This window comes from Spermophilus citellus (genome assembly GCF_964194105.1).
Source record: "Spermophilus citellus genome assembly, chromosome: 16".
NCBI lineage: Eukaryota > Metazoa > Chordata > Mammalia > Rodentia > Sciuridae > Spermophilus > Spermophilus citellus.
In genome coordinates, this window is record NC_138196.1 from 32,157,757 (window position 1) to 32,301,935 (window position 144,179).

The window sequence follows — 144,179 nt, forward strand, 5'->3', positions numbered from 1 at the left end:
TCTTTAAAGCCACCAATAGTGGTTTAATTTATTCTGGCAAGAGAATAGTTACTATTGTACCCAAACCTCATGCTTCCTATCCTGGGAAGAGAGAAACAAGAAACAGAAATAAATAGCATGGCAAAATTTCCTTATAAACTTTCTAATTTGAATTATTGATATTATTCACCTACAAAATGTCTTTATCTATGGGACATTTTTAGCAGGATATTCCTGATCTGCTAGAATTGGTTATAAAAAATAAATATGGGATTTGTGGATTGATGGCATATGACACTCAGAAACATCAACTCTAATTTTCTCAGACTAATGTGGAAAGATTACATGACAGTCAGCTATCTGTGTGTAAGTGATATTATGTTCCATATGTAGGAACCTCAGGTGATAATATGAGATACGGATTTCTTGGATCTTGAAAATGGTAAAGTGTATACAAATGTGACTTGGAAGGACCAGGGAATTATTTTGAGGGTTGCAAATGTATTTTTGCATTGACTACATCTGTTGACTACCCATACTTTTGGAAGTAGTAAAACTTGAAACTCCCTGATTCTTTTCAGTCTGACAATATGATCATCGTGTTACTTTAAATATTTAGGACAAAGAAAAATATCTAAAAATGAAATCTCAGACATTAGAATTCCTTCTTAGAACCACTGAGTTCATGTAATCCATCCACTGTCATTTCCCCCACTGTATGATTGAAACTTAACTCTGATCAATTGCAATAGCTAATAGATCTTGTGGGTATTATTGAATCCTGTAGGTAGTTCCAACATTAGAAGTAAATAGAAGAAAATGACCAAAAAAATGGTGAAGTAGGTAATAGGAAAAAAGAGAAATAGAAAGGTAAAAGAATGAAGAGGGAAAAAATATTTTAAAAGTTGGCCATTTGGGGGAATGTAGGGCCTTCTCAGGATTTGTCACAGGTGCTGCTGGACTCTAGATCACAAGTTGAACACAGCTGAATTACAGCAGAGATGTCCAGTGCTAAACTGAAAAGTTCCCCCTAAGCCACCAAGTGAAACCAATTCAACTTAAGGAGAACAACAGGTTACTCAAGAGGAACACAGAAATTATTCCCAAAGTAGAAGAATCAACTTTCTTGAACTGATGTGAATAATAGCACTTAACAGAAATGAGTGGAAATGAATACCTTACTTAGTTCTGGTAACCAAACTTACAAAGTGTTAAAGATGGTCCTGAGGAGAATCACCAACAAGATTCGATCCTGCATTAGATCCAGACAGATGAATCAGGGCAAAATATCCAAATGGTTTTCAGTCAGAAGAAAAATGTGTCCTGTGAATACAATTAAAACATAAAGGTGAGAAGTATAGATCATTTTTCCATATGGGAAGGAATATTTTGATAAAAAATAATAACATACAAGGTTCTAATGGATTATTTCATAGTGGGTTATGTCCTTGGCCTTTGATGACCCTTAGAAGGAATTTGTAGATTAAGGGTCAGAAGAGTGATTTAAATATAATATCCACAATTTAAATTTAATTCAGAGTATCCCTTATTTTATTGCACAATAATGGATGTTTTATAATGAATAATTTATGTTCTCTGAAGGCTTCCATTTCACTCAACATAGCATCTGAAACTCTAACCACGTGAACATGGCCCTTTAAGGTCTGGCTTCTCATTACTCTCTGTCTTCATTTCCTGCTACACATCCTTATTCTGCTCCAGTCATCTGGGGCTTCTTGTAGTTTCTTGAATATGTTTGCTTTTTCTCTTTCTGTTCCTTTTCCCTATGCATTTCCTCATCTATTCATATCCATATGTTTTTTTTCCTTTCCTTCATTTTCTTCTCTGCTCAAATGTCACTTCATTAGAAAGAATGACCATGGTAGCTAAAAGTATCACCCTCTCAAGTCTCCACTTTTTATTCTGTCTTATGTATCTTTGTGGAGGTTATCACCATCTTACATTTATGTTTATTTACTTATTATCTGTTTCTCCACCAAGAAGATAATAAGCTCCCTAAGAGCAGTGACAAGTATTTAATTGCTGTATGTCTAGAGCTTAAATTGATAACCTGATATATAGTATCAGATCAATAAATCTACTCAACTGAATTTGGCATTCTTAAAAGGGTTATCTAAAGAGAATTTGATTATCCTAAAACTTCTTCATGTCAAAGTGTGTGTGTGTGTGTGTGTGTGTGTGTGTGTGTGTGTGTTGCAAGCTCCAGAATCCTCTTCACATTTTGTTTATCTGTTCTGCCAGGGTTCCTTGTACAGTACATAGATAGAGACAGAAAGGCCAGGACATTATTGGCACAGACATCACTGCTCCCCCCTGAAGTTCAAATATGAAAAATTATTTCATGATAAAAAGAATTATAAGTATTTTAAGTGAATGTAATGTATCCCATATTCATCCAAGGAAAGAAAGAGAACGAAAGTATCAGTGATGAGTTTTGAAAGCTTCATATGAATTCCTCCTAGATGGTTTTACACTGATCTTTCTAAGGTCAAAAGGCTAGCTGGAACTAAACAACATTTTAAAGACCATCAAATCTCACATTGAAGGTCTCTGTCCGGAGCATAGTAATATATACTCCAGTAATTTTCTAACACTTGGAAAATGGGATATGTTCTACTAATCCAGGACCCCACTTTAAAGATAGGAAAATGGAGGGTAAGTGGATTCAAATAGCAATTTGAACCAGAGCTTTGCTGCCACACTTCATTACCCTTTCCTTGTACACTTTTCCTGTAGAGTTCTCCACTAGAAATTGCAGTAAAGCCAATAGACTTTAAACATTTTCATAGGAATGTTTCCTCCGTGTGCGCAAATAAGAGCCATCTAATTCATAAATTTTGGAAATCACAAGCCTCAGAAAATTTGTTATCACTTTTATAGCAGCTGGAGACTCAATGTATGTCAGCCTTCTCTTGGAAGTGCCTATGAAGACAGCCTGGAATGGTCGGAGCTCACTCCAGGAAGAGAAAAAGACAAGTTTCCAGGACTCTGTTACAGAACTCATTTCTAAGAAATTACAACTAAAAATCAGAAGTGTGGAATCACAGAACATAACATATAGAACTTAGAGTCTGGTCCAGTCCCTTCATAGGTCTCAGAGTAAAACCAATTTGCCAAAATTAAGGGACAGATTGGCTGTTAAAGATAATCTTCAATGCCTACATTTCCTCTTTGAATATAGTGCAAAGTCACCACTGAGAGGCAAGAAAGAAATAAAACCATTTTTATTCATAGATGACATGATCGATCGTGCAGAAAAATCTAAAAAAAAATACACAAGAAAACTCTTGGAACTAATAAGCAATTAGTTCCAGGAAGGATGTAAAGTACAAAGTTAATATATAAAATCAACTGCTTTCCTTTATATCAGCAATGAACAAGTGGAGTTTGAATTTAAAATATAACAACATTTATATTAGCATCCAAAAGTGAAATGCTTGTGTATATCCCTAACAATATATATATAAATCTACATGAGGAAATCCATAAAATTACAACTAAAAAATAAAACAAGGTAGAACTAAGTAAATGACAGAAATTCCATGTTCGTGGAGAGGAAGACACAATATTGTCAATTCTTTGCAATTTAATCTATAAATTCACTTCAATTACAATGAAAATACTATCCGTTGCTTTGTAGATATTAAGAAACTGATTCTAAATTTTTTACTGAGAGGCAAAAGACCCAGAATAGGTGACACAATATTGAAGGAAAATAACAAAGAGGACCAACACTATTCAACTTCTAGATTTATTACAAAGCTTTAGTAATCATCAATATTTGCAAAAAAATAGATCAATAGAACAGCATAAAGAGGCCCAAATAGAATCATGTGCAGTTAAGTGATCTTTGACAAAGGCAATACAATGGAGAAAATGTATTGTTTTTCACAAATAGTTCTAGAACAACTGGACATTCATGTTAAAACAAACTAAAAAAGAATTTAGTCACTCACTGTACACCTTTCAGAAACATCAATTTTAAGTGTATCATAGGTCTAAATGTAACATACAAAACTATAACACACCTAGAAAGTAACACAAGCAATATCCTAATTGATCTTAGATGGGGCAATAACTTTTTACATACAACATCATAGATATGATTGATGAAATAAAGACTTGATTATCTCAACTTCATTGTTTTGTGAAAGACACTGTTTAATAAATGAGAAGACAAGCCACTGATTAGAAAAAAATATATAAATGCAATTGAAAATAGACTGTTATTAATAAATATAAAGAACTATAAAGTCTCAACAATAAGAACCAAAACAACCCAATTAAAAATGTGCAAAAGATTTGAGCAGACACCTCACTATAGAAGATAAACAAGTGGAAAGTAAGCAAATGAAAAGATGTCCAACATTGTATGTAATCACTGAAATGCAAACTAAAACATTGAGATAACATTATATATCTGTGAGAATTGCTAAAATAAAAAAAAAATGCTGTCAACACCAAATGCTGGTGAGGATGTGAACAATCATTTGTTGCCAATGGGAATGCAAGATGGTAAGCCACCATGGAAGCTGATTTTACAAAACTAAATAGTCCTACCAGGTGATCCTGCAATTGTGGTGCATATTTATTTCAATAAACTGAAAACTTATGTATGCACAAAAACCTCCACTTAAACACTTATAGAAGTGTTATTTATAATTGTTAAACCATGGAAATGACCTATATTTCCTTCAGAAGATAAATGGATAAATAAACTGTGGTGCATTGTAGTAGAATATTATTCAGCGCTATTAAGAAATGAGCTATCAAGGCATAAAAAGACATGGAGGAAACCTAAATGTATGTCACTATGTGAAAGAAGCCAATTCAAAAATTCTGTCTGTTGTATCATTCCACTCTCTGGCATTGTGATAAAGCCAAATCTATGGGTATAGTGTAAGGATCAGTAGTTTCTAGGGATTAGGGGAGGGAAGGGTCCTAGTGTATGCTGCTCTGATGGAATACAGTAGATTGGGTGGCTTAGCAAGAAAAATTTATTTCTCATAATTTTTGAGGTTCATAAATTCAAAACTAAAACTCTGGAAGACATGGTATCTCTTGGATCTGGTGAGGGCCTTTTTCCTAATTTGCAAATAACCATGTTTTTTCTCATTGTATCCTCATATAAAATAAAGGGGGAAGGAGGAAAGAGAAAACTCCCCAATAATTTTTTATCAGGGCAGTATTCCCATTCATCAGGGTCCCACCCTTATGATCTCATTATCTCCCAAAGGCCCCACATGCAAATACTATCACATTGGGATTTTAGGCTATACTATATAAATTCTGGGAAGACACGTCCAGTCTACAGCAGGAGGAATGAAGAGGCACTGCACAGAGGACTTTTTGAGGGGGAAACTACCCTGTATGATACTACAATGGTGGACAAATGTCACATATTTGTCCAAACTCATAGACTGCACAGCTCCAAGAATCAACACTAGTGTAAACTGTGGACTTTAAGTGGTAATCTGTTAGTGTTAGATGAGATTCTCTCATCAACAAATGGACTAGTCTGGTGGAGGAGGTTGATAATAGGGAGGCTCTGCATGGGTGGAGCCATAGGGGTATAGGGAAATTCTTTCCACTTAATTTTCCTGATGATACAAAACTACTTTCAAAAGTAAAACCTATTTTTAAGAAAAGATAAAAATATAGTGAAACATTGTAATTGGTGCTGCATTATTCTGAAAATATCAACACAACTTGACAAGAAAAAGAGACTCAAGAATCAGAAAAGAGGACACTATATATATATATATATATATATATATATATATATATATATATATATATATCTGCAATGATATTTTATATACCTGAGAAGTTCCAAGAGAAATAACTTGATATTTAAAATTGGCATAGAATTAGTATATGTCTGAATATCTAGCTTGTAGAGTGTTTTCTCCTTTATTTTCTTACAAGTTATTTGCATTAATATTGCTTTTTAATTTTTTTCAAGTAATCAATTTTCAAAAAAAGTCAGTTTTTCTATTTAAAACACTTTTAAACTGTTTGTAGTAGTAAATGGCTAAATTCACAGAATAACCTAAAATAATTAAAATAATGATGGTGTTCAAATTGCTGTTATGTGCACACATGTATCAACTTTCAATGTATCTAATAATCTAATGATGACACTTTAATTCATACTGTAGGAATAATGTGTACTTAGTGAATTGAATTTATAACAAAATAAATGTGTAAAGAATAAGCAACATAGTACAAGTCAGGGTCCTGGAGCTCAATTTTTTGAATTCAGACCACCTGAACCATGTGGACAGGGTTGATGTTTATCTTCTCAGTTTGATTCTCAGGGTCTCTAGAAGGGAGAAATGATATCTAGTACATAGAGTTGCTTTGAGGTTTAAAGAAGATAAAGCTCAGTTCCCAGAATATAGTAGGCCCTCACAAATTATCACTGAAAGAAAGAGAGGAAAGGAGAAAGAAATGAAATAAAAATAAAAACGAAAGAAATAATAAAACTGGTCTCCTTGTATCAATTTCTTCCTAGTCTGCTATTTTTCATAATACATCTGTATTTCCCTTTCTAGAACATGAATTGATTAATATGTTCCTTGGATTTAAAAATTAAAAAGCCAAAACCTAATCAAACGAGACAAACACTCCTTCTTCTTCCTATGAAAAAATTCGGACTCAGTAGCTCTTTGAACAGGTAGTCCCTTCTGTCTGGAATGGGCTCGTGGCTGTCTTCAGGAACATTCCGTGTTTTCCATAAGACTTCATTTAATTTTCCTCTGACCTTCCCCAGTTACTACAGGCAGTTTTCTTCCCTGTGTCTTCCCCGGTCTCCCACAGTATTTTTCATGTCTCTCATAAAACCTGGTCACATTTACAGTCATTATTTTCTTACATGTTTTTGAAAGGAGCTATTTTTAAATTTTCCCTTTGTGTTTGTGATAAGTAAAACAGTAAATGGCCCCCTCAACCCTAACTCACTTGTGCCTTCATTTAACTTGCTAAGACCGAATTTTTTAAATTATCTAATTTAATATTTTCTTTCTAGTAACCAAACATAAAGAGCAATTTCAACATATATAACTATATGACACATTTTCTTCTATAAATAGTTCAATACATCTTATATGATTAATGTGTGATCTATAAATATTTTAAACCTCTCATCTTCTACATCTCTCTTTATCAGTATTTCTCACCAACTGACTCCATTCCATGGCCCTCTAGCAGAGCTCCTGAGGGGAAGTGAGTCTTTAAGACTCATGTATTCCACAGCAGCGATGCCTTTCTCTGCTTCTTCCCTGTCAGCTAAGGTATGAAGTGCTTCAGTCAGCTGCCCATCATAACTTTGATATGCCCTCATTGCAGCACCACTCAGGGTCTGAGACTTCTGAGTCTAGGTCTTCTCTTGGGAACTTGGGGTCCTCCTCACTTCTACTAGCAATGAAACCCAGGGGTCAGATTCCTCACCCCTTACTACACCATCTCCAAGGCAATTCTTCAGTAAGAAGTCCCAAATAGTGAAGGAATTGATTTAGTCTTCTATGGCTGAAACAAATGTATGAAGTCTTGACATTTTTTTTCCCAGATTTGAGATCAATGAGGCATTGTGAAAACATTTTGATGCTATAGAGCAAGTAATTTGGGGTTTTAGAAAATGTTAGATTCTTTGAATTTGAGTTCTCTGACTTGGCCAGATCAAGCCATAAGTAATTTTAAGAAGAGAAATATAGGAATAGATATTGAAAAACATAAATCCTTTAGCAAAGTGCATCATCACCAGCAAGAGTCAACTTAGTCAAGTAGTTTTTCTCCACTTGGAGCCCATGGTATGTTCCCACAGTACCAGCTTCTATTTCCTCCTTAGATCTCATCACTTTATACTGAAATTAATTTTAAATAATTAATGTCTATGGCTTGTATTGCAAATGACTTACTGAGCAGAAGACCATAAATTAAACAAAACAGCACCAACCAGGTTGGCATTCTTTCTTATGCTCCAAAAAGGGGGCTGATCCAAGAGATCATGAATACTCAGCAAATTGAGTTCATAATGATTCAATGTGTAAATATTTTGGGATAAATATTGCATTGAAAATTACCGAAATTTCAACAACCTAGTACTAGTCTCAGAGGTCTTTATGTTTCCTGGTTCTATGTAGGTACTAGTATAAGAAAAGGAGCTGTTACAGTTAGAGAATTTTCACATCTCATCATCTGGTCATTTCCAAACTTTACCTCTCATAATATTGGACAGGATGTCAGAGATAATATGACAGAATGAAAGCTTGCATAGTAAGTACAATGACATTAGTCTGCTAGAATGCTACTTTTGGAATTTACTTAAGTTTAAAATCTCAGGGAAGTGTGGAACCCTTCAACCCCAAGTCAGTCTTCTGTAAGTTGGCTGAAGCAATATAATAATTATAGTACCATACAATGGTTAATAGCCTAGAGAGGAAAAAAAATGGGATAAAAACATAAATCATACAGCAAAGTTAGCAATTGCATTGACTAAGATCAATATGTTTGTTCTATTTAAAAAAAAAACTATTGTTTAAAATTTTTCTAAATACACAAGAACTGTAGAAATAAGTAGTTCATCACTGTGTAGAAACAACTCTGCATTATTAGATTCTGTGACATTGAGTATGTTCACAGTTTTAATAGGCAGCATCACTGTCTAGTTCTGGACACCCTTAACACCCAGCCTTATTAGAATCCTCTATTTTTCACTCAGCCAGCTATCCTTAGCTTTTTTCTACTTGTTGCTACATCATCATGAGATGACTAATCCCCTTCTGGTATCATATCATTTGTCCCAAATTTGAGCTATCTTGGTTAAATTCAAGTTTCCACATTGCCATTCTAAATAAGATTAAAAATTTGTTAGTAAGGAAGAGAAGTAGACCAAATATCAGAATAACTACCAACATTAGTTGTTTCTACCACAAACTCTCACAATAGAAAACTGATTTTTATTTTACCAAGAAAAAAGTAGGGAGTGGGATTTTTATTTTTCTTTAAAAAATATTCAAGGCAATTATATTCATTTATGAATCATTCTAATTTCAGCTTCAGTATTCAGTTGAATGGTAGGACAATCTGTGTTTCTCTTGATTTCCTTCCCCAATAAAACATCTGGCTACCTACTAGAATTTTCATTAAAGGAACACAGGGGGCTTCAACATAATTCATCTCTAAGTCTTTTTTCTGGCCAGTCCTTGTATAAAACAATCTTCTCTTTAATATGAATCTGTTACTCTTTCCCTGGCATGAGAATTATATTTAACTGGTATAATGAAGGTTTGTTTTTGAACAGAGGGACCTTTTGCCAACAAGATGAGAGAGGTGGGGGAGGATGGATAGTGTATTGTTAGAGGATGATATATTATTATTTTCAAAGCTCTGAGGAGAGAGACTCAACCTTGTCAGCTTTGATTTATGTTTGTTCATTCTGTGATTCAATAGGTAGGTTGGGTGAGCTTTACTGAAATGTTTTGTTATATATTTTTCTACCATGTGCAATAAAAAGCAGCTGCACAGCCTGTCTCACTTTCCCACCTAACCCCTGTGAAGCACTGAGTTTTCAGTGAGTGGACCTGGCGTATGGTCATGGCATCTGTGTACCTTTTGAGATCAAAATGGCTTGGAATAAGCCTAGGGGTCCTTGAGATCAGATTATTAATGGCGAGTCTAAGATATCTATTTGGAAAAGCTTTAACACTCATTTGTAGGGCTGATGAATTTTGAGAAAAATCAAAATTATTCTTCATGAATGTTTTTCTACAAATATTAATCACAGTTTCCTAAGTAAAAGCAAATACAAAAGTATATCTTACTTGAGAATAAAAGAACAAAACCTGAAGTATAATCTCAGTGTGAACTGGTGGTTTGTTATTTTCTTTTCTTGTTTAATGTCCTAATTAACTAAAATTAATATGTTAATTTTTATTTTCATGTAACCAAATGTGTTAATTTCACCCTTTATCTTGCTTGATTTTGTGTCCTAATTATGAAGATCTTATTCCCTTGAGAATTACCAATGACCCATATTTATGGGACAAACTTTATACAAAGAATAAGTTACATATTAAACTTTATCTTTCCTTATTGGTAAACTGTAATTCCAACCCTATTTTTAAACAATCTAATTTTGTTTTCCTACTATTATGAATATCATTGCTATCAAATATCCTCTTCTCATGTACTTTAGAGACTATGGGTTTCTTTGATAATTAAATTTATTTTTATTTCTGATCCCTAAATTTTGTATTATCTTTATATTAAGCTGGATTATTGTTATATTTATTTTTTAAAGTTTGTAATTTTTAAATTCTATGTCAATAATTTTTAAGACTTTACTAATATGCATCTGCCTAAGCTTGGATTTTCTGTTTGAGAAATTGTAGTATTTTCCCTAGAGCTTACTTGTTTAAACATTCCTTGTTTTCTATAATATTTGATCATTATATATATATATATATATATATATATATATATATATATATGATTTCAAATTATTTCAAATTTCACATATATATATATATATATGATTTCAAATCCATGTTTTGGTATTTTTAATACTTCTTGTATTTGTGGCATAAAGTCTATATAATTTGGGGAACTCTCTGTGCTCTCTTTATACTACACATTTACCTTCCTCATTCTCCTCTAGTCTGGCATTACACTTACCTACATATTGTATGCAAGTCCTATATGTCTCTTCAGCCTGTTCTATAATTACCATATCTTTCTTTTCATGCCTCAATCTGTTTAGTTCACATTGATCTATGTTTTCTTTTACTTTCCAATATGCATCTTTTAATTTCAAATAGTATATCAATTTTAGAAGAGATTTCAGTTGTCAAAGTGTTATCATGTGAACTATTTTGAATATATGTACAACAGTTTTTTTTAACTTCATTATAATTATACATTATGGAGGAGTTCATTTTGATATATTCATAAATGCATATAACATGGTTTTCTCCATTTCAATCCCCAGTACTATTCCCTTGCTTTTCCTCCTCTCTCCTCCTCACCTCCTTCTTCCATTATTTTGGTTTTCCTTTTATTTATTTATTTATTTTTGAATTGGTGTATTATAATTATATGTAAAATTGGAATGCACTGTATTATATTCATGCATGCATATAGCATAATTTGTTTAACTTCATTACCCAATTTTTCCTGTGTCCCTTCCCCTCAGTGGTTCCCTATTTCTATTCTCTTGCTCTTTCTTCTATTTTTTATGAGATCCTGTTTTATAAATTCCCCTTTCCTATTTTTTTTAATCCTAAGGCACCTAGGTTCCATACTATCATGCTAAGTGAAATAAGCTAATCCCCCAAAACCAAAGGTTGAATGCTCTTCCTGATGTGCGGATGCTAACACACAAAAGGGGAGAGGTAAAGAATAGAAGTTCAGTGAATTACACAAAGGGAAATGAAGGAAAGAAAGCAGAAATAAGAATAGGAAAGACAGTAGATTGAATGGGACATAACTTTTCTGTGTTCATATATGAATAAATAACACACTCCATATAAATACAATATATCAAATTACACTCTAAAGTCATATATATCTAAAAAGAATAAAAAATAGAATGATTATTAAAAAATACTTTTCCCTCTAGTTTTCACATAAGAGAGAAAAATTCAACCTTTGACTTTCTGAGTCAAATTTATTGCATTTGGCATGAAGTACAACAGTTGTTTTTAAATCCATGCCTAACAAACACAACACAGGGATCACTTGTGGGCTTGCTTCTGTTGTATAGTTTTTCATTTGTAGCATATCATTTACATATATAAATACATAATGTTATTTATACTTGTTTCAATATGTTAGTGTTTGCTTTATGTATTATAAAATGCATGCTTAATACATCACACTCTATCTTGAAATTCTATGCCATTTATAAGAAACTTCCAAGAATGTATTTCTATTTCTCCCTATCTCTTGTAGTATTCCAATTTTACATATAAATATGATAAAAATTATAGAATTAATTTCTAATATTCTTCCTTTAAACAATTAGCTATGTTTTAATGAAATGTGAAAACTCAAGCAAAACTTGTCTTTTCTGTTTTTCCTCACAATAAGCACTTGTGGTCCATTAATTAGTTTATGTAGATTGGTGATTTTCTCAGTGGTGATTTTTGACTTCTTAGGAGATTTGGTAATATCTATAGGCATTTCTGGTAGTCACCTCTAGGTTTGGGTGGAAATGATTCTCCAGTTGTCTAGTTGATAGAGACAGAAATGATGACAATACTCTACAATGGCCATGACAGTCACTTCCACAAAGTATTATGGGTTCTCCATACTAACTATGTTCTGACATTAAGTCAATACTAAAAGGCAGGAGAAACTTTGGTTAAATTCATGCATTCACACTAATTATAGAAGTGCTGTACTGTTCTTATTTGTCTATAAAATTCTTAATTTCACTTTGATTTTTGAAGTATATTTTCACTAGGCATAGAGTTCTACATTGAGAGTATTTTATTTTAGGACTTTAAAGACCTTTTCCATTTTGCATAATTTTTATCAAGTCTTTATTTATTATTCTACTATGGGTAACATATATATCTTCACAGGCTATTTTAAGATATTCCCCTTTGTCTCTGGGTTTCAGAAATTTGAATATTGCATGCCTTGATTTGATTTTCTTTGTGTTTATCCTTCTTGGGATATATTGATATTTTAAAAGTCATAAAGATATTATCAAGTTTGAAAAATGTTTTACACTATATCTTTTGATTTTTTGTTTCTGCTCTCTGAACCTCTAGAACTCCAACTACATTCATGGTAGACTACTTTCTAAGTCCCTACTCATGGATTAAATGTATCTGTTATTTCATGTGCCTATTAATTTTCTTGTTCAATGCTAAATATTTAGAATTTTACGTTGTTGAGTAATGGATTTTTGTTGCATTTTTAAAGCTTACTGGACTTTAGCCAATAAGCAATGAAGCTATTGACACAACAGTTTATCTTATAAAATTTGTTTTAGATTATTTTAGGACAGTTTTAAAGTAATCCTCACTCTAGAACTAGTTTAGTCTTATAATTTTTGTATCACCCTTTTAAATTCTCTGTTGAATATAGCATGTATCAAACAAGAAAATGTGCAGGTCTGCATGAATTTTGAAAATTATTTTCCTTATATTTCTCATTAATTTTCCATCACTCATGTTGTTATTTACTTGGATTCATAAGAGTTTTCTCCTATAAAAGTAGAGATTGCCATTCAAGAAAAATCTCAAATGGTATTTTTTACAATTTACTGAAAATCATTCTCAGCTTAGCTTCCCTGGCACCCTGATCTGCAAATTCTAGCCCCATCAGTCTCCTTGAATTCAGTATCTGTCTTATGTATTCAATGAAATTACTGATCTCTGTTTGATTTCCTTTTTCTTCAACATAGATCAGAGATTGACCTCAGGCAAAAAGTCAGGTTATTAGAATTTTTTTTTCATTTGCATATTATTTTTCAAATCATCCACTTGTTATCTAGTCTCTGAAAAGTTCTTAATGTATTTCAATTTCAAGTCAAGAAAAGAGGGACCATCCTGTAGCATTTACCTCTTTAGAAGCAGAAATAGAAATCTATTGTCTGTATTTTTATCTCGGTTTTCAGGCGCTTCATTTTATTTCCTTGTTTCCTTGTATGTTATCCTTGTGAATATTTTATCCAAAACAAATCACTGAATCTGAAAAATTGTTGAGGCTGAAGGTAATATATTTTATTCCTGAAAGAATTTGATTGATTTCTGGTAATTAAGCTAAAGGAAGATTGCAACCTATACTTACACTAATAGATTACTGTAAATTCAATTGTATCACACATATAAAACCAAATTTTGTACAATTGTTTTATATATATATATATATATATATATATATATATATATATATATATATCTCCCAATATACAGGGATAACTATGATATCTTATATTAGTTTGGTGGGACTTCCATAACAGTTTATCATAGAATGATTGGCTTAAACCAGAGCTACTTCTTTTCTTAGAGCTCAAGAGGCCTAAAGTTCAAGGTTAAGGTGTTGTCAGGGTTGGTTTCTTCAGAAGGGGTCTCTTCTTTGTCTTGCTAATGGTCATCTTCTTTCAGTGTCCTACTTGGTCTTCCCTCTGTGCATGCCTGTACCATATTTTTTTTTCTTATTGACTCCAGTCATGTTCAAACAAGGCCTACTCATATGACCTAATTTTCTACTGATTACCTCTTAAAAGACATTATCTCCAAATATATTCTAAGGTGCTGGGGGTTAAGTCTTCAACTTATGAATTTTGGGAGACACAAATCTGTATATAATATATGAATATGGTAAATAAGTCAATGTACAGAATAGTGTGTGTAATAACATTTCATTTGCTTTTGAAGCATTTGCATATGTAAGTTTGTAAATTTTGGTTAAGTTTTCAAGGAAAGAATTAATAATGATTTTTTTCTGAAAAATTGGACTGAGGGAGACAGCAGAGAGTAGGGGTATAAATTCACTTCTTAAATCTTTCTTGCTGCCTTAATCTTTTATTATACTTTTATAATAAAGAATAATATAATTTATCTATTATACAAAAGGTATAATTTTATAAATTCTAATTTTAATGATGTAAACTATGGCTTAAATTTGCCTGGTGTCAATCAGTTATATCCTGATAAATCCAGGATCACAATACAAGTCGAATGACTGTCGAGCCAATGATCTTCTATGCCTGCCAAGTAGCTGTTATACTTTCATATAGTAATTGGATATGTAAATCTTAATTCTCCAGTTTTCTATTTGCATAGGTTATTTGAACCATAGGATAATGTCTTAGTGAAGCTGTTTTAAAAATCTCATTGATCATCATCTTGGTCATTTCAAGTTTCCAGGCACAAATTTAATGACTTTCTTTTAGGATAAAACAACTCATGTGCATATAGTTCAAGCTGTCTTGGAACTTCAGCTTCTGCCTTCAACTATTCTTTTACCATGTCTCTTACTGTGGACATTTTGGAAACTTCAGATCTCCGTGATCTTTGCTTAAATGTATAAAGCCTGATGTTCATCCAACTTCTAATCTAATAGTAATTCTCAACTCATTTTCTTTGTCACTTGGTACTATGATAATAATATTTTCAATTATCATTACTGCATTGACATTCTTTGATGGATCAGACTCAGCCCAGTGTCTCCATATGATTCCCAGAAATATGTACCTCACATTTACAGATCCCTCACATGGTGTTCTCTCACTTGAACAGAGTTGAGAAAATGCAACTTTGAACAATACCTTCATGTGAGAGACTGTGTACCTCACTGTGAACAGTCAAATGTCACTTCATTACAGGGATCTTCACTCTAAACACAGGAGCTCTTTGCCTGAAATTAGAAAGGACCTGGTGTGGCAGAAACAGCAGCAGGATTTCAAAGAACTTCACTTTTAGGTGGCGTGGACAATTTGTTCTGAAACTGCACATGGTTTTGAATTTATTCCTTTTAAGTGACTCTCTCATCTAGTTCTGTGAAGATGGAAGACTCAATTAAGGAACCACTGTGTGGCAGTCCCAACTGGATCCTTTATCTTGCTCAGTATGGAGGAGCAAAAAAAAGACTCCCCTGAACAAAATGTGCCGTAGCGGTTCCACTTGACCTTTCTTTACTGACTAGGTTCATTCAAAGTTGTTTTTTTCTTTCTTTCTAAGGGAGGAAACATAAAAGGCATCAAATGGTTTAGTTGTTTCCTTTAAGCACAGTGGCTGTAGAGGGAAGAGGTCGTTATGCCATGGTGTTCAGAGAATGGTTCATCCTTTAGAAATTCTTTTAGGAGGCTGCTGAAGTATCCCCTTCCCCTTCACTACATTGCCCCATCCTTTCTCACTCAAATTCAGTGGACTTACCTGCTTTAGCCAACAGAGTTCAAAAACAGAAAATTCAGATTTACTAGGGTGGCATCAAGTGAGGAAAGAGAGCAGAGTGTCACGGTTGATCCTAAGGACCCCATAATTCTTAGTTGACAGAGTGAAGGGAATGGAAATCAGCCCTAAGAAAATCTGTATTTCCTAAACAGGTAAAATGGATCTTCAGTTTTGTAAAGGATTGACTGCAGAGGCACTTCAGCTAGTAAGTTTCCATATTGAATTCTAATTGCTCTCATTGACAGAAACAGAATTACAAACAGGTCTTGCAAAGAGAGAGAGGATTGTGCCTTTTGTTAAATAAACTTATATAAGGCCCTTAAAAATGGGATATGGAAATGGTAGGTGCATAAGATATTCACCTATGGTGCTGAAAACACTAATTAAACAATATATATTAACCTACAAGTAAAAAAGTAATTAATCTCTACTATGTTTATGTTTGATTCTTGAACTCTCCTGTTAGGTTTCAAACAAGGAGGGCTAGGAGTCCTGAGAAACTGGTAAGAGAATGTGATGAGATTGCAAGAAGCAACCTAACCCGTGCATTTGTGTTTTTATTTATGATAGTTATTGAAGTTTGCACAAAGATAAGATTTATTAATTGTGCTACCCATTTTTTACTAAATTAAGCATTATAACTTTTTCATAAATTTGTTCCAAATTTTACATGGAGAAAACATAAAACAAAAAATACAACACAAGCAAATATCAACAAAACAGAACAATATAAGAGTTATCAGTTTTACCCATGAATGAGTTTTTTATCATCCCTACTAAAAATCAAAGACAGAAATGATTGAATGGTTCTTCCCATATTCAATTATCATAGTTTAAAATAAATCATTGATAATAACTTCATGAAACCACTATGGATTTTTGTCCTGTGAGTTAAAATCCCAGAAAATTATTTTGAAATATTTTTTTTTCATTTTTACTTCATCTAAAATATTGTATTTTTGTATATTTTTCTGATATATATCATAATAGCACAGTTATTGATATATATATATATATATAATAACAATCATACTTTAGGACTATTTATTTCAATTATTTGTTGATACAATGCATCATCAAAAGAATTTGGAGACTGCTGATAAAATTCATACTTCTCTCTGACCTTGTGATAAAAGCCAAGGAAAGTCCTTGTTAGTTATCCCTGGAGCAAATCTCATGCTTTCATAAACAAACTGTTTACTACAAATTTCTTTGGTAAAGTCTAAAAATTATATTATGGCTATTGCTCCTATAACTTTTCCAGCCTGGCCACAGAAAAATGTCTGCACAAAATTCTACACTGAATTCCTAGTGATCAGACCAAAGCCCCATTCAAGGAGGGAGACTGACCCTCACAGCTTCCCTCCTTCAGTGATTAGAAAATTCTCCAAGGAGAAAAGGAATGCTTTGTTTTGGGGTAAATGGTGCATTTCACAACACATGAATATTTTATGATGATGTTGATATCTACTAATAGATATTGAAGAGGGCCATCTCTCTTAGAAAAGGCTACGAAATCTCAATATGAACAAATAAGCTGCATTAGCCAATCATTTCTATGGATTCCAAGACAGGGTGGCAGAAAACATGGTTCATTCTTTTTGTTCTGCTGTCCAAAGTTTTGGATGAGTGCACCCATTGCCCTTTTCTGAGATTTCCATAAGATCAGCATTCTATACTCTTGATCTTGGCCAGCCTTATTTTTACCTTGTGTCTCTGTTGTAAAACACTCAAAGACTTTGTTCTGACAGCTATGTGTATGTTCATGAATAAAATCTACTACACTGCAGGATTTGGGTTTATAGCATCTGCCTGGATTGTACTTATTTAGGTGGAATGCAATCAACCATGACTGTAAAAAAATAAAATAAAATAAAACCCACTGTATTATTTTTATGCATTGAAGCTACACTATTCATATTCTGCTAAGAACAGAAAATGCACATATGTGCACTGGAAAGATACAGTTTTTGGAAACTAACCATGCTTTCATAAGAACTACTTAAGCTTCTTTTGATCCTTACAATTGGCATGAATATTTTTCTGGGTCAAAAGAAAGATATGGCATTGGTACATCTACATTTTGTCTAGAATGTGAGATCAAAAAGTCATGAACACTCTATTTGCAAAACTGGATAGTGAAACTAACCTTTGGGAGAACTTAATGTCCTTGAGCTCTTATTTGCTTCTAGTACATTGAGTGAAATTCACTTAGATTTATTGTTATTAAAATTCTTCATCATCACTATCAGCATCATTATCACCCCCAAGTGTACACAGCACTTTTCTTTCCAGATGCTTAAGTTGTTTTACTTATATTATTGCAGTCATTCTTAAATATGCTTAAAATATCAGCTCACACATTTATTCCCACAATACCTCCCTATGGAGAAAAATTAAAAGTAAAATGATTTAAATTGACATTTTTCCCACAGTCTCTGGCCAGAGAAGCCAGTGGCTATTCCGAGGCCATATGACTTCATTTGTCCTTATAGTATTCCAGTGAGATAAGAAAGTGGAAGGCATTTACATCCTCTAAAAATGAATTAAACAGAGGTGCAGAATATAAAAGAAGACTCATCCAAGGACACATTCTGAATTAGCAACATGCCTATAAGTTAGCCCAAGCCTTCTGATTTTTGCACCAATCTTTTTCCTCGTCAAGTATCCAAATTAACTGATCTAGATCTTATTAAGTTCTATTCTGATCTTTTGCAAATATGATAAGTATACACCTTAGGAGTGACTAGTAGGGCAGGCATAAGTATGTGTAATAAGATAGTCATAAAGGCTAATGAAGAAAAAAATCATTTTGTTCTTCATAAAGATTGAAGTGTATTTGAAACAAGGGTCAGTACAGATTTTGGTAGCTATCTTTCATTGGGTAACTTTTAAAATTTTCTTGAAGTTGAGGATTCTCATCAAGAATAATTTTAATGGCTCAAATTATTGCAGAATTGTTTTAAGTATTAAATATGATTATCTGGTACATGGCAAGAATATCATGTTTTATAGTTGCTGTTATTGGTTATTGTCATTATTATTTCTTTATTATTTTAATGGCACTGTGCTCTCTTTCTTTGGAGTGCAAATACACTTGACTACCACTTACGCTTTGTAGGCTTTGATTGTTACCATCCTGTATTATTTGGTTGATTTTTAGTTCCATGAATCCTACTCCCATCATTTTGATTCAACTTCCAAATTTGGGTTAAGCTTTATTCCCAATTCAGAACATCTTGTCAGCAGCACTGTGATGAATGTGGGTAATTTAAGTGAAACAACCCCAGATATCCCTGCCTAGGGATACTTGTCTATAGTAAGCTCTTTTTTTTGCATAAATGTTTTTCTTCCTTGTGATAAGATCCCTGTCTTGAAGTATATTTGACTTCTATTTGCCTTTTTAAAAAAAAAAATCTGCAGTCATGTGGGTCCCACAAGCCCAGGATAAGTTTTGATTTGATTAGCTTCATAATTCTGAAATCTACCCTTGACCTAATGATCTGCCCCAGATCCATGTGGTTGTTGTTTTCTTTTTGCTAGATTCATTGTATATTCTCTTCCCAGGATTTTCTATGGAGTCTTCCAGAATTAAGGGGCAAATCATCCACTGGATCACGAATTATCTTCCCAGTATCTGAACCACATGATGGTCAACAGATACTCTGGATAGAACAAGTTTCTGTCTCCATGTGCTTCTTCTCAGTGCGACAAACATTGATAGTACCTTCTCCAGGACTGTCAGCATGCTCAAATGTTACATCTCCCTGCTCCCTATTAGGACTCTTCTTTTCCTGGATTCCCGACAGTCCTTTCTGAACTAAACAAGATTTGGGGCTGGTATTGGTATAATAGGAAATTGAGATTATATTACTGAATATTGCTGGAAGGTTGACACTGTAAAGACGTCTAGATGGAAATCTCAGGGACATTCTGAAAATGCTAAGAATGAGAGTAGGTGTGATAAGGTGGCTAAGTGAAGGTGTGGGCCCATGATGAGCATAGAACTTCAGGTCTGTTTATTAATGGTTTTCAGGGACACCACCTTTTCCCCTTATTTTCCTTTATTCCTAATAAGGTGCTTCTTGAATCACAGTTGCATGGTCCCAACAACTAATTGTTTAAAAGGACATGCTTCTTTCTCCCTGCCCACTCCTAACTTCTCCCTGTCTCTAATGTCAGGGGAAACAGGATTGCTTTTCATCCCCATCCTAAACAGAGTTATCTGTCCTTGAGCGCACACCCACAACAAGAATAAAGTAATTCAGACTTTTCGAATGGTACCAGAAGATCTCAGAAATGACTATTTTCCAAATTAACAAGTGAATTACTACTCTGGACAGAGCATGTGGAATGTAGCCTTTGAGTCACCTCTTAAAAAAAAACAACAAAAAAAAACACAAAAAAACTGTTCTCCAGGATTGGGCAGGAGTACTTTTCCTTTGCTAGCAAAACAATCAGATTTCTTTTTCTCAAAACTGTATCCTCATTATTGGATTGGCATGGAGACAGGGACCTAGTTTTCAGTAATGATAGTAGAGGAAAGCGCTGCTAGCTTTCCTCAGTCTTCAGTTTGGGAGTGGTAGATCTTGTGACTTCTGATTGTTGCAATCACGTAAGCCTATTCCTCAGAATATTTTTTCTCTATATTTTCTATTGGTTCAATGTTTTTCTGGAGTACTACGTTTAATAGAGACAACAATTTTTATAAAAGGTTAAAAATGAAATTAAAAACAAAAAAATAAAAATAAAAAAATATTCCAAGAGTAAGCAGTATCATAGTTTATAACCCAGAAGCTCACTGGTCCTCCATGGTATCACTGCCAGCATTATGGGGGAACCCTTGCATTCTGGTACTGCTAGCAAAATCATGACTTTGTCCTTGCTTCCAACTCCATGATTCTCACCAACAGCTTGATACCACGGGGCTGATCATTATGCCTTTATGTCTTTTGACATGAGCTCTCATCTCTTGCCAATATCCATATGGATTCAGGGAAGGAAGGAATTCCCTGCTCATTGACCACACCTAAACATTCTTTCCAGCTCTTGTTTCCTTAATAATATTTATTATTATCTTTCATTATTTCCATTTTTCTTAACTACAGTGTAAGTCAGAAAGTATTTCTCTATCATTTATTTACTCTACTATTCATAGAAGTGAAACCAGTGCTGACACAGAATAGCAGATTTATTCAATCATTAACTATAAAAGTAATAATGGTGATTTTAATAAGCTTTAAAAGCTTTTAACAAGCTAAATATTGTGCTAGGTTGGCTGAATGTATTATTTCAGGGTTTCTTTTTACAATTCTAAGGAGTCGGACTCTTTCATTGGCCCCATAGCATAGAAAAGTCGAGTACAGTTCTAAGGTCAGTCTATGGGTGATAGTGTATACAATAGTTTCCATTCAGGCAGCTCTTGCAAACTCTTGACCTTCTGGATTTTGAACTTTGTGTGCAGATGCCATAGTAAAGAGACTATCATTTGGGGGAGCGATACTAATAACTCATTACATTAGACCACAGTTCTATTTGAATAGCCTTTAGAGACCCTCATTCCTAAGGACATTACCAAAACATAGGAGGTCTGGGGGCTGGGCAATTGAGAGGTTCTCATAATTTCCAATAATGGTAGCAACAAGCAAACCGGAAATTTGACAGAGAGCAGGAAGAAAAGAAAAAGCCTCAGTACCCTTATGGGATCCTAGACAGTCCTGGAGAATGGACAATCTCTACACACACGCCAGACTGCCTCCACTCGGAAACCATTAGAGCAGGATGTGGGGCAGACTGTGAAACTTTTCCAGGTTCCACACGGATCCACCAAAACTGGCAGAAGCCTTACTGATACTAGGGCCTTAAGCACAACCTACTGAGGGGGGCGGTCCACTGGTTGAACAATAAGCTACTCTGACCAAAGGGCAACCCCCATGAAGCTAGGTATAAAAACAGAATCACTCACCTCCCTGTAGTCTGAAATACTGTGTACATGGACAAAGCTTCACGCTCATGAATGAACAGAAAAGAAATAGGCAAGCCACTAGTCCCTGGAAGAACATGAGTCAAACACATGAATTTGAACTGTGATAAAAGCCTCCAAACTAGCACATATTCAATGAAGAATGGTAAAATCCATCTGGACATGAGTTTAATTATACCTTTGACCAACAGTGGTTTATGCTGACAAGAGGTGACGGCTAGGTCATCAGGCAAAATATAAAAATAAGAAACAAATTGTATAGGGACAGAGAAGTAACACACAGTGAAGGAAATAGACTTCAGAGTTAGTTCAGCCAAGTTATATTAGTAAACAAATAAGTAAACGACAAAATACCAACACCCCATGAGTGTTGGTATAATAGAATAGCTATAATACATTACTGAAAACATCCAGTTTCCAAAAAAAAAAAAAATTACATGAAATGAATAAACCAAAATAGTATGATTCATACACAGGGAAGAAAAGAAGTAGGTGAAAACTGCTTTTTTTATGTCAGAAAGTAAATTAACAAAACCAACAGTTCTCATAATTGACATATTTAGCTAAACTAATCAAGAAAAGAGAGAGAATAGTAGAAAATAGTCAAGTTATTATAATCAAGGCAAAAACAAACTATCACTAATAACCTTATAAAAAGTAAAAGAAAATGTTATAAATAACTCTATGCCAATAAGATTAATAATATAAATGATATGGACAAATTTCCAGAAAGACATAAAGTACCTAAAAACTGAAAACTCAAAAAGAAATGGAAAATTTTACTAGACCAACCTATAATAAAGGATTAAATTATAAATTTGGAAAAAAACCTGAAATATAAAACACTGCACAAGAAAAATTCAGGTACAAATGGCTTCACTGATTAATTTTACCAAATTTTCAAAGAAAAACCAATACCAATGTTTCACAAACTCTTACAAAACTAGGAAAATGGAGAATACTTTCCAACTTATTCTAATATTATCCTAATACCAGAAGATATCACATTAAAGATCAAATATGCAAGAAAATAAATAAAAATAAACTCTAGACACTAAAATCCTTTATGACTAGGAATGCAAAAACCCTTCAAAAATATGAAACTGAGCTGGTTTCAGTGGTGTATGCCTATAATTCCAGTGGCTCATGAGGTTCAGGCAGGAGGATGGTGATTTCAAAGCAAGCCTCAGCAACTTAGTGAGGACCTAAGTCATTGAGCAAGACTCTGTCTTTAAATAAAAAATAAAAAGCATGGGGATGTGGCTCAGTGACTAAGCATCTCTGAGTTCAATCCCTGGTACAAAAAAAAATTATCAAATTGAATTTAACAAGAATCTAACAACATATAAAGGGACCTACAGAAACTTTATACGGTGGGACAATTTAATAAATACCATATGCTCTGACATGTAGTGCACTATACAGTACATAGCATCACCTGTGAGGCATTTTGCCAAATAAATAACTTAAAAAGGAGAAAGAAGAAGAAGGGAATGGGGAGGGGGAGGAAGTTTTTAAGCTGAACCTAAGTTTTTAGATCTAACCTCCAATATATAGCATAATCAAGGACTAAATGAACAAATTAATTGCCACTGAAGTAAAAGAATAGGCAAAAAATGTGATGTACTCTGGGGGTAAAATGATCTGATCTCTTCAAGAAGTCAGTGTCTTAGGGGGCAATGTAAGCTCTGTCACAGAACAAAAGCGATTAAAGAGATATCAGGAACAAAATGCAAATATATAGACCTCACCTAACTTTTGCTTAAACAAAGAAATAACAGAATTAGAAAACATATTTGGGGAAAATCAAGGAAAATTGAATGAGGTCTGTACATTAGCTGATGTAAGGAATTGCTCTTTTTTGATGTAATACTGAAAAATAATGATTTTGTATGACAGTGTTCTTATTTTGGGCAGATGCATGCTGAAATATTTAGAAATGTTCTATCTATAAAGTTTGTTAAAATTTTCAACAAACAAACAAGAACAAAACAGACAGCTAAAGAGAGTATAAAGTATCAATACTTGAATATACTTCGATAGTATGTGGAGTCTATTGGACTATTCTTTTGTCCACAACTACCATTTTTTTTTTGCAAGAAAAACTTGGAAAAAAAATTTTGGGGGGGGGGCTTATTTTTATATTTTATTAAATTGTACCAAAAGGTATAAGACTTAGCTTCATTAACAAACATTATGTTAAAATATATTAGTAACTCTGCTTCTTAATGTTTGTAGTAAACTTTTTGTTTAACTTTAGAGAAATAATTAATAAACTAATATTTATGTTTAAAATAAAACAATTTCATCTAAAATGTGTTGCTTCTGTTAAAAACTATGAAACACTAAATATCTCTAGGTGGTGAAATTCTGTGTAATTTCATTTCCTATTTTCTGATTATTTAATACTGATGCTGTACATTTATTAGCTCTTTATTCTAGGTACCATGCTACATTCTTTACATATAATTTCTTATTGATTCCTTTCAAAAACATCTGGGCTATTAGAGAGGTAGCACTGATGAAAGAGGAAAAAAAAAAACGATAAAATTTTAAAAGGTTTTGAACCACCGTAAAATGGAGGAAGGATCTATTCAGGCATATTTGGTGGAAATTCCAAGTGTGAATAAGAGGCTAGCTGAGGGGAGAACCATGAGTTCATTTCATAAAATATAGGGACTCTAATATGCACAGTAGTATTTCTTTCTTCTTGTTTAATAACCCATGAGCTGAGAAGGTGGATGGATGAGTTGGTCCAAGACTGAGATTAATAGGGTAAGTGCATTACAAAGAAAATAAGACATGAGTTTAATTATGTTGACAGAAGGAGAGATTGAAATAATGTGCCACATGATCCAGAGAAAGAATGAATACTTGCTTGGAAAGTGGCAGGTCAGGGGCTGGGTTATCAGTACATGGTGGTCATCCACAACAAAGCAATCATTCCTTTTAGCCAGGTCATTAACAGAAGTCCAAATCTGTCCATTACTACATTCTCAAATGTACAAACTACTCATTGCAGACACTTTGGGAGAGATAGAATATCTACTTGCAGATCTATCCACTAAGAAAAGCAGCCTCTGTGCAGGAAGATGGTTTATACCTAGAGGATGACAGCCTTCTGCATGTTCTGGATGGAGGTTATGGAGGGAAAGATATATGAGTTTCTCCCTTAAAAGTACATAAATGTGCCTGGCTTCCAAATGCCATCAAAGCTGAGAAATCAGGAAGAATAGATCATGTACACAGGGCTGAAGATACTTGTGAAGATTAAGAAAGAAATTCTTGATATAGGATAATACGTTTATTATTATCTTTTTTTGCTTTAAAGATTAGAAATACATTATTTTCCTGTGGAAAAGACCAGCCTATGATATATGTAGAACATAGCAAAGAAGCAGACAATTTTTTCTAAGTAAGCTTTGTTGGGAGAAGACTCTTGATAAGCAGAATATTAGCCTCATAAAGAATGAAAAGAAGATAAGCTGAGTTCCTGTGTCTTATGGAAAGTATGGTAAATTTAGCCTGAAAAGTTGAGGATTGATGCTCAAAATGCAATAGACTTTATCTATGTTAGATATACCTGATATTGTACACCTGCCAATAGCTATGGCTCCTGTGAGAATAGGACTTCTCCTTTTCCCGTTCTGTTTTCTTTCTTTTTATTTATTTATTTATTTATTTATTTATTTATTTATTTATTTATTTATTTATTTATTTATTTTATTGGTTGTTCAAAACATTACAAAGATTGCAGAATCACATCGGTTACACATCCACATTTTTACATAATGCCATATTGGTAACTGTTGTATTCTGCTACCTTTCCTATCCTCTACTATCCCCCCTCCCCTCCCCTCCCATCTTCTCTCTCTACCCCATCTACTGTAATTCATTTCTCTCCTTGTTTTTTTCCCCATTCCCCTCACAACCTCTTATATGTAATTTTATATATCATTGAGGGTCTCCTTCCATTTCCATGCAATTTCCCTTTTCTCTCCCTTTCCCTCCCACCTCATGTCTCTGTTTAATGTTAATCTTTTCCTCCTGCTCTTCCTCCCTGCTCTGTTCTTAGTTGCTCTCATTATATCAAAGAAGACATCTGGCATTTGTTTTTTAGGGATTGGCTAGCTTCACTTAGCATAATCTGCTCTAGTGCCATCCATTTCCCTGCAAATTCCATGATTTTGTCATTTTTTAGTGCTGCTTAGTACTCCATTGTGTATAAATGCCACATTTTTTTATCCATTCATCTATTGAAGGGCATCTGGGTTGGTTCCACAGTCTAGCTATTGTGAATTGTGCTGCTATGAACATCGATGTGGCAGTATCCCTGTAGTATGCTCTTTTAAGGTCTTCAGGGAATAATCCGAGAAGGACAATAGCTGGGTCAAATGGTGGTTCCATTCCCAGCTTTCCCAGGAATCTCCATACTGCTTTCCAAATTGGCCACACCAATTTGCAGTCCCACCAGCAATGTACAAGTGTACCCCTTTCCCCACATCCTCGCCAGCACTTGTTGTTTGACTTCATAATGGCTGCCAATCTTACTGGAGTGAGATGGTATATTAGGGTGGTTTTGATTTGCATTTCTCTGACTGCTAGAGATGGTGAGCATTTTTTCATGTACTTGTTGATTGATTGTATGTCCTCCTCTGAGAAGTGTCTGTTCAGGTCCTTGGCCCATTTGTTGATTGGGTTATTTGTTATCTTATTGTCTAATTTTTTGAGTTCTTTGTATACTCTGGATATTAGGGCTCTATCTGCAGTGTGAGGAGTAAAAATTTGTTCCCATGATGTAGGCTCCCTATTTACCTCTCTTATTGTTTCTCTTGCTGAGAAAAAACTTTTTAGTTTAAGTAAGTCCCATTTGTTGATTCTTGTTATTAACTCTTGTGCTATGGGTGTCCTATTAAGGAATTTGGAGCCCAACCCCACAGTATGTAGATAATAGCCAACTTTTTCTTCTATCAGACGCAGTGTCTCTGATTTAATATCCAGCTCCTTGATCCATTTTGAGTTAACTTTTGTGCATGGCTTGAGAAAGGGATTCAGTTTCATTTTGATGCAAATGGATTTCCAGTTTTCCCAGCACCATTTGTTGAAGATGCTATCCTTCCTCCATTGCATGCTTTTAGCCCCTTTATCGAATATAAGATAGTTGTAACTTTGTGGATTAGTCTCTGTGTCCTCTATTCTGTACCATTGGTCCACCTGCCTGTTTTGGTACCAGTACCACACTGTTTTTGTTACTATTGCTCTGTAGTACAGTTTGAAATCTGGTATTGCTACACATCCTGATTCACACTTCCTGTTTAGAATTGCTTTTGCTATTCTGGGTCTTTTATTTTTCCATATGAATTTCATGATTGCTTTCTCTATTTCTAAAAGAAATGCCGTTGGGATTTTGATTAGCATCGCATTAAACCTGTAGAGAACTTTTGGTAATATCACCATTTTGATGATGTTAGTTCTGCCTATCCATGAACAGGGTATATTTTTCCATCTTCTAAGATCTTCTTCTACTTCTCTCTTTAGGGTTCTGTAGTTTTCATTGTATAAATCTTTCACCTCTTTTGTTAGGTTGATTCCCAAGTATTTTATTTTTTTTTTGAGGATATTGTGAATGGGGTGGTTTTCCTCATTTCCAGTTCAGAAGATTTGTTGCTGATATACAGGAATGCCTTTGATTTATGCGTGTTGATTTTATATCCTGCCACTTTGCTCTGTTTTCTTAATTGAAGAACATATTAAATATATTCAATTGGTGACTGTATGCATTAAAATGTTATAACTAACACTGAGTCAATTTCCATACAGGGCATCAAAGATACTCAAGATATAGTAAACTGTAGTAATTTCTTCTCAAAAGAAATTTACAAATTAGATGGAGAGAGACAGCATACATTTGAGAAACAAATAGAAACAGTGTGAACCGTATTTTAGTTGACCTACAATTAATAAATAATTGAGAAAACAATGTAATTTGAGAAAGTTTAATGGAGATGAGGCTTTGAATGAAGTATAAAATTGATTGGCGGGTGTTGGGGATATTAATCGATTTAGAAAACAGACACCTAGGGAAAATGGACATAGTCTTTATGTGTTTATATATGGGGTGAAATTCCCAAAGAGAAAGAATATTTTATAAACTAATAGCCAAAATTTGGGGCTGGGGATGTGGCTCAAGCGGTAGCGCACTCGCCTGGCATGCGTGCGGCCCGGGTTCGATCCTCAGCACCACATACAAACACAGATGTTGTGTCCGCTGAGAATTAAAAAATAAAATATTAAAATTCTCTCTCTCTCTCTCTCTCTCTCTCTCTCTCCCTCTCTCTTTAAAAAAAATAGCCAAAATTTGGGGCTGGGATTGTGGCTCAGTGGTACAGTGCTCCCCTAGTATGGCCGGGACCAGGGTTCAATCCTCAGCACCACATAAAAATAAAGGCATTGTGTTGTAAAAAAAAAATAGGCAAAAATGTATACAATAAAGATTCAATTAATTGAGATGATTCATTGAGTGTTAAGTCAGGAGAATTATTCCAAGTAGAAGATATTAATTGAGTGCATGATTAGAAATATGGTTAATCACAGGTAGATATGATCAATGTGGACATCTCAAGTATTTTCCCAACCGAAGAATTAAAAGATTATAAATTTTTACCACATTTATGTGATATTCTTTAGCTATCATTAAATATGTGTCTTCACCTTCTCCTTCTTTAACTAAACTCAGAAGTATTGGCTACTACAAAGGCCCCATAAAAATCTTTTACATCTGTGAGCTTCCTGTAGTGGTGATGTCATAAGTAACCAGCAAACAACTTTTCACACACTTGATACTTGGACTGTTGGGTAAGGGGAGAGTGGAGGTGGTAAAAGAGAAGGAAGAAAGGAGGAAGAGAGGAGGGAAAGGAGAAGGAAGGGAATAAGGTGAAACCACTCCCAGGAAATAGGTAAATAGCATTGTTCAGACAATAAGCTATGAACAAAAGTAACCTTAGAAACTTTCAGTGGTGTTCTTTTTTAAAAACTTGAATATTTGAAAGTATAAGAAACTTTTTTGTGACTTATATGAACAGGGAAGCACCCATTCCATCCAGTCTGAATGATGTAGAAACATGGATCGATGACAGGATCAGTAGATAATGCAAAATCGTAAAATATAAATAACCAGCTTCCAGACCACTAGGACAGAAGGGAGGAGTTGGGGTTTGGGTGTGTGGTGCCCATCAAAGCTCCTGTTAATGCAGGAATATTCAGAAGTGAAATGATTGAATTGTGAGAACGGTAACCTAACCAACCTACTCTAGTCTAAATAGACTGACTGGGTGGTAACTGTAGGCAGAGTGGGTGTCGCTAGATAAGGGGGTTACACGGACATGCATATTCCCTATATTCCCTGGGCCTCTTTCCCTCTCTCTCTTTCTGCTTTCTGACCCTGTGATGAGTTGAGCAATTTTTCTCTTCTGGGCCCTTCTCCCCTGAGGTTCTGCCTCACCACGGGCCCAGAGCAATAGAGTCAGCCATCTTTGGACTGAGACCTCTGAAACTGTAAGCCTCAAATAAACTTTTCCTCCTCTAAATTGTTCTTGTCAGGTATTTTGGTCACACTGATGCAAAAGCTGACTTAAACTGGATCTTTCCAGATCAGGAAAGACTTTTCCTTTCTTCATACCTGAATTAACCATATCCTGAGAAGAATTTGCAAGATGGTACATAATCATAGCTTATTATTCCTACTTGATTGTATAAATATCTGTCTTTATGTCAACTGCTCAATATAATTTATTTCCTTCATCCCACAAAGCAGTCTCAGTTATCTTTAATAACACACATATTTTTAAAGAAGTCTTGAAGCAAAGAACTTTTTCCATTTTATTTACAAATGGATTTTCTTAACCTGCAGTCATTTAGTTGCTGCATAAACCTGAACAAATTTAAAGAATTCCTTAGAGAAACAGCCTTGACAAAGTATAAATCTCTCTGGGTTCATTTGTTTATTCAGCAAATATTTATTCAATCCATTTATACGTATATGTAATACAAAAGCAAGCTGTGTTGAGAGTTAGAGTAGATAATCAAACATAAATCTTTCCTTTATTAGCTGTGGATTTTTGTCCATCCTATTGCCCCCAACTTAACCCATTTGTTATTTCACAGATTGTCTAACAGTAAGATCCCAGAAGCAGCTTAACTGAATCCTTCTTTCAGAGTCTCTCCTAAGGCTGCAGATACTTAAAAGATAGTAGAGTTGATTTTCAAGCTGACTCACTTGGCCGACAGCAGGAGGCTTCAGCTCCTTGACATGTGAGACATCGTGATGACTATTCAGCACCTGGCAGCTGGGTTTCCACAGTTCACATAATGAGAGGGAAAGGACAAGGAGGAGAGGAGGGCAAGCCCAAGTCAGACCATCACATCTTCTAATCTAGGCTTAGAAGTATCATCACCATTGCTGAATTCCAATAGTCAGGTGGGGTAGCCCTGGTACAGTGTGAGAGAGGACTATGCACTGTGGAGGAGGCAGGGGTACTGGGGCCATCTTGCAGGGTTTTTTTTTTTGCCACCTTATTCTATGACATTTAACCTTCTATTTGTAAAAAAAAAAGGCTATAGAAAAGTAAACAAATAAGTTCAATCAACAGTTATAGAAGAGATACTGATTACTTAATGCTGAGACCTGAAGGATGAAAGACATTATTTGGACTGCACAAGGGCTCCTACATTAACAAGTCATTAACATTGTGAGAGTAATGTGAAATAGAAATGGAATTAAAGGTGTAAGCATGGTTCTTCTAAAAACAGAATCTGGCTTCTAGATGAATACTTAAAGGCTTGCGACTATCCAGCCTGAGTTCACATAGCTTCTAGCTGCACAAGGCTATGAAGAGAGAGTATGGTGTAGAGACCAATTGAACCATAAGTTAAATGCACTCAAGACAGGAGACTTCCCTGCTTTCTGTAATTGTGTCTTTGTGTCCTTAAGATCCAGGGATGAGGTCTCAGAATAAGCTAACAGAAAGGGGGGAAAAAACAAGGAAAGAAAATTTAAAAGCCTTTTCATGAATCTGTCATTTTTAGAAGTCAAGATCTAAACTTTACATTTCACCGTTAACCCTCTCCTTTCCAATCAGAGATGAATCTATAATCCATTTCTTCACAAGAGAAATGCTCCTTCTCTTTGCTTAGAAATGTTTTTAATTTAATCACTACTCTTGCTGGCTCAGCTTCAGCATAAACACAAACATGATAAACAAAAACATTCTTCTTCCTTTGGATCAAATCTGATACTTGATACAGAAGCAAATGCTATCTTGAGTCAGCCTGTCATTAGCAATGTGTTTCCCACTTGTAGGAAATGGAAACTGAAAGCAATGGTCATGTTTAAAGATAGTAATGTGGTTCACATGATGATATCCTGTTTTTTACTTAGAAGATGTTCCATAGCACACCATTGCCCAGATCTCATTGCAGAATTGAAGGACTGACAACAGTCATCTGCTTACTGCTTTTTCTGCCACAGACAGAGAAAGTGCTCTTTATCCAAATGAGAAAATAATTCCAGAATTAATGGTGCAATGCAAATACAATGACCAAAGGATTGTGAACGTTTTGAAGATGTAGTACTTATTCAAGAGAGGCCTGATGCTGGCCTTTCAAACTAAGCGGAATCCAGGCATTAATGGTGTGCATGTAAATCAAATGCCAGAGGTCCTTGTTGCAACAGTTATGGCTCACACTGGTTTGTCCAGAGTTCAAATTAATTGCACCCACTTATTTTCGCACTACGTAAATACAGCATCAGGAGAGGAGTCTGTCCTTAACTGCAGAAGTCCGTCCATGTCTAAGGTCCCCAAGCATGCTGAGATATCACCAGAAGATGGTTTTGGAAGCACTCACAATATGCTTACTGATTGTTTTAATTAATTAGGGCTGAGTCTCTAGAGAGTGCTGCTTAATTCAGGCCCATCCTCCATCTTTAGCTCCCCTGAGGAATTTAGTATTAGGAGGCTGCCATATGTTCTCAAAACATGGGTATAGATTTAACAATCTAAGCAAAGTACCAAGTTACTTAATATTTAAACATAGTGTTTTCTAATGGAAAGCTTTTCTTTCCTCTCAGGGCCATATTCAATATATTTGAAGTTCCTTTTCAGTGAAAAGTTGTATACTTCTTCACTTTACAAAGTCAAAGCTGGGCTGTTCCTGTGTCATCAAACTCACTGAAGCAGATGAGTTATTATATTGGTGAAATTAATTATTAAAATGAAGACATGCTTTGTTCTGCTTTAAAGGGAAGATAAAAGCCTGAACAATTAAGAATGGTTTCTGTTTCAGCTAATGTGCAATATGGATTCTAATATAATTAGTTGAGTTTGGAAAATTATTTTTGTATTATCTGTGCCTTCATTTAATACATTTATACATTCATTCATTTATTCATTCAAAAGTATTAATTGAATGTCTTCTGGATGCCAAACCTTGAGAAGGAAGATAGAAATACAAACAGACATATAGGTCCCATAATTTGAAAACCCTTTACTTAATAGATCTATGTAGTCCCCTGGCCCTGAGAGTCAACTGGGTGTTAAATGGACTGTCTATAGTGTTCTTTCCGAAAACATGACATTTCTCTGAGAAATATGTTGTACCAATACATTCTCAATTTTTTCCTGGTTGCAGTCCAAATTTGCTTTATAAAATTTAATTTTCCTTAATTGAAATGCTCCTTCTGGTATTTACAGTACGATAATGAGCATAAATCAATTTCTTTAACACAGAGTCATCCTGAATACTGTGTTTGTGTTTTTGTTTGGTGGTTATGTTTTCTTTTTGTCAACATCAGTAGGAAATAGTTCTTTATAAACATGAACATTAAAAATATTCCCTTAAGAACAGAGAGAAATTGGTGTTCTACAGTACAGGTTTATATACCCAGTAAACACCAGTTGGTTGGATGATTTTTTCATTTTCCATAAACTTTCAGCCTGCAACTTCTCCTAATGATGATAGTATCACCTTTGCATGTGGAGAGAGAGAGAGAGAGAGAGAGAGAGAGAGAGAGAGAGAGAGAGAGAGAGAGAGAGAGCGCATTAGTAATTTTCATGGGAAGTTAAATAGTTTCTCACCATCTTTCAAGGTAGCATTTCTAGCAAGGAGTAATTGCTCAAATAGGAATAGGATGGGGAAACAGCAGCTCAAAAGGGAAAATATAAAGGAACTTCACAATGATATGTAGCTGGTAGTGCATGTTTCAGCAGGCTCCTTCTAGTGGCCTTCTCATTACTTAAGCCTGACTGCTCACCCTCAGTACAGGATTCTGCAGGACTCCCTCTGTCTTTTCTCACCATTACTTTCTCAGAGTTTAAGTTAACGGCTTAGCTTGTCAAGGACTCTGGTGCTTTTCAAAAAAAGTACATACAGAATACATCTTTGGAATAATTCTAATTCTTTTACAGCCAGACTTGGAAGCTAAGCCAAAACCAAGCCTCCCTGGCATCACAATGCTATCAAATTATTTGCTATAACCTTTTCTCTGAGATTTCATTACATTTTACTGATTTGTTTATGTTTTTTAGAGAAAAAAAATGCCTGCTACTGTTAAAAAAAAACTCTGCTATTTAAATAGGACTTTACATATTCAAAGCAAGTTACAGTTTATTTAATTATAAGATTAATGATGTTGTCAATTGTTAAATCTATTCATTGACTGATTCTGTTAATCAGGCAGATTTATCCTAGAACTTAAGTGGTAGCAATAGGAAAGTTAAGAATATTTGAGCAACTCTCACAGTAGAAATGAATACCTCACAGTGACCAGAACTCTGTCAAAATAACAATTTTACCTATAATCATCTAGGGATTCTTGGAGAAATCACTAATTCCAGATTAAATTTCAAGGCCACCTTGAAGAGCTTGTTGTGTCAGAAAGCAGGGATGTTTTTTAATCTAATTATATTTTACCAATAGGGTATAGGAACTGACCTGAAAGATCTCACCTGGTTATGCAGGGAATAGTTTGAGAATTTAAAAAATATACTGGTAGCAATTATAATGCATTTAATAATAACATAACGATAATTAAATGCATAAGACTGTAACAATATTTGAAAGGGGGGAAAAAAGAGGCACATATGTTCTCCTTCACAGAAGAAAGCCAGGCAATAGAGATTTTTAGTGGTAGAATTAGGAAGTCACCATTTTCATCTTCTGAAGTAATGAATTGATTTGTGGAAGGACCATCAATAGAAGTTACAAGCTCTATGTAACCTATTGTGGGGAAAATGGATATTTACACACATCCCCAAGTGTCACTCTTTCAGTAATTTATTACCTTCAGAAAGAGTGTATCTATAGAACAGAGTGATGGCAGTTCGCTGGGACCATGTAGCCCAACCTAGCATTACCAAGAGTGGTGATGGGATGCAAAAAATAATGCACGTGACATTATGAATGATGTCCTCTGAACAAAATGTTCAACCTGAGCCTGGCAGTGACAAAACAAGCACCCATGGTCAGAGTATGGAATGCTCAACAAGATAAAACTCACTGTTTAAGGTGTGTTCTCTAAAAGGGAGGTGAGACCATTCTGGATTCAAAGGAAATAAAGCCACATTGTGGTCAAATATCATATATAAAACTTGGTTGGAGGTTGGGTTGGGAGCGAGGGGGATGAAAGCTATTTTGGTAAACAGAATAATGACTCCCTCAAAGATGATCATTTCCTAATCCCCGGAATAAGTGACTATCTTACATCACAAGGAAGCAGGGATTAAAGTTGCTAATAACTAACCTTAAAATACAGAGATTATGCTGTTATCCAGATGGACCAATATATAACAAGGAGGAACAGTCACAGTGATACAGTATGAGAAAGATTTGACTAGCCATTGCTGGGTTTAATGATTAAAAGGGACCACAAGCCAAAAAAAGTGGGCAGCCTCTAGGAGCTATAAAAGTTAACATTTCCCCTCCAAGGGCTTACAGAGAGGAACACTGTCTTGCAGATACCTTGATTTTAGTTTAATGAGAACCTTCTTATATACCTAGAGTTCAGAGCTACAAATCAACAAGTCTGTGTTGTTTTAATCCACTAAATTTTTGGTAATTTGTTACAGTAATAAGAAAACTAATAGAAATTTTGGTACCAGAAGTGGAATAGTACTTTAACAAATACATATAAATGTAGACATGGATTTGGAAATGGGCAATAGACAGAGTCTGGAAGAATTTTTAAAAGCAGGATAGATTTTCAGAAAAGCTTAGATTGCCTTAAAAACACTATTGGTAGAAATATGAATATTGAAGGCTTTGTCAGTGAGGGCTCAAAAGAAAATGAGAATCTTATTATTGGCAATTGTAGAAAAGAGAATTCTTGCTATAGAGTAGCAGAGAGCCTCCCACCATTGTGTTCCTCAGTTATGCACAAAATGTTTTATATCCTGAAAGTGTAGATTTAGCTGAGGGGCTTTACAAGCAAAGTATTAAAGGTGCAGCCAGATTTCTTCTCAAGGCTCATAGCAAAGAAAAAGACCTGTTAAGTAAAAAGGAACTGATATCTGATAAATTGAGAAAATCTCAGCTTACCCAGATTAGAAAAAAAATGCTAAAATTAGGAGACCCACTCTCAGGAAAGCATGCTCTGGGGAGAAAAGCAAAGATATGACTGTATTACTTTAGGCTAGTGCTTTGAAAGATTGAAACATTAGAGTGTTCAATCAGAGAGTGAATTGAAGAGATTAGGTATGTGACTCATGTATCCCCTCAACCCACTCAACAGAATGCAGAATAGATGGTAGAAGCCACTTGTGTAATTCAGTGAATCTCTGTGATACTCATCAGAGACAAACTTTTTGAGAATTTCATACCAGCAAATATCAGTTGCAAGAGGATTCCAGGGGAAGTCTTCACCAGTCCTCTATTATTTTCTATGAGAGTAAAGATAGCAGTGACAATTAAATATACCTTTTTTCTATTTTTTTTATATTTAGAATAAAAATGTAAGCATTATTTAAATTTAAAAATATAAGACTTGAACATTTTTTGGAGGCTTGAAATTTTTCAAAATGAAATGTTGGAAGAAAAAATATTTGAGATATTAAGAAAATGTATAATATGAAAGATTTTCTTCTTCTTCTGTTCTTATTAATGAAGAGTGCAAAGATGTAAATGATGATGTGTCTAAGTGAACAATACTGAGAGGTTATGGAAATTCATTAGAAGAACACAGCATGGCCCACAGTGCTGATGATGCTTTTGGGGGAGGAGAAAGAAAGAGAAGGCAGAGTATGAATTGAAAGAAGGCTGTCAGACCCCACAAATTCTGTAGACAAAAAAAGAGCCTGATGAAATTACTTAATTGCAAACCATTTGTAAAAAGGAAAGGCAGATTCATATGACAGAGCCTAAATCCCAGAGAAATAATCCCAGCTTTTAATGAATTTTTAGAATTGCTTGTTGAGAAATATTTTAATTAATTAATTAATTAATTAATTAATTCCAGTTAGGTATATATGACAGCAGAATGCATTTTGATTCACTGTACACAATTGCAGCATAACTTTTCATTGCTTTAGTTGTATACGATATAGTGTCATACCATGTGTGCAGTCGTACATGTACCTAGGGTAATGATGTCCACCTCATTCCACCATCTTTCCTGCCCCCATGCATACTCCCCAGCTCTCCCTGTCCTTTGTCTAATCAAAGTTTCCCCATTCCTCCCTCTCCCATATGAATCAGTATCCACTTATAAGAGACAACATTCGGCCTTTGGTTTTCCGGGATTGGCTTACTTTGCTTAGCCCGATATTCTCCAACTCCATCCATTTACCTGCAAATGCATAATTTTATTCTCTTTTAATGCTGAGTAATATTACATTGTACATATATACCACAGTTTCTTTATCATTCATCTATTGAAGGGCACCTAGGTTGAATATTGAAGGCTTTGTCAGTGAGGGCTCAAAAAAAATGAGAATCTTGTTATTGGCAAAGGTAGAAAAGAGAATTCTTGCTATAGAGTAACAGAGAGTCTCCCACCATTATATTCTGCATTTATGCACAATATGTTTTATATCCTGAAAGTGTAGATTTAGCTATTATCTGTGCCTTCATTTAATACATTCATTCATTTATTCATTCAAAAGTATTAATTGAATGTCTTCTGGATGCCAAACCTTGAGAAGGAAGATAGAAATACAAACAGATATATAAGGTCCCATAATTTGAAAACACTTTACTTAATAGATCTATGAAGTCTCCTGGCCCTGAGAGTCAACTGGGTGTTAAATGAACTGTCTGTATTGTTCTTTCTAAAAACATGACATTTCTTTGAGAAATATGTTGTACCAATACATTCTCTATTCCACCCTGATTTTATTTACTTCTTATCTTCTACTACTTTTGGTATTGGTTTGCTCTTCTTTTTCCAGGCTTTGAGGTATAATGTCAGGTTGTTTATTTGTTGACTTTTTCTTATTTTAATAAATGAACTCCATGCAATGAACTTGCCTCTTAGCACTGTCTTCATTGTGTCCCAGAGATTTTGATCAGTTGTATTGGAGTTCTCTTTTAACTCTAAGAATTTTTTTTATCTCCTCCCTGATGTCCTCTGTTATCCATGAGTCATTCAATAGGGTATTTTTTTAGTCTCCAGGTGTTGGAGCAGCTTTTCTTTTAAATTTTATCATTGATTTCCAATTTTATTCCATTACAGTCTGATATAATGCAGGATACTAGCTGTATTTTTTTGTTTGTTTGTTTGCTAAGACTTGCTTTGTGGCATAACATATGGTCTATTTTGGAGAAGGATGCATTTGCTGCTGAGAAGGAAGTGTATTTGCTCATTGATGGATGGAGTATTATATATATGTCTGTTAATTCCAAATTATTGGTAGTATTATTGAGTTCTATATTTTCTTTTTGTAGTTTTTGCTTGGAAGATCTATCCAGTGATGACAGAGATGTAAAAGTCACTCAGTATTATTGTGTTGTGGTCTATTTGGTTCATGTATTTGAGAAGGGTTTGTTTGACATAGATTTCCCATTGTTCGTGTCATAGATATTTATGATTGTTATGACTTTTTGATGTATGTGTCCCTTAAGCATTATGACATGTCCTTCTTTATCCATTTTTATTAGCTTTAGTTTGAGGTCCACTTTATCTGATATGAGGATGAAAACCCCTGCTTGTTTATGTGTTCCACATGAGTGGTACGTTTTTTTCCCACCCTTTCATCTCCAGTCTGTGGATGCCTTTTCCTGAAAGATGAGCATTGAAGGCAACGTATTATTGGGTCTTTTTGGTAAATCCAATATGTCAGTCTATGTCTTTTAATTGATGAATTTAGGCCATTTACATTCCGGGTTATTATTGAAATATGATTTGTATTCCTGGACATTTTGGTTTTTACTTGGTTACTCCTTTGATGGGCCTTTCCTTTAGTGTAGTTCCTCCCTTTCCTGATTTTTATTGTTGTTTTTAATTTTCTCCTCCTTGAATGTTTTGCTGAGGGTGCTCTGTAGTGTAGGCTTTCTCACTGTAAATTCTTTTAACTTTTGTTTATCATGAAAATGTTTTATTTCATCATTAAATCTAAAAGCTTAATTTTGCTGAATGTAAGATTCTTGGTTGGCATCCATTATCTTTCAGAGCTTGGTATATGTTGTTCCATGATCTCCTTGGCTATGAGGGTCTGGGTTGAAAAATCTGTTGAGATACGAATTGGTCTCCCCCTATATGTGATATAATGCCTCTCTTTTGTGGCCTTAAAATTCTATCCTTAATCTGTATGCTAGGCATTTTCAATATAATGTGTCTTGGTATAGATCTGTTGAAATTTTGCAATTTGGTGTATTGTAAGCCACCTGTATTTGATTTTTCAATTCATTCTTCATGTTGGGAAATTTTCTGATATTATCTCATTGAAGAGATTGTGCATCCCTTTGGTTTGAATCTTTGTGCCTTTCTCTATCCCAATAGCTCTTAGATTTGGTCTGTTGATGTTATCCATAATTGTTGGATGTTCTGTTCATGGTTTCTTACTACCTTCACTGTGTGGTCAATTTTATTTTCCAGATTGTATACTTTCTCTTCATTATCTGACATTCTGTCTTCCAAGTTATATATTCTGTTGGTGATGCTTTCTATTGAGTTTTTTTTTTTTTTTAATTTTTTATTGATTATTTAAAGCATTACATAGCTTTGGTCTATTGTTTCCTTTATTTCAAGGATTTCTTATTGTGTGTGTGTGTGTGTGTTTTCCCCAGAATCTCTCTTTCTTAAACTAATCTTTTGCTATCTGTATTTGCTCCCTTATCTCTTTGTTGGTGTAATCAATGTTTGCCTGTATTTGCCCTCTTATCTCTTTGTTGGAGTGATCAATATTTGCTCATTTAGATCATGCTTTAATTCACATATCATTTCAATTGTGTATATTCTAAACTCTTTCTCTGAAATTTCATCAACTGTGCTGTCCATAGATTCTATTATTGTAGTATTCTGATTTATTTTGGGCACTTTCTTCCCTTGTTTTTTCGTATTGTCTATGTGTGTTCCTTGCTTGCAGTGAAGATCTGAGGTATTACACTTTATACCCTGTAATCTTTTTTTAATACATATTTTTTAGTTGCAGTTGGACAGAATATCTTTATTTTATTTATTTATTTATTTTTATGTGGTGCTGAGAATTAAACCCAGGGCCTCACACGTGCTGGGTGAGCGCTCTACTGCTAAGCCACAATCCCAGCCCTCTACCCTATAATCTTGTAGTATCTGGGCAGATTACCAGTACCTCACCTTGGCGTTGGGCTTCCAGACTCTGCCAGTGTCCCTGAATGAATGCTACTTCAAGTAAGGTGGTTGCAGAAATAGCAGAGGTAACTCGAGATAGCAGTGGAGGTCCCCCAAAATTGATGCAACCTCTTTCAGAGATGAGGTTGAAAGTACGGGCTCTGCACTGGCTTTGGGATGCCCACTTGGAGATTCACCTGCTTTTAAGCCCTCTCTGTTGTCACAAGGTGGAGGCTACCGTGTGGAGAGGGCTGTGGAGAAGGCCGGGACCTCAGCTTCAATGTGGGTCTCCTAGTCATTGGGGCCTATCCTGGGCCTGGCCTGGGCTCCTGAATGGGTGGCAAGGCAGTCTCAGGCAAGATATTTTTTCACCTTCCTTTAAAAAGTGGGAATACCTATATCTATTACTCTATGCCTGTCCTATCATTGCATTTTGGGAAAAAGTTAACTTGCTCCTTGAGTATCTCAAGTCCACAGGTGGAGAGGAATTTTGTCTCAACGTGATCAGAACCAGAATTTCATTCTTTCCTGATTTAGATGATGAGTTTTGGGACTGTTGAACTGATGAGATTTTGGAATTTGAATTTATGCTTCATGGGTAGAGACATGTTGAGATGTTAGGATGAGGTAAGAGTATATTCAATTGGGACAGTTGCAAACCATTTGGGGCCTGACAACAGACTTTGGTAGAGAGGATAATGATGACCACCCCTGAGATGTTCATCTAGTCCTTAGTTTCTTTAAATGTGGAAGAGGAAAGTGGAGGAGTCAGAGTCATATCAGAGTGATACAGTGCATTGCTGGCTTTGAAGATGGAAGCCAGCCATAAGCCAAGGAACACAGGTGCATCTAGAAGCCAGGCACAGCAAGAAAAAGGATTCTTCCCTAGAATCTCTAGAGCCACCAGAAGGGAACATCTGATTTGTACATTGATTTTGCCCAATGAACTCTATTGTGGACTTCTGACTTCCAGTTAATAGAATAATAGACTCATGTTCTTTTTAGACCACTCAGTTTGTGGAAATTTGCTATAACAACAATAGAAGAATATTATAGTTGTAATGTCATTTTAGGAACAACTGGTGAGTTTGAATATAAACTGTACTTTAGATGATAATAAGGAATTATTATTAACTTTATTATGTGTTAATATTTTGGGGATTATATTGGAAAATGTTCATCTTGTAGGACCTACATGCTGGAGTATTTCAGGCTAAAGTATCATGAGATTTGTATCTTTTTAAAAATGATTTTGAAAGAAAAATACACAAATGCATAGAGGTAAAATCTGAGAAAGAAGAAGAAAGGAAATGAGGCAAATATTAATAATTGGTGTTTCCAAGTAAGGCAGTTACATGGTTTTTATTATACAAGTCTTTGAACTTTTCACTCAGTCTTGAAGTCTTTGATAGCATAAAGTTGGAAGAAAAATGTTTGAGACATCAGGAAAATAATTAACATTAAAGATTTTCTTCTTTCTTTGTTCTTGTTAATTAACAATGCAAAGCAATGAATGATGGAGTGTCCAAATGAGAGGTTAAGAAGATTCTTAAGTGGACAGAAGACCACAGCAGGCTTGGCGTGCTGATGGGACGATAAAACCTGAGTTGAATATGAAAGAACAAGTGGAGGAACAGGGATGCACCTTCCATAAGATGCATATAGCATGAGCAACTTAAGGAAATGGAGAAATGAGTGAAGGGCCAGTGTGGGTGGGAGGGAGTCTGAGGATGACTGGCATGTGGCAGTATACTATTGAGGAATAATCAACAGAGTATTTGTTATTCTCCACCACTGGGTGGCTTTGAGAAGGAAACGGGAAAACAGACATAAGCCAAGATGATTCAGTAGGTAGGACCACTTTATTTGAAGGAGATAGACTTGTAACTAAAGGCACCTTCAATGGGAACATTAATGATGTTTAGAAAAGGGATCATTGAAAAGAAAACAGAGATCTAACATTTAGAAAGGCCGGTCTGATAGCATGCAATTGTAAATAGATTTGGTGGTGCCTTGGATTAGAGATGTAGAAAGCAGGTAAGATGCTATTTTAATAATCTTGTATGAGTTGATAGTGATGAGTACTTTCCCAAGGTTGGCATGTGGGAGAATCTCCAGAAAAACCCAACATTAATTCCACCCCCTTCATCTCTTGCCTTCCTTTCTCTTCCCACCTCTTCCATTTCCTTCCCTTCCCCTTTCTTTCCTTTTTCATTCTTCTTCTTGCCTTCTGCTTCCTTCCATCTCCTTCTCTCCTTCCCTCCCTCCCTGTCTCCCTGGAAAGGCTGGTTTGGGAAGAATTTTTATTTGGCTTGCTTTTATGAATGCACTTCAAGGATGTGCCTTCCTCCCTGGCTGGCTCTGTTGCTCATGTTTAATTTGCTGGCAGCCTTCAAGTTCCTCACAGAGAAAGCAACAATAAAAAGCAAACTATTTAAATCAAGGGGAAAGAAACCTATTTCTAAGAATCAGCCATGTATTTGCTGAGCTGATAGAAGTTGACTCCTGGAACACTGATGTCTCTTGCTCACAATTAACTTTAAGGATTAGCAGCCTTTAAGGAGCAGCAGGGAACATTTTATGTTATTTATACTAACCTAATGTTTAGGTGCCACCACTAATCACTTTCCTCTTTTTCAAGTCTTCCTAGTTTAAGACCTTTTAATTGAGGACCTATGTAAAAAGTAAGCTGTGTCAAAGTAAATATTCCATCATTGGTTTCGAGAATGCCACAAGTTCCAGAAAATGTGACACCCCAAAGACTCTTTGGAAGCGTAGAGAAGGAGTGGTGGGGTATTGATAGAAAATCTTAGCACTTTCAGGGAAATTGTAGCCTAAAAAATGTGAACAAGCACCAAAAACTTAAATGAAACAAGATAATTATAATCTCTCCTTGAGATAGGGAGAGGAAGACATCCATTTTTTTTTTCTGTATATACAACATGCCATGACTTCTTGCTTAAAGTAAAAATAACAGCTGAGATTTTTGTTCTCTTATTCTTTTATTCCATTATATGCCCAATCCAGTGTTCAAAAATTAGACTGAATGAACGTGTAGAAGGACTGAGAGAACAAATGAATGTGCATACATTAATCCACATACCCATTAGCCATGGCTGCTTCTAATCAATGGTGTGCTCTCTGGGAACTCCAGTACCATGGTAATAAGAAGGCCAAAGTATCAGATACCTATCTTATGAAGTCAGCAAATATAATTTTCTTTATTCTTATATATCTAGTTAAGCTTGAATTTTGAACCAACATCTCATCAAGATAAGCAGGATGTAATTTCCTTAAAATCTTAGCTATTTTGGGAGGAGGAGCATTTCATGTGCTTCTAGCCATACTTTCAACTGCCAAGATGTGCTTTCTCTGTGATCCTCAACTATGTACCTATGGAGCACATTACTTCTTAAAGTATGAGACTTATGAAGGCCCAGAGATTCATCAACCATTCCTAGGTACCTGACCGTTGCACTGCCACAATTCCACTTCTCCAATTCAAGGCCACACTCAAGAGCACTACCTGAGTCTGTTTAAGGCCCTGTCCCAGGCTTCACTCTCACTTATTTTGTTCATTATTGTATTCCAAGAACACAAAATGGTTCCAGGCACAGCTACTCAATAAATAGAGTAGACTAAATGAAGTTCATCTGCTCTCTAACTTTTTAAACATAAGAGAGATTTCATCATTCACTGTCAGGATTTCATGTGCCTTTGGCCTCTCTTATCCAAAATTTATGTCAACCATCATCTCCAAAGAGCTTCCTTATTGATCAGGAAAGGGGAAAGAAGAGCATGGTTCTTATTCTTCATATGAATCCACAAACCTCTTACCTAAATTGAATTTTGAATCAACATCTTTCCTTTCTTACCAGACAGCTGCGATTTTGAGAAGCAATGGCCAGAAATGGCTCCCTTTCTATCTACTTATTCTGTTTGTCATCCTGTACCAGAAGAGTTGAACAAAGGTTACTCTAAGCTGAATGAATTCTAAAAGAGATAAGTGATGTAATTGGACAAACAGGGAAACATAATGTTAATGGTATTCCAAAATAGTATCCCACCAAAAGTGTTGTGCATTAAATATTTTACCCTGTGTAGGTAGTCTAAGAAAACAGGGAAATATCCCATTGCAATGGGCCAAAGATGGTGGCAAGGAAAGAGTCCATATGTACTGACTATTTTATTTCATTCTTAAAAATTAAATAGGGGACTGGGGCTGTAGCTCAGTGGCAGAGCGCTTGCCTAGCATGTGTAAGGCACTGGGTTTAATCCTTAGCACTGCATAAATAACTAAAGAAATAAAGGCATGTTGTCCATCTACAAGTATGATTTTTCTTTAAATTAAATAGACATCTATCAAAGGAAAAATGAGGAAAAGAGAAAAAGAGGAGGCACAATGGCAGCCAGGAGAACATAGTGTAGCAGTTAAGATGGAAAGCTCCAAAATCAAACAAGAGGTGTCTAAATTCAAATTGTGATTTGATATCTTGTAACTGAGTGATACTTGGCAGTTAGCTAATCTTTCTTAGCTTCACTTTTCTAATTCATAAAGTAGAGGTGATAATATATACTTCATAGCTTTTTTGTGCAGACAAAATTAGACAACACACATAAAGTATTTAGCAGTAGACAGCGTTTGTTGGATACTGAACTGTTGCTGAGCAATTATTACCAGCTATTTTTAGAGGACAGAATTAAGGTAATGGTAGGAGGGAAGATGAGACTTAAGCTGTATTTTCAACGTAATTAAAGATTTGCTAACTGACTAGATGGAGATGATGATGGGTATTGAGTGAATTAAAGAAGGACTCTAGTCTGCATAATGGCAGTGGTCAGATTAGAGAAGTAGGAACAGGTTTAGGAGAAAGAGTGAAATCATTCTGGTTTACATATGATGAGACTAAGATCCTGGAGCACACCCTTGTGAGAACACTGCTGCCCTAAATATGTGAGGTAGGACTGGGTATCTTCTCCCTTTTCCAATAAATACTAATACATGCTGAATTGATCTTTCTAATGAAAAAACTCATTCAATGAAAAGACACTAATCACTGCCAAACTTAAATAGCTCCAAAAATATCAGAATGCAGAGTTAATTAAAGTGGTGAATCATTTTTAAACATTTTTTTTTCTGCATCAGGAACTATGCTAGGAAATTATACATTATAGCGCCAGGAACTATACATTATTTCATCAATCTTTACCACTGTGGACGGGGAGCATTTTAACATACAAATGCATGAAGTGAGACTGTGAGAAGTGGCACTCGTTCTCAAAGGGGGAGTGCATTGTCTTGTTGGAGGTCCATTCTGAATGATTCAGATCCCCTATCTGCCACCAGGACAGAACCAGTATTGGGCCTTTGTCTGGCTGACTGCAAGGATGTGGCTGGATGAAGCTGTGGGGTTGGATGTGGCAAAGAGAAAATGGAGAGAATCAGGAGATTCAGTGAGGATGTTCTAAGTGTTTGGGTGAAACCAGTAGCCACTTGATGGGCATAGAGCAGAGCTCATCTGTATCTTCCTTTTGAGTCTCAGAATTTTTAAGATCAATTATCAGGGCCATGGAATATTTCTGGTGATAGATTATCCCTTTGTGTCATCCTGATGCTGTGAAATAAGAGTTGTTTACACCGGAGTCCTGCACTCCCAGTGAAGTTAGGAGCAGAGTGCAACTCTGGGGATCATTGAAATCAAAGGTTTGGCAAGATCACCTAGAGAGAGAGAGAGCATATGATGAGAAGAGAGAGGTTTAAGAATAAACCTGTACACAAAATTAGCATTGTGTGACCAGGGAGATTTACTCAATGAGTCTGAGCAGAGTGCCAATAGAGGCATGAGAAATTCTGAGGGTAAGTGGTATGACTGGAAGGAGAAGGCACAGCTTTCCCTAGTGTAACCGGTCCACCACTGATTCCCAGTAGAGCATTATTATTAACCTCGTGGTGGTGGCAGAAACCACAGTTTAATAGGTTTTGACAATAATCAGTTGGTGAAGACAGCAAGATCAGAACATTCTTTGAAGAACTTTGTGTAAGTATGAGGTGTTAATAGGCTGGTAGTTAGAATTAAAAAAAAGCATCGAGGAGAGAGGAATATTGTGACATGGAAGAGAATAGGACAGCTTTATAGGTATATGTGTTTATTGGTGGTTCAGTCAGACCTGGTAACAACAATGTAGAGGAGGAAGAGTTTCCTTTGGCTCACAATTTCAAGTTCTCAGTCCATACAGAGCCAACTCCATAGCTCTGGGATTAAGGCAGAATGTCATGGCGAAAAAGCATAGCAGAAGAAAGCAGCTCAGGACATGATGATCAGGAAGCAGAGGCAGAGAGCGCTCACCAGGGACAAAATATCTCCCCAAAACAGTGATCTACCTCTATCAGCTACACTCTACCTACCTGCAGTTACCTCCTAGTTAATAAATATCAATGGATTATTCTACGGACCAGGTTAAGGGTCTTATAACCCAATCATTTCACCTCCAAAAATTCTTGTACTGTCTCACATGTGATTTTTGAGGGACACCTCATACCTAAATCATAACAATGGGGGTAGCTAAGGATGTCAAAGCATGTTCCTGGTGGTGTTTCTATGTTTTCTTTGTCTTTAACAGAAGTAACAGCATGAGCTCTAAATTATGCATGTGTTGTTTTGGAAGAATGCATCAGGTCAAACACCAGTAGTAGACTGATGGGGCCTGGAGAAAATAAAAGAAAAAAGGCTGAAATACATGCAGCCCTGGAAATGAACAAATATCAAATAGGGAAGGGTAGTTGTCAGTATTCCTTATTCACCTTAGGCTCCTGTGTTCAGGGAGTCTTCTCAGGTCTTAGATTCCTTTACACTAAATCCATACTTCCCTGAGTTGTCTCCCCCTGTGCTAGACAATGAGAAAAACATACTTTCATTGGTTCTCTTTCCTCTCTTCAGGTAAATATAGACTCGTATTTGTCTTGATCACATCCTTCTGGACTTTGCTAGTGAGAGTCTAACTTTTTCTTGGAGCAGGGTCCCAGGGATTGAACTCAGGGGCACTTGACTACTGAGCCATATCCCCAGCCCTATTTTATATTTTATTTAGAGACAGGGTCTAATTGAGTTGCTCAGCACCTCACTTTTGCTGAGGTTGGCTTTGAACTCTCAATCCTTCTGCCTCAGCTTCCGTAGCCGCTGGGATTACAGGTGTGTACTACTGCGCCTGGCAAGAGTCTCACTTTTCACTCACTCATATGGCATATATATTGTATGACAAATGCATTGAAAAGCTAGGAGGTAGATGCAGGAGGGCTCTAGTTGCCTTCTCAGACAGACAAATCCAAGTAGAATGGAGGGATATCATAATCATCTAGGGGGAGAATTTAAAATACACCCACTTTCCAGAGATTCTGATAGTGCCTTCTGATAATTTCCTTCCTCCCACCTCCACCTTACCTCCTATCACAAACACTCATAGTGTTAGGAAAATTCCTATCCAACAAGTGTGTCATACATATAAACAAACTAGTCCAACTCAATAGACTAATTCAAGCTAAAGTATTATTAGTTGATTTTTCAGATGCCTTTTTGAGAAAACTGCAGATGAGCCATGAGTAGGACTTTCTAAAGGATCCTGGAGGTCCTTAGAGCTATGAAAGTCACAGAAGAGAGCTAATGAGGGGGTCATGAGATAATTTTAATTGATATATTCAAGGATATGTTACAGGACATCTGGATTCTGAGTGATTTAACTTTTCTGAGCTAACTACTATGTGCTAGACCAGCGGAAAATAATTAATAAAATGAATTATCTGCCAACACAAAATTGGCCCTGTAATAGAGGTGGGGACACTAAACAGTATGATAATTGTGTTCAGTTAGGAGAAAGTATGTGGGCTGACAGGAGGGGCACGGGGAGTCATACTTAATGATTCTAAGGTCAGTTAGGGATGCCTTCTTGTAGGAAATTTTATGTGATAATGACTTTTCATATTTCAGTAGAAGCACTAAATGCTTTCACTGAAGGAAATGGACAAAAATTGGAATTGTGGACCCTGGGACAAGTTGGAAAGCTTTTCAGTCTTAGGTCTCTGGGTCCCAACTATACCAAGCACATGAGTTAGGCCAGGAATAATGTCTGCCTGATGGCTGGATTAGACACAACAACCAAAATCTTCCCTTGAGAGAAATCAATGCTCTCTAGAGACAGAAACATGCTCTGATGAATTTCACCAGGAGGGCTTTTCAGGCTCTGTACCCCCACCCCCTATTGAATTTACTCCAAAGAAAATGTAGAACAAAATCTAAGAATAAATCAGCTATTTTTTAAAAAAAAATCACAGCTGTGAATACCACTAAAAAGCAAAAGTCTGTGAGAAATAACCTTGATTCATAATGCTATGTGCACTGGGTGAATGGCTCAATAAAACACAATGTTTCAGATGGATTGCTGGGTTGGGGTGACATCACAGGCAGGGATGAACACAGAACACTCCATACACAGCAATGCAGAGCACATTGTAGAGTGATGGGGACTGTTAGCAATACGATACCTCTGTGCTCATTGTATCTTAATTGATATAAATAGCCTTTGAGACATGTGTGATAGGAATATATCGGTGAAGAAGCGCACATAAAAAGCTTTGCTTCTCCCACCACTAATGTTATTTTATTAAAAAAGGAGTAATTGTAAATCCTACTGAAGCTGAGAGGAAACAATTCTTTCAGAGGCACGTAGCAAGAAATAAAACAATCTCCAAACAGAAAAGGAAAAAAAAAAATTAACACTTCTGAATTACCTTTGAAAGGAAAGAGCAAACATCTCAGTAGAAACTGCTTACCATTTCCCAGATCCCTATAAATTACCAGTCAGAAATCCATAAATTATAAGTTAAGACGTTCCTTAGAGATTTCTATTTTTACTAATTTGGACCCACTATTTTTCCTATAAATATTAAATTGATCTCTTTAATTCATAACTCATGCATTGAAAAGACACTGATTATGGCCAAAATTAAACAGTTCCAAATCATGTCAAAGTGCAGATTAAATAATATCTTACCATTTATTAAACATTTTTCCTGGGCCAGGAACTGTGGTACGGAATAATACATTATATTGCCAGCTGCTGTATATGATTTCAGTTTTAACTCTTACAAACACTTCACATGGCATTTACTATCCCCTTTTGCAGATGAGGAAATAGCAATACTGATCATAAAGCAATTTTCTTAAGTTTACATAATTAGGGTGAAAACAGACCCAGAATGTACTCATAAGCAGGCCTGTCTCCAATACCATGCTGGATACTTGATCAGAATCTGGTCATAGACAAACATTTCAGTCATTTGTTCATTTGATTGCTCAGTATGCAGGTCTATATCATGTACACAATTTGGGTGCAAATAGGCTGTGTGTGTAGGAGCAGAGGCATCTACATACCTGAGTCTGCCCTTTCACACTTTCTAATCCCAAGTTGGATGCAAGTTAGGCAACTAACGAATGAGAAGCATTTTTAAGTTGACATGTGATTCTGTCAACATTGAGGAATTCCTCCTCAACACTGACTACCACCACAAGAAGACACAGAGTAATATTCCCTCTTTTCCCAAGGTGCAGACCTCAGTTTGGATATTTTCACCCCTGTGTCCATTAGAGAGAATAGCAGCAATCTGAACATTTCCTAGGCTTGTAACACTGTTTAGATTCTGTGCCTTGACTTGCAGGGAGACTGTACCTGGGCCAGGCCTTCAAGTTAGGTTAGCTTACCCCATCAGACTTCTCAAGCAAGATTCTGTGACAGCCAGTGTGCTGTCCTTTCCCCTGGCTGTGTTGCTATAGTCTCACGGCATATCTTAGTGTGGAGTTAGACCTCCTTATGAAACATTTAGATGAAGAAAAGAAATAGCAAGGTGCATGACATAGAGCCCAGACGACTCAGAGCGGGATGTGGGACACAAGGCAGTAACTTGAGGAAAAGACTGAGGTGTGCAAAAAATATGGATTTGATGAGTTTAAGGAACTGATTATCAAAAGGAAAGAAAGAACAAAACTCCGTATCATTTGAGAACAGCTATGGCTGAAAACAGCTCATTCCTGAGCTTTATCCATAGACTGTTCATTTAAATTACTCACTTATTTCTTTTCTAATTTATTTACATTCTCATTTACATTCATTTTTATATGTATTTTATTCTGCCTATGTCAATTTGACTTGTATTTCTATTACTTACAAATGAAGCAACTCTAATGCAAATAACTAGTGGGTAATTTCTGACAGCCTCCAGATAGGATGGCCTGATGTCTGAGCCTGATTTAGGAAGGAACATGGTCCCCTCAGAGCATTTCTTAACCCATACCTTGCACTCATACCTCTATGTCCCCAAACCACTGCCCCTTGAATAGTATCCTGTACACAACAGTCTCTTAATGTTTGGTTTGTTGAATAACAATGAAAGGACAAGCCCTAGAGGTGAGTGGAATAGTATAGCTTCTTAGATTTGAATGAAAAGAATGGCTTTCTTGGTAGGAAAGAGACAAATCCATGAGCACTGGAAGGCTTATATTGTACAATGGCAGAAAGTAAGTAAATAATATAATACTTTACCTCTACCAGCCCATCTCAGCTGGAGCCACTGATTCCTGTCATCTACAGGCTCAGCAACATTCCATTTCACAGCTGATCCTGACAGGGGCTAAGTGTGAAGCCTTAGCTCAACTGGCTGTCAGAATTGGAAATTAGCCTTCCTTCTATCCAACCAGGTATACAGGTAATGGGAGTAATAATGGGGCACAGGCTTGCCTACCAAATACTAGGCTTTATAAAATTCCCCTCCCTTGTCTCCACTTTAGATTTATTTTACTTCCATTTCTCTCTAGAACTCTGTCCATGAAGCTGAGCATGCCTGGCTGCTTAGCCATTGCTGGCTTATCTTCTGGATCCTGCTTTACATGCAACATGTACACAGCTGACATCTTGTTTTACACATATGCTCTGGTCCCTGTGAGTTCAGTGTCATGGATCATTTTAGGGAACAGGACAGGCAATCTCAGACTTTCTCTTTGGTAGCCTGTGCAGTTTGTTCCTGGATATTTTTCAGACACTAACTCCTACCTTGCTGTGCCCCAGTCACCATGCTCCTTTGAGTCCTGATCATTAGACCATGGGGCTTTCTGTGCAGATGTCCATCCCCAAAGCTGTAATGTGACCAGTCCATCTTTCTTCTCTCTCATCATTTTAGTTGCTGAATCACAAATGTCTGATGTCTGTGCCTGATTTATGATGGGCAGGAGGCAGAGGAGGCTATGCTTGCACATAACATCATTTAGGTAGAATGCAGTCAACTTCAAAAGATAATGCAGCAATATTTAGTTTTTATTTTAGTAAAAGTTGAGGAGTTATCTTATGCTCTTGGAGAGTAAATATAAAAGGGATTAGTTTACCTTAATAAGTGTAGAAGTGATAATCAGTTCATTCTTTTCTGCTTCCTTGTCTTAGAAATTTGTTCCTTCAACATAAATTCTGCAAGGTGTTTTTATGAGTGACACAGCATCCCATCCACTATGGCTTAGGTGGTTGGGCCAGGGGTGGAAATCTGAACAGAGATGAATCTATGACTTCAAGGTTGGGAAGCAGAGAGCTTGAACCAGTTATATCAGTTGTTGACAATTTCTTTCTTTCTTTTCATTTTTTTTTCTATAAAAGACCAGATAGTATTTGACCTCAGTGAGCCCATTACTCTTTCCTCTTTCATGGCTACTCAACTCTTGTCACTCTAGAATGCAAACAGACACAGGTAATACATAAGTGATTGGGAATGGCTGTGTTGCAATGAAAATTTACTTAGATAAACAGAAACCAATCAGCATTTGGCCTGTGGGCTATAGTTTTCTGAGTCCTAAGACACATCACAATGGGTGTTTGAACTGAAAGACTAAATTGGGTGAGAGTAGAGGCTTTGGGGAATATGTGGATATTAATGATTAATTAAAGAAAGCCAGTTACCAAAGAGAAACATGTTTGAGGGGCACATTGGCAAAAAGGACCAGAGAAGAGAAGCCATCAAAACTCTGAGGGATGGTATAGAGAGCCTTGAGTCCCTACTCTCCTCGTCCAAATCCCAGAGGACTCATTTGTTCTTTATTTCCTCATCTTGGACATGTATATCATTGCCTTTGGTTGTTTTTTCAGTTAACACCGGCTTAATTTTCATAGTTTATTATTTTTGTAACCCCCCAAATTCTGTTAACACAGGAACTAAGCCAGGTGGGGTTCTTGCTTGCAAGCACCTGAACCAAACCTGGTGTTTTAAGTATATCTGGGACTGGTTTTAATCAGGTGTTGTGAGACCCACAGGCGTGGAAATGACTGTCCAGAAGAAATATTTTTTTTCATACTCATGGAAACGTGGTCTGCTATAGCCTTCAGGAAGGCCATATAGGAAAGCACCAGGATCAAGCAAGAGGCACATGAAGGAACAGGGGAAACAGACCAGAGCATTCATGGTGGTTTCCATGGGGAGGAAGAGGAAGGACCAGTTAGTAGGATTAGGACCAGCTTGTTTGACCAATCCCAGTGTGCTATGAGGCTACTTAACTCTGAGGTGATGGGGACAAGGGAATAGTGTCACATAAAGGAGGTATGAGTTCCAGATCAACTGGTTGGAAAAGGAAAAGAGTGCCTATAACTGAGTCCTATATCAACTCCAGTAATTGGCTAGTTCTAGGAGGTGATGTCTGTTAGGGTCAGCAAAGCCCTGAGATGTCACAGTAAAAATAAAGAAACTAGAAACATGGTAATTATACCTGGATAACTTAAATAAGAAAAGAATTTGCTGAAATAATATATTGATTGAATAGCTCACTGAATTGATGGAGAGAATATAAAATTATATTGGAAAATGGGCAAGATTCCAGAGAGGTTTAGGAAGTAAAAACACAGCTGGCACCTCAGCCCTTGTTGTCCTGAGCAGCAAGTCAATTCTGGGTCATTATTTTGAGGTTTTTTTTTTTCTAAAAAAAAGAGAGTTTTCTCATTCTGGGCCTGGGGTGAAGTGGGGGAAGAGAAGTCAAATGTTTATGACAGCTGTTCAGCATGGATTGAAAGATGAAGGGACTAGCATTTAGATAAATAGCCAGGGCTGGAGAAGAGAGAGATTATTTGTTATAAAATCGCCTGATATCCAAGAAGGGATTCTAGGCATTTGATGGTGCATGGAAATTGATGGAGGAATGAAAGATGAATCAAAGATATATCTGAGATTTTGATGCCAAAAAAACCCAGTGGTGTTGTTAATAGAAGTGCGCTGAGTTTTATTGATCCCAGGAGGATATGTACATGTCAATACCCAGGGAAGGGGTAAAAATGCAGCATAGGCGTTATGGTGGTCAAATAGGGTGAAGAAGGGGGTGCACAATTTGCTTGAATATTTTTGATAATCAAGTTTGGAGGGAAGTAAAATTGTCTGTGGTAGTTTGCTGCAGTCTGGCTGGACACAATTCACAGCCACTTGTCAAGCAAAAACGAACTTTATTTTTAGAACACACGCAGCACCACAGGAGCTCTTCAGGAATTCCCTCAGAGCCCAACTGCCACCACCAGCTTCCAGCTGAGCCTCTCAAACCCCCCCACCACTCCTCCTGCTCTTGAGGCCGATTGGCTGGGTAGCATGGGCGGAGCCAAAAGAGTCCCCCAGTGAGCAGCTCTGTGGTCTGAAAGGGTGGGGAAACAGCCCAATGAGCATCACAGAGGAGCCAATCAGCTGGCAGCTGGAAGTTTGCTGGCCGCTGTGAGCCAATCAGCTGGAAGTTTGCTGGGGCCCCTTCAGCTGTGGCTCTCAACAGAAGTATATAATTTAGAGATGTTAAGAAAATTAGATAATGGCAGACTGACCCTTGACGAAAATCTAATTGGTGTATAAAAAGAGAAAGAAGAGCTCACATAATTCAGTTAGGACTAATGGTATGGTTTGGGTGTGGTTTGTCCTCCAGAGGTTCCTGTGCTGGAGTCTTGGTCCCCAGGGTGGTAGGATTCAGGTGGTGAAAGCTTTAAGAAGTAGATCTTTAGTGGGAGGTGATTAGATCTTTAATAGGGTTTGGTGATTCTCTAATATGATTCATTCTTGCCACCCATAACAGCAGGTTGTTATAAGAGAATCTAGTACCTCCTTGAAATCTCTCTGGCTTCCTGTCTCACCATCAGATCTCCTCTGTACCTGTTCCCACCAATGTGGTGCCATCTACCATGAGGTCATCACCAGAGCTGTACAGATACTGACACCCTGCTCTTGAACCTTCAGAACTGTGAGCTAAATAAATCTCTTATTTTATAAAGTATCCAGTCTTGGGTATTTTGTTACAGCAACACTAGATTACTAGTATGATAATCTGGAGGGGGAGTAGGAAAAATCAGGAGCTTGAAAGAAATGACTCTGGTCTATGACCAGGAAAAGTTGTTTTGGATTCATTTAGATGGAAAGAGAACAGCATCAAGATAGATCAGAGTTAATAACTGTGTCCCAGAGAAACAAAGTCCATGGCATAAAGTACTTACACATGATTGGCAGGGGAAAGGAACATAGATTCCTTAATTTTCTCTAATTCTACTACTTACTTTTGCTGTCTCTTTTCCTACCGCTTCAACCTTATCTGATTAGTTAATATAAACTTGCAAAGGCTCCAAACAATTCAAAGAAAGTTGGTTTACTGGTATCCGTATTCTCTCTCTCTCTCTCTCTTCCCTCTCTAAGGAACTCCTTTGTTGTATGGACCCAGGAAAGTCAAAGTGGAGGAAAGATCATGTTTTGCTAGAAAACTACAGCAAGGTGGAAGGAAATGGATAAGGTCTTCATTCTTAGTTGACCCAAAGCTGGGTCAGAGAGACATTTGAGGGCAGCTGTGAAGAGTAAATGTCCTCCAAAGGAGGCAACTGTATTTATTTATTCATGTTTCCATTGTATATTATTTATTTATTGTGTTTGGAATCAGGTGGGACTTCATGAGTGCTCAGGTCTTAATGCTCATTTTTCATACTGAAGGTAATACAAAGAACACACCCTGAGTTGATGTAAGATGAAAAGCATTAGATATACACCTCCTTTAAAAAACACTATTAAGATCCTGATTCATTGCAAACATCAAAGTATGCCCAGGGCTTAGAGTTCTTCTCTCCCTCCTTCCTCTATTTCCAGTTCTAATCAAACATGGAGGAAAATCAATAATGAACAAGTTTTATCCTTTGAGCTGCTGGAACCTGCTGAGGTCTGTGTATATATCAGCACAAAGTACACACACACACACACACACACACGCACACACACACATACACACACACTCAGACATCCCAGCAACGATCTCTAGCCAATTCCAAGTTCTAAAATATTTAGTTCCTCTGAGACTTTAGGGCTGCTGATCTGTTTCTTCCTCTTTCTTCCCCTCCCTTAACCCTAGGTCCCAAATCCCATTCATCTTCATGGCCCCCACAGGGTCTGATTAAACTCTGCTGCAGCCCTACTTCCATTCTGGCTGAACCACTCACAGTCGGAGGAGGTGGAGGAAATGCAAAGGCAGAAGAGCAGCAAGAGGCCGTCCAAGCACCCAGTGTGCTGTGATGGGTCCCGACAAGATTTATGGGCCCTATATCACAGCTGAAAGGCTGGAGGTGGTAAAACCCAAGCGCTGGCAGTAATTTATAGGGGTTTGTTATGACAGACTTCTGGATTGAGGATGAAAAAGATGCCATTAAAACAAAACCAAGCTATCCGGGATGTTGTTGTAAACAACAGGCCTCTCTACACAGCCCCAGCATCCAGCAGATTCATAATTCTCAGGAAGTTGAAGGCATGTGGGCTCCAATGGAAGAACTCAGCCTTCAAGCCTCCATGGAAAGATGAGAACAAGGGAAGGCAAGGAGGGAGTGCAGATCTGCTGAGGAGGAGCCGGTGGACTTCCCCCCGATCCTTCCTCCTTTCCTCCATCAGAGGCCACTGTGCCCTTTGAGAGTTGCTCTCCACCTGTGTCAACCATGACAGATACACTGACTGAGGATGATTGCTGGTAGGACGCACACTCTTGGGGCTACTGGGTTCTGTTCCAGGCTGCTGCAAGAATAAAACAGTACACAGCTTATGCACAGTTTCATATTCTAGATAGGGTGAACTTGACCTTTCTCTCCCATTCAGGTGTCAATCTACATAAATGTAAGTTGCCCCCTGTTGCTTTAAAACAGCTTCTGTACAGGGCCAGATCCCAACAGTTTGGAATTGCAGAAATAAATCAAAAAACAAATTAAGCCCATAATGAAGTCTTTCTCAAAGCTCTAAACAGGGGGTCTCATTCACAATGCTCTGATTATTAAAATGGTGTTTCCTTATTGGCTGCTCACTCAAGCTTCAAGGAACATCCCGCTCTACTCCTTAAATACCAAGGTCCATCCCTATATTCTCAACCATCCAGATTCATTATCAGTCATCTTCTCTTTCCTTTCATTCACATCTCATTCTTTCCTTTACTTGGGAAAACTTTTTCCCATCAGCAATTATTTTGCTCCTTCAAAGATAAATCCAGGCAACCAATTCACTTTTCGGCTATTGCCTTTCCTCTAAAGTATACATTTATTTTTATTTTGAAGCATAGAATCGATGGAACAAGGAAGACAATTTCTCATAGGGTCTAAGGGGAGGACAAGCCACTGACAAAATCCTCAGGATTGGGATGGCATCAAGGATTGAGCTCAGTTATAGGACAGAGATGAGAGCAAGAGGTATTCACCATAAATGAATATTTTTGCCTCTGTTTGGGAGGAGCACAAATAAGAGAGAGACCTTCTTATGGAGAGCACTTTAAATCTAATTCATTTTTATGTTTAAAGTAAGTAATTTGCAAGGGATAGCACTCCATCAATTACAAGCACTCACTTGCTATTGCATGCCATAACTCCGGCACAGAGCCCACAGAGAGGGAAGCATGCTGCCAGGACCTCCCCTGCTGGACTGGGCCCCACACTGGATTCCCATGTCCCCAGACTGCTTTCCTGCTGCAGGGCTTCATTTCCTTTCCTCTGAGTGCCGGCTTTGATCTCTGCTTTCCCCTGTCAGACAGCTCTGGGCTCTGGCGGGAGAACAGACACAGGGAGAAGCCCTTGCAGTGATGCAAAGGTAAGAAGAATGTTTCTTAATAAGCAATACCTGAGATTAAAGAGGTGAATTCAGCTTCATTTGGCTTAAAAATGCCTTGTTGCCAAGCACTTGCCAGTATTAATGTCCCTTCCCCCTCCACAGCCTCCCTCTGTACAGTTCTGGAGCTCAGGGATATTTTTTCCCTTCCCAGCATCTTTATTCCATCTCCTCTCCCCACCTCCAGACTCTCTACCCTCTGATTCTTATCATGGCATGAGTAGCTTCCAGCTAACCTGCCACTCCTGAATTCTACTCAGTGGGGATTAAACCAGAATTAGTGGTGGGTGGAGTAAAACCCAGGTCCAGAATTCTATACAGAAAAACTAGAGGACAGAATTCCTCCTCACTCCATGATGGTAGCCACTGACCTGTGCATGCAGCAGCTTATCCTTTGCAAATATTATGGTGGAACCACAGGACATTGTGACTATATCTGGACTTCATAGTGGTAGACAGATGCACGTGAGTCCACAAACTCTGATATATTCCTGAATTGTATGTTAGTTTTAAGTTGCCGTCTTTTGATTTAGATCATGGGCTCTGGTCTTGTTATGGACTGAATACTGTGTTCTCTCAAAATTAACATGTTCAAGTCCCAATCGGTTAACAAGTCAGTATTAGGTGATGCAACATGTCAGTATTAGGCTACGGTGGTTTGGAGAGGTGATTGGGTTTTCTTGAGCTCATGAGGGATTCTCCATGACAGGATTCGTGTCTTTAAAAGAAGACACACCAGAGAGTGCTCCGCCCTCCCTCTCTGCCTCCCCCGACCCCACCCCATGAGAGAACAAGCAAGAAAACAGCTGTCCACGCCTCAGAAAGAGAGCCCTCACCAGGAATCAAATTAGCCAGCACCTTGATCTTTTAGTTCCCAGCCTCCAGAAATATGAACAATAAATGTCATCTCTTGAAACCACTTTGTTTATGGTAGTTTGTTAGAGAAGCCTAAGAAGATTAAGAGAGGTCCTGCATGTCCAGCATTTAACTCTTCGCATGGATACTTGCTGGAAGCGTGACCTTAAAACAGATCATTTAATATCCTTGTGCCTTGCTTCTCTCCTCTATAAAATGAGGCTAATATTTCAGCCCTAACAGGGATGTTACAAGAGGTTTTTCTCATCCTCATGTTGTGCACAAAACCCTGGGGTCTTGTGATGTTCCTAGACATCAGGGTAAAGGAACTGCTGGTGTGTTACTATTATCCTCTTATGTCCCTGGGCATCCATTCAGGTGACACCTGAGTCATCTGAATGCACCTGGGCCCTTTAGATCTAGTGAAGGTCTACAACCTCTCTCATCATCAATGGACTTGGAAATCTATGTGTGTGTTCATTAGTCTAGATTCTCCCTGCAAATATTTCTTTCTTGGGAACCCACATGGTTTTTAGTGGTGTGACCAAATAGAGGTCACACCTCTAAATTATTATTATTATGGTTTGGATCTGGAATGTCCCCAAGGTCTCATGTGGAAAGCACGGTCCCTATCACAAGGGCTCTGACCACATCAGTAGATTAACCCATTGTTGGTTGACATGGACTACTGGGAGGTAGGATCTAGAAAGAGCAAGTGGGTCACTGGGAGTTTGCTCTGGAAGGGTTTGTCTTCTCAGGAGCCCCTTCCTCACTCTTTCTTTCTTTGCCTTGGCTGCCATGAACTGTGTAGTTCCTCTGCCATGCCCTTCTACCATGTTATTTCTGCCTTGGAGTCAGCCATCCATGGGCTGAACCTCTGAAACTCTGAGCCAAAATAAACCTTTCCTCCTTTAAGTTGTTTTATCAATTTTTTTTTTTGGTCACAGCAACAAAAAGCTAACACAGTGATCATGTCAAATCCCTCTAGTGAAGAAAATAAGACTTTTGGAAACAAAATGAGGAAAGCTTTTTTTCCCCTTCTGCTTTCTACCCTGCTCTCTTCCTCCTTAAGAAGAGTAAAAGAGGCTATTGATTAACTGAAAATGGAGTACAAAGGAGAAAAAACAAGGAGAATAAAAACAATGTAATAACTCTTAAGTATTGGCCAGAACTCTACATTTCAGTTCAAGATAGTCTATGAAAGTTCTGGTACTGGGCCTTAGAACAAAGGAATCAGAACATTGGGAGACACAGCCAAGGATTTTACCTCTCTTATTGTTTCTCTTGCTGAGAAAAAACTCTTTAGTTTGAGTAAGTCCCATTTGTTGATTCTTTTTTTTAATTGGTTGCTCAAAACATTACAAAGCTCTTGACATATCATATTTCATACATTAGATTCAAGTGGGTTATGGACTCCCATTTTTAGCCCGTATTCAGGTTGCAGAATCACATCCATTACACATCCACTGTTTTAGATACTGCCATAGTAGTGACTGTTGTATTCTGCTGCCCTTCCTATTCCCTACTATCCCCCCATCCCCTCCCCTTCCCTCCCATCTTCTCTCTCTACCCCTTCTACTGTAATTCATTTCTCTCCCTTGTTTTTTTCCCCTTTCCCCTCATATCCTCTTATATGTAATTTTGTATAACAATGAGGGTCTCCTTCCATTTTCATGCAATTTCCCTTCTCTCTCCCTTACTCTCCCACCTCTTGTCCCTGTTTAATGTTAATCTTTTTCTCATGCTCTTCCTCCCTGTTCTGTTCTTAGTTGCTCTCCTTATATCAAAGAAGACATTTGGCATTTGTTTTTTAGTGATTGGCTACTTTCACTTAGCATAATCTGCTCTAATGCCATCCATTTCCCTGCAAATGCCATGATTTTGTCATTTTTTAGTGCTGAGTAATACTCCATTGTGTATAAATGCCACATTTTTTTAATCCATTCATCTATTGAAGGGCATCTAGATTGGTTCCACAGTCTAGCTATTGTGAATTGTGCTGCTATGAACATCGATGTAGCAGTATCCCTATAGAACGCTCTTTTAAGGTCTTCAGGGAATAGTCCAAGAAGGGCAATAGCTGGGTCAAATGGTGGTTCCATTCCTAGCTTTCCCAGGAATCTCCATACTGCTTTCCAAATTGGCCACACCAATTTGCAGTCCCACCAGCAATGTACAAGTGTACCCTTTTCCCTATATCCTCGCCAGCACTTGTTGTTTGACTTCATAATGGCTGCCAATCTTACTGGAGTGAGATGGTATCTTAGGGTGGTTTTGATTTGCATTTCTCTGCTAGAGATGGTGAGCATTTTTTCATGTACTTGTTGATTGATTGTATGTCCTCCTCTGAGAAGTGTCTGTTTAGGTCCTTGGCCCATTTGTTGATTGGGTTATTTGTTTTCTTATTGTTTATTTTTTTGAGTTCTTTGTATACTCTGGATATTAGGGCTCTATCTGAAGTGTGAGGAATAAAGATTTGTTCCCAGGATGTAGGCTCCCTATTTACCTCTCTTATTGTTTCTCTTGCTGAGAAAAAACTTTTTAGTTTGAGTAAGTCCCATTTATTGATTCTTGTTTTTAACTCTTGTGCTATGGGTGTCCTATTAAGGAATTTGGAGCCCGACCCCACAATCTGTAGATTGGAGCCAACTTTTTCTTCTATCAGATGCAGAGTCTCTGATTTGACATCAAGCTCCTTGATCCATTTTGAGTTAACTTTTGTGCATGGTGAGAGAAAGGGATTCAGTTTCATTTTGTTGCATATGGATTTCCAATTTTCCCAGCACCATTTGTTGATGATGCTATCCTTCCTCCTTTGCATGCTTTTAGCCCCTTTATCAAATATAAGATAGTTGTAATTTTGTGGATTGGTCTCTGTGTCCTCTATTCTGTACCATCCATTTGTTGATTCTTGATTTCAACTCTTGAGCTACAAGTGTCCTATTAAGGAATTTGGAGCCTGCCCCCACGAGGTGGAGATTAGAGCCAACTTTTTCTTCAATTAGACGCAGAGTTTCTGGTTTGATTCCTAGCTCCTTAATCCATTTTAAGTTAACTTTTGTGCATGGTGGAAATAGGTTATTATAGAGGTAAACTTTCAGGGCAGAGATTTCTTCATAGACTTTGGTGTATTATGTATGATGAGGAGGCTTTGCTTAAAATGTAAAATCCTTCTAGAGTAGCTCCTCCCTTTGCTGATTTTCACTTTTATTTTTCATTTCTTCTACATGAAACAGTGTAATGAGTATGTTTAAAGAGCAGGTTTTCTAGCTGTGAACTCTATTTACTTTTGTTTATTATGGAAGGATTTTATTTCATCTTCAAATCTGAATCAACTTTTGGTTTTGTTGATTCTTCCTAATTGGGTATGGTATTCTTTTTTTTTTTTTAAAGAGAGAGTGAGAGAGGGGAGAGAGAGAGAGATAATTTTTAATATTTATTTTTTAGTTCTCGGCAGACACAACATCTTTGTTGGTATGTGGTGCTGAGGATCGAACCCGGGCCGCACGCAAGCCAGGCGAGCGCGCTACCGCTTGAGCCACATCCCCAGCCCCCGGGGTATGGTATTCTTGGCTGACATTCATTTTCTTTCAGAGATTGGAATATATTATTCTGAGAGCTAGTTTTGGGGGTCTGGATTGAGATATCAGCTGAGATCTGGATTGGTTTTCCTCTTAACTATTAGTTGTCACTCTTCTTTGGTGGCCTTTAAAATTCTATCCTTATTCTGTATGTTAGTCACTTTCATAATAATGTCCCTTGGTGTGGGTCTGTTGTAATTTTGTATATTTGAGGTCCTTTAAGCCTCTTGTAGTTGGTTTTCCATTATGTTCTTAAGATTTGGGAAATTTTATGGTAATTATTTTATTGAAAATATTGTGAATTCCTTTGGTTTTTATCTCTGAGCCTTAATCTTAAATTTGATCTTTTTTATATTATCTCATAATTTTTGGAAGTTCTGTTCCTGGTCTCTTACCTTCTTTTCCCCATGATCAACTTAATTTTCAAGATTATATACTTTGTCTTCATTGCCTGAAACTCTGTCTTCCAAGTGAGCTAGTCTATTGGTGATGCTTTCAATTGAGTTTTTAATTTGGTTCATTAATTCCTTCATTTTGAGTATTGATTCTTCTTCTAATTGATTCTTCTTCAGGATCTCTATCTCCTTGTTGAAATGATCTTCACGTCTTGTATTTTCTCTCTGATTTCATTTCTTACATCATCTTACCTTATAAATTAGTTTTACCATGAATTTTCTGAATTCTATTTTTGACATTTCCTTCACCGTGGTGTCAATGAAGTCTAATGTTGAGGTGATCTGGGTTATTTGGGATGATTTGTTTCCTTGCTTTCTCATGTTGTTTGTTTGTCAACCCACCTATCTGCATGGATCTGATGGTTCCTACCTCATAGGTAAAGACATCCACAGACTGAAGGAAAAAGATGGTAAAAAAAATATATCATTCATATAGACATCATATAAAGGCAGGGGTTTCTATCTTCTTTTGGAGTTTAAAAATTGTTACCCAGACTAATAGAAAGCAAATCTTAAAATCCCAACACTAGCTAAATTCTCTCTTCTTTTAAGGATTCCATCTAGGATCATTTCTAAATTTCCTATGACATGACTTATTCTACCCCAGCAGCCACTGCAATGAAACACTGACTTCAAACAGGGACAATGTGAAAGAACTTCCCCCTCACTGCAAGGTCATCCTGATCACTTCTTTCTGCCCTTGGTTTCTGTTGTTCCAGAGCCTTGAAATGTTAAAGGACTGAGTGTTCACACAAAGGAAACCAGGAATACAATATAAGCAAATTTGTAAAGAAAACAAAAGGAGACAGAAGCAAGGTGCAGAGGCAAACCTAAGTCTGCTCCTTGAAGCTGCCAGCTTTCTTTATATCAATAGGTTACATTAGGTCATTGGTATCATTGATATATATCGTTCATTGTATTACTAGGCAGGTTACAGAGTTATCAACATTAGGCAGCTTATTCCTCAGTTACATACTAAGTTGCAATGTGCAATGTTAGGAGCTTTGTGTAGCTCTCAAGAAAGTCCATCGTGTAAATTACTGTTAGGTGACAGGTTTAGGCACAGTGAAACACTATGGCCATCTAACAAGAGAATTCCTTTATTCCCAGGAGCTGAGTGTCTTAGATCAAGGTCAAGGCTAATAAGAATCTAGCACAGAGCCTCCTCATGGAGGGCATTACCACAGCAGCTAGGCATTGCACGAGTATTAGTTATCTTACTAGTTCTTGGAAGAAACAGCAGAATATTCCAACCATGGAAAACAAAACACCAATTATTCCTCCAGTGTTTGCTCACCAGAGGAAATTCACTGACTTGTACATTTCCACAGCTGGAACCCTTACCCAAATTAACAAATACTAGGGCAAAATTTTACCCAAGGGGAAAAAAGACAACAGTTGAATTCTTCTGACTTCCTCCCACCAAGCAGACCCAGACATTTGAGTTCATATAGCTGCTTAACCCAGGATCTTATAAGATTTAACAATCAGTTTGAGCTTGCCTGTTGCAAGCCATGGTCTGCTCCATAGTACATGTTAATATTATGGTTGTCCTTCCCCTTCCTCACTTTCCTTTTTTCCTCACTTTCTCCTCCCCTTTCTCACTTTTATTTATTTTTTCCTCAATCCTTCTTCTCTGGATTGTACTTTCTCAGATAAATAGCACATAAGCTTTTGCCTTGGCCTCTCTTTTCAGGGAAAGCCAAGTGAAGGCACTGTATTTCAGTGGGACAATTGACCTAAATTTCAGTAAATTTATTAATCAAGTGCTTTCAGATGGAATAAGCCCAACTGAAAACATATTAGAGAATTTATAGACTGATGCAAAGACAAGTGCTGACTTCAGCATGACTGGTCCAGGTATAAAAATAGTTCTGTTTACCTTTATCTGTCAGCTTCATTTTACAAATAGGCCCAAAATCACTTCCTCCACCTTCCTATTCCAATCAGAAAAGGAATTTCTCTCTTGAAAAATCATATATTCATCCAGGGAGGATGGAAGTTTATCTCTGGGGCATGCTTTATCCCCACACTGAGAAAAAGTAGTGATGGTGATTGGGTGGCAGTAGAGAGACCAATTTCATAATTGTCATTCTCTCCATGAACACATGACATGGAAGAAAAGTTTCTTAAGGGAAATATGGATGCAGAGCAGGCAAAAATAATCTGCATTATTATGAGGCTCAGGTTTCACAAACAAGCCATGTGCTGTCTGCTCAGTTTCCAGAATATGCTACATGCTCAGATTCCAGCTGAAGCTAATCAATTGTTTCCCAAACAAAGCATTTTTTCCTAAATGCCATTCTTTTATTGCTTTTATTTTGCAGAATATTCTAAAAATCTTATCAAAGCATGGCTCAAGGACTAACAACATGGGCATCACCTGGGAGCTTGTTAGAAACGTAAAATCTCAGAACTCATATCAGACCCACTGAAACAGAATCTGCATTTTAACAAGATCCCCAGTTGATTTTTGTACACAGTAAATTTTGAGAAGCAGGGTTAAAATGTCCTTTGTAAGGAGAGGCTGAATCCCTAAAATGTATGTTAAGAAGGCTCTGTTATGTTTGATAAGGTGGAAGACGATAATTTTGTCTTTGAGATAGATGCTGACACATTTTTAAATTAATGTTAGAACTATGACCCAATTAAATTATTTATTTCTTAGAAGAGCAGTCAGCTTTTCTGAGTGAACTTATTTATACAATAAATGAATCCAGCACCCATGATCTTCCACAGATTGGGCAATCAAGATATGGCTTTTTTTTAAAGGAATGAAATGTTAAACATACAATGTAACATCGTGGCCACTCAACAGCTTGGCTAGAGGGCACATAGGGGAAATGAAATATTATCTAAAATGTAAACTAGTGAACAGATTTATCTATCTATCTATCTCTATCAATCTATCTCTATCTCTATTTATATCTATCTCTCTATCATGTTGAAAACAATATTTCCATAGCATTTGATGGTTACAGAGGTGTGTGATGAAATCTTACCTGCTGTCTAATAACACTTTGTCAATGGAGGTGATGTCCTTACCAAACTGTGCTCACAGTATCAAAATCAAAACCCACAAAATGACAACTACTACCTTTGACAAGAGAACATTATTCCCATTAATGTCAGAGGAAAATGCACACAGGCAGGGATGGGTGATAGGACTGGAGATGTATAAAATGCTGAAATTCCTTCAACATTAAAATCTAAAAGGAAAAAAAAAGAGTATCCAGTTTGTCATATTATCTGTTTTTATATTGTGTTCACAGCTGTGTGCCAGGATTAAATTTAAATCATAGCAACACATTGTAAGACAGAAATGCACTTACTTCCTCTTTCAAGCTGTTCCTTTAGTAGTTTTATACCTGGGGTTTAACAGCACAAGGTGAAAATATAGAAAGAAAAAATGTGGCTAATGAAAAATCAGAGCCAATCATGCATACATTGTAGTAGGTTTAACCGTGTCCTCTCCCATATTCTCCCTTTCATTTCCCCCAAAACAGAGATGTTTATCTGGATCCTGTGAATGTGACTTTATTTGGAAGAACAGGCTTTCCATATGTAATTAAAAATCTTAAAATGTATCCTCTTGGGCCCTAAATCCAATGATTAGTGTCCTTTGAAGAGAAGAGAAAAAAAGATTTACACTGAGAAATCCATGTGAAGAAGGAAGCAGAGATTAGGATGCCACAAACCAAGGAACAGTAGGAGTTGCTGAGAGCTGGAAGAGGAATGAAAGGATTCCTCCTTAGAGCCTTCATGGCCTCACCAACATCTTGAGTTCAGACATCAGGCTTCTGTTGTTTTAAGCCATTCTGTTTCTGGTAGATTGTTATAGTAGTCCAAGAAAACGAATACACCCATTTGGGGTACTTTGTCTTTCTTCTAATTTTTGAGTTGATTTTCCTGGTAATAAAGATTATAAGATAGACTTTCAATATATGGGCTACTAGAAATCCAGTGATTTTTTTTTTTTGGCCTCATGATATAGATGGGGATGCTTTCTGCTGGTAAAAGCTGCTAGTGACTGCCAATGTACAATGCGTGAAATCAGAGCTAACTTTCCAGGATGCATGATAATCCATTCATTCATACTTCATATGTTTCCTTATGATCAAAGCATGAGAAGTGAAAGGAATGGAAAGTGCACTCAGAAGATGGTATAAATAGCTACCCCACCTAGAAATTAAGATTTTTTTGTACTTTATTCTTGCCCTTCTCCAATTCAGAGCAAATCAAACAGGGATCATGCCCTTGTTTTAGTCATTTCATTCAAAATCCCTGTCAGGATTCTTACTAGCAATAGGTCAGGGCAAAATCAATTAATTCTGTGTTTAGAGAAAAGAGACTGAGTCTACCAAGGGGTGTGGAGGGTGAGTAACCAGGAAACTATTATGAAAGGAGTAAAGGCATGTGGGCTCTCTGGGGGAAAAACTGACAGAGCCAAATCAAGATCTGTTGATGGCAGGATTCAGCCCTTAGAATAGTTCTGTGTTTGATGTTGGGACATAGTGACTGCAAATGCGGAGACTACTGGAGGAATGCACACTCAGTTCTGAGTTTGTTCAAACCATGGAGAAGAAAGGGAGGTGCAAGTATTACCTGTCCCATTCCCTCAGATAATTATTAACAGTCATTCTCCTCCCCTACTCAACTCTGAGAAATTGAGACCAGAAGTTAAAAATCAGAATTAGATTCCAGCAAACTTATCTGACTACTAAAGCCTCTAAAACTCAAGGAAAGAAAACCTATCAACAGCCATATACAGAAGGGAATCATCATCACTAGGAGATCCTCATCAGGAACTTTCCAACATCAAAGTGTCAGCTCCTTTTATTCTTAAATCTGGGATAGCCACAACCAGCTCTGTTTTCTTTGTCAGCTTCTCATCACTGTGACAAAAATACCTGCAATAATCAACTTTAAAAGGTGGAAGGTTCATTTTGGTTCACAATTTCAGAAGTTCCAGTAAATGGAACTTCTGAAAGTTCCATTGCTTTTGGACCTATGGCAAGGGATCATCATGCTGGGGAGCATATGGTGGAACAGAGCTGCTCATGTCATGGCAACCAGAAAGAAATAAAGATAGAGAGGTGGGTCCAGATCCCAATATCCCCTTTGCGGGCATCCCCCTCCCAATGATCTAACTTACTCCCACTATATCCCACCTGCTAAAGGTCTATCACCCACAATAGTGTCATAGGTTGGCAACCAAGCCTTTAACACATGGGCCTTTGATGGACATTCAAGGTCTAAACAATAGCAGGAGCATTATAGGGAAATCCCTATTTGCCCACTTTTAAAAAGTGAGGAAGATCCAGGAAGAGTAACTCCAATTATCTCAGACTGAACTTGAATGAAGGGAATTTCCTAACAGAGTGTTATAAACCTGTTAGGTGTATACTCCAGAGGTTCAGGAAGTACCTGTAAACCACCCCAACCTACCCCACCCCCCCAAAAAAAAGAAAGAAAGCATCTCATTTGACTCTAGAGCCATGGACAGAGTAAGAATTATAGTAGCCTGAAAAATGACCCTCCAAAAAATACCCATATTAAGACCTCATAATTATAATTACATTCAGATAGGACAAAAGATGTGACTAAGTTATGAATTTTGAGAAGAGAAGGCATCTTGGATTACATAAAATAATCCTAAATGCAATCACATGAATCTTTACAAGAAATAGGCAAGTTTTTAATTTATTTTTAAAATTAGTGCATTATAGTTATACATAAATGTAGAATTCATTATGATATATCCATGCATGTACAAAACAAAGTTTGATCAATTTCATTCCCATGTTCCTCCCCTTTCTCCTCCCTTCTCCATTTTGATACATTTTCTTCTACTCCAGTGTTCTCCTTTCTGTTTTTATGAGATCCACCACATTTTTTTTAACTCAGCCATGAAGAGGAATGAATTATATCATTTGCTAGTAAATGGATGGAACTGGAGAACATGACACTGAGTGAAATAAGCAGAGTCAGAAAGTCAAGGGTTGAATGTTCTCTCTCATATGTGGAAGCTAAAAAAAATAAAGAATTTTTAAAAAGAAAGAAAGATAAGAAAGAGCAAAAGGAATTTTGAGAGGAACAGAGAAGGAAATATAAGAGTGGAGTACACACACACACACACACACACACATACATACACACATGGGGGTGGAGAAGAGGGGAGGGGCAGAGCAGGAAGACAGAAAGAGAGACAGAATGAGACAGAGAAAAAAAGAGAGATGTGGTCACGAGCCAAGGAATACTACCTGTTGATAGAGAACAAACCTGGCATATACCTGCATATTCCTTGAATTCATGTTCTGGCCTCCAAAAACTGCAAGAGAGTAAATTTTCATTGTTTTAAGCCACCTGGTTTGTGGTCATTTGTTATGGCAGCCCTAGGAAACTAAAACAAGAATTAAACCCCACAGTCCTTGAGGGCTATTTAATGCCTTTCCATTTACACCTGAAGGCACAAATATTCATCTTCAATAGTTTAGATTAAATAATAATAAGCATTCTAGGCTTTGTAGGTTCATTTATCAAAAGCTAATGTATTTTTGGGTTTCACCAACATAATTTTCCCCCAAAGAACTGTAAGCATAGGTTGCTATTAGAAAGAAAAAATGTGAAGGGCAAGGGATTTTTGATCCTGACTTGAATATGATTTTTATGCAGCTAAATTCTGTTATTATTTACAATCATTTCAAGTGTAGAGACAAATGTCAGAAGACAGAAACCAATATGAATTCCTTAAGACAGATAAAAAGTAACAGGGGAAAGGAAGGGTACCTGTATATCAAGGAATAGAGTTTATATCTATTGAAGACACCTCATGGAGATTATGAACTGTAAATAACAGTTTCATCATTCCCACTCAGGATATATGGTTCTTTGGGGAAAAGTACCGAAAGGCAGCCATAGCTATTAGTGTACTCAGGAATTATTTACCTTTGGTATTACCAAAATGGCAACATCCACTGGGATAGGGGTTTCTTTTCTTATCTGTCCAAAGTACATTCAGAGGTCGAAACTCGGGTTTTCTAAGATCAGAGTTGCAGGAGAAGGATTTTCCACAAAAATTCTAAAGTCCCTTTGACTTCTATAGATTTCAAGAATTCAGTATAACTGCATTCGATGATAAGACCGGTTTGAAGATTATATTACCATCCTGAACCTCAGATTGGCTTAAGTAAATTTTCCATCCATACTGGCTGGAGATTCATCAAGCTTCCCACTAGTACAGAAGCACATAATAGGCTAGAAACAAAAAGGCATCCTATCAAAAGAGTGGGAATTTACACTATTCACTTTCCATGCTAAGATAACCCAAATAAATAAATAAATGAACACTGACTCGTGTACCAAAAGGCCATGAGCAATTGGTGTGGAACCATTTCCTAAATGAAATCAAAAACCAGGTCGAAAATACTGCAACATTTCTTGACCTTCTTTTTTTAATTTTTTTTAAAGAGAGAGTGAGAGAGGAGAGACAGAGAGAGAATTTTTAATATTTATTTTTTAGTTCTCGGCGGACACAACATCTTTGTTGGTATGTGGTGCTGAGGATCGAACCCGGGCCGCAAGCATGCCAGGCGAGCGCGCTACCGCTTGAGCCACATCCCCAGCCCTCTTGACCTTCTTTTAAGTCAACATTTTATTTACCTTTTTTTTGGGGGGGGGGAATCTGTGCTCATGTGGATTAACAAAGAGCATGCTCACTATAAATATGCATTCTCTTAGCCTACTAATAATGATAATCAGTAAATATTGATAATCAGTAAATATTGTCTCATAAGTGAGGTTTAGAGATAATGTATATAGTTCAACACCCATGGATTCATAATCTAGAGAAAATGAGATTAATTTATCTGAAGAGAGAACCTACTGTTAGTGGAACACTTGGTCAAGTTTCTGAAATATATTATTATTTTTTAATTCTCAAAATATCTAGATGAATATTGTCAGTATCTCTCACAGGTAAGTGATATGAACTTACACATTTGATTTAGAGATTTTAAGTGATAGAGGCAGAGTTCACTATCTAGTAATTTTTATCATAAAAGGTTTATACCAAATAGCCTTACAGTCCCTTCTCACTTTGAAAACATATTTATTTAACAGAATGATAACTGTGTTAACCAGCTTTCCATTGCTGTTACCCAAATTCCCAACAGTTTACAGGAGGGGATATTTATTTTGGGTCACAATTACAGAGGTTTCAGCACATGGTAGGCTGGCTCCGTTGCCCTGGTTTTGAGGTGAGGGAGAACATGACAGAGAATGGAGTGGCAGAGTTAAGCTGCTCTGCTATTGGCAGCCAGGAGGTAGAAAGAGATGAATGGACCAGAGAGAAGATAAGCCCTTCCAGGAACATGCCCAGAGATCTATTTCATTCAGTTAGGTCTCACCTCCCACTAGTCCACTGAATTAATCCACTAGATTAATCCACTGCTGAAATCATAACCATAATTGATTCAAGCGTTTCCCAAAATGATGAGACATTGTGGTTAAATGAAACTGTGGGGACATTCCAGATATGAACCGTAACAGTACCAGACATAGACATGTTCTCCTAATGAAAGCACCCACAGCAGCAAATAAATAAAATACAAGCGAATAAATGAAGGGTGTTAAATATGATGTCACCCTTTAAAAATCTCTTAGAAAAAAGAAAAAGGAAATGGATTATGAAGACAATTGTAAATTAAATCCAAACATTATCTGTTAGGTTGCAGTGATTATTGTTGTTGTTGTTGTTGTTGTTTTGTTCCTGAAATTATTTACTTCCCTTCCTACAAGAGGAGAATAAATCCATTCCTGCTGCCATATGATTTCTAATATCTCTTGCAGCAGGAATATAATTCCCACCAACTTGTCAGACTTGATGATGGACATTTTTAGCCTATGACAGTTAAGCAAAATCTTTGAGGGACCTATAATACTGCAGTCCTGTTCTTCTTTTCCTTGCTACAAGAATGGGATGGCTCAGACAGAAACTGCTGCTTTATCCTGGATCTTGAAGTGAGAAGGTACATGGATGCTAATCATAGCCAACTCATAGTTGGTGGCATGAAGACTGATTGAGAAAAACTATCATTATTGAATGTGACTGAAAAATTAGGGATTGTTACTGCAGCATTTCTTATCACAAACTGACCATTATATTTGGATACTGTTTGGCTTTTTCTTATTAATTTCCATACTATCAAATGATTCTCAACCTGAAATTATATGTTCTGCCAAGATAACAAGTAAAGGTGAGGTAAAACAAAGCCATTTTTAGGCATATTTCCCCCCCCCCCAAAATTTCCTTCAGTAGTCTCTTTCTTAAGAAACTACCAGAGGATATATTCCAACAAATTAAGTAAGTAAATAAGCAAGGAGGAGGAGGGTGGGGGAGGAGTGGAATCCAGGAATGGAGAAAATAGGAAATGTAAACAAATACAAAGGAAATTATCAGGATAATGATGAAGAGAGATGTCAAGATGAGAACTGTTATACATCACATAAGAGCAGTAATAAAACCCCAAGAGGGATTTCTTCAAAAATATGAAATTGATAGAATACCAATGTGTTGAGCATGTTGAAGAGAGATTTATATCACTGTATATGAGGCTCAGTTTTAATTATTGATTAAAATTAGGGAACTAAGCAAAAGAAGGGGAGAAAAGGCAAAATAATTGTTAACTTCAGGGAAGGAAAACAGGTTGTGGAAGAAATTTAAAGTAACTCATGGTTCAGCTAAGAAAAGTGTTTATCTAGTCAAAATATAAATAATGAATATTGATCTCACCCAAACTATAATACATATATTGAGAGAAGTGTAAACAGGATGAGTAAATTTGTGTCAATACTTGGGTTGAAGAGGTAGTAAAAGAGGGCAAATCTTTCATAGTAAGAAGCTAATTGATAATATCTAAAACTGAAACATCAGCGAGTAGAAATATATGCATGTTCTTTAGAGATATGTATGTAAGTTCAAGAACAACTGCTAGAAATGTCAAGAGCTCCTGCCTTTGGGGAATTGGAAAGGGGAGAAGGCAATGTTGTTTCTTGTAACAAGCCTGGTGGGGAAAACTACAGGATCTTTGAACTACATGCATGTATAATTTTGATATAAGTAAACCCTAATTTAAATAAAAATCTATTTTCCAGTGAGAGGATTATTATTCAAAAGGTGACATCAGGTATTCAGAGAAAACAAACAGAGCACTCTTTTCCATAGTATTTCCCTATTTTGTATTTTTCTAAATCAAAATTGCATTTTCAGACCCGTGGGTTGCTACAGAATCAGTGATGTTTCAACTGAGCTCAACCTGCCAGTGTTAACTCCTTGAAAGTTGTGCATCTACTTTTCTCAGATAAGAGCCAAGAAGTCTACAAAGAAAAAACAAAACCCTAAACAAGAAACAAGGAAAACAAACAGCCGATCTCACAAATCGGACTAGAAATACAGCATCTATTAATCTCTTTTTTTGTAAAAAGGTCTTGGAATCTGAGTGCTTTTAGAAATACAGTCACCTGCTGCTCCCTTCTTTCTTTTGGATTCATTTTTTTCTCTTTGCCTCTAGTGGGTTGCCAACCAGCAGCAGTTGGGAAGGTAGCACAGCCCTCCTGCCCAGATATTCACTCAAAAGCAGGGCTACATACTGAGTGTCAAATTAAAAATCAGAATTCCTGAAATTAATTCAAATGAGTAGGAGCAGAGTTCCTTCTGCGTTTTGTGTGTGTGTGTGTGTGTGTGTGTGTGTTTGTGTGAGAGAATATACACAAGAACATACTTAAAACAACAGATATGGTTTGTATCAAATCTTTGGGTGCCATGCCTATACCAACCCTTTTATAAAACACCTATTTGAAAAGTGAGCCCCTGATTCCAAGCCTTGCAACCCACAAAACAGTTTAGCTAAACAGCTGTATCTTAATCTGATAATGGATTAAGCACATGCTCGATAGACATACACACAATCACCACAGCAATAAATTCACATAGAATAAGAAAGCTTCATATCTTCTACCAGTAACCTATGGCCTCAAAAGTTATCTTAACATAGGTTTCAGGGACACATGTTTGAGCAACCATTTTCTTGCACAAGACTTTGCTTCTCTCCAAAAGACAAAGTTGAGATATCCTTTATCAGCCATTCCTGTGAAAGTCTATGCATGTAAGTAGCAAACTCCAATTTGGCAATCTCCATCATAATAGACTCCATCTGAAAACTGACTCCTGTTTTCTACTTTTGAGTTTCTGGTATTTAATCTCTGAGAAAACTTCCAATCTGAAAAACCTTTGCAATTAGATGGAAACATGATATCACAACTTTAGAGCTGGTAAGAAGCTTGGGGATAATTTAAAAACCAAGGAATGTCATGGAAAAGATGATCCAGAAAGTTCCTCCTAAAGGCAGGTTCATGCAGATGGTTAGGTACCAAGTGGGAGCTTAATATCTTCCTGACCTATAATCCACACTCATGGCTGACAGTAGAACAAACTCTCTAGAACCAAAGGCCATTGTTGAAAGTAGGGAAAATGCCAGCAATTATAATCATCTCCAGCTTCCAGAGGGCAAACTGTGTTTTATGCAACCTGGATCATAGGCCACTATCTTGCTTACATCCCACAAACAAGTGGCATTAGGTATGGAAAGCAATCTGCCAACTTTTCCCAAAGAGAAACCAAAATTGTGCCCATGTTTGCATTGTTTTGAAAAGCACTAATTACTACTACATGTTTATTCAGTATCCATTATATTAACAAGGAGATGGGTAAATTTGAAATCAAATGCACATATGGATTGAATCAGGGATATCCTTTCACCCAAGGACCCCCTCAGGTGGCTGTGTGTTACCCTTCTTGGATAACTTCCCACTAACATAAATTGAAGGAAGGATTAAGAAGGAATTTTATTCTGAGGCCATTTTTCTAGCTTTCAGGACCTATCAACTGTTTCTACTTTTTATTACCCATCCTATATCTTGACGGTTTAAGAGTAGGTTTGTTGTTGTTGTTGTTATTATTGTTTTATTTTGTTTGTTTGTTTGTTTTCCAGTTCTGGGGATTAAACCTAGGGGCATTTTACCACTGAGCTAAGTCCCCAGCCCTCTTTTTGTTTTTGTTTTTGTTTATTTTGAGATAGGATCTCACTAAATAGTTCGGGCTAGCCTTACTGCACCCAGCATTTAAGAGTTTAAAATGCACAAATATTTTTATAAGAAAGCAAAAATAATCTTGAAGCACAGACTATGTTCTGGGAAGAAGGATGCAGGTGCACAGTTTAATATCAGTCTTTCAACCTGTGTGAATGTAATCAACCAAAAAACCTCTTTCAATCCTTTCCTGTTTGACTCCATTTTAGAATCTCAAATTTCACCTTATGGTCTTTTGCTTGCTAATACAATGTTTGCTTTATATTCCAGAAAGCATAGCCTATGACTGAACTTGGGAAAACCAGGCCTGTGAAGTGAGAGGCCAACTTCAGGGGTTCTCTTAGGGCATGGGAGGCTGGTACTAGTTTTACGCTCTGCCAATATCCAATGATTTATAAGAACATAATGACAAGTATATAATCTCAACCCCACACAAACAGAAACCAAATTCCAGAAAATCAGGCTATGGAAGAAGGAAAACTCGGATAGATTAGCTTCTCTTTTTTGCCAGTTACCCACTAGAGGATTAATGACCAGCATCAAGGACTCCAGACATTCCTTTCTAGGCTACCTGGTCATTCAATGGGAAGTCCAGGCACCACTGCCAATGCTTGTTCCCTCGTTTATCAAGGTGATAGTCTATGGATAAAGTGGGCATAAAGTATAGACAGCAATGTTTAAACACTGGGCAGAAAAAGAACAGACAGTATGCCTACCTCTCTTTTCACTGGTAACTCTCTCATTCTTAGCTTCTTTGTTATCTGAAGAGTCACTGTCCTTGCCAGATGTGTCTGATGCCACTCTTCTGCTTTAGGCAAAGAACTACTCTTGATTCCAAACACTAAGCTCAATGACTTTTGAGCTTTTCACATGAAGCCGTGTGAATGAGGCTCGCCTGTCTGGAACATCACCCTTTGCTTTTCTCCCCTCAGTTGAGCCTCTAACCAAGATCATCATATTCTACAAAGAGATTAAACATGCACACATGCCCAGGCTACTACATGGGACCTGTGTACCTTGCTCTTTCTTCTGGCTACCCATCAATGACTACAACGCCCTCCAGCCACTAAAGAGTTGCAGTGACTTGTTCTCATCAGTAGGTAATTAGTTATTCTAAAAATAGTATAATCCTCAACATCTTTCCAACCTAATTACAGTTCAGTTCCTGGGTGATCTATTACAGGGACATGCACTCAAATTCAAAGTGATTTCTAAGGTGGATTCATGTCACAGTTCCCATCTTAGCATCCTTTTCTTCTAAGATTTTTTAACATGACAAGTGACATTTTGCCATTCAGTTTTTTTTTCTAACATTCTAGGCATTCTATAGAGATAGACAGGTAGAAAAACAAAAATTTATGCCTCCTTTCCTGATCAGTGACCACCATTAGGATAGTCCCAACATTATTTCTTGACCACTAACCCCTCTACTTCCTTGGATAATTATGGACGGAGAAGGGCTGGCATGGAGCATCTAATAAGTCAAAATGGGTTTTATTGAAAACTTAGATCCATGCTTTTGCATTTTTTGGCTCTTTTGAATAAAAATAGGAAGCCTCATTTGCACATTCTTTCAATGCATTCCCTCTGTGTGCCTCTGCTCTTCCTTGGCATTCTGCTGAATATGCACCTCAGAAAGAATTCAGGGCTTCCATGGCATGATTTTGATGAATAGGAACCTATGAGGCTTAATAAGTGGCGCCAGAATGGACAGACACCTAAGGGGAGAAACAGGTCTGTGTTGATGGATGTCTCTCCCAGGGGACTTGGGGCACTGCTGAGATGCAGTTTTTCCAGCAAGTGGTAAAAAGAAAAGATAATTCAAGGCAGCACATGCAAGGCAGGGTGTGCAATGTATTTTCTTGGCAGCAATGAGTGTGCAGAAAGAATCAGGTGCCAAAGGGACATAGCAGAATACCCAGAAAGGGATTCATGGAATGGAGATGTGAAGTTCATTCTTGTCCAGCATAGTAGTGGTCCATGGTCAGCTATCTATTCATTGAGGAATGTCCTAAATTCCTACTGGAACATTAACTTTTGGTGTTTCCATTTATTCTTTAATTTTTGAAAAATAAGAAAAAAATCCAGGGTTTCTAATCTGCATGTTCAGAGGAAGGAAATGCTATAAGGTGTTAGAGCAGCCACCTTCAATAAAAGTAAGTAAGATCACTCACTGAGTTAAACAGGGAGGGGTGCTTGCTAATGCTACCTGTAAGCAGGGAACTCACTGAGATTCTCCCCAATATGGACTGCTTCTACTGTGTATTTTTTGAGATAGAAATTTCTAACATTGTATTAGAAGGGAGTTTAGTTTGTAATCCACCCCGCCATACCCTATTTTTCCATTTCTCTCTCTTTCTTTCTTTCTCTGAAAATGTTGGAGACTTCCTTAGTGAGTTGGTATTTGAAATTAATGGCTTTTGCATTAAGTATGATTTTTTTTATTCTAATGCTTTAAATACATGAGCTCTTTGACCCTGGAGAGACTATTCTTCCTAGGGCTTGCCAATTTCTAGACAGTAAGTGAGTAAATCACTTTCATTTGAAAACCAACTGATGCAGGGTCTTTACTCGTGGCTCCCCACTCTGCCAGGCTCTCGCATTCAGGATCATCTTCCCTTGCACTAACCAACCTAGAACCATTTATTAGACAGACAGGAGCAGCTCCTAAGCACCATAGCCCATAGAAATCATAATCTGCTTGAATCAAAGGTATGAAATATGATATGTCAAGAGCTTTGTAATGTTTTGAACAACTAATAATAAAAAAAAGAAAAGAAAGAAATTGAATCCCACTATAACCGTCTCTTCCCATGGAAACCATAATAAAGGCTCATGACCACAATTTTCATCTTCTTAGTGCTTTCTGATCAAACATGTGATACTTCTCTAATGTGTCCATGCATGTGTGGCATGGCCTCTCCTCTGCAGAACTTTGAGTTGTAAACTATCATTTCAAAGACAATCTTCCCTGATCTGTGGCCTCCCCATACAGGAAAAGTAATAAAAACTTTATTTTAAAATAGATTGTTATAAACTTATTTTAATTTCAGATTGGCTGGAAATGACCATGGAAATGAGAAAGATCTATATTGGTTGGAAACAATCTCCATTTCTCTACCTGCAAAAGAAATCTTCCAATGGAACTCACTTACACAAACTGATTACTCTAAAAACTAAAATTCAACTTTGTAGAATCTCCTGAAGAAGCAACATACCAGTGACCCACAAATCTTCTTTATCTTGATCTGAAAATCTAACAACAGGAAAAATAAATGATCACAGGAAGGGGAACGGGAGAACATATGCAAGAAGTAAATACATGTTGGGAGGCTGGCTTTGACTATACCAAGAGACAGTCATGTGACTGTATAGCTATAGCTATAGCCTCCTAAGGAGGAAAATCTTCATTATTGTCATGCATTATAGGCGAGGAACAAAGAATATGATGCCTGCAGGATTTTTATCCCCTCCCCTTAGAACAGTTTGCACATACCTAATGGGAAGGTGGTCCAGTTACCATGGCAACCAGAGATTTGGTAGGGTGCATACATGGATGGTAAATCTTAATCACTTTAACAGATGGTAGCACATATTAATAGAGCTGTTTGGCCTAAAGGAGAGTGCTACTTCATACTACAAACAGTACTAATATAGATCAAATTAATACCTTAAGATCTTGAATGTATTTTGTTTTGATCTATTACTTTCATGTTTATGGAACTTACATAAGCCAAACATTCTAAATTCTGTGGATTTGAATGGGAAGGAAATATGGTGCCCAAAGGGTTCACAGTTCCTGATGTTCACTTATGTATATGATCATACACTACTATGGCACACCATCGCCCTGCCGTACAAAGTGCCCTATGAGTCCATAGGACAAGATACAGCAGTGCTGAGGGTGTCCAGAAAATAAGTCATAGGATATTCCAAGATAATTTAATTTTACAAGATTATAAAAAATAAGGCTGTTATGGACTGCATCTTGTGTCTCCAAAGCTCAAATGTTGAAGCCCTAGTCCCCAGTATGTGTCTCTATAACTAGATTCCAAAGGAGGTAAGTAAAGTAAAATGAGGACATGAAGGTAAAGCTCAAATTCCATAAGACTAGTTTCTTCAATAACAACAACAAAAGAAGAGAAAGGGGGAGAGGGAGTTAAAAGAAAAGACACAGTGAGTCCTTGTGCACAGAGAAAAGAACATTGGAGGACACAGGAAGAAATCTGCAAAGAGGCTGCCAGCACCTTCATCTTACACATCCATCCTCCTGAACTCGGAGGAAAAAAGTCCCACGACTGAGCCATCCAGCCTGTGGCATTCTGTGATGGCAGCCTGAGCAGACTAATACAGAGGCAAATAGGCAAAGAAGGAAATGCAAGATTAGAGCACTTACAGGGAGGATCCTGTAGGAAAAAAACTAGCATTTCAAAGTGGTCATGGAAAAGTCTGTGAATTCTGTCTGATGAGAACTGGAGAAAACTGGGAAAGTAAAAATGTCTACTGAAATGGTGTGAAGGTCTTGAATGGGAAAGTAACATATTCCAACTAATTATGCCTGTAAAAGGAACCAACAGAAATGTTACCACAGAGAGTGGCATGATTACATGTTGGTGGATTATTTTAGAGGACATGGAAAAGACACAAGGAGCAGCCAGATGGAACATAATCAAGAAGAGGAAAAGAAATCAGTTGAGGATTGATAAAGAAAAAAATAAAATAAAACTGGAAGGGTGAGGGAGTCCAAGTTGTACTTGATTCTAGACTTGAATTTGGTCATGTTTTCACTGAGAATCCTGCAGTCCTCTAATTCTTCCTTTGAAGGTCATTTATCTTTTTCCTCTGATTGTTCCTATGATTAGATCTTTGTCCTGACATTTATGGTATCATGATATTTAGGTATAGATTTCTCATTTCTATTCCTTGTGACTTTTAAGATCTCTCAATCTGATTTAGAATTTTTAACTAATTCTTAGTTATCCTATTCTTATTTTTTATATTGGAATATTGCATAGCCCCCATTCTGTTTCCTCTTTTTAAATAGTTTCATTAGACATATAATAAACCTCTCTGTGTACCTATTTATTCACTTTTAAAATATTTATTTTTCTCTCTATTTTGGTCTTGAAAATTTCCTCAGCACTACAGTGTAATTGTTGAATTCTCTTTAGCAATATTTAATGTCCCGTTGAACCCTTCTTTTGAGGTTTTAATTTCAACTATATATTTAATTTGTAGAAGATCCGTTTGGTCCATTTGAAATCTACGTGGTGATTTTTCAGTCCTTTGATTCTTAATCATATATTTAAATCCAATCCTTTATGTCTTTAAACATATTAAATATATTATTTTGTGTTTTTTATTAAATAAATTAAATTTATGCTTTTTTTCTAGCTTTTGAGCATGATGCCCTCCCCTCAGTCTGTGTATATGAGTATGAATGTTTGTATGCATGTGTGTTCCAGAAATTTCTTAAAAATATTGTTCAGTGAATCTAACCAACCAAGCTTCCAGATATACAACTAAATAAAACACAATTTATAACCATTTCTAATGAAATGTGTAGTTTTAGGGAAAAAAAGTGAGTGTGGAATTTGAAAGAAAAGCACTGGAGTGCCTCCCACCCGCCACCCCCCAGTTTTGGGCTTGACATATTAAGCAGGTGCCATTAACTAAGACTTTAAAAATGAGTTTAGGGTGATAAAGAATACAACTGGGATATACAAATGACCAACTGACAACTATAAATAAGGTTTCACTTCCGAATGAAGGTAAGAAATCTGTCTATACATTTTGTAATAAATAAGATGTAGCCAGTGGTTGAGCCATTAATCAATATCAACCAGTGAGTCACATAAAAACAGGTGTAAAATAGACGAAAAGATGAAATAGCAAGAGCCAGAGGAACCCATTAAGAAAGAGCAAACCAGTCAGAAATGTAGGAGACCCAGGAGTTGGTGATAGCCCAGAAATCAAAGGAGACCCCACTTACATGAAGAAAGCATTAAAAACAGGGCTGGGGATGTGGCTCAAGCGGTAGCTGCTCGCCTGGCATGCGTGCGACCCGGGTTCGATCCTCAGCACCACATACCAACAAAGATGTTGTGTCCGCCGAGAACTAAGAAAAAATAAATAAATATAAAAAAAAATTCTCTCTCTCTTTCTCTCTCTCTCTGTCCCCCTCTCTCTCACTCTCTCTTTAAAAAAAAAAAAAAAAAACAATTAGAAAAAAATGGACAGCTCAAGTGGGTCTAGATATTAAAAATATTTATCAGTGACTTTGGCACTGGATTTGCTTCTCAATTCAAGGAGTTTGGCAACCAAAAGCAAAACTTAACAACCAAAACAGAGGGCGGGGTGGGGAGTACTTTTAAGAAAAAAAGTGGAGTTAAGGGAAGATTTTTATAGTTTTTGATTTATGATTTTCTTCTTCGGGGATGGATCCCCATTCATAAGCAGGGAGAATTGGGGAAATGAAGGAGTCCTGGGAGAGAAGATGACAGGTGTAGCAGTGCTAGGGGCTTTTTTTTTTTTTATCACTCCAAGATGTGATAAAGGAATCACTGGACTCTGGGAGGACAAAGAGTCTTTCCTTCCTGGGAAACATAGGGAAGAGGTGGAGAAGGGTCCTCAAGATGATTCAACTGTGAATGGTGAGGGAAGTCGAAAGCGTTCCTTCCTGATACCATTTTCCCTCTTCTGCAAAGGAAGTGATTTGCTGAAAGCAAGAAGGGCAGAAGAGATGTTTGAGAAGCATTTGGAGCTCCAGGTGATCAGGGAAAGGGGAATTTAACAGAAAGAAGAAAAACAATGACGGAACTATGTCATGTGATTCTCAAACTTTAACACGCATCAGAAGCCCCTGGAGAGTTGTCAAAGCACAATTTGCTGGACCCCCACCCCCGCAACCCCCTATTGCCAGTACATTAGATGTGGCACAGGATTTGGAATCAGAAGTTCACATTTATAACATATTCATAGTTTATATTGTCTCTGCTGAAAACCATTGCCATGTTAAAAATAAAAAACTTCAATGCAGAAAATTTCAATGCAGAGTTCTTTAAAGGATTCAGTTTTATCAGATGGATCTAAGTAGCAAAACTCCATGATATAATTATGCCCTGGTTTATGCCTTTTCAGGATTCCCTACCTCAGCTCAGGCTATTATTATTATTTTTTAACCTGGAATGTCCTTTCTTGTTAGAGTCTGTAAACAAGTCTGGATGGCGCCTGGCAAAATGCCAGAGGGAGTGGTTTGTGAGGTAACGCCAGAGAGCCATAAAGTGTGGAGATTCCTTATTGGTTGACTGCTGTATCGAGTTTATGCTAATTAAGATAAACTGTGTGGAATGTATAAATACCTCTGTTGTCCTACAATAAACGGCTCCTACTCCTGCTGTATGGATGTACACAAGTTCCTCGTCACCCCCCCCCCACCCCCCACCCCCATTAGTTTGCTGCAGCCGGTTGGCGACACTTTCTTCTCCAGCCCAGTGGTAATTCTACTCATCCTTTTAAGGACCTACTTAAGTACCACATTTCTAAGAATTAGTCTTCCAATCTCTTCACATAATTTGCACCCAAATCCTATCCCATCTGGTATTTGTTGTTAGTTGTCAGGATGCCTGTGTCCCCAGCATTGTTCCCAAATTGTAAGCTACTTGAGGACAGAGACTTTTTCATTTTCTCCCATTTCCTGCAATGTTTTTAGCACAGTATCTGGCACAGAGAATTGCCAAATACTATCTCTGGGATTGAACAACAGGCATGCTGCTGCTAACTGACTGCTAAAGAGACTTTGAAGTTTCCAGCCAAGCAGGCTGGGAACATTAAATCAGAGAACATCAGAATAAAATTTTGCTTTATATGATTTGCCTTTTCCCCCTTGACAGAACTCTTATTAAAATAACATTAGCTAAAAATATTTCTACGCCCAAAGCAATTATGATAATGTTTCCCTACATTTATATGGTTCTTTTTATTCTGAAAGTTCATAGTACTCAGGCCTCAGCTCAGGAGGAAAGAAAAGCACTGAACTGGACGTAAACTCCACATTCTCTTCACTGGGCAGCCTGTATTTGTCTCCTAACTTAATCCATGAGCCCATTAATATTGCTGATGTCTGAGTTAAGGTTTCAGTGTTTGACGCTCTCACTGAAATCTACTCGGGCATGGATTCAAAGGGAGATTTCAATTAGTTCCCCTCAAAAGATTAAATGCTGTTGTCCCTCGCTGGATGCTCTCATCTTTAACAGGTGATTAAGATCCTAATGGGCTCATGCAGTTTTTCAGTATGTTCCAGCCAATTATGGTACTAAAAAGAAAGGGGGGTGGGGAGAGAGATGTTAAATAGGGAAAAGAAGAGCAAAATGGGAAGCAGGAATTGGGTGCTTTTAGGGATTCTGCAAACTTTCTCAAGGAGGAAAGGCCTGTTGGAGTAGTTGGGTGCATGGTGCCCAAGAGGCTTCTCCTGACTTTTCCATATGTCTCATTTCTGATTCCAGAGTCTAGATAGATGGATTGTACACACCCACATTCATGTGTCTTTGCCTTCCGTGACTGACGTAATCAAGATTAGAGTTGGTCCATATCCCCAAGTGCATGGCACAGAGTTTCAAAACCCCTTCTATTTCCACAATGATGGAAATATCTTTTTAGGCTAATGAAAGAACTAATGAAGAGCCACTAGATAGCTTCAAGATGGGAACTGGTCAACAGAAAAACCAAACACATGATGAGAAGGTTGGAACTTGGGGTCAATCCTACCTCTGGGGAGGGAGGTGGGTGAGCAGAGTTGAACCACATAGCCAGATAATTAATTTAGTCATGTCTACATAATGGCACCCCACCAATTTCTCTGGACAGGAAAGCTCATTAGATCTTTCTGATTGATAAAACATTGATAAACTGAGGGCATGAGATTCCTGGGTTCCACAAGAAGATGTGGAAGCTCTGCACTTCCTCTCACATCTCATGCCAGGTGTATCATTCATAATAAAATTGTAATTATGTGTAATTCAGTGGGTTCTGGGAGTCATTGTAGGAAATTATCAAAACAGAGGTAAACAGAAATCCCTGAATGTATATTCACATACTGGGAAGTGTGGATGGCCTGACCCCACCTGTGGCTGGCATCTGAAATGAGAGTAGTGTTGCACATGGATCTTTAAACTGTGGGGTCTGTACTAACTCCAGGTTGTTAGTGTTGGAATTGAATTGTGGCATACTACTCCAGTTAGGGTTGGAACAGAACAGCAATATGCAGTAAGATCAGGCTGACTCTTTCCTTAAGTTCACTTTCATCTCTGCAGCCAAGGAAAGGTCTACTGCTAGGGCATTCTTAGGAGATAAATGACCAGGAAGTCATGCCACTTGTTCTGTTATATATCCCAGTATAGGTAGAAGCTGAATGAAATCAGAATAATGTCCTGCATGCTATAACACTGCCTACAGATCATCAGCTAAGTTTTTGCCTGTTTGAGACCTGTACTGGGAATTCCTTTGAAAATCCAATAACTTACTTTGATAACTGTTCTTTTTCTCAGCAACCAGCAGGGGTTTCTCAAAATCACCTTGGAGAAGCAGGCGCATCAAAAACATCTTGTTGAATGGACGAGCCCAGAGACCCAATCAGAAATTGTTGAATCTTAACGGGGATGAAGAGATAATCAAAATCAGCATTTAAAGAAGGCTTCAGAGTTTAACCTTATGTTTATCATCATTTGAAAAATCTCAGTATGTATCTTGTAGTGTCAGTAAGGCTCAGAAATAGTTTCCTTTCTTCTATGAAATACTAAGACCCTAAGTCTTACAAGCTGTCTATGCTTACGGAAGATGTAGGTTTCCTGTTTATTCAGCCAGGGAAAGACTTCAAGTTGTCAGAACCCTTGTTCATTGTGCTGAGTAGCCAAATAGGTAACAATTTAGGTTGTACTCTTAAGGAACCATAAGATTCTATACTTCAAGAACCTTAAGTCTCAATATTTTTTAAAAAAAGTACATATCTGCCTAGCTTTAGTTTAAAGCTTTGATCTTTCATGAATTATAAATGCCAAGAGAGGATGATATGGGAGCAGAGAGAGTAATTAGTCATTTATGAAATATATCTTAAGGCTGCAAAAGTTGATAGGGTGAGGGGAAGGAGACATCTCAATCTGAAGGCACTGGAACAGGAAAATTAGGAAAAAGAAGAGACAAGAAGTAAGAGGGACAGAAAAAGCATAACAGAGTTTGATTCAACCGTGCCATGTGAGCAGATGTGTCTGTGGGTAGCCTGTGCATGAATTATGGATTCAGATGACCTGGTATAATTACAGGAAGGAAAGGGGTCTAAGATGGAAAATTAGGACAGGTGCTATAAGCAAAGAAAGGACAGTAAAATGAATCTGACATAATTTTCCTACATATATATGAAAACAAAATAGTGAATCCCACCACCATGTACATCCATAAGAATGGGACCCTAATCAGAATAAGATATATTCAATGCTCGTATAATTATTTCATAATGTATTCTGATGTCATGTATAACTAAAAAGAACCAATGAATTTTTAAAAAGGGGGAAAAAAAGCCAAACAATCACACAGGTACCTACACTCTTCATACTTTTTATTATTAAAAAAAATAGTCCAATGTATGGGTATCTGATCCATCTCAGTCCCATAACCAAAATATGCTGGAAGAGAAAAGGTGGTCAAAAACAGTATTCATATTTGTTTTCAAAACTTATTCATGTTTATCAAGGTCATCTTTTAGTTTGGTTTAGGTAAGGATGAGATCAAATGCAAAGCCCATTTAGAGTTTTCAATATTAAAAATATTTAAAAGTAATATTATTAAGAGTAATATTTAACTAAGATAATTATGACTATAAAAGTAGCACAATATTCTGGTTTAGGGAATTGTCTCCGTGAAAATGTGGGGAGTTTTATAGACTTAAAAAGTACACATGCCTTCCACATGGTGGCGCTGTATGCAGAGGCACCAGCCAGGCAGTAGGAGGCCAAACAGCTGGATGCCAGAGCTGCCTTCTAACAGTTTCTAGGACAGTTCCACATGCCTCCTGCACATTTCTTCCCCAGACAACTTTAAAATACTGTAATGATTTAAAAGGGTGAGTGATGTTATTGGTTTGGGTTTGGAGGAAGTAAAGAAATAAAACTGTCTCCCAAAGATTTGAAAGATGATGTGCAACATGATTTAGATTTTCATGGGGAGGAGATTCTAAAGCAAAACTAAATTGTTAAGGAAGAAGAAGAAAAAAAAAAAACAGGATCGAATGCACATGTTCTTTTTTTCATTAGCACCTCTGTCTGTCCTCTCTTTCTTGGTTATCAATGCTCTTGGGGCTGATGCATTTATGTTGACCTCAATTCTACCCAGAGTTTCTATTGCCATATCCCAAGCCATGTTAACCCATTGTAATTCCACACATCACCATCTCCAGGGCATAAGAAAAACACCAGTGTGGGTGGAAAGAGCATGAGCTTAGACTATATCAAGTCCCAACTCATAAAATGAGATTTGCTATAGGTTTGAACCAAAACCCAATACAGGGAATGTGAAAAAGGAAAATTACAGACCAATCTCTTTCTAGAAATAGAGATGCAAAAATTCTGAAGAAAATATAGGAAAGTTATAGTTACCCCAAAAGGTCATTCAACACTCAAAAACAAATTAATATATGCACCAAGATATCCTATTAGAGCAGGGGAAAAAATTAAGCAAGTAACCTTCAATGGATAAAATGTATGGGAAAAATTCAGCATTATTTGCAGCAAAAAGCAAATACAAGTAACCTAGGAAGCACAGCAGACGCTAGTGGTGCCCACTAGATCTTCCACTCCTCGAAGAGACTTCCACCTGTCAGCTCTCTATCCTTGTTTTCTCTTTTTTTTAGTTGCATTTTTTAAAAATATATATATTTTTAGTTGTAGTTGGAAACAATATTTTTATTCTATTTATTTATTTTTATGTGGTGCTGAAGATCCAACCCAGCACCTCCCATGTGCTAGGCAAGCGCTCTACCGCTGAGCCACAACCCCAGCCCCTGTGTTCTCTTTTGTTTTGTAGTCCATAAGGCAGCCCCAAAGTGTCAGAAAATAGATTTCCCTAGCAGCCCTCAACAGAGGAATCCTAACTCTCACACTGTGTTAGTCAGATTTTCATTGCTATGACCAAAATACCTGACAAGAACAACTTAGAAGAGAAAAAGGTTATTTGGTGCTCACAGTTTGGGAGGTTCATAGTTGGTGTACCTGTTGGTTTGGGTCCCAAGTAAGGCAGAACCCCAGTGTGGAAGGGTGGAAAGGTAGCTGGAGGAGGAGGACATTGCTCACTGCCTGGAAGCCAGGAAGAAAGAAACACATAGAGACAGAGAGACAGAGGTGTGGAGACAGACAGAGAGAAGTAGGGAGGAGTCAAGGTGACAAGATATAATGCCCAGGAGCATGCCTCCAATGACCCAACTTCCTTCAGCCACACACCACCCGTCTTAGTTAACACCCAGTTAGTCCATTCTAATTTGGACGGACCAATCAGGTTCTGGCTTTCATAATCTAATCATTCACCTCCTGCATTAAAAAGGAGTTTTGCGAGATGCTTCATAGCACTCATCTTTCAATTTGAATCATTCTGAGGTATGAATTTTATATTGGCTCCCAGAGTTTCCCCAACTGGATTTAACTCTAGTTACCCGGCATGGTAACTGGATTTATAAGGCTCTTTTTATTTGTTCATTTCTTTGATTCAGTTATCACCTCTGTTATGGTCATTTCCATGACCCTGTCGCCAAATAAACTATTATACTTTCATTCAGGGTCTATTTTGAGGTCAGGGACATAAGGTTGGAAGGAAATGTCTAAAACTTGATAAAGGATATTTAAAAAGCAAAATAAGTATATCCAGTGGTGAAAGATCAAACTTACCCACTGTACCTGCCAAAAAGTTGCTTTTTCATTATTCCAACTTCAGCCTAGCCTCATACTAGTTCCTGGTTAAGTGTAGCAAGGCAGAAGAAATAAGCAAACAGTAGAAGAATTGTAATAATTCAAAAGAAAGAAAACCTCTCGTTATTGGCAGGTAGCATGGTTTTGGGAGCAAAAACCCCGAATTAGTTTACTTGTAAAAGATTTTAGCAAAGAAGCTGGATGTAATGTCAATACATAAAAACGTTAATTGCTAAGGCAGTGCTCAGGAAAAACAAAACCCAAAAAAACTCTGTGATGATGGGCGTCTGTCAGAAAGACACAGTAGCAACTGAAAGAGCTCCTCTGGCCAAAGATGAAAAAATTTAGCTACGATATAAAACAAATGTAGCATCAGATTATAATCCAAAGTGTAAATTACTATTATAAATGATTAAATGAATAAATAATTTGGGAGGCAAATCTGTTTAGAAAATGTCTAAGTAATTTATATAGTTATTCTACTCTCAGGAAGGTGGAACCTAACCCTCCTTTCCCCAGGCATGTGCTCTGCACTGTGCCTTCCTCCTTGGGAATACAAGTATGGGAAGGGCACTGGAAGGAGGGACTCTACAGGGCTGCAGTATGACAAACTTCATCTTGGAGAGGTCTTGGTCAAGTTCCACACCATGCACCTTGATAAACAGATAAAAATGGCTTCCTACTTCTGTGATCTTCTTCTTCAAAACTCATAGTCATGAGGAAAAAAAATCAGATAATTCTTAATAGTGGACTTTCCAAAATGCCTAACTAATACTCCTCAAAATTGTCAAGGTTGACAAAGAAACAAACTCACAGCATCAGTCAGAGCCTGAGGACACAAAGTGACTAAATGCAATGTGTACAGAAAAGAGACATTACATGAAAACTAAGGAAATCTGAATAATGTATGAGCTTTAGCTAATAATAATGTACCAATATTGGTTCATTAAATGCAATAAGTGCATAATAATAATCTAAGAAGTTAATGATAGAGGAAATTGGGTGCAAGATTTATGAGAATCCTCTGTACTATCTTTACAATTTTTTTTCTGTAAGTCTAAAAATGTCCTAAAAGTAAATCTTATTTTTAAAAGATTAAAAAAAATCAATTGTAATTTGATACACACTCAAGAAACACTTATGAAAGTAATTATTACAACATTGCTTTTACATTGGCTTCAAACAAAAAGAAGGTAAAGTACTGAAGAACCAAGAAATTCATGTACAAAACTTGCATGGAGAAAATTATATTGATTTTTTTTTCAAATACTTTAGTAAACAGAAAACGATCATATGCATGGTCTGCACATTAATCAGAAGAGAAAGTATCTCAAGAATGTAAATTCTCACCAAATTGCTCTAGTGTTGTGATTTTAATCAAAATACTAACAGGTTTGGGGGGAAATTTAACAAAATTATTTAAAAATGTATGGGGAAGATCAAAGGTACAAGAATAGCAAGATACTGCTTCAAAAGAGCAAAGCTATGGGAGTTGCCTTACCAGATATCAAGTTATACACAATACTGTCACAAAAAAACAAACTGAATAAAGCAAAATAGAAAGTCTAGAAAGATATCCACATATGTAAGAACACTAGATTTTGACAGGACTATCATTGTAGTGCCTTGAGGAAAAAAAAAATAGATTGAGAATAAATAGGTAAGGGACAATTGGTCATCTATACAGAGGAAAAAAAACATGATTTAAAACATCAACTCTAGCTGGATTAAGTGCATACATGTAGAAAACAAAACTAAAATTTTGAACAAAATATTTTCAGGACTTCTTTGATTCAGAAAATGTCCTTTGTGAAAGAGAAAGATTAATAAGTGCAAACATATTAAGATTAAGAACTTCTGCTTACATAAATAAAAATACAACACATAAGCTATAAGAACTTATTTGCAACAGATTAAATGACAAAATTTAATATCCAAAGAGTATCAAAAAGCTTATAATTTGATAAAAAGATCAAATTACCCAATAGAAAAAGTGAACAAAAATAGAACATGATTGAGCCCTTCACAGAAGAAAAATTGCCAGTGAACATGTATCTCAAGATGATCACCTTATCAATACTCAGGGAAATGCAAATCAAAACTATAAAATGCAGTTTCAAAACAATCATATTAGTAAGAACTAAAGGAAAGTGTAACAGTATTAAAATTGATTAGGATGTAGGGGAAGTAGAATTTTTGTGCAGTGTTTCTCAGTACAAATTGGAGTAGAAATTGCTCCATAATCTTAGAAAAACAAAATGCTGTTATCTCAAGAATAATTGACTTGTAAATCTTATGACCCTAACTCATTATCAGATGCTTCCTGTAAGCTATGTTCTGGTGTACTAGAAAAGAAAAAAAAAGTGCACAAATTTCATCAAAAGTAGAATATATAAACAAGCCATAGCAGTGTTTTATGATGAAATATTATACAACAATGAAAAGAAGTTTCATGCAACTTTATTCAATGCCATTGATGAATCTTAAAAACAATGTGAGGCAAAGAGAAGCATTAAGAAAAAAAGCACAGTTTGAGTCAACTTAAAGTTGAAGAACATACATGTCTAATAAACACATCATTCAGGAATATAATCAAATAGGAAATTATATAGAAACCCTCTGAGATAGAAGGGAATGGGGATGGGGTGTGAAGGGGCACGTGGTGAGTTTAAAGTTTAAAACAACATTTTATTTATGAATTTGGGATACAAACATTTGGTGTTTATTATAGGGTGGTTCTTTATTCCCCACAGATATTTATAAAATATTATTTTTTGTCTAAACACTTTTTAAAAGTTAAAACATGAGTGGAATAGTTTGAAGTGTGTAGTCAGAGGCCCTAGGGCTTTCTTCCAACTTTCTCATTTACAGATGAAAACTCTGAGAAACTCATTTAACCTAGCTGAACTGCAGATCCTTCATCCTTATCCGCAGCAATAATATAAATGGCCACCTAACTTCAGGATTTGTGTGGGAAGGACACAGCACAGTGCCTACTGTGTACTATGTCTCATTTGCTCAGTTATTCAATCCCACCCCCATTCATTCACTGTTAAAGAAGGTAAACTAAGTTAATCAACTAATGAAGGTAACATGAATTAGAGATAGACCACTCTTCTCCCCTCAGGCAATTTGTGGGTTTATTTATTTTTTCATTTTCCAGTTTTCTTTTTTTTTCTCTTTAAATACGTTATTTTTTAATGCATGGTAATTGTACATATTTATGAGGTACATCATGACATGTTCATACATGTACATAAGACATGATTAGATAGGAGCAATGGGTATCTCTACCACAACTGGTGTATGTTAATTCAGGTTTTCTCGAGACAATATTTCTATATTATTAACAACTTAGTAGGAAAGTAAGGCCAGAGAATAAGAAGAGACATGTGATCTCTAGTATTCTTTTTTGTAAAGTAAAATTCAAACTGCACTTCCAAACACCTTGGACAAACTCAACACAGCGGCTTGGGAAAAAGATGCTTTGCACTCAAACAAAACAAACTCGGTCTTACTCCACAGCTCAGCCTGTTTCTTATAACATCACCCTGGGCAAGTGACTTAAAAACATCTGGGTTTCATTTCTTCAGATACAAAATGGGTATCATATAAATTTCATTGATTGCTTTTGAGAATTTCTTTTGTGCTTCCCCAAAATATCATGTTGGGTATTTGTTTTCTCTTTTAATTAAAGTGAATTCATGCTTCTTTTGGCATGACTTTTCTACTGCCTTTTTCATAGAAGAAACCTTGGAAGCAACCACAAAATAACAGGTTTCCAGAGAATTGACCCCTAAAAATAAGAAAAAAATTTGAGGCTCTTGGGTCCTGCTAAGACTAGTCTTTGGTCTCATGATGGATGACCCTTTTCCATTACAATGTTTCAATTTTTACATCATTATGTGAAACAAGTCTTTCATTGCTCATTTAGGAATTCTAAAAAAAGGAATCCCTTTTTACCCTTCATCTTGGTTGAAACAAACCACTGGTGTGACTGCTTGTTGGGAGCTTTGTGTTAAAGGGTCACGAGAGCAATGGAAATCCTGATTGGCAATAAAAAGAGGAAACCACAGGTCACCTTAAATAATCCACTTTGCAAATAACCTCAGGATAGGACTGTGCTGTTTATCAAACTGTGTGAATGCAACATCACTTCAATGCAAATTGGGTTCTAAGATAACCATGTTTACATTCTGGAAAATTTTCTCTGAAGTCCAACTATGCAATTTATCTTTAAAAGTTGTCTTTTAAACAAAAAAACAAGAAACAATATTGAGAGCTCCCTTATATCAATTATAATCAGCAATTCAGGGTTGTGAAGTTACCATTAGGATACCTGGACCTTTAGCAGTTGCCAGAGGATAGAGAATGGTGGGTCCCATTTGTACTCCCCAAGAGTATAAGGGGATGTTCCGTTGCCATGACTACAGAGGCTGGAACTCAGCCTTGCTGCCCTGGGGACCAGAGTTCACTATTCTCCCTGCATATTTTTTTTCCCTAAGAGCCTGTGTAGAGCCCACTGTCCACAATTGCTACTTCTAAGCATCTGTCTTTACCTAGCCTATACTTTAACAAATAACTTTGTTTTCCTTTTCCCTTATATGTTCCCCCCCCCTTTTTTTCCACTTTCTTTTCAGTGGTGTAGAGGGTTGAGATTTCTTTTTTTCTCTTTTTCTCACACAAGTCCTCCTCTATAGATAACAAAGTCCAAGTCCCAAGCCATTTGTAATTATTAGCATATTCCTGGAGAAAATTGCAACAGTCTACATTAAAGGACTCCCTGCAGAAATTTACACAGTAGGTATCCAATTTCTCTTTAAATAAAAGGCACTCAAAACAGTGAGGGGTTTAAAACAGGAGAAGAAATGGGGAACAAACAGAGCTTTGAGGAACAGCAGGGAGATATGCAGTGGTCAAGAGGAGATAGTCAGGCTGAATTATTTGGATAATTAGTCTTCTTTAGCGAATTGGAGAAAATTACAATGCCACTGTAAGGTGTTGTATTGTGCCCACAGACTGGCAGTATTAAGAATCAGGTCTGACCTGGTTCCAAAGAGTTTGGCTTTCCATTCTGAATAGTCTGTACTCGAAAACAGTCTAAGCCTGTGAGCACTCTTCAAAATGTTTCCAAAACTTAACATTTGCATTTAGCAGGGGGTGATCCTGATATCATGTGGACCCCCTAAACATAAGGGGATTATATCTTGAAGAACCCCTTTATCAGGAAACTTTCAAGATGAAAGCAAGGAAACCAAAGGCAAATGGCAGAGTTCATTTCAACATTCTCTTCTTCAAGGTGATGGAGGTATGAAGTTTGGGTTTACCTTTTCTGTTTCAAAAATGCTCTCAGAGAATGCAGCTGGCATCAATAAAAGAAGCAGATACCTAAATTCATCTTTGGGGGGGAAATAAAAAAGGCTGCAACAGACTTGAAAGAAACCCAACCTTTTGGTGCACATCTGCGAAAAGACATTCCCTATTTTCTAGATTGTTAAATCTCTGGTGAAGGACAATAAAATGCATGCTATGAATGGTCCCAGGGAGCAATGCTGATCTCATTAGAATATCGCTACTTGTCTAGGATAGGAAATCTGCACAGGGAGCTGAGATGAAGAGGATAGGAGAGAAAGAAAATTTAAAAGGCTGGTTCTAAGGTTCTGGGTAGTTTGAGTTCTCCGAGAAGCAAATTCCTTTTTTTCCAAGGAGATGAAAGAGGTTTTCAGACAGTATCAGCAATGCTAAGTGGACCATGTTCCATTCATGATTTTGTGCCCTTTAAACCCACGAACAGGAACAACCTTGGGAAAAAGGAAAACAGACTCATCATTGTCCGGTGAAAGTTGTTCTCCAAGCTATCTCAGGGCATGAGACTTTGAAATTGTTGTTTTTATTAATTATTATAAGAAAAATGTTTTAAAACATGAGTCAGGTAAAAAGATAAGCATCATGTTCTTCCAACATTCCCACTGAAGCACTGTTTACAGGGTCACCAAGGACCCTTAATTTATTCTAGCATAATGTAGCTGGTTTGACTCACTGCTTGTAGAGTACATGTTAACCAAGAGATTTTGGTCTACTTGAAGTCCAAAGAATTTCTATTGGGTAGAAATATGCCCCGTATGGACCACTGCCTGTGGACCAGTGGGATTTGCCTTATCCTGTTATTCTATTATTGTTTCAGAATGCCTATAAAACATCTCAAAACACTCTTTGAACCAGCCTCACCATCGCTCCAGTTTCTTTATTCATTAGCAGATTGAATAAAATCCTTGAAGTATGTTTATATAGTATTTGTATGAAAGTCATACTTTTAAGATTTTAGAAATTGTATTTTGCCTTTAAACCAGGAGAGTTCTTGAATTTACAAATACAGTGTCTAAAAATACCTTGTGGTGGGAGATCATATTGGACAAACTTCTTTTCCCCTTCTCCTTTTTTTTTTTAATTACAGTGTAGTCAATCATTTTCCTATCTTACACATAAAGGGAAATGTTATGTCCTGAGGCAGTTGCTTGCCTCACCCAAAGATAGCAACAGAATTGAAGGAAAGAACATGTGGCATCATTTAAGGCAGAGGTGGAGGGAATGATCTTAGATAAGCAATCTAAGAATGCAAGAATCTCTGAATCCTAGAACACAGCTAAATTCAACAAATATGATATAGCCACAGCAATCAAAGGTAAATTGGAAATACTGGGGTTTGTATCTCCCTCATTTTCTTTCCAGTTTCATCTGGATAATTCAAGGACATGAGAAATAAAATGCTCTAATCAAAAAAATGTCAAAGGGGGCATATGATGAGCTATAGTTAGGGGCTCCTTTCTAAGGGGAGATTATTTTAATGTCTTAGAATATTAAGGCAAATGTGATGGTCATTTAAGAGAAAGGACACACAAACCTGGTTGGCAGGAGATCCTCTGGTTGTCAAAATCCGGCAGCATTATGAAGCACTTTCACCTCCAGCAAAATGACACAAAAGAAAGAATTAAATATTTTTCAAGTGAGATTTCCTGAAAAAAAAATCATTTATGAGACCCCCGCCACATGTCCTTTTGTAAGAAAATAATTCACTATCAATTGGAAGCAGAAAAAAAATGTTTGTTTAGATTATAGCCATTAATGTCAAATGAACTGAACTAAATCGAGATCTGGACTCTTGCCTTTGAAACCAACCTTACCAGAATTATTTATGAAACTAAAAAATAAAAATGCTCATTAGTAAAAGCTAAAGCTTTTAGCTCACATTTACACTATCAAAATTTTACTGGGTAGAACCTAGGCTTTGTTATTTTTTAGGTTTCTTGGGCAGTTTTTACAACTAGAATTAAAGAATCTCTGAATAAAATACAGAGATTATCTTTTTAATTAATTATATTATATTTTTAACTTGGGAAATAAATGCATGTTATCCTTTATCAATATGCCCTTTATCACATACCTTTTCCTTCATTAAGCAAATATGGAACTGACATGTCTTCAAAGCAGAGAAACACCCATACAGTGCTAAGAGCTTCCCTTTAGCTTTTTGAAAGAGATTGGGTTCTTTGGTTAGGCAATGGAATCAAGCACTATATAACTAGCCTCTGAAGCACTCTGCAGTCCAACAGGAAACAGCTGGAGATCTGCTAGGACATTAACTTCAGGGCTCCTTCACTTCTACTTCCTTGGCATTTAATATAGTGTCTGTCACATAAAAGATGGCTCATTAATACTGGCTAAATAAATGAACATGTGAATAAGTGATCGATTTAAATGAATTAAAAATCCCATGCAAATCCAAATGTGTTGCTATTGTTTCTGTGGTTGGACTTCATTTCTCCAAATTTCAGACCAATATTTTTCACTCAGTGAGGAAGAGATAGGCTAATAGTTTTCTGGAAAATGAGCTATTATATTCTCCAATTTCTCTTTTGATTTGTCCCACATCCCAAAATACACTTACCCATTTTTACATCTCTTGGTCTCTTTCTTGTTGTTGCTAATTTCAGTTGATCAGCAGAGGCAAGCAGAAAAAATCTTTTTATATATATATATATATATATATATATATAATAAAATTCCCACAGAGGTGCACCTTATATAGTCCAAGTGAGAAAGTAAAACTGGGGACTCATAATTAACGACTAGAAGGCTCTAGTAAAGTAAAGGGAGACTTTGAGATTCTAGACTTCATTAGCAGTTAAAGGAGAAAAAAATCTCCATGGCCAGCAGGTTAGAAGTTAATTAGGAGAAGTGCTAGGGGACCTGCTGTCTGATGGTGGCTTATGAGGTAGTTTCAGGCTCTTTATTGCCACTATAAAAGTCTCTGTGTTAGCAAGCTCCCAGGACACAGACCGCAAATCCCCGAGGTTGTTCAGAAAAGGCAGATCCTGTGTCTCCAATACTCAGGGGTCCTCTGCCCTGCCCAGTAATGGATGTTTGGGGAATTTTTGTTCATTTGTTTTCGTACCAAATTTTATCTTGGATTAAACAGAGGCAGTTGGCTGGAGCACCCAAAACAGGAAGCTAAAATTCAATTTAGATGCCGAGGCAGATAACAGGGAACAAAGGGAGAAGGACAAGAGAACAAAGGTAAGCACTCCATTGGGTCCAGAAACCATCTTCAAAGGACTGAGGAACTTCTGTCCTAGGGAGGCCTGGTGAGGCCACAGACTGAAATCTACAGTTTCCACTGGCTTCCTTCTCCACAGACCATTAAAATGTTTCAGGTGAGATTCTTAGGTGAAAACATCAGGTACCAAAGTGAGCTGCAGGAGACCACATTGTAGAACTGAATAATTGTGGGGCGGTAGAGACCTGGGTCAATGACTGAAATCCCTTACTAACATGCAGGTGCAGAAAGGGTCATCAGAAGAGGGGAGTGGAGAAAGGGATATTTGGAACTCCTCGGTGGGTTATTATTGTCTCCCTTACTCCAAGAGGAGAAAAAGGAAGGTTATTCACCCTTCACTTCAGGTCAACACAGAGGCCATTTTAGAGAGCCTAGTGAATCTTTGCAGTCAAGGTGCCAGATAGCTGCTGGAAAAATTTGAAAGTCTAGTTATGGCCTTCCTCGAACCTTCCAATTGAGCTTTAGTGGGTATGAGAAGACTATCGGCTACAGAAGAAATGAGGGAGTGAAGAGGAAGAGGAGGAGGAGGAGGAAGAGGGAGAGAGAGACATATTGATTGAGATTGATTCTGTCCTTAATTGCTTTCCCTTACTACGAACTTTCTGGCTGAAACAACAGGTTCTAGATAAAGGAGGGGGGAATGTCCACATTTGAATGGATTGAATTGTTAAAGGGAATGGACAGCCTAATTTCCCCAATCAAAATCTGAGTTTTCACACTGACTGTGATTTTTTTTTCAATGATGGCTTGCCATTTTGACTAAGTTTAAAGGGACATTGAAGGGGAAATTAAATTTACATTGTGATTTTATCCTGTTTATTTCAAGGCCTTTGTTATGCTTATGAACCTGAGTTTTCTGTGTTAAGGGGTGGAAGGAATGTGGAGAAACTGAGGCAGAAAGATAAATTCTGAATAGCTTGAGGTCTAAGTATAATTTATATAGGCAAGTTAGAACTGTGTTCTGGATTTAGACAGTTCTATATTTAAAATCCTCTGAGGTTCGCCAGAAGGGTCCTGATGATAAAACTCAAACTTCACTGGATCTTATTCTTGTCACCCATGTAGTGGTAAATCTCAGTCTCCTCTAAAATTCTTCACACCCAGGAAATCAGAGAACCTCATTTTTAAATGCTTAGTCCTTGTTGGTTGACTCTGGTTGTTCAGAAATGTCTAGACTGGCTCCATACAGATGACAGGATTGTCCTCCAAAATGCTTTTGAATATTTGAGTATGTCACCAAGGCTGGAGAACAGATGTATTTGGAGTTGAAGATGAAGATGAGGTGGTGGCAAAGCATATAGAAACTGACTACAAAAGAACTTAAGACCTTAAAGTTTTTCAAGCATCATCTTGAAAATATTGAAATAACACATTTGTCACAAGCAGATGTGTATGGGGGCAGACCAAGGGAGGATTTCAGAACTATCTGTAGCTAAAGTCCCTAGTATTTAAGTCTTCTAAAATATTGACTCTCCAAAGGCAAAAAGTAGTGAATCTGAAATTCCCTGTTAGTCTGCTGTCTGGAGTAGAAGTGACCACCCAAGTCGTCTAGTCCAATCCCTTCTTTTCACCTATTAGAAAGCTGGGATCCGATAAAATGCAATAGTAAAAAAGAGAAATAGAACACCTGTCTCTCCAATTGGAAGCCTGGTGGTATTCTTTCCATGACATTACATTTGTTCTCAAATCTAGAAAGCACTAGAAGATAAATTTTTCCCCAAACATTAATTTTTCCTGAAGTTGATCAGAGTTTTAAAATACCAAAGTAAATAAACAGGTTATTTCATGGATACGAAATAAAGAACATATAAATTAGATTGCCAGGAAAATAAATGCAGATTTCTGAATTGCCTTGACACATGGTTATAAGTAGATTATTCATTGTAGGAATCTAGATGGTCCCAGGGAGTAGCTTCAAAAAGAAGTTGATTGCTCTAGAAATAGAAATATAACAACTATATAAAAAGTTCAGATTAATTCACTATACTCCAAAATCCTCTGATGTTCTAGAAACCAAGGCTACTTTATGGTTGCTTAGATGATGATGATGATGATGATGATGATGATGATAATTATTATTATTATTTAATGTACTGAACCCCCATATCCTTCTAAAAAACATATATATAACTATAGCGGGATTAGTAGTAATCTGTGACCAGCATAGTAATGTCCACTGCCCCTCCAAATGCCCACAAGCTAATGCCAGGAATGTGTGAATAAGTTACCTTAGTTGGAGAAAGGGATTTAAATGAAATTAAAGTTGAGAACTTGAGAGGGGAAGAGGAGCCTGGATTATCCAGATGGACCCAGTTTAATCATGAGTCCTTCAAAGAGGAGAATCTTTAGCAGGTGAGATTAAAGACAGGTAAAGGTATGACCATGGAATTGGCCAGAGATACCTTGCTGCTGGCTTTGAAACGGTGGAAGGGAACCACAGTACATATAAGTGAGAAACACCAGGAAACTGATTCTCCCCTAAAGCTTCCGTTACAGTTTGGATGTGAGGTGTCCCCCAAAAGCTCACGTGTGAGGCAATGCAAGGTTTGGAGGAGAAGTGATTGGGTTATAGCCTTCCCCTAATCAGTGGATTAATCCCTGATGGGATTAACTGGGTGTTAACTGGGGACAGGTGGGCTGTGGCTGAAGGAAGTGGTTCATTGAGGGTGTGGCTTTGGGAGTATATATTTCTATCTAGCAAGTGGAGTTTCTCTCTCTTCTTCCTCTGCCACATTCTTCTCCCATGATGTTCAGCCTCACCTCAAGCCCCTAGGAATGGAGCCTGCCTTCCATGGACTAAGACCTTTGAAACCATGAGACCTCAAATAAACTTCTCCACCTTTAAAAAAATGGTTCTTGTCAGATCTTTTAGTCACAGCAGTGAAAAAGCTGACTAAAACAGCCTCCTAAAAAAACAAAACAAAACAAAACAAAAAAACACAGCCCTGCCAATACCTTGGTTGTAATCCAGTGCGATCCAGGTCCAAGTACTGACCTACAGAACAGAAAGATAATATTCATGTCAATCTAACCCACTTAAGTTAGTGGTAATTTGTTATAGCAACAATAGAAAACCAATACAGAGCCTAACAGGTCATTTGTCAGCTCATTCTACAAATCACAGAAAATTTAAACCAGAGTGAAAGCTAATTCCAATGCCACATGTACCTGTGGTCCATGAATTACATACAAGGAATTTAGAACCCTGAATTTAAATGGCAAGCTGGAGACAGAACACAGAACTTTAGGTTTCTACTATGCAGTGGTCTAGAACTGAGATCCCTGCATAAAGCTGGGATTTTCACACTCAGCAAAAGGGTAGAATTAAAAAAAAAAAAGAAAAGAAAAAAGAAAAGAAGACGTCCTCCCATTAGGAAGAGGAGAAACAAAAACAAAATCATCAATCTACTGAAGCTTTGACTCATGTGGAAAATAATCATAAAAACAGAAACATTTTCCCTGATAATTCATAACCTTAGGACAATGTTAGTTTCAGAGATATCTGGGGATAGAAAACAAATTGCAGGGCTGGGGTTGTGGCTCAGTGGTAGAGTGCTTGCCTAGCATGCACGAGGCACTAGGTTCAATCCTCAGCACCACATAAGTGTAAAAAAAAAAGATATTGTGTCCACTTAAAACTAAAATATACAATATTTTTTTAAAAAGAAAACAAATTGCAGAGCTGGGGATATAGTTTGGTAGTATAACACTTGCCTAGCATGTGCAAGGCCCTAGGTTCAATCCCCAGCACCACACACACACACACACACACACACACACACACACTCACACACACTAAATGCAGAGAACTTTAGAGAGAATGAAGAGCATGAAAGCCATCTTGTTCAATCTTTTAATATGCAGGTTCCTCCGTGCTCCTGGTCTTCCATAGCTGTGGATCCCCACTGTCATCCAAGGTGGTTCATGTAAAATTTAGCAGATCATCAGATCATTGAGTGAAATGTTCACTAAACTCTGAAATCTGCTTCCCTCTGATTTCTATCTATTCATTTTAATTTTTCTTTCTGCAACCAAGGACAGAAAACATAAATCCTCATCCACAGTTAACTCTAAGTATTCGGGAGCCATGATCATATCATCTGTGGGCAAATATTTCATTCCTTAGCTACATCTTTCTGTTTATGAAAAAAGAATCTCCAGGAGGCCTCAGTAGAAAACTGGAGAATAGCCTTAAGGAGCAAAAGATAGAACAGGATTTCATATATTGAATACTGCCTTTATTTCTTTGCCACAAGAATGGGAAATGTCAGTCTTTTATGTAATAAAGGGCTGTATTTCTAGGAATTTAAAAGTCCTCAAAAACAAAATCTGGATGCTGCTTTTTTTCTAACTAGGAAGTCCAGCAGGGTTTTGTGCATCTGGATGGAGCAGGGGGTTAGGAGCACATGCAGGCTCTGCAGTTCTAGAACCAGGGGCTTTTTTTCATTTTTTCCCCTTCTGTTATTTATTTTCTTCACCTCAGGTTTCTGAAAACCAGAAACAGATGGACTAATCCAGATTCCTCGGAACAGACGGCATATCAACTCCCCGCATTGAGGAATGGGGCTCTCCTGTGGAGTGCAGCAGACACAGAATAATTTACTCAAACTCCAAATTGGAATGAGCACTCACAGAACTTTGAACAATTAGCCTTTCCCTGCCCCCATTAGCAACAACTGTTAGTGGGCATCCCCTTTTCTGATTTGGGGAATGTAAGGATCATCTAACTGGCACACTTCAGATATTGTAAGGAATTCTGCAGACATGTACAAAAGTGGCCAATAGGAGTAAAATGGATGCACTTGATAAATGGATGTCTTGACATCAGGAGTTTAAATAAAATTAGCCATAAAGGAAAACACTGGATGGAAGTACAATGTGTAGCGGGGTAAAATATCTTAAAGCATCCTTATCGTCCTGTCTCCTGCTTCACCTTTATGATCTTGGTTGGTTCTTGCTCTTTTCCTCCTTTTCCATTAAAACCCAATTGGAAAAATGTGTAATAAATACAGTCCCGGGTTGAGGTCGTGGCTCAGTGGTAGAGCATTCTCCTATCACATGTGAGGGACTGCACCACATAAAAATAAATAATTAAAATAAAAGGTATTGTGTCCATCTACAACTAAAAATATTTTTTTAAAAAAATAAATAACTACAGTCTTATTACTTCCTCCTTCCATGATGACATTTTTGCAGAATTTGTTGAAATACAGAAATCAGTTTGCTGGTGGATGCTGGGAGATGTGTGCTGAAGGAGTTCAAAGGTTTTGTTGTCACTCTACATATGTAAAAGCCCATTTTCTTCAGTCTGGCAGAGCTGATGTGAATGTCATTGTTCCTTATAACATAAAATTAAAGATGAAATTTAATAGTCTATCAATGAGATGGGCAGAGATAGAGCATGGATAATATAATCTTTTAGACTTTAGTTTCTTAGATATCTTAGTCTGTTTTCTGTTGCTATTACAGAATGACTGAGATTGGATAGTTTATAAAGAAGAGAATTTATTTTGATGTAAGGTTCTGGAAGTTGAGAGGTCCAAGAACATGATGCTAGCATATGTTTGGTTGTGGTGAGACCCTAGTGCTGCATGAACTCATGGTAGAGGTGGGAGAGGAAGTGGGTGGAAGACACAGAGCATAAAAATAAACTTGCTTTATAATAATCCACTCTTGAAGTAACTAGTTCCTTGATAAAGACACTATTCTAGTCATCAAGGCTTTTCCTGTAATCCAAACACCTCCCATTAGAATCCACTTCCCACACTGCCACCTTGAGGACCTAGTCTCAGCATGAGTTTTGGTGGGGACAGATGGGATTCAAATTATGACACCAGGTCAAAGTTTGGACAAATATTTTCTCTCTATTAAAAAGAGATTTATATTCTGCTATAAAAATAAAATAAAACAAACACAAACCAAAAAGTGGTTTAAACAACACGGGGGCTTTATTTTTCCCACAAAACCAGGTAGGTGTTTGCTAACAAGCCTAGATCAGCCAATCCTATCTGCAAGATGTGAGGTCACTGAAGTCCAATGGGCCTTTCCCTCACTGTTACCTGATGGTTGAACCATAGCTGCTCCACACCATGGTTGGTCTGTTTTCCAGGCATGAAGAAAGGAAGGTGAAAATGGAGCAGACTCTGTAAGTGAGGTCAGTCCTTCCAAAGCTCTCTTGGAAATTATATCTAATGACTTGCGCTTGCGTCTCTTGAGCCAGAACCATGGCCCTTGGCCATGTCTAACCCCTAACGAGGTTGAGAAATTAATGTTTTTAAATTGAACTGATTAGTGACCTCCTCCCTAAAATTGTGGGTGTGGAATTAAAGATGAAGAGGAAGTAAATACTAACATCCAGCAGTCCCTGTCTTATTAGCATTAAGAACAGGTGATGTTTTTAAATCCTGAAAACAGTAAAATCTTAACAGATCATGTTAAAAAGAGCTCTTTGTGGCCAACATTCAGAGTGTGTACAAGACTTTTGAAAATAATAAATTGTTTTCAAGGATTGGATTAAATAAACAGCTCTATAATTTTCAGATTAATTTTTATAGACAGCTCTATAATTTTCTTAGGGTCAGTGATGCTTCAACCTAATCTTTCAGGCTGGCTGAGCTACAATTTTGGTGCCCTGAGAATTGGTGCTCAGACTATTTGTAACATTATCTTCTTCTACAGATTACTTAAAATTTCAAAATTAAAATTTTTAACTATTCTCAAGATGCTATGCTATCTAATATATATTTACATAATGCCTTCATTATATAATTAGCAATTCATGTAGTAAGGTTTTGAAGGTTTAGATTTGATGCCACAAAGAGGACTTTTTTCCTTCACCATTAAGAAATTCACATACCCCCAACCCATGTACATAAAGGTTTGTACATTCCATACTTCCTCCTTACTCTGAGGATGAGTAGAATTGATGCCACACTGATCCCAGCCTTCTACAGAGAGATCTGGACATCAGGTAGAATGGTAACAAGCACTGACATCACCATTAAGATAGAGTCATTCAATCAAAGTGGTGATTTATGTAATATGAGCCAAACTTTGGTAAAGTCATATGATTCTAGGTCTATAGTCCCTTATTTTTGTCTTTTCCTGCCAGGAACAACATAAAACACTTGTTTAAAGACAGAAATATTTCTCATATAAAACTAAGCTGTGTCCCCTACATTAAAAGAAAATGAAAAAAGTTGATAAATCTGGTTGTAACAAATTACATTGCTGAGACTAGATTTTTGTTTATTCTAGGCAGGTGCTGTTTGTTTGTTTGTTGGTTGGTTGGTTAGTTGCTTGGTTCTCCTTTCTATGTCTTCCTATTCTTTATTGTATTTTCTGTTCATGAGAAATAAATGTGATAGTAATGTCCCAATTAGAAGTTTTCTTAATCAAATCAGAAGGACTGAAGCAAGAATGTTAGAAAAACTTAAGTTGGAGACTATTTTGTTGAGAGAATCCCGTGAACATGTTTTTCTTACTCTACAGGATTCTCTCAACCTGTGTCACCTGCACCTGAGAGGTGAGAGTTCAGTAGCTCAGCAAGAACTGACCAGAGGGAAATGGCAGTCAGATTTCCATGCCTACAGCTGGCTTATATTGGAGAGCCTATACCCATTAATCTAATATCCTGAGGATATCTAGTATGCTTGGGAGCCAGTATCAAGACTACCTAATACGTGCATTTGCAGAAGCTACAATTCTTCTGATGTTTCTTCCAAAAGATTCTTTATCGACCTGAACTTTTTAGCACAGTCTTGGAGGCAACTGTATCAGAAAATCAGGAATCACCTGTTGGTAATAGGACTTAATCATTGTGGTTAATTCATCATAGCAACCAACAATTTAAAAATTAGGATAAGTAGAAGCTTCTTTGGAGTATACCACATAACTACTTCATGGTGCTTTGCACAGTGATTATACTGATGGGAAGAACCTATGATGAATACTGATGGCATTCATGTATTTTTAGGCCCTCTGAACCCATCCAGTAAAGCAATTACCAATTAATAAGGATATTTCAGACACATGTATATGACTTTCAAAATTTATCTTGTTGAAGTTTCTCATGGTTTAGATCTGGGGTGTCTCCAAAAGTCTCATATGTTCAGAGGTAGGGCTTTTGGGAAGTGATGATTAGACCATAAGGGCTCTGACCTCATCTGTGTATTAATCCATTGACAGCTGAATGAACTACTGGGAGGTAGGACGTTGTCAGAGAAATAAGTCATTGGGGGTGTGCTCTGGAAAGGTTTATCTTCTTCCCAGTCCATTCCTCCCTGCCTTTGTCTCTGTCTCTGTCTCTGTCTCTGTCTCTGTCATTCTCTCTCTCTTTCCCTCTCTGTCTCTCTCTCTCCCCACCCCTACCATCTCCCATGAGCTGAGCAGTTTCCTCCACCATGCTCTTCCATCATGATGATTCAGGCTCCAAGCCAGCCAGCCATGAACTAAACCTCTGAAACCGTGGGTCAAAAGAAATCTTTCCTCCTCTAAGTAGTTCTTGTCCAGTATTTTATCACATCGATGAAAAGCTGACTAACACAAAGGTCTGTGTCTGACTTCACAAGTGGAAACCAGCCTTCTATTGCACATGCCAGATAAACAATGGCTGAGCTGGGTGCTGTGGTGCTCATCTGTAATCCCAGCAGCTTGGGAGGTTCACTGGAGGATCTCGAGTTCAAAGACAGCCTCAGCAATATGGAGGTGCAAAGTAGCTCAGTGAAACCCTGTCTGTAAATAAAACACAAAATGGGGACATGGTTCTGTAGTTGAGTGCCCCTGAGTTTCATCCTCTCAAAAAAACAAAAAACAATGGCTGAAACATATTTACATTAATCACATTTTACCTGTACACAATTCACTTAGGTAAGACTGAGATTCTTTTTGATAAATAGATTTTTCATTTCATTGATCTTGATAAATAACTCTCAATTTTACATTGAGGTAATATTAAAAAATAGTGACTACGCATAGACAGAAAAAAGGATATTTAGGAAAGCAAAACTATTATGTATGATATTGTCATGGGGGAAATATGTCATTGTAATTTTTTTCCAAACACACAGAACATACAACACCAAGAATGAACCCCAATATAAACTATATTGTATATCAATTATATACTAATTAAACTATATGCTATCTGTTCAATGTGGGTTCATCAATTATAAAGAGTGTACCCCTCTGATGTAGGATGTTCATAATGGGGAGGCTATTCATGTGTGTGGCTGGAAGTATATGGAAAATCTCTCTCAATTGTGCTGTGAACCTAAAACTTCTCTACCAGAAGTTTAATTATTATTTTTTTTAAAAAATATGTAGTGAATATAAACAAGCCTAATAATTTCTAGCATCTATTTTATACAAGGTGAAGAAGCAAACTTGGGGGCACCAAGAGGCCATTGAGGAAGTGACACCTTAGATGTAAAACTTTGGGTTCTGTTATTCTGAATTTTGAAACCAAATTTTGGAAAAGAAATAATAAAAAAGGAATTGTCAGAAAAGAATCATCATTGATATAGCTACCTACGGATAAGGAATCACTGTTATTTTGATTAACTTATTATTCAGAAAGATAATATAAACTTTGGTGAATTTGCCCTTTCAATTATAAGGAAATTTAGTCCTTATGAAGAACACTTATTTTAAAAATGAATCACAAGCCATTTTGGTAACGAGTTTATCAGTTTGTTACAAATCTAAACATATATTTTCCTTAAAACCCAGAATCCCATTTCTAGAAAAATAAAACTATATATCCATCAGAAGACTTGCATATAGAAATGTACAGTACTTTATTCAACATTGTACCCAAATATAGATTACCCCAGAGCTCATTGACAGGCAAATGGATATATGGCTGTACTTTCATGAAGTGTATCACTATTCAGCAATAAAACGTGAATATGCTGATACACTTAAGTATGCAAATTAATCTCAAAACCATTATGATTTCCACAGACACTGGACACAAAAGAGCACAGACTCTATACGCCTAAGTATATAAATTCTAGAAAAGACTAATCAAACCTATAGTGGCAGAAACTGATCAGTAGTTACCTAGAACCAGGGATGCAGGAAGAATTGCTGCAGAGGGTCTCAAAGAACCATTCAGGGTGCAAGGAAACCATGTCTTGCTTGTGGAGGAATTGCACAGATGTTTTCATGTATCAAAACTCATTAAACTGCACATTTACAAATGTTCCATTTTAAACATGTTTAAATTATACCTTAATAAAAAAATTCCTAAGCCTGATAAAACTCAACAAAATGACATAAAAATATCAAAGACTCATGAATAAAAGCACATTGGGAGGTGCTTTCACTGGGCAGATTACCCAGAATATAATGAGTGACTTTTACTACCTATTGTACAAATTTAAACATTTTGAGATTGATTTTCAATTGGTTTGTTATTTATTAATTTTCTCTGTTTAATAATTTCCATATTCCTTGGCACAAATACATCTTTAGAACACAAATTTAAGGCCTTTAACTTTAGCTTCTCTCTCTCTCTCTCTCCCTCTCTCTCTCCATACCTAATCAGAGATGCTTCTACCATAATGAAGTGATCAGATCTTCCTAATTGTAGCTTTACAAGGAGCAAATCTGTAAATAGAAAAGGATACTTCATTAGGGAGGTGACATTTAAAGTTTTATTCAGGGAGCATGAGTAGAGGAAATAATCCCAGATGATTTACAGTATTATCTAAGGTTCACAAAAACTAAACTTTAAGGAGACATTAACTATTATAGTTTGATTTGTTAAACACATATGTATACATTTTCATAATCTTAAGTAATGTAGTGCAAAAGACCAATGATAATCTGATTTCTAAACTGCCTTAGAAATTTAGGAAGTGAAAAATAAAATGGCTTACCATATAAAATATCCAGTCTTATAGAAGATAGCTTTACATTTTATTCTTCATGAGAAAATTAGAAGAAACCATGTTCAATTTTAAACCTCAGTTAGCAAATACACTGATCAAGAGGATTCCCTCAATCAATACTTGTATAAATTCATACCTTGGAATAATTCTGCCTTTATTTATCATGTACAAAAAGTGTATTAAAATATTTCATTAGCACATTTAAAATTTTTCATTGATGCATTATTAATTACACATAACAGTGGAATTCATCATTCCATATGTGTACATGCACATAATATAATTTGGTCAATCTCATTCCCATTCCCATTACCATAATTTCATTACCATTTGTTGTTACTTGATATGCATTTGCATTCCTTTGTTTCCTATCTAGTAATTTTCATTGTCTGTACAGATGGACATTTTCTAAGTTGGTAGAGAAGTTTTCTTTAAAAGGCCAGCACATTTAAAGTATTAACCATCTAATGTCTTTCTTTTCTTTTAATTTTATGATATTTTAACTTGATAATCTCTTCTGGATTTAGGTAAACATATATCAGACTTAGGTACAGAAAATACTTCAAATTATGCAGCAAAGGAATCTTATCAAAGTTCTGGATAAGCTGGGAAACTTTTGGTGTGTGAATCAGACCAACCATTCCAGGCCAAAGTAGGCCAAACTCTTCATTTCTTTGAATATTTGCAAATGTGTTCTACCCTTTAATGGTAAATGTGTGTGTTTGCCTTGGATATTCATAGTGTAGAAATAGAACAGATTCTCGTGATCAACAAATGTCCAAGCATGTCCCCTAAACAAATCTGGTTACAGATAGGAAGAGGCTGTAATTATAAACAGACCATTCATGTAATGCTCTTCCCTCTGTACAGAGTGGGGAGAGAACTTTCTCACAGACACACAGAGAAAACTCGTGGCTTTGGACAATTCAGTCTTTATGCAGAAATGCTGCAGCCTGGCTGGGCAAAGTAACCAGGAGGTGACAAGCAACTTGAAGGTTGAAACGGGAACTGCTTTATTGCAGGGAAACTCAGCGGAAACTGTGCAGGAACTCAAGGTAGTGGACACTCAAGGTAGCAGGAGCCGCTTTATTGCGGAACAGCAGAGGTATATATATCTAACTGATTACACACAGCTTGACTCAATTAGCATCATCCTGATGGAGCAGTCAGCCAATAAGGAATCCTTACCATCTTAATGGCTCAGTGGCATTGCCTCACAAACCACTCCTCCTGGCAAACTGCTAGGCACCATCTTGACTTGATTTGCGGTCCCCAATACAGAAACAAATGTTTTAGGGGTTATACACAGATAACTCCTTCAAACAGGACCCAGACAAGCAATTTGAGGATCCTTTCTGTGCTGCCTCACTTCCACCCCCTCCTTTACCTCTCCCCCCCTTACAAAGGAAAAGATCAATGATGTATAATGTGGCATAGAGCAATTTTATCCATCACTATGTTGATAATGGCCTGTGGTCTTATCAAATAGTTGTTCTCTTGAAACAGTTGTGGAAAGAAAGGGAAAATCGGAGTCCATGGAAATCTGGTGAGATCCTGCAGACCTACAAGAAACAATCAATCTTGTAGTGCTTACCACTGGTCGAGAGAAACCAGATGGCCATTAATTCACGACAGAAATACTTCAGATTGGTCCTGAAGCAGAAATAAACCAGACAACCACACAGTTGTGCAGTAGACATAATCCAGAAACAGCCTAAGCCAAGATTCCGCAATTATTATACATGGTCGTTCATCCTAAAGGGGCATTAGAATGGGCCTAATAAACATGCTTATGTTGTACCGTTACTGAGCACTGCATTATGTTACTTTGAGAGCTGAATCATACTTGTAATAATTCTGCATTTGTCATGTACAAAAATTGTCATGAACAGAAAACTGATAACAAGAATCATAACCAAAATGATTCCAGCAGAATTTTGGTCACTAAATAAGGACCCCTTTCTAATCTATGGTAAAGAGTAGTACAAAGCAGTGTCCTTGCTTTCAGTACAACTAGGCTTCCAGAATAGAAGTAGAAAGCTGCACCCCTCGTTGAAATTATTGTAATAGGTGAAAAGTAGGGTCTTCCTGTTGTTCCTGGTGCATCCAGGAAACAGTGCTTTGGGGATATGCTGCCTTTCTGGCTCCTGGCATAACCACTAGACAAACTTAGGTGCTTGTAACTGCTGTAATTCTGTGGGTTCTGATGATTACCCACCTATCTCACAATGCAAGATTTTTGGCCACAGAGATCTCTGCCTGCCACACTGTGGGACAACTCCTTTGTCAACATGGTTAAGTTGCTACAGAGAAAATGTCAGTTTCACTACTTCATGATTGCTGTATTCAGGTATTTTTGTAACACTGTTGTGAATAACTTGAAATATATTTGAAGTGTTCCTAATAATAGTAATAAAGTGCTTAGGTCTATAAATTTTCCCACAGATCAAGGGAAGTGTCTACATGTTTCATTAAAAGGAAAAAAAAAAAAAGAAAGAAAGAAAAAGAAAAATACTTCTTTTTATTTTGGCATTTCTGTTTCATTCCTTTTGTCAACTGTACTCCTGGAAGGGAGGGTATGCTGAGAGGGGGAGCAGGTCCTGAGGTTTCTTGTCATCAGTTTTCTGTTAGTGTATTCTCCTATAACTGATGGCGATTTCCCTGAGTCATGTAGAACCTTTATTTGATGTTTCCTTAGATAAGAAACAGCCTGGTTCTTGGTTGATTCTGTGCTGAAAGGGTTAACGTGCAGCGAAGGCAAAGTTAACAAGGGACACACCATAAATGGCTCCAGTTGTGTATAATTAACTGTAATACTGCAGAGTAAATGAATTTTATTGGCAACCATGTCATAATTTCATTAAAAGTCATATTTACAGCCCTCTCATATGAAATGAGTCCTCCTGCATTCTGGAATTTAATGAGCATTCATTTTCACCTTGTTCAATTATCTTCAAACTGCACCCCCCCCACACACACACTCTCTCTTCCTCTCCCTTGTGTGAGAAGCATGAAGCCAAAAGACAATGGAATGCAATTAGCACCTGGCAGAGGGCCCCTCTTCTAGGGAGCATTTCCCAAACCACAAGAAAACTGTTTCTCCTTGTTTTCAATTATAAATAGGTAACTTCCTTACATAAAACATTAAGTAACAATCATCAAAACATCAAATTGATTTGATGGAAAGATTTGGAAGGTTAGCTTTCTGAAAAGAGGTCATGTCTAACCCAATCAGGAACAAAGTTCAAATCTGTCAAGTGTGAATGCAGAGTGAATAGTGATCACAGAGGTGAGGACAGAAAATGAAGCTGACAATAGATTTTGGATCAAACCTGCAACTCTCATTATCTGAGAGCACGTATCTTACACTTTTTTTTTCCTTGAGCAGTGTATCTAATTAAATCTCTCTCTCTCCCCAATTTCACTTTCCTTTCTTCCCTCTTTTTATCTTCTTCACTCAGGTTCTGAAGTATCTTGCCTGACCCATCAAGTAATCCAAGAATTTGATCTAATGATCTTCAACTCAGTTTTCATTCAATCGCAAATGTCTCCTTCGGGTTTCTGGATGTTCAGTACAATAAGTTTGAGTCTGGGAATGCAATGTCAAGCATGGCTTTTCTTTGTTGAAATTCTAGTGGATGGTTCAAAGTGAGACTTACCGTCTGCCCACATAAATATTAGGAAGGGCATACATGCTAGGTACCATGTAGATTTTACTTTAATCTGTACCACCCACTAGCTACACAACATTGGAAACTCTAGCTCAGTCTCCTTGAAGATCTTTTTCACATAAATAGGATTAGTTACCATCTTGTAAAAATTGGGGTTGCTATTATCTAAAAAGAATTAAAAAGAATGTTTGACATGATGTTCCAATGAGGAACCATTCAATTGTTTTTCCACCTTTCTTTCCTCCCTCCCTCTCCCCTCCTCCTTTTCCTTCTCTGCACGAGTTTATAATTTTCTGTATCTTATCTTGTCAAAATAGAAATGATGAACATTAATGGTTTGGACTCCAGGTTCACGGAGGACTACTCTTGACACAGGATGCACATTGGCGGGCAACTGGAACCTGTAAAGCAGATCTGTCTACTATAAAAGGATGTCATGAAAGGTAATGGTGCCTGACTCAGTCGGGAAGATAGGGAGAAAAATGATGGCCATGGCTGGCTTTGAACATGAGGTCATCTCCCCTCCTAAGACCCCCATTGGTCTGAGGGCCTGAGCAGGGGTGATGGGAGTGGAGAAGTGCCTGAAAACCACTCAAGCACAGTCAGCACTTACATTTGTGGACATAAAATGCCCTTGGAAGCTGGCACCATTTTAAACATAATGCCACACACCAGGGAATTATTTTGCTGCCAAGCTTGCTGTCTTCAGAAAATTCCTCTGTATACTTGCCTGCTGTTCTCAGTCCTGCTGCTTTATCTGATTCTATGCTGACCCCTTATAATTAGCACTTTGGGCCACAGGTATTGTTTAGGAACACTGTTTCCATCATTCATTTGAGGTTTTAATGAAGCTCAGAAATACCACGAGGGGGAACAATTTACAACAGAATTTTCTTTCTCGCTCTCTTTTTAATTGATGATCAAGATTTTTCATTGAATTTTAACAGGGTTCCAACCAGCATTTACAGAGTTTTTTTTAATTAAAAAAATGGAATAAAATAGAGAAGAATGGAAAATAAAGTACAAAAGAGGTTCATGAAATTTTATATGTACATAGGGCCTATATGCATGTGTGTATCTCTGTGTGTGTGTGTGTTTTGTGTGTGTGTGCAATGCTGTAAAAATCCCCCCTCCTCAATTTTGAAAATCACTGATCCTCAAACTCAATAAGCACCAGTCTCGGGGCAAGTTGCTTCACCCTGCAATGTTGCTTTATTACAATCTGCTCTTCCAAGTGCTCTGTATTATCCTCTTCCTCATCAGCAAAATGAGCCCAGCAGCACAAGAATAGAAATAAAATATAAGGAAAGGAAGCACAACTAAGAGGGGAGGAGAATTCTAAATGAATCAAGGAGATAGTTGTCCCACTGTTACTCATTTATGCTTCCACAGTTAATCAGCCCCAACCCCTTCCAGTATAAAGAAGCAATCATTTGACTTATCAAATTCAATAAAAATCTCAAATACAAAATTTGCATTTAGATGCAGTGAGCTACAGTGTGTTCCTAACAAGATAATTAAGCACGAGCATGCAGAGTGGCATTTAATTGCTCTTTTACCAAGTGTTCCAGGACAGCTTATTCCAAACGTTTTGAAATGAGGGACCTCAGGAGAGTTCCGCAGTGAATGTCACCAGATATATTCTGGCTCGATCTCCAGTTCAAATAAGGGGACTAGAAAGAGGCAATGCTGAGGAAAGGAAGACTTGAAGGATATTCCCAGGAGCTTCCTGGGAGGGGCTATGAGTTTGTGGATGCCTCACCCAGACTTGCGCCTTATTAAAAAGAGCTAATATATTGAGCTAGTATATTTTTTTCTTGCTCTCTGCCCTCTCTCTCAGATGCTGAATTTTAGGAGTGAGGCGATTATATACAATGAACAAATTCTATTGAAAAACAGACAATAGAAAAAGAAAAAAGAACAAACAGGAGAGCAATGGATGATGGCAGATCCCTACTGGACACTAGGTTTTCATATACTCAATCTGGCACACTGTCAAAGTGGACAAATACATCTCACACAGAAGCCCTACAATGCCCTTGCACATGTCCAAGCAGATGGCTGGCCAGCAGAGGCAGCTGCTAGATCTCAGACTGGGCATGGGAAACAGAGAGAATGTCCTCTGGAATCTGGGACAGTTTTGGGAGACTTTTTGACTTTTCCAGCACATAACTGTGAGCTTCCTCAATTGTCTTTTCTCCTTTTTCTTTCTACACTTAATTATTTTCAAATGCCAATTTGTGGGGGAAGAAAAGAAGACAAACATATAGATGAAACTTCTTTCTTCTCCTTTGTATAAAAAGGGGAATGAAACAAAAGAACAGAACAGAGAAATCAAAAAGGGTTGGGAGGACATAAAGAAGAAAAGACACAATTCAATGACAGAAACCTTACTTAAATTGTGTCCCACTATTTTCTTGTTCCTGGTCTGTAATAGGAACAAGTAAGTAGTGGAACTTTTTTCTTTTTTTTTTTTTCAACAACATTGTTTGTCCAATGATTTTTTACAACATTGGAAATTCAGGAGAATGGTCAGTGGTTTGGATACAAGAAGAAAAGTCATTAAACAATGCATGACCACTGCTGGAACCTGCAAATGTATCTTATCTTCAAATGTACCTCTGTTCTTTAAAGAACATAAGAGACTACTAATATGAGGAGAGCTGCCCTGCTCTGCATATTAGCCTATCAGAAGCCAAGTTCCTTGCACCATGGCTCCCTGGCTTGACCTTGTAAAGACAATCGAGACCTCATCATGCTTGCTTCATTCATAATCCTACCAAAAGTTTTAACTAGAGATGACAGATGTACATTTTCCATAACTGAGACAATTGCCTCCATTGTGTTCATTACACTTTAAGGAATTATTTGAAAATATTGGTGTGCTGTCATTGTTGATTGAGAGAAGGTGAGTTAGTCCTCTAAAGTAAGCCCCCACTTCAGTGTGACGAGTGCTCAAAGTTGCAACACGTCTGTGGACACAATGCCGGATTAGAATCCAAGCTCTACAAAGTCCGTCTGTGTGACTTTCCATAAGTTACTCCCTGTTTCACTGTCTGCTCTGAAGAGAAGAAAGAATAATTACACCTTGTTGTAGTTTGGATGTGAGGTGTCCCCCAAAGCGCCTTCATTGATTCAGGAATGTTTGAAGGTGGAATGATTGGATGGTGGTAGCTGTAACCCAATCAGTCTACTCTAGTTTGAATGACTAGGTGGTGAATGTAGTCAGCTGGGCATGACTGGAGGAGGGGGGGTCACTGAGGACAGGATCTGTTTCTTTCCCCCTCCCTCTCTCTGCTTCCCGACCCTGCCAAGAGTTGAGCAGCTTTCCTATAAAGGTCATTTCCCCCTTGAAGTGCGACCTCATCTTGGCCCCAGAGCAGAGGAACTCACCCTCTATGGACTGAGACCTCTGGAACCATGAGTTTCAAATACACTTTTTTTTTCCCTCTAAGTTTTTTGCTGTGTATTTTGGTCAGAGCGACTGAGGGTTAAATGAGTTAAATCAATTAGTACACCTAGCACAGTACAAAACATATTTCACTTTTATCCTAATTATTAGTGTGTATTAATTATACGAAGTAATGGGATTTATTATGACAATTTCATACATGCATATACTCTGCTCAACACATCCATCCTTCCTCCTTCCCTCTCCTCCTTATCTTTACCCCCTTTCTATTTCCCTATTAGTCTGTCTTCTACCCTCATGTCACCTTTTTTTTTTTTCTATTTATACGTTCAACACATGAAAGAAAACAGGATATTTGTCTTTCTGAGTCTGCATGATTTTAATAGTGAACTTTTATATAATGAGGAAAAGAAAGAAGATGAGACAAAATCTTTACCCCAATGGGAAAGAGAAAGTATAAAACAATAGAAAACCTAAAACACACAGGTCTCTTTGAACTCTTAGCCTGAGAAGACTACTCTTGTGTGAACTTGATTTTCCCCGGAGAAGAAAGGATGACTCAGAGGTTGAAAACAAGAGCCAGGAGGAACAAAGTGGTGGTTAATTGAATTTATCAACTGGTTAGGCTAAGATATCTAGATTTTTGTCAAACACTAGTCTATAAAGTTGCTTGGATGGTATTTTTTTAGATGTGATGAATATGTAAATCAGTAAGCTTTGAGTAAAACCACAGTGTGGTGGCCCTTTTCCAATCCACTCAAGGTTCCAAAGAGAAAAATTCTGAGTACCCATCAACAGAAAGAATTTTGTCTTCAGTCTGCCTTTGAACTCAAAACCACAATATAAACTCCTCCAGGGGTCTCCAGGATGCTGGTATGCCCTAGTGATTTTGGACTTACCAGTGGCCACAATTATATATGCCGATTATTTAAAGTAAGTCTAATCTAATACAAATACACATGCATGCTGTTGGTTCTGTTTTTCTGGACAATCCTGACTAAAATAACCACCCCCCCCCAAGGAATAGGACAGAGCCTCAATAAGGGAATCAGTAACACATGTACAGTTCCATTTAAAAATTGCTATGGAGCAATGACTTATGTGTGGCTTCCCTTTCCATGTTTTGAATGGAGATATTGATGATTATCTTATTCCTATCCCATTATTATCTGTTTGTTTGCTGGGTGAGACAGAAATAGCTTTTCTCCCCAGAGAGGAACAGTACTGAAGACATGCACATGCCAAGCTTGCTCTTCATGTGGTAGACTTTGAGTTGATGTCCCAATCTGATGACACTTTGGAATCTCAGACAAGGAGTTACTGTGTTTTCTATATGTTAGAATTTACAGTCAGTCCCTTATAATGTTTTAATTTAACATTTTTCAAATTTATAATGTTTGAATTTTGACCCTTTCCTAGTTAATTGTCCGCTGTAGAACACTCTCTTGTGATGCTGGGAAGCACAGTGAGCCACAACTCCCAGTCAGCCCTGCAACCAGGAGGGAAAAAAACCAACACTCTCCGTTAGAATGCATTGCTAAGCTACAATGTTCAGTAGGTTAGATATATCCAACTAATTTTCAACTTATGATTTTTTTAAATTCAAATGGACTTATTGATGCATAACCCTTCTTTAGTTGAGGGATATCTCTAAATAATTTATAATCAAACTGCTAGTTTAGATATATTTTTTTTTAAAGCACAAACACTTTGACCCTTTTCATTTGAGAATTGGACATCTTTGCTCCCCTCACAGAATCTGACTGAGCCTAGACTCCTTGGACCATTAGATTACACAAGAAGTAATGCTGTATGACTGCCCAGATGAGGTGTTATGGTTTGAATGTGAGCTGTCCCCGCAGAGCTCACATGTGAGAGAGTACAAGAAGGTTCAGAGGAGAAATGATTGGGTTGTAAGATTCTTAACCACATCAGTGAATTGATCCCCTAATTGGTATTAACTGAGTGGTAATTGAAGTGGTAGGGTGTGGTTGGAGTTGGGAGTTGGGGGCTCGGCTTTGGGGTATGTATATTTTGTATCTGGAGAGTGGAATCTCTCTCTCTGATTTCTGATCACCATATGAGCTGCTTTCCTCTGCCATAAACTTTTGCCATGTTGTTCTGCCTCACCTGGATCTGGCCTTCTATGGACTAGGACCTCTGAAACCATGAGCCCTAAATAAACCTTTCCTCCTGTACAGTGTTCTGCTCAGGTCTTTTAGTCACAGCAGCAAAAAAGCTGATTAAAACACCGGGTTGTAAAAGAAAATGCATCTTTCAGTGAGTTTACTTGAAAAAAAAAAAACCTCACAATTGGAGACTTGAGCTTCTGTGTAGAAAATATGACAACCCTGTGGTGGCCATGCTATGAGGAAGACGAGCCATAGGGAACATACACTCTATTTGCAGACCTTATCACTCAGTTGTACTGTGCAGAGAACCAGATGTGTGAATGAAGACACTTTTAGATGAGTCCAGATTCTGGTCACAGTCATCTCCAACATCCGATATCCCCAAGCAGTTACCAGATACTGCAGGGCAGAAATAAACCCTCAATAGTATTGCAACACCGTGTCTTGTGTCCTGGAGGGTCCTTGTCTTGTACGCCTGAAGAATGAAATACACAGATGATGGAGAGTAAGAATTCAGTATCAGATTTATTAGAAGCAAGTAAGAAAAGCTCCCACAGCATGAGAGGGTCCAAAAGAGGGTACCAAATGGGTGACAATCTAGTTTAGATGAAGAACTCACCTTTCATTGGAGAGTCCCCTTGAGTGTTCTCTTTTCTCTTATGGTTTGATTCAATGTCATTTAGAAGTATACAATTTTTGTTTCTAATTCCCATCACGGGATGGTTTATTGTGTTTGCTCTGTACTTGTTCCTTAAAACAAAAGAATTGATTGGGTTCGCAACAGCTCTCTGGGCCAGGCATGGTGGTATATGCCTGTAATCCCAGTGGCTGGGGAGGCTGAAGCAGGAGAATCCTGAGATCAAAGCCAGCCTCAGCAAAAGCAAGGCTCTATGCAACTCAGTTAGACACTGTTTCTAAATAAAATACAAAATAGGGCTGGGGATGCGGCTCAGTGGTCGAGTCCCTGAGTTCAATCCCTGGTACACACACACACAGGGGAAAAAAAAAAAAGAAACAGCTCTGTGAGGTTGCCTAATGTCTAATGTTGGACTTCAGTGTGCCAGAATAAAACCAAGCACAAAGGACCACTCTGCCCTCACACAGTCCAGGGCCTCCTCCATCCTTCCTCATGACTTCATTAAACCGAGCCTATCTTCCCTGTTTACCTGTCTCAGAAAAGCCCCAGGTCGCCTTTCTTCTCTTCTCCATGGCCCTCATTAATGAACATTCTCCTGGTTGACAAAGTCTGAAGAAAATCACATCTTTTTTTTTTTTTTTAATGTGGTGTTGAGGATCAAACCCACATGCTAGGCAAGTGCTCTACCACTGAGCCACAACCCCAACACTTTTTTTAATAATTTTTTTATTATTAGTTGTTCAAAACATTACAAAGCTCTTGACATATCATATCACATCTTTGATTGTCTAGTTGCATTTTATCTTTTGCTCCATCCTTACTGAACACTTTCCAAACTCTTAACCCATGGAATCTGTGTAATAAAATGGTTACTGTTTTAAGTTTTGAAGTAGTTTGTTCTGCAACAGAAATAGCCAAAACGGAGCTGGTAGACACTCTTCCTTATGCTCCAGAATCAAAAATTCCTCCAGGTTAAATATAAGAAGTTAGCTTTCTATTTATATTCCCACATGTACTCCTGAGTGTTTTTAGTCTGAATTATGGTTTGATTCAATGTCAGGAAGATTTTGTCAATTTCACTTTAAATTATTGCTCCTGTTTGGTTTGTTCTCTTTCTCAGAAATTCCAATTATCTATATGTAGATGATTATTCTTTCTCTTCAATATAAATCATCAGAATCTCATTTTTATCTCTTCTTTTCTAGCAAATTCTGAGATATTTTCAAGTTTGCCCTTTACAAAACAGATTTAATTTCTGATACATTCAAATATGCTTTTCAAAGCTTTAATTCTGATAGTAAATGTGCGATGATGGTTGTTTTTTAAAAATTCTCTTTTTATCTTTCTTTCTCAAAAACAGTGTGCTTCTTAGCAAGTCTCATTACCATATCAAATATTAATCTTTTGTTTTATTATTTTATCTTTAATCTTTTATTATGTAGAGCCTCTGTTTCAGTGAAAATTTTAGAAGCACAATATGATTCCTTCTCCTTCTCCTTCTCCTTCTTTTCCGGTACTAGGGATTTAATCCAGCAGTGCTTTATCACTGAGTGATATACCCAGACCACTTTTATTTATTTTGATACAGAGTCTCATAAAGTTGCTGATGCTGGTCTCTAACTTGTGATCCTCAGCCTCTGGGGTGTCTGGGATTATGGACATGCACCACGACATTTGACGTGATATATTTTTAAATTTGCTTTCTGTCATGTCTTTTAAAAAAGATATTTTTTATCCATATTTTGAATGTATTATCTTCCATTTGATTTTTTTGTGGTAAAGATTTTTTTATTGATTCCATATTGTTTGTTTTTTTCTCTTTTTTTCCTTTTCCAATTTTACATATGCAGCCCTGGAGTGTTTTCCCCATTGTCTCTCTGGCTGCTGATAGAAATCAGATCTGAAGCTTCAGATATCAAAGATACATGCATGCCCTCAATATGCTTCTGGGTTTTTGTCATATCTTACTTAACGTAAACATGACGACATGAGACTGAATCATCTCATCTCAGTGCATGGTATTTTTATACGTGGAATGGAGTTTATTTCTAAGTAATCTTAAATTCAATCACTTTTTCTTCAGATTATTCATTTTTGCTCCCCCGCCTCCCCCACTCTATTATTGACAGAATACACAGCAAACTGCAACTAACAGGCTGTTCCTGGTTCTGTCCTTTTCTACTATCAGATCAGTAGTTCCAGGCTTGTCTAAATCTACTCCTCACTACTGGGAGCTTTTCATACTCTAATTGCTCCATGAAATGATCTCTAAGCATGACTTAGAGATAAAGCTCAGACCTCTATCATTCATTTACAGCTTGATTGTTGACCCTGCCAGGTAGGTGGGTCTTTTTTCAGTTTGTTTGTATTTCATAATATAGGTGTCAAGCAAGCCTACAGCTTGATGACACTGAAGTATTGGTTTTCCCTTTTATTATTTAGTAATGTCAGAGTTCATGGCATAAAATATGCAAAGTGGTTTGAGAGCCTTTAAATAGAGGCAAAGTGAAAATTGCTGATTATTTATTATTGTTTTTTAAGGGAAGTCATTTAGGATTACTCTCCTACAAGCTTCTGATTAATGCCCGTCTCAGCAGCCTTTTCCCAGTGGCTTTTTAAAGGTTAAGCCACTTCCCTGAACACCAAAACTTTAGTCCATGTAGCCCCAAATAGGAGCAGAGAATTCTGCATCATTTAGTTCCATCTGAAATATAATGTTCCAGTTTCGCTCCTATTCTCTCAAAACCACAAAACCACAACTGTTTGCAACTTGAATGCTCTTTAGCTGATGTTTTATGTTGCTTACAGATAGCAATGCTAGGGGGAGGGGAGAAGGAAAAGGGAGTACAAAAAGACTGAAATCTACAATTTTTATTTTGGATTCTGAGAATGTGTCACTTTGTCTAATTCCTTTCTCATCTTTCAAGATGATGACCATAAATTAGTAACATTAGCATTTCCTTAACATTTGCTAGAAATGCATGATCCTGGCCCCAATCCAGACACCTGAATCTGCATTTTTAACAGGATCCTCCAGTGATTCATGTGCATATTAAAGTTGGGGAAGCCCTGTGCTTCCTAATGGCCTGCCTGAGATCCAGAGAGGAATTTAGAATTCTCTGAATGGTGTCAGTTGCTCTGTTCACAAGACATTTGAGTAGGTGGCTGTGCATGATGTTACCTGACATATTTTCATTTTTGCTTTTACATGAGTTCTTATTTTCCTGGGCTTTATTAACCAGGCTTGTATAAATGACAATCAGTTTACATTCTACAGAAAGACCCAACACAGCCCCAAAGAACTTTAACATCCTGTGTTGCTTTTACAATCAAGTTTGATGGAAGATGGCAGTTTTGTTTTGTCAATCCATCAAATGGAAGAGCAGTGTTATGATTTAGATATTAGGTGCCCCCCCCCAAAAAAAAAGCTCATGTGTGAGATAGTGCAAGAAAGTTTAGAGGTGAAATGATGGGGTTATAAGATCCTTAACCTTCTTAGTACATCAAGCTCCTGATATGGATTAACTAGTTGGTGTCTATAGGCAGGTAGGGTGTGGCTGGAGAATGGCTTTCATTAAGGGTCCTGTGAATATTTTGTTCATGGTGAGGAGATTCTCTCTGCTTCCTGGTGGCCACATACTGAGCCTCTTTCCTTTACCACTCTTCCACTATGATGTTCTGCCTCATCTCCGATCCTAGAGAATGGAGTTGGCCACCTATGGACTGAGACCTCTGTAATTGTGAGCTCCAAAATAAACTTTTCCTCCCCTAAAATTATTCTTACTGGGTCTTAACATCACAGCAGGAAAAAAAAAACTGTCTAAAACAAGTAGTAAGTAGAGTTTTCTGCTAAATACTTTTAGAGTAAAGTAGTAAAATATTGGTTTTTAACAAATTTCATTAGCTGGAGAAATCAAATCCAGAATTTCAGATTATGTTCACAGGCAAAGCAGTTTCCCAAAATTCTAACCCAGATTAGCTGAAGGCTACTAGCAAAGTAAGTCAGTGCTCCCTCTATGCATGTCTCAAGGAAGGAGTTGTCAGAGAGACTTCATTGCATGGGTCCAGGATGGCATGTATGACACTTCTCACTAGGATCTCTGTCCTGACTGGAGACCAAGTCATTTAAAGGGCTATGGTTAAAAAAACCTAAAAGAAATCACAGATTTGCCAGATTCATCAGAGGCGATTTTTCCCTTAATGAAGAATAGCAATTCTGGGTATACTTCACCAACAGCATTTAACCCAAGCCTGACATTAAAGAGATGTTTATTCACCTTGAAATTCTTCAATAATGTGCCTTTTATGTTACTTGGCACATACCAACTTCAAATCTTCATTGATTCATTTAAATGTTCAATTACTGTTGTCTATGGGTCAAACGCTGTACAGAAACAGTTTTCTTTCTGCCTTTCTCTGCTTCTCTGTTCCATTTTTTCCCCATGTCTATTTTCCCAAGGCCACTGAGTGAAAACCAGTTCTTTGAAACAGATTCCACTTTGGTGCTCCCTCCCTAAAGCCTGCCCTCCACTGTCAGTTGCCAAAGGAGTGGAAAAGCCTATGGAATGACAAGTCTCTATGTTTTAGCGGACTCTTCACATAGTCATTTGAAAGGAAAAGCTTCACTCTTGCTGTGTAAGTCTCAGTTTTACCTCCTGCCTCTGGCTAAACTCTGCACTGAGTGATTTCAACTGTTAGAGGTTAATTTTCCTGTAATAGCTTCATCGTGATGGAGGGTTTGGAAAATTACAAATATTAAGATGCACTACTAATTGGCCTGTCTTGTTTTAGCGCTGCTCCCCGGGTTATAACACAGTCAGAGGAGGCCACAGCAAGGCCAGTTTTTATTCCCAAACGAGCACTCAGCAGAACGACAAATGCAAGGGAAGGAAATGGTTACAAAAAGAATCACAGACCCTGCATGACTGTCTTTCTTTCAGTTGGCTAGGAAAGGTTTCTAGAGAGGGCCATTCCCTTTATTTGGGGCTCAGGGCAGCATTTCAACAGCTATTCTTGGGCATCTACTGTCCCCAGTTGTGTGCTGAACTAACGGTACATGTAAAAACAGGAGACACAGCTCTCTAGTCTTTGGGGTCTTAGCTGGGTGGGAAGAAAATATCAAATCATGTAGTCATGTAGTATGGTTTGAAATTTGCTCAAGGGACAAATTAGATGTGCAAAGAAAAATGATCTCGATAGTTTTTCTGTAACACATCTGATTTTGTGATACCACCCACCCCCACCACTATGTAGTGAGGGCCTTTCAAATTCCCTGACAGTAGTAATAAGATTTTTTCCTCATGCATGTGAATCCCCACCTCATCTTTGTTCTATGCAAAATTATTTTCCTAAGCATAACTGGTTTTGTAGTAATTTTGGACTATTCAAGTAACTACTGTCTGTTCAAGTAACTACTCAGTCTTTTAGATTTCACTTGCCCTTGTATATCAGCTTAGTTGTACAGAAGTTGAGGAGAAAAAGAATTATTATTGGATCTCTCTGATTTCCTCTAGATCACTCCTGGATCTCCATGTGAATTTACCTGGTCATTCTGCTTTTTGATCTAGTCCATAGCCAGCAAAGTGTTCCATGTAACCCATGTAGAAAGCTGGTGTCATTGTAACTGTCCTCTGTATTGAAATCTCACCCAGAACTGTCTGTTCTGAACCAGGCCTTTTCCTGCCCATCATTGCTTTCAACCTTGCTGCATCTCCTTTCAGAATGCACAGGACTTTCTACATCACCTGTAAGCCATGTTTAGTATATAAGAGGCCCAGAGTATGGTTTCAACCCATCAAGGTAGCCAATGTCCACTATCTTCCCTACTCCCAAATCCACATATTATGTGGGATATGGTCCAGAGGTAAAGGATTTCATTTTCCTAGAGTCATGGCCAGGGAAGCAAGCCCTTAGCTTTGTTTCTGCGTGCTGTACAGCTGTTGCATAAGCTTCCCTTGCTTCTGTCTAGATGAGTCTAGATGAGTCAAAGCAATGGAGCCTGCTAACCATGGAGTGAAACCTCATGATCCATAAAGGAAGTCTTTGCCTTCAAGTTGTTATTGTTGGATAGTCTCGTCATAGCAATGAAAAGCTAACACAGTTAATATAATAAAGTGGTTAGACTTGTAACTGGCACATAGTAAGCATTATAGAAATGGTGACTGTTTTTATGTGACTTTCTCCTGAAACAGCCTTGATGGATACTTTTGGAAAGAAACAAGAGAGGGAAAATAGGTTGAGAGGGTAGGTAGTTGGTAGAGAGGTAGATATTGGGAAACATAAAAGAAAGTTAAATAAATATATTTCCAAAATATTATTTCCATTGTAGTTACATGAAACATAGAATAATGAAAGGCAACATATAATTAATCACTGAATTTCTGCTTCATGCATGCATTGTCAGTATTCAGATAAAAAGTGCTGAGATGAATTTTAGTAACATTTAATATTCAGTGAAGATTTATAGATGTCTAGAAAATGAAAAAATGGGTAGGGTTTGAATGAATAGAGAGGAAGTGCAGAGCCTGAAAGATATAAATGGAAGGACTTTTATCTTTATAGCAATATGAAAAACTGAACAGACTTTATTATTGTCTTTGGCAACTTCTAGATATTGATTCCTTAAAGATGGTTCCAAAGGATACAAGGAAATGGATTAATGTTTTTTTTTTTTCCTTGATTAGAGGTGAAACTGAGCTAAGTCTGCATAGCCACGAATAATGGCAAGGTTAACCAAAATTAACCAAGGTGGCTAGCTGAATGCCACCTTGATGTTTCTGGTTTTGTAAAAATGAGGTCTGTCAGAAGACCTTTCTTCTTTTTTTAAAGAAGAGAACCCAGTAGATAAGACTGGTGTGTTATGAGGGTGTTGGCATTCTTCTTGCCCTCCTGGATCCCGTCTTTATCTTATTTCCAGAGTAGAGTCTGACCCTGAGACTGTCTAATTTACTCTTGAACTTCTCTCAGGCTTCTCTTTGCTCTAAAATAGACTCAACTTAGAATAAATTTAAAATGATTTGCTGGGAAGAAACAAGTGTCAGTAAGAATATCAAGTGACCCTTTCTGACCTTCAGCCATCTTAGACATCAAGACCAGGACCAACCATGAGCAATCAGTCCAGGACTGGATATTACTCTTGGAACACTACTCTAGGATCAACTTAAGGCCTCTGGACAGTAACTGTTGCTTCTTTTGCTTTTGCTTTTTGGAGGTGGAAAAGCAGAGGAAAATGTGGAGTGCATTGTAATTTAGTCAACCTGGATATAATTATTTCTTTTAATTATAGTCATGCTAAACACCCAAGCTAGCTAGCCCTTCAGTGATTCTCTTATTATTGCTGTAGACAGAGAAAAATCAAGATTACAACTTTCTACCTAGAGCTCCAACAACTCCATAGGGCTCTTGTACATTACGCTTAATATGCTGTGTTTGGGTGCAAGGGAGTGTTACTATTTATACACTTTTCTCCCTAAGAGTCTCCTGATTATTTTTAAGAGAAGGAAAAAGCTATGGAGTAACAAAGTTTATCAGCAGGAATTCTAATCTCATTTTAGAATTCTATAAGAGCCTGTCATTGAAAAGGCAAACTCCCCCAAATGCCATCAAGGGGGCTTGCCAAAATCCCAGCAAGTGTCCTGAGAACTGCCAGAGGAGCACTGGTTATTAGGCAGAGTTTAATTTGTGCAAATCCATTAACAAAAATCTCTAATTAAAAAAAAATCAATGGATGCCTATGACATTAACCAGGAAAATCTAATAGAGCATCATTAAATTTTTTTTCTATTCAATTAACTTGAACACAATTTGATGGACTCAACAGATACTTTAATTAGATGCATATGAAAAGAAATTTTGCAAAATTAAACAGACCCTCTATTTGCAACTGATATGAGGAAAAACTGCAGTAAAAGATTTGCTCAAATCCCTAATGATGGGTAATTTCCTTGAGAAGGACATGAATTCTTAGACAACATCCTAACAAATCAATCTTTCCCCAAGAGGCTGTCCTTTGTCAAGAAACAGTACATTGCATTCATTGTCTGCTTCTTTCTCAATTGTTTTTTTTTTTCTGGGTGAAATATTCATGTGGAAAGTACAAAAGGCAACTTTTGAGGGACTGTTTACCAAACTCACTATTCCAAGCTCTTCACAGTAAAAAGGGTCCAAAATAAATGATTCTAATTTATAGGGCGAATATATGCTCAAGATTGCCCTGCATGATCTCAATTTGTGCCAGTTGCCTTGGCATAATTATTAATAGCACTCCTTTTTGCTCTAAACAGTGTCCTGGTTTGGACAATAAATTATAAAGCCATCCTACTAATTTATCAACCATCCTCACTACCTATTTCACACTACGAAACCAACCCTTTCAACTTTTGGCAGAAATACAAAATTTCCCTGCTCAAAAGAAGAGGTTAAAGTTTGGGAAATTGATGAGTACCCTTTATTGCCTATGTGAGAGACATGCAAATCGATTCCCACCCCCACCCCCCAATTAGTTGTTCTCATTTTTCCTCCTGACATTTCCTAATGTTACCTCCGGTGCTTTTACATGTTGGATTATTGTTGAAGTCTTGTGAGTGCATTTAACATAAAGTCCATTGCAGAGATTCTCAAATATGAGGTTGTTCTGTTCTCTTTAAAGTATTATCATTCTCACATTTAATAATTGGCTAACATGATATATGTGATTAAATTGAAAAGCTATTCATAAAATGGTGTCTTATCATTATGATAGTCAGTCTCCATAATATGTCTGCTTTCTGGTAGTCACACTCTCCTGTGGTCCCCTTCCTTTCTGTTGTATCATGATTGGTCTTTGCATGCAATGATGGTTTGTCATTTCATGATTAGGTAATGAAAAATTTATGTTCCACTTTTGTGTGCGTTACTGCTTACATGATCTCTATTTCTTTTTCAGATTATTGACCCTGGAGAAAGACACGTTGTGAAATCTGTTGTAAACAGCCCTAGGAAAAGGACCCTGTGGCAAGGAGCAGAAGCCTGGTCAACCACAGGCAAGGAACTGAGATCCACTGATATCCACATGAGTGAGCCGGATGCGGACCCTACAACTCTAACTTGAGCCTTAAGATGACTGTAGTCGTGACCAACAGTGTCCTTGAAACTCACTAAAATCCCTGAACCTGGACTATCCAGACTCATAACCTTCAGGAACCTTCTGTTCATGTATAGTTTGGGGGTAATTTATGATGCAATGGTAGCTGACGGATACAGGCAAAATTCCTTTTTCCTGGAAGAATGTAGTCAGGTAAGATTTATATGATGTTCCAAAGAGTAAATACCAGGAACCTTGAAATAAGTGGAGAGAATATGGACATAGTGAATATTCAATAAGCATCTGTTTGTCACAATATTCCAGGCACTGTGCTAGACACTGTACTCAGTGATAAGGATACAGGGGTCACATGAGGACACAGCAATGAGCACTTTCTTCATGAATTTAGAATCTACTCAAATCATAGAAAAATAGGAAAATGATGAATCAGGTTTTTGAACCCATGTCTATTTGGAATGTATATAAGGATAGACACAAAACCATTAATGTTAAATATATAGCATTTCTACTATTTAATTTATGCATGTAAATATGTAGCATGCAAAAAATCAAATGATTCACTTTGGTGATAAGAAAACTTGACCTTAGTTAATAAATTTAGGAATTGCTTTTCCAAATTTGGAGAATAATCAAAACAAATCTCTGATGTCTTGCACAGAAAAATTTGCATATTAATATACATTAAAATTATTGGTTTTAGTTGAGTACTGCTCACATGATAATAAATTTTATCTGGTGTTAATTAACATATGGCTTAACTAAGAGGAAGAGGGTTGGGAGGCAGGCAGTGAGGGAAACTATCCCTGAAATTTTGGTATAGCATTTTAATTTGATCATAAAAATGGGAATTGTGGCTATTTAATCTTAAATTCCAGGTCCAACACTGACTTCTTCAATGATCTGAAAGAGGCAATTTTCTGCCTTATACTTCTATCCATTAGCATAAATTAAATGGTGATAATAATACTTTGATAGCTATCTCTGGAAGATTTCAAGAATTATCTGCAGTGAGTTATGCAAGGGCAAGTTTGTATGTGAGCAAGAATTTGTCTCTTCTTTCCAGGGTGGTCCCATAATAGTTTTAAGGCAGTTCTTGGCCATGGTTGTGGGATCCACATTTCGAAAATTGTGGTTCTTTCCACTTTTGGAATCAGGCTGGTTTTCTGGCGAGGAGGACATGACAGTGGCATGCGGACGCGGTATGTATGCCCTTGCTCCTCGCGCTGATGAAGAATCAGTGCTGACAGCTCCAATGTAATCACCATTCTTTTCATCTTCCCATTTCTCCCCAAAGCTTAAACTAATAATAATAACCATTTTAAAGCTTTCTCGTGGGAAACTTGGGCATGACTGGAAGGGAAATCAATTGTTCTTAGGACAGCTATTATTGTAAGAATTAATCACCGCTATTTGCAATTACTGTAACATACAATTATCACTAATATTTATGCTGCTCTGGCTGGTGCGAGAGACTGCATTGCTTTTTCTGCTGTCCTGGAACAGAGAGGCAGGGTGGAAAAATAAATGAAACCACAGTGTGGAGATGACAGGTTGAGGGGATCTGATTCTCCCACTGTCAGGCCAAGATGTATTAAACAGCCACTGGCTGCTTCTATCACAACAGCAACCCACTCAGTTGGAAGTTTTCCTTTGAAAGAAAAGGAAAGAACTTAAATAGATTTGAGAGGATACAAATTAGAATCCTTCTCAGCCTTAAAAATCTATTTTATGAGGCTGCACAACTCAGTTCTCCTAAGGTATACTCTTCTTTGTCACACCAAATGATGATAGTAATAATAATGAAACAAAAATAGAAGCCCAAACTCACTACCCTTTTGAAATAAGCATCCCGCAATGGACCTTCCAGGGTGACTCACCTATCTGTGCTAGTGAGAGGTACTCTGGCCACCATGAACATAATGAGAAATCAGCTATTAGATTGCATCAGGCAATAACAAAGACAAGTTTATTTTTTTTCCATTTATTTGTCTAACATTGATTTATGATTTAAAGATATTTAAAAATGTTTGCACATTTTTTAAAATAACTTCAGACATACAGAAAAGGTGGAAAGTGTATGAAAACCTTTCTGTAAACTTTATCTTGATTCCTCCAAATCACAGTGCAATTACAAAAATCAATAAGTGAATATTGAAATAATATTATCTAATCTACAAGCCTGAAAATTTTACTAATTTTTCTAATTAATATAATTTTCTTTTCTGTTCCAGGATTAAATGCAAGATCTTAAATTGCATGCGGTTTTCCTTGTTCTACTTTATTCTGGGATAGTTCCTCAGTTATCACCACTAGGACATTGATATTGATACAGTCAGAACACAGAACATCCCATCAACACAAAGTTTCTCATTTTGCCTTTTATAGCCACACATACTTTCCTCCTCCCCAACCCTTTTCTCGAATCCTGCCAATCATTGGTATGTTTTCCACTTTCATAATAGGCAAGTGCTCGATCACTTAGTTATAACTTCAGTCCTCCTCTGCTTATTTGCCATGAATTACTTATCTGGTGAAATGTCTGCCCATGTCTTTTTCTCATAATCTATCATTTTATTTTTCTGTTATGTTTTGAGAGTTCTTCACACACTATAGATACCAATGCATATTCACATATACAGTGTGCAAATATGTTATTTCATTTGTGTGTGTCAAGAATGCTCATGTGCTCCAGCATCATTCATGGAAAAGTTTATCTTTCTTCTATTGAATTGCTTTTGTACTTTTGTCAAAAATCAGTTGGGCATATTTTGGCAGGGCTAATTCTGGTTCCTCATCTCATTTTACTGTTCTGTGTCTTGTAACCCTTCAACAACATACACAGTCTCCATCATAGTAGCTATGGAAACTTCAGTAGGTATACACTTTTATCTATTGCAGCCCCTTTGAATTTCCATATATAATTTAGAAGAGTTTGTTTATATCTACTAAATATTTTTTGCTGGTATTTTGATAGGCATTATGGTAATGCTGCATATCAGTTTGGGAGAATTAACATATTTAATGTATTGAGACTTCCAATTCATGACATAACATATTTCTCCTTATTTATATCTCTATTTTTATCAGTATTATAGTTTTTAGCATATAAATTTCATACTTAGTTTGTGAAATTTATACCTATTTTATTTGCTTTTTGAGCTTGTAATTGTATCAGATTTTCAATTATATAGTATTTGCATGTACAATTGATTTTTATGTTTATTGTGTTCCCTGCAATAGGACTGAATTCACTTATTAGTTCTACAAAATTTGGGGGTTTCTTGGGTAGATTTCTTAAGATTTTACATGTAGACCATTATGTCATCTGCCAATGAAGATCTTATTTCTATGTTTTACTTTCCTATTTATATACCACATACTATTTATCTTTGACATATTGCCCTGGCCAGAAGTTGAAGCACTGTGTGGAATAAGAGATGGAATTCTTGCCTTGTTCCCAATCTTAAGGGAAAATCATTCAGATTTTCACTAACTATCCTGTTAGCAGTAGTTTATTTGAAGATGCTTTTCATCAAGTTTAGAAAGTTACCTACTAGTCTGTTTTTCTGAGAGATTTTATTATGAATGATTATTACATTTTGTCAAATATGTTTGTTGCATCAATTGATATTATCATGTTCTTCTCTTTCTTAACTTGATAATTTGGTAAGTTAAATTGTTTTATTTTTAAATCTTGAAGTGGTCTTGCATAACTGGAACACACTCCAATTAGTATTAGTCATGGTGAGAGTGTTTATTCTTTTTACGTATTGCTGAATATGTATGTGTGTGTGTATATATATATATATATATATATATATATATATATATATATATGAATGATGTTTAGTGGTGACGTTAATATATATGTATGTGTATATATACACACACACATAGTATTAGGAATTAAACCCAGAAGCACTTAATCACTGAGTCACATTCCCACCATTTTAAATTTTTACTTTGAGACAGTGTTTCACTAAGGTGCTCAGGGCCTTGCTAAGTTGCTGAGGCTGGTTTTGAACTTGCCATCCTATTATCTCAGCCTCCCTTGCTGCTGGGATTACAGGCATACATCACTGGGCCTAGCTTTATTTACTAAAACTTGTCATGAATTTTTGCATCTACATACCTGAGAGACGGATGTGTAACTTTTTTCTTTCTTCTTCTTTTATATTCATTTATTTGCTGTATGCCTGGTTTTGATATCAGATAATACAAGCTTCACAGAAAGAATGAAGTGTTTCCTCTTCTTTTATTTTCTATAAGAGGTTGTTTAGTGGTGATGTTAATTCTTTAAACGTGGTAGAATTCTTCAGTGAAATCATCTAGGGCAAGTGATTTCCTTTTTGTGGGTTTTAAAATTGATGTTATTCTCTTAACATCTATGGAACTATTCAAATTATCTCCATTAATGTTGGTGTATTGTGATAGTTTGTGTTTCCCCTTTTTTAGGGATTCATCCATTTCATCTCATATTAGTGGATATGGAGTTGATAGTGTGCCTTGTTATCTGCTTGATGTCTTCAGAAACAGTTAACTTTGTATTCTACTAGGAAATACACTCATGTTATGTAAATATATTTTTGTTCAACATAATTTTGCCCATTAAGTTAGCACCCATATATTGTTCTTGCCTGTAGTAGTTGTTATTGTATTCTTTACACAGTAACAAAAGAATCAAAATAATGAGAAATAAAAATTGATAATAAGCAATCAAAATATAATTTTCTAATTCTATCATTATTTCTATATTTATTAGGTACAATTTTAAGATGAGAGCTCCTTTTGCCCTGAAAGCACATATTGATATAAAAATAATTTAATACAGAGAATCCTTATACTAATATGGGCTTATGGATGCTCATTTTATTTGGGGGAAAACTATTTTTACTATTATTATGTTGCTCAAATTGCCCCAGAGTTGACCAGTGGAAGATGTTAAAGTTGGCTTCTGAATCTTTTTGAAAAGTATCCTCTTTTATTTATTTACTCTTTTTGGTTTTCTTTACTTTCTAGAACAAAAATCTCTTCAGACTCATGTTGTTCTTTTTTTTCTAATAATTGTATTTAGAAACTAAAATTAGAATTATACAGAAATGCCACAGATACTGGGGTGTCATTGCTTCTATGCTCTCTATAAATCATGACTCCCACTACTCTGACCCAGGTCCAGTTAGTTTGCTAGGACAGCTCACAGAACTCAGGGTAATATTTGTAATAACTAATTTATTGCAAAGGATATTACAAAGGATACAGATAAACAGACAGCTGGAAAAGATGCATAGCACAAGGTATATGGGAGGAGTTGCATAGCTCCCATGCCCTCTTCAAGCACACCAGCAGAATAAAAGTGAATTACATTTCGCTAACCCTCCTAACCCAGAAGTTAAGGAATTTTTATAGAGACTTCATCATGTGAACACGATTGATTAAAGCGTTCGTCATTTGTGATTGACTCAACCTTCAGCCCCTCTATCTCCTGTTCTAGACACTGATGGTAGGACTGGAAGTACCAAACTTGAATCACACCATTGATTCCCCTGGTGACAAGCCCTCATATTGAGGTTATGCAGGAATTTCAACTATCAGTCATCTCTTAGAACAAATCCCAAGTTCCAGCTAATAGTTCTTTTTGCCCCATCTCCTCCCAATTTGACAAGGGGTTAGGATCTCCATTTCAGGAACAGTGATCAAAGCCCAAATATTGAACAAAAGATTCCCCAGCTTCCCTATCTCAAGAGATTTAGAAGCTTTTTTGTTAGAAACTACAGGAAAGACCAACATGTACATATTTTCTTGTTATTTTACACCCCCTTCCTTCCCCTCTCCCACCCTCTCTCACACTCTCTTCTTCCCTCCCACTTTCTTCCATTAATATATAGGTTTATGATTTCCTAGCAGTAACTCCAAATTCAATTCAGCAACATGTGATTTGTTAAACAGACTTTCTCTTTTCCTTTCTTTTGACTTTACTCTCTGACATCTGATTCTCACTATGCAGAGCAAATTATTCGTTCTAACCTATCAGACACATGAAGTTTCAGAATTTGTCACCTATCTCTCTGAGAAAGATAGATCTATTCGCATGAGTATGATACTATGTACAGTTCTTCTCTTTAGCTTTAGAGAATAAAGCAAAAAACAAAACAAAACAAACAAACAAAAAAACCTTTTCCAAAGTTACTTAGCTTTAGAGGCACCTGACTCTCAACCCCCCCTCCCATCAGTGGACAAAACAAAAGCTGCCTAGCCAGCGCTGGGGGAGGGGCAAGCAGAAAAAATCAAAACCATAGAGTGCCGGGGATCCCAAAAGCCAACGGTGTGACCCCGGAGATCCAGGCTGTCTGATACGCGCGGCCTGCCCCGAGGCTACAGAAGGCGTGGCGCCGCAGAGAAGGGGTTAACCAGTCAGCAGGGAATTAAGTGGCTGCGACACGGTGGTATCCCACCAGCCAAACCCAAGCCCGCACTGACCCCCGGGCTGAGTTCGGGATTGCAGTCGGGGAAGGAAGCCGGTAAGGCCCCGCCCCCCACAAGGGACACTCCGCTAAGGCAAACAGCGGCCACCCACCATCTTAGAGGGCTGAAGTACCCACCGACACTCTCCGACAGATTGCAGCAACAAAACAGGTGTGTGTGACCCAGCCCAGCCCCCAAACTTAGGGGGATTTCGCATAAAATCTCTCCTAGACTTTCAGGGGGAGGCAGTATCAGAGTGAGCCTGCATACAGACTAAAGGGGAGCTAGAGGCACCTGACGCTCAACACCCCCTCCCATCAGTGGACAAAACAAAAGCTGCCTAGCCAGCGCTGGGGGAGGGGCAAGCAGAAAAAATCAAAACCATAGAGTGCCGGGGATCCCAAAAGCCAACGGTGTGACCCCGGAGATCCAGGCTGTCTGATACGCACGGCCTGCCCCGAGGCTACAGAAGGCGTGGCGCCGCAGAGAAGGGGTTAACCAGTCAGCAGGGAATTAAGTGGCTGCGACACGGTGGTATCCCACCAGCCAAACCCAAGCCCGCACTGACCCCCGGGCTGAGTTCGGGATTGCAGTCGGGGAAGGAAGCCGGTAAGGCCCCGCCCCCCACAAGGGACACTCCGCTAAGGCAAACAGCGGCCACCCACCATCTTAGAGGGCTGAAGTACCCACCGACACTCTCCGACAGATTGCAGCAACAAAACAGGTGTGTGTGACCCAGCCCAGCCCCCAAACTTAGGGGGATTTCGCATAAAATCTCTCCTAGACTTTCAGGGGGAGGCAGTATCAGAGTGAGCCTGCATACAGACTAAAGGGGAGCTAGAGGCACCTGACGCTCAACACCCCCTCCCATCAGTGGACAAAACAAAAGCTGCCTAGCCAGCGCTGGGGGAGGGGCAAGCAGAAAAAATCAAAACCATAGAGTGCCGGGGATCCCAAAAGCCAACGGTGTGACCCCGGAGATCCAGGCTGTCTGATACGCGCGGCCTGCCCCGAGGCTACAGAAGGCGTGGCGCCGCAGAGAAGGGGTTAACCAGTCAGCAGGGAATTAAGTGGCTGCGACACGGTGGTATCCCACCAGCCAAACCCAAGCCCGCACTGACCCCCGGGCTGAGTTCGGGATTGCAGTCGGGGAAGGAAGCCGGTAAGGCCCCGCTCCCCACAAGGGACTCTCCGCTAAGGCAAACAGCGGCCACCATCTTAGAGGGCTGAAGTACCCACCGCCACTCTCCGTCAGATTGCAGCAACAAAACAGGTGTGTGTGACCCAGCCCAGCCCCCAAACTTAGGGGGATTTCGCATAAAATCTCTCCTAGACTTTCAGGGGGAGGCAGTATCAGAGTGAGCCTGCATAAAGACTAAAGGGGAGCTAGAGGCACCTGACGCTCAACACCCCCTCCCATCAGTGGACAAAACAAAAGCTGCCTAGCCAGCGCTGGGGGAGGGGCAAGCAGAAAAAATCAAAACCATAGAGTGCCGGGGATCCCAAAAGCCAATGGTGTGACCCCGGAGATCCAGGCTGTCTGATACGCACGGCCTGCCCCGAGGCTACAGAAGGCGTGGCGCCGCAGAGAAGGGGTTAACCAGTCAGCAGGGAATTAAGTGGCTGCGACACGGTGGTATCCCACCAGCCAAACCCAAGCCCGCACTGACCCCCGGGCTGAGTTCGGGATTGCAGTCGGGGAAGGAAGCCGGTAAGGCCCCGCCCCCCACAAGGGACACTCCGCTAAGGCAAACAGCGGCCACCATCTTAGAGGGCTGAAGTACCCACCGACACTCTCCGACAGATTGCAGCAACAAAACAGGTGTGTGTGACCCAGCCCAGCCCCCTAACTTAGGGGGATTTCGCATAAAATCTCTCCTAGCTTTTCAGGGGGAGGCAGTATCAGAGTGAGCCTGCATAAAGACTAAAGGGGAGCTAGAGGCACCTGACGCTCAACACCCCCTCCCATCAGTGGACAAAACAAAAGCTGCCTAGCCAGCGCTGGGGGAGGGGCAAGCAGAAAAAATCAAAACCATAGAGTGCCGGGGATCCCAAAAGCCAACGGTGTGACCCCGGAGATCCAGGCTGTCTGATACGCGTGGCCTGCCCCGAGGCTACAGAAGGCGTGGCGCCGCAGAGAAGGGGTTAACCAGTCAGCAGGGAATTAAGTGGCTGCGACACGGTGGTATCCCACCAGCCAAGCCCAAGCCCGCACTGACCCCCGGGCTGAGTTCGGGATTGCAGTCGGGGAAGGAAGCCGGTAAGGCCCCGCCCCCCACAAGGGACACTCCGCTAAGGCAAACAGCGGCCACCATCTTAGAGGGCTGAAGTACCCACCGCCACTCTCCGACAGATTGCAGCAACAAAACAGATTGCAACAAAACAGGCCCAGAGTATAGCTTGAACTGCCGAGAACCATCACTGAGGGGAAATCTGGTCTAGCAGGAGAACCCAAGCCTAGCAGGAGAGAACAGGAGACTAGAGGCAAGGCTCTCGTGACTGGGAAGCTGTAAACTGCAGGCCCGCCGGCGACAGTTCATCCACTGCCAGGGTAACTGGGCGGTAGGAGAACGCCCTCCCGCTGGCGATGGATCACCCGCCCACGGCCTGAGATACTGGGCGGCGGGAGTCTGCCTGCCTGCCACGACCGGGTGCTGAAACCAAACAGAGACAGTCCACTCACACCCCCCCATTAGGGCACCCCGGCAAGGAGACTGGGGCACGGCATAGCAGAGTAGTGTCGTCACTGGAGCTCGGACGTCGGAATTCCTTCCCAGCAGAACCCACGTTAGCAGGCATAGTTCAACAACACAAAGGAGAGACATCAGAGTAATACAGAAACAAAACAAATCTATAGAAGAGAGCAGAAACACGACAATCAAAAAGAACTGGAAAGTAACGTGGACAACATGAGAAAACAAGGGAAAAAAGGATTTCAAACAATGCAAGACAACTCAATTCTACAAGAGGACATAGAAACTTCAGAAACAGGGATATGGAAAGAACTCAGGGGATACCTAACTCGAATGGAAAGGAATATTAGAGAAGACATGAGACAGCAAGTCCAAGAAATAAAAGTATATTTTGAAAATGAATTAAACAAACAAATTCAAATGGCAAAGAACGAGATCTACCAGGAGATAGAGATCTTAAAAAAAAATCAAACAATAATCCTAGAATTGCAGGAAACTATAAGCCAAATTAAAAACTCAAACGAGAATATTACAAATAGACTTGATCAAGTAGAAGTCAGAACATCAGATAATGAAGACAAGGTTTATCAACTTGAAAAGAATATAGTCAACACAGAAAAGATGCTTAAATCCCACGAACAATCTATTCAAGAGTTATGGGATGTCATTAAAAAACCAAATCTGAGAGTCATAGGGATAGAAGAAGGCACAGAGTTTCAAACCAAAGGAATGGACAACATATTAAATGAAATAATTCTAGAAAACTTCCCAGAGATGAAAGATGGAATGGATTGCCAAATCCTGGAAGCCTACAGGACCCCAAACATTCAAAACCATAATAGACCAACCCCAAGACATATAATTATGAAGATAGCCAACATACAGAACAAGGAGAGAATATTAAAAGCTACGAGAGAAAAGAGGCAGATTACTTTCAGGGGTAAACCAATTAGGTTAACGACCGATTTCTCATCACAAACTTTGAAAGCGAGAAGATCCTGGAATAATGTATTTCAAACGCTGAAAAATAATGGATTCCAACCAAGAATACTATATCCAGCAAAATTGAGCTTCAAATTTGACAATGAAATTAAAATCTTTCATGATAAACAAAAGCTAAAAGAATTTGCAGCAAGAAAACCAGCTCTGCAAAGCATTTTGAACAAAACACTACAAGAAGAGGATTTGATAAATAGTGCCCAAAACTAACAGCAGGAGGTATCTCAGTAAAGGGGGAGGAAAACAACCAAAAAGCAAAACTAGCCAAACTAAAATAAATAAATAAAGAAGCATGACTGGAAATACAAATCATATCTCAATTGTAACCTTAAATGTTAATGGCCTAAATTCACCAATCAAGAGACATAGGCTAGTAACCTGGATCAAAAAAACAAATCCAACAATATGCTGCCTTCAGGAGACTCATATGATAGGAAAAGATATACACAGGCTGAAGGTAAAAGGTTGGGAAAAATCATACCACTCATATGGCCCTCGGAAGCAAGCAGGAGTGGCCATACTCATATCGAATAAAATCAACTTCAAACCTAAGTTAATCAAGAAGGATAAAGAAGGTCACTATATACTGTTAAAAGGAACCATCCACCAACAAGACATAACAATCATCAATTTGTATGCACCAAACAATGGAGCTGCAACGTTCATAAAACAAACTCTCCTCAAGTTCAAGAGTCAAATAGACCACAACACAATAATTATGGGTGACTTCAACACACCGCTCTCGCCATTAGACAGATCCTCTAGACAAAAGCTGAATAAAGAAACTATAGAACTCAACAGCACAATCAATAACCTAGACTTAACCGACATATATAGAATATATCAACCATCATCAAGTGGATACACGTTCTTCTCAGCAGCACATGGATCCTACTCAAAGATAGACCATATATTATGCCATAAGGCAACTCTTAGTAATTATAAGGGTGTGGAGATAATACCATGCACCATATCTGACCATAATGGAATGAAATTGGAAATCAATGATAAAAGAAGGAAGGAAAAATCATACATCACATGGAAAATGAACAATATATTATTGAATGATCAATGGGTTGTAGAAGACATAAAGGAGGAGATGAAAAAATTCTTAGAGTCAAATGACAACACAGACACAACATACCAGAATCTATGGGACACAATGAAAGCAGTTTTAAGAGGGAAATTCATTTCTTGGAGTTCTTACCTCAAAAAAAGAAAAAACCAACAGATAAATGAACTCACACAACACCTCAAAAAACTAGAAAAGGAAGAGCAAAACAACAGCAAATATAGTAGAAGACAAGAAATAATTAAAATTAGAGCAGAAATCAACGAAATTGAAACAAAAGAAACCATTGAAAAGATAGATAAAACTAAAAGTTGGTTCTTTGAAAAAATAAATAAGATAGACAAGCCCTTAGCCATGCTAACGAAAAGAAGAAGAGAGAGAACTCAAATTACTAACATACGGGATGAAAAAGGCAATATCACAACAGACACTACAGAAATACAGAAGATAATTAGAAAGTATTTTGAAACCCTATATTCCAATAAAATAGAAGATAATGAAGATATCGATAAATTTCTTAAGGCATATGATTTGCCCAGATTGAGACAGGAAGACACACACAATTTAAACAGACCAATAACAAAAGAAGAAATAGAAGAAGCCATCAAAAGACTACCAACTAAGAAAAGCCCTGGACCAGATGGCTATACAGCGGAGTTCTACAAAACCTTCAAAGAAGAATTAATACCAATACTTTTCAAGCTATTTCAAGAAATAGAAAAAGAAGGAGCTCTTCCAAATTCATTCTATGAGGCCAACATCACTTTGATCCCAAAACCAGACAAAGATACTTCAAAGAAAGAAAACTACAGACCAATATCTCTAATGAACTTGGATGCAAAAATTCTCAATAAAATTCTGGCGAATCGAATACAAAAACATATCAGAAAACTTGTGCACCATGATCAAGTAGGATTCATTCCTGGGATGCAAGGATGGTTCAATATACGGAAATCAATAAATGCTATTCACCACATCAATAGACTTAAAGACAAGAACCACATGATCATCTCGATGGATGCAGAAAAAGCATTTGACAAAGTACAGCATCCCTTTATGTTCAAAACACTAGAAAAACTAGGGATAACAGGAACTTACCTCAACATTGTAAAAGCTGTATATGCTAAACCTCAGGCTAGCATCATCCTAAACGGAGAAAAACTGAAGGCATTTCCTCTAAAATCTGGAACAAGACAGGGATGCCCTCTATCACCACTTCTATTCAATTTAGTTCTCGAAGTACTAGCCAGAGCAATTAGACAGACAAAAGAAATTAAAGGCATAAAAATAGGAAAAGAAGAAATTAAACTATCGCTATTTGCGGATGACATGATAATATACTTAACAGACCCAAAAGAGTCTACAAAGAAGCTGCTAGAGTTAATAAATGAATTCAGCAAAGTGGCAGGGTATAAAATCAACACGCATAAATCAAAGGCATTCCTGTATATCAGCAACAAAACCTCGGAAATGGAAATAAGGAAAACCACTCCATTCACAATATCCTCAAAGAAAATAAGATACTTGGGAATCAACCTAACAAAAGAGGTGAAAGATTTATACAATGAAAACTACAGAACCATAAAGAGAGAGATAGAAGAAGATCTCAGAAGATGGAAAAATGTACCCTGTTCATGGATAGGCAGAACTAACATCGTCAAAATGGCGATATTACCCAAACTTCTCTACAGGTTTAATGCGATGCCAATCAAAATCCCAATGGCATTTCTTGTAGAAACAGACAAAGCAATCATGAAATTCATATGGAAAAACAAAAGACCCAGAATAGCAAAAGCAATTCTAAGCAGGAAGTGTGAATCTGGAGGCATAGCGATACCAGAGGTCAAACTGTACTACAAAGCAATAGTAACAAAAACAGCATGGTACTGGTACCAAAACAGGTGGGTAGACCAATGGTACAGAATAGAAGACACAGAGACTAATCCACAAAGTTACAACTATCTTATATTTGATAAAGGGGCTAAAAGCATGCAATGGAGGAAGGATAGCATTTTCAACAAATGGTGCTGGGAAAATTGGAAATCCATATGCAACAAAATGAAATTGAATCCCTTTCTCTCGCCATCCACAAAAATTAACTCAAAATGGATCAGGGAGCTAGGTATCAAATCAGAGACACTGCGTCTGATAGAAGAAAAAGTTGGCTACGATCTACAAATTGTGGGGTCAGGCTCCAAATTCCTCAATAGGACACCCATAGCCCAAGAGTTAACAACAAGAATAAACAAATGGGACTTAATTAAACTAAAAAGTTTTTTCTCAGCAAGAGAAACAATAAAAGAGGTAAATAGAGAGCCTACATCCTGGGAACAAATCTTTACCCCCCACACCTCCGATAGAGCCCTAATATCCAGAATGTACAAAGAACTCAAAAAATTAAACAATAAGATAACAAATAACCCAATTAACAAATGGGCCAAGGACCTCAACAGACACTTCTCAGAGGAGGACATACAATCAATCAACAAGTACATGAAAAAATGCTCACCATCTCTAGCAATCAGAGAAATGCAAATCAAAACCACCCTAAGATACCATCTCACTCCAGTAAGATTGGCAGCCACTATGAAGTCAAACAACAACAAGTGTTGGCGGGGATGTGGGGAAAAGGGTACACTTGTACACTGCTGGTGGGACTGCAAAATGGTGAGGCCAATTTGGAAAGCAGTATGGAGATTCCTGGGAAAGCTGGGAATGGAACCACCATTTGACCCAGCTATCGCACTTCTCGGACTATTCCCTGAGGACCTTAAAAGAGCGCACTATAGGGATACGGCCACATCAATGATTATAGCGGCACAATTCACAATAGCTAGACTGTGGAACCAACCTAGATGCCCTTCAATTGATGAATGGATAAAAAAAATGTGGCATCTATACACAATGGAGTATTATGCAGCACTAAGAAATGACAAAATCATAGAATTTGCAGGGAAATGGATGGCATTAGAGCAGATTATGCTAAGCGAAGCTAGCCAAGCCCTAAAAAACAAATGCCAAATGTCTGCTTTGATATAAAGAGAAAAACTAAGAACAGAACATGAAGAAAGAGCATGAGGAAAAGACTACAGTAAACAAAGACGAATCGGGGGAGAGAAACGGAGAGAGAAGGGAAAGCATATGGAAATGGTAGGAGACCTTCAAGGATACATAAAATTATAAGAGGTTATGAGGGGCAAGGGGGAGGGAAAAAAAAAAGGGAGAGAATTGAACAACAGCAGGGGAGGTAGAGAGGGAAGATGGGAGGGGAGGAGAAGGGAGGGGGGATAGTAGGGGATAGGAAAGGTAGCAGAATACAACAGTCACTAATATGGCATTATGTAAAAATGCGAATATGTAACAGATGTGATTCTGCAATCTGTATTTGGGGTGAAAATGGGAGTTCAAAGCACAATTTGAGTCTAATGTATGAAAGATGATATATCATGAACTATGTAATGCGATAAATAATCAATAAAAAAAAAAAAGTTACTTAGCTTTCCTTCCTGTGGTTATATTTTTCAAATGTGATTGAGTTACAATCATTTGTAGTGATTCTATTTTGATTTTATTTTGAGGTGAGTTTCCATTCTTGTTGCTTTTATTTATTTTGAGTAAGTGACACCTTAACATGGTTCTAATAGCCCCAACTACAAGGTATATTTCAAACATTGCCACTCCTTCCAAACCTCTCTACCCCATCCTGATTTCTGTATTTCTTCCTCTCACTCTCATCTACCTCCTGTGGTTTACTAATATTGCTATATTCTCATTTGTTCTTTATTTGTTTTTTCACAGGCAAGCCAACACATGAATATCTTCTCATCTTCACATTTTTTTTTGTTGTTTACACAAAATCACACATCACAGGCGCCTTTTTGAACTTTGCATTTCTTCACTTCATATATCCTAGAAACACCTATGTATCTGTTCATAGAAACATTCCTCATTAGGTAAAAGTGAATTACATTTCACTAGGCAGACATACCATAGTTTATTCAAGTATTCTCCTATACGTGGGTATTTTTAAAATTTTTAAAATTTGTTTTAATTCGTTAAATACAACAGTAGAATGCATTTATGCACTTGGATATATTATGCATAGATGGGATATATTTCTCATTTTTCTGAGTGTACATGTTGCAGAATCATATTGGTCATGTAGTCACATATATACATACAGTAATAATGTCTGTTTCATTCTACTATCTTTCCTATCCCCACATCCCCTCCCCTTCTCTCCCATAACTTACCTCTATCCTAACCTAAGGTAATGCTATTCTTCCCTAGTGCCCTGCGTCTACTTGTAAATTAGCATCCACATATTAGAGAAAACATTCGGCCTTTGGTTTTGTGGGATTGGCTTATTTGGCTTAACATGATATTCTCCAACTCTAATCATTTGCTGGCAAATGCCATAATTTCACTCTTCTTAAAGACTAATATTCCATCGAGTGTATATACCACATTAAATTGTTTTTAATTATTTGGAGTTATAAATAATGTTTTATTGAGTGACCTGTACAAATACAATTTTGCATTATTCTAAGTGTATCCTATTTCAATTCCTAAAAGTGGGGTTAAACATAAGTGATTATGTAGATTTGTTAAATATGGTCAAATTCCCCCAGAAGGAAAAGGCATTTTGCATTGTCATAACAATGTAAGATTGCTTGTTCCCAAAAGCCTCATGAATAGAATATATTATTACATATTCTGATGAATTCCTGTTGCCAATCTTATAAGTGAAAAAATGTTATTTCACTGTAATTTTGGTTTGCATTTGTATAACTAAAAGTGAGGTAGAATATGGACTTATATATTTAGGAGCAATTATCTAATATTTGGTGATTAGATATTAGATATTAGAATGGTCTATTTATGGATTTTGCCATTTACTATCAAGTTTTTGGTTCTTTTTATTTCACTTTTAAGAGTTACATATATTAAAAGCATATACCTAAATTTTAACTAAATTTAAATGTTAAATTTAAATGTTATTTTCCCCAACTTCTCAGTGAGTTTTTTTTTATTTTGTTGATGGTGTTTCACCATGCTTTTTTTCAATTGTTTTATGACATTGGATTTATGATCTTTCCATTTATTACCTATTAATTTTAAGTAATATTTAGATAATCTTCTTCTTCACTAAAGTTAAAGAGAAATATGTTCGTATTTTCCTTTAGTACCTGTATGGTCTTGTTGTTTTACATTTAGAACTTTGAACTATTTAAAATGTATTCTTGGTTATGAACCCAGTTTTATCTTTTTCCAAATGACTACTGAGCTGTCAAAGAACTATTTATTAAAACATTGAGTGTTTCCCCAGTGATTTGAGATATAATATTTGTCATATACCAAATTTACACATGTAGCAAAGCTGTTTTTGGATACGCATTTCATTGGCCTGTATCTATCCATGCTCATTTCACACTAAAGACCTATTTGCCAGTACTCTCATTTCCTTGATAGAGAATATAAAGACATTAATATTTTTCTGAAATATTATAACTTTCTAGGACAGGAGCCTATGGGCCTGACCTCTCTCACATATGTTGATTGGCACATGACATTATCTCCTCAACTTCTAAGGTTCAATCATAACATTTATGAATTGAAAAAGTATGCATTTATTTTAAAGACTTTCTGAGGGTTAACTGAAGTAATGCATGTAAAGCTTTATTATTAACTAATAATTTTCATGGTTATGGTGGTTATTCAAAGATGTTCACAGAAGATATTCTATACAGACATCACAAAGAAGCATCCACTTCTGTGAAATTCAGCATATTTGATAATGATTTTCATTAAATGTGTATATAAATAAATACCTTTTTAAGGAGAGCCTTTATAAATGTTTGTTTGTTCTTTGAGCTCCTTTTAGACACAGTCCAGTTGTGATGTCCCAACCACATGTTTTGGGGCATTCTCTGCTGGTTTTCATTCAGTGCCTGAAAAGTAGAGCAAACCTGGACTCAACTCGGTCACATGGAGCCTCCAACAGAAGCATTCCTGGGGACAAAGTTGATGTCTTTGACTCTGAGAATCTCTACATGATATTTTCAGTCCATTTCCATGTTCTGGGCCACCGAGTCAAGTGCTGCACTTTTCATGAGGAAAGAGTTGTGCTCTTTGCCACTTTCACATGGCTGTTTTCTGCACAGGGTTAATTTTAAGGGAAATAGAACAAATCCAAATGTTTTCATTTTTTAATGAGCTTTTCAGCTCAGTGCAAACCTTGTCGTTATTGATTGCTCCTCAAAGATATGAATTTATCATATAATTCTATAAGGAGAATTCTCAATGATAATATTTCTCCATCTTTAAAATATATGAGAATTCAGGGAATAGCTTTCTGTCACTCCTGCCTTTCTCCTATCCCCATTTCTTGCTACCTTCCCCTTGGGGGTCTTTGGGAAATACTTTGGAATCTTTCCCATTGACCTCATGAAATTTGTACTTTATACATACCCCTTGGTTTCCAACAATTCAAGGTGATGGGATAACAGAAATGGCATTAATAATTTAGAAGTGAATAATGAACTAGAAGAATAGGCCTCTTCCCTTTACCTCCTTACTGACTCTTGGCAGCATGGAGGGATTGTCTGTAGCTAAAAAAAAAAAAAAAAAAATGGGGGCAAGGACAGACTGGAAAGACAGAAATGGATTCAAAGGTCCACAGAGGTCATTTTCTTTGTTTGGAGACCAGATATCAGGAAGCCCAATGAAAGAAGTCTTCATAAACATACTCATTAATAACAAGGGACCCTGAAGACAATCTAGCTCCCTTCTCTCTTATTCATCCAAGAAAACTCGAAACTCAGTAAAATAAAATAATTGGTCTAAGGTCACACAAGGACCTGGCTTTTTCTAAGATAAAATAGGATCATTTTTTAAAAAATGTAATGGAAGGAAAATGTTGTAAGAATGTATTGAAACTAAGATTTTCATATAGTCTTATCCTGGTAGAATTCTCTGGTTTAATACTTAAACATATCAGAGAGGAGAAAATGTGTGAAGTCATTCATAAATTTTTCTGTAAGATTCTCATTGAGACTGCAGTAATTTTTGTCTTAACTCCTAGGCATACATGGCACATTTAACCTGCCTCCAGATTCAGCAGGTCCTTCAAGCCCACATTGTATTCTAACTCATCCCCTCCTGTGCTTGATTAAATAGTACACATTCACCCTGATCTGCTGGAATTTTTTGTGTACTTACTTAAGCAGTTAACTTACACTTTGTTTCTATAAGAATTTTCCCAACTCCCATTGCCAATATTTTAATTCTCTCTAGACTTACACAGCCTAATTTATTGATTAATTATTCAGACTATGATAGGTGCTCAATAAAAACATTTTACTGCATGTATTATCATGAGTATTTATTTTCATGACTACTCTGCCTCTCACTGTAAATTGCACTGGATCTAGAAAAACAACCCACTTGTCTGAGGAGATATTTTCAAGAAACAAATGAACAACTTCGCGTGTAAGTGCATATGCCCTCATATAATATCCTATGATTCTATTATTAATTAGTATTTCCAGATTTGAAAAAGTCTTCTAATTTTACATTTTTGCCTTTCTCAAGGCACTTATAAGCTTGCATGCAAAGCTTATTGATTTCTGAAAAATTTTATATCCTATTAGAGAGCACAGAGGGGGCATCTGAGTTGT